This window comes from Chenopodium album, chromosome 25 (genome assembly GCF_948465745.1).
Source record: "Chenopodium album chromosome 25, dcCheAlbu1.1, whole genome shotgun sequence".
Lineage (NCBI taxonomy): Eukaryota > Viridiplantae > Streptophyta > Magnoliopsida > Caryophyllales > Amaranthaceae > Chenopodium > Chenopodium album.
The window spans coordinates 4341612-4483519 of NC_137858.1; the positions used below are offsets into that span (position 1 = coordinate 4341612).

At 35.5% G+C, this 141908-nt stretch overlaps 17 protein-coding genes and 1 pseudogene across 21 annotated transcripts in view; 9 read left to right on the forward strand and 9 right to left on the reverse strand.

Annotated features, from left to right (window-relative positions):
- The first annotated feature begins 22564 nt into the window (after positions 1–22564).
- LOC145613042 (bidirectional sugar transporter SWEET4-like) lies at positions 22565–23289 on the forward strand. Its single transcript, XM_081668108.1, has 3 exons — positions 22565–22834; positions 22913–23035; positions 23155–23289. Exons 1-3 carry the CDS (start codon positions 22565–22567, stop codon positions 23287–23289), a joined length of 528 nt encoding a protein of 175 aa, XP_081524234.1.
- Positions 23290–23349: 60 nt separating this feature from the next.
- Positions 23350–25995, reverse strand: LOC145613043 (protein NRT1/ PTR FAMILY 5.10-like; annotated as a pseudogene).
- LOC145614974 (protein NRT1/ PTR FAMILY 5.10-like) lies at positions 25589–28958 on the reverse strand. The gene is made up of 3 exons (XM_081670053.1): positions 28758–28958; positions 28458–28675; positions 25589–27407 (listed from the first exon to the last, which is right to left on the reverse strand). The coding sequence occupies exons 1-3, from the start codon at positions 28900–28902 to the stop codon at positions 26043–26045; spliced, it is 1728 nt and encodes a 575-aa protein (XP_081526179.1). The 5' UTR covers positions 28903–28958; the 3' UTR covers positions 25589–26042.
- A 489-nt stretch (positions 28959–29447) lies between these two features.
- LOC145613856 (uncharacterized) lies at positions 29448–36038 on the reverse strand. The gene is made up of 6 exons (XM_081668899.1): positions 35682–36038; positions 35396–35613; positions 33967–35296; positions 31833–31913; positions 31548–31765; positions 29448–31113 (listed from the first exon to the last, which is right to left on the reverse strand). Exons 1-6 carry the CDS (start codon positions 35881–35883, stop codon positions 29737–29739), a joined length of 3426 nt encoding a protein of 1141 aa, XP_081525025.1. The 5' UTR covers positions 35884–36038; the 3' UTR covers positions 29448–29736.
- Positions 36039–37457: 1419 nt separating this feature from the next.
- On the reverse strand, positions 37458–43208 carry LOC145614362 (uncharacterized). Its single transcript, XM_081669410.1, has 6 exons — positions 43009–43208; positions 42700–42917; positions 40548–41898; positions 39596–39664; positions 39297–39514; positions 37458–38828 (listed from the first exon to the last, which is right to left on the reverse strand). Exons 1-6 carry the CDS (start codon positions 43139–43141, stop codon positions 37458–37460), a joined length of 3360 nt encoding a protein of 1119 aa, XP_081525536.1. The 5' UTR covers positions 43142–43208.
- Positions 43209–48836: 5628 nt separating this feature from the next.
- On the forward strand, positions 48837–54298 carry LOC145613135 (transmembrane 9 superfamily member 1). Its single transcript, XM_081668199.1, has 12 exons — positions 48837–49213; positions 50486–50678; positions 50821–50925; positions 51129–51146; positions 51235–51332; positions 51428–51580; positions 52085–52219; positions 52301–52467; positions 52702–52796; positions 52892–53265; positions 53400–53673; positions 53968–54298. The coding sequence occupies exons 1-12, from the start codon at positions 49118–49120 to the stop codon at positions 54033–54035; spliced, it is 1776 nt and encodes a 591-aa protein (XP_081524325.1). The 5' UTR covers positions 48837–49117; the 3' UTR covers positions 54036–54298.
- A 1459-nt stretch (positions 54299–55757) lies between these two features.
- On the forward strand, positions 55758–64180 carry LOC145613312 (transmembrane 9 superfamily member 1-like). Of its 2 annotated transcripts, none has more exons than XM_081668396.1 (13): positions 55758–55891; positions 55980–56121; positions 57547–57739; positions 57880–57984; positions 58213–58230; positions 58322–58419; positions 58546–58698; positions 58898–59032; positions 59122–59288; positions 59598–59692; positions 59809–60182; positions 62651–62924; positions 63647–64180. In XM_081668396.1, exons 2-13 carry the CDS (start codon positions 56026–56028, stop codon positions 63712–63714), a joined length of 1776 nt encoding a protein of 591 aa, XP_081524522.1. In that variant the 5' UTR covers positions 55758–55891; positions 55980–56025; the 3' UTR covers positions 63715–64180. The 2 variants fall into 2 exon arrangements, with proteins under 2 accessions (XP_081524522.1, XP_081524523.1); XM_081668397.1 differs by having other exon boundaries at positions 55769–55891; positions 56024–56121.
- Positions 64181–69003: 4823 nt separating this feature from the next.
- On the forward strand, positions 69004–76486 carry LOC145614142 (transcription factor bHLH81-like). Its single transcript, XM_081669142.1, has 5 exons — positions 69004–69607; positions 69882–70022; positions 70134–70199; positions 75557–75625; positions 75898–76486. Exons 1-5 carry the CDS (start codon positions 69059–69061, stop codon positions 75943–75945), a joined length of 873 nt encoding a protein of 290 aa, XP_081525268.1. The 5' UTR covers positions 69004–69058; the 3' UTR covers positions 75946–76486.
- Positions 76487–77392: 906 nt separating this feature from the next.
- On the forward strand, positions 77393–81101 carry LOC145614413 (lysM domain receptor-like kinase 3). Of its 2 annotated transcripts, none has more exons than XM_081669466.1 (2): positions 77393–79667; positions 80615–81101. In XM_081669466.1, the coding sequence occupies exon 1, from the start codon at positions 77679–77681 to the stop codon at positions 78924–78926; it is 1248 nt and encodes a 415-aa protein (XP_081525592.1). In that variant the 5' UTR covers positions 77393–77678; the 3' UTR covers positions 78927–79667; positions 80615–81101. The 2 variants fall into 2 exon arrangements, with proteins under 2 accessions (XP_081525592.1, XP_081525594.1); XM_081669468.1 differs by having other exon boundaries at positions 80520–80624.
- A 168-nt stretch (positions 81102–81269) lies between these two features.
- On the reverse strand, positions 81270–82996 carry LOC145615268 (uncharacterized). The gene is made up of 2 exons (XM_081670331.1): positions 81842–82996; positions 81270–81754 (listed from the first exon to the last, which is right to left on the reverse strand). The coding sequence occupies exons 1-2, from the start codon at positions 82994–82996 to the stop codon at positions 81419–81421; spliced, it is 1491 nt and encodes a 496-aa protein (XP_081526457.1). The 3' UTR covers positions 81270–81418.
- Positions 82997–87596: 4600 nt separating this feature from the next.
- Positions 87597–90670, forward strand: LOC145615185 (uncharacterized). Its single transcript, XM_081670257.1, has 2 exons — positions 87597–87867; positions 88640–90670. The coding sequence occupies exon 2, from the start codon at positions 88722–88724 to the stop codon at positions 90264–90266; it is 1545 nt and encodes a 514-aa protein (XP_081526383.1). The 5' UTR covers positions 87597–87867; positions 88640–88721; the 3' UTR covers positions 90267–90670.
- A 13354-nt stretch (positions 90671–104024) lies between these two features.
- LOC145614480 (multiple C2 domain and transmembrane region protein 6-like) lies at positions 104025–107559 on the forward strand. The gene has a single exon (XM_081669533.1). It carries the CDS (start codon positions 104253–104255, stop codon positions 107361–107363), a length of 3111 nt encoding a protein of 1036 aa, XP_081525659.1. The 5' UTR covers positions 104025–104252; the 3' UTR covers positions 107364–107559.
- Positions 107560–107615: 56 nt separating this feature from the next.
- On the reverse strand, positions 107616–114061 carry LOC145614481 (uncharacterized). 2 transcript variants are annotated; one of them, XM_081669534.1, is made up of 11 exons: positions 113717–114061; positions 113553–113591; positions 111552–111643; positions 111149–111398; positions 110899–111018; positions 110740–110815; positions 110389–110597; positions 110096–110204; positions 109547–109639; positions 108622–108782; positions 107616–108314 (listed from the first exon to the last, which is right to left on the reverse strand). In XM_081669534.1, the coding sequence occupies exons 1-11, from the start codon at positions 113876–113878 to the stop codon at positions 107775–107777; spliced, it is 1851 nt and encodes a 616-aa protein (XP_081525660.1). In that variant the 5' UTR covers positions 113879–114061; the 3' UTR covers positions 107616–107774. The 2 variants fall into 2 exon arrangements, with proteins under 2 accessions (XP_081525660.1, XP_081525661.1); XM_081669535.1 differs by having other exon boundaries at positions 111552–111750; positions 113717–113805.
- A 3799-nt stretch (positions 114062–117860) lies between these two features.
- Positions 117861–129347, reverse strand: LOC145614400 (phosphatidylinositol-3-phosphatase SAC1-like). Of its 2 annotated transcripts, none has more exons than XM_081669450.1 (16): positions 129050–129347; positions 128063–128216; positions 127603–127973; positions 127291–127513; positions 125284–125360; positions 124499–124686; positions 124315–124412; positions 123300–123433; positions 123071–123205; positions 121721–122108; positions 121509–121630; positions 120155–120265; positions 119719–119931; positions 119256–119447; positions 118827–118938; positions 117861–118396 (listed from the first exon to the last, which is right to left on the reverse strand). In XM_081669450.1, exons 2-16 carry the CDS (start codon positions 128204–128206, stop codon positions 118151–118153), a joined length of 2754 nt encoding a protein of 917 aa, XP_081525576.1. In that variant the 5' UTR covers positions 128207–128216; positions 129050–129347; the 3' UTR covers positions 117861–118150. The 2 variants fall into 2 exon arrangements, with proteins under 2 accessions (XP_081525576.1, XP_081525575.1); XM_081669449.1 differs by having other exon boundaries at positions 119719–119937.
- A 1033-nt stretch (positions 129348–130380) lies between these two features.
- On the forward strand, positions 130381–132250 carry LOC145614861 (uncharacterized). The gene is made up of 4 exons (XM_081669925.1): positions 130381–130595; positions 130762–130821; positions 131834–131880; positions 132019–132250. Exons 1-4 carry the CDS (start codon positions 130416–130418, stop codon positions 132104–132106), a joined length of 375 nt encoding a protein of 124 aa, XP_081526051.1. The 5' UTR covers positions 130381–130415; the 3' UTR covers positions 132107–132250.
- An 847-nt stretch (positions 132251–133097) lies between these two features.
- LOC145615337 (chaperone protein dnaJ A6, chloroplastic-like) lies at positions 133098–136092 on the forward strand. Its single transcript, XM_081670403.1, has 3 exons — positions 133098–133518; positions 133627–133704; positions 135760–136092. The coding sequence occupies exons 1-3, from the start codon at positions 133318–133320 to the stop codon at positions 135883–135885; spliced, it is 405 nt and encodes a 134-aa protein (XP_081526529.1). The 5' UTR covers positions 133098–133317; the 3' UTR covers positions 135886–136092.
- A 220-nt stretch (positions 136093–136312) lies between these two features.
- On the reverse strand, positions 136313–137710 carry LOC145613044 (F-box/kelch-repeat protein At1g57790-like). Its single transcript, XM_081668109.1, has 2 exons — positions 137014–137710; positions 136313–136683 (listed from the first exon to the last, which is right to left on the reverse strand). The coding sequence occupies exons 1-2, from the start codon at positions 137708–137710 to the stop codon at positions 136313–136315; spliced, it is 1068 nt and encodes a 355-aa protein (XP_081524235.1).
- Positions 137711–140961: 3251 nt separating this feature from the next.
- LOC145614632 (UDP-glycosyltransferase 92A1-like) overlaps positions 140962–141908 on the reverse strand; it is a 2300-nt gene continuing 1353 nt past the window's right edge. The window contains exon 1 of the mRNA XM_081669693.1: positions 140962–141908. This exon is cut by the window's right edge and continues 1353 nt beyond it. Within this exon, the coding sequence (XP_081525819.1) occupies positions 141512–141908 (397 nt within the window). The 3' untranslated portion in view covers positions 140962–141511.

The window sequence follows — 141908 nt, forward strand, 5'->3', positions numbered from 1 at the left end:
TTTTCGAAAATTTCGAAAACCCTAACCCTATATTTCGAAAATTTCAAGCCCTAAAATATGATTTTTGTGCTTGACTTTGGTTTTATTCGATTTGTTTTATGTTTCATAATTTTAATTGGTTTGATTCATGCATAAAAATGTTTTATGTATGATCATAGATTTAATTTTAAACGTTAAAATTAAATTGGGATTAATTTTATGATGAACCCTATTTTAAAATTGAATATGATTTAATTTTAATCTTATGGACTAATTTAATTTAATTAGGATAAATGTTATTTTAATTAAATTAAAACACAAAAAAAAAAAAAAAAAATTAATTTATTTTGGCCGGCAACCGCGGCTGGGTGGCGCAGCCACGGCGGCTGCCGACCAGGTGGCGTCCAAGAGGGAGGGGAAGGGAGGGCGGTGGTCTAGGGTGGTTGTGGGCAGCAGCGTGCAACCGTTGCACGGCTGCTGCCACGGCTGCAGCTTGGTGCTGCTGCTGCCTTGCGCGGCAGTGGCTGCTGCAAGGCAGCCAGCCACCGTGGCTAGCCTCGGCTGGCCACGCACGGTGGCCTGCAGCCCAGCAGCAAAGCAGCTCCACGCTGCTGCCCTTTTGCGGCAGTGGCTGCTGTCACGGCAGCCAGCCACCGTGGCTAGCTTCGGCTAGCCAACCACGGTGGCCGGCGTGGTGGTTGCGGAAATATAAAAAAAAAAAATTCTGTTTTTTAAAAATTTATTTCAGGATAATTACGAATTATTTTGGGATAAAATCGGTTTTATTTTGGATAAGTTAAAATATTTTCAAAATATGATCTTTTATTTTAAAAGATAAAGTTGGTTTTATTTGGATAAAATCTTTTTGTTTTAGGATAAAATCAAATATTCAAAAGTTGTTATATTTGATATTATCCATATTTAGTTTGTTATTTTGATAATTATCCTAAATTAAAGTGGTTAATTAAGGATAAGATTGATGAGGATATTCTGAGCATATTCCAAAAGGATAATAATTGATTTAAATAATGTGATTATCCCATAATTAGATTAGGATGTAATTGATTTTAAAATTATTTGATTGGCTAGTAATTAGGATAGAATCTCCTAAATTAGTTAGGATAATCATGGAAGATTAAATATGATTTTATCTTTCTAGATTAAAATATGATTTGATTCTATCTCATGACTAAATTAAATATATGATATTTTATAAACCGTCATGAATAATATATGATATTATCTAATTATGATTAAAATATAAGATATTTTAGGAAATGCGTTGACTTTATTATGAACATTCGATGTTGTAGTTTAGACAAGCATGTTGAGTGAATTATTATATGGCACTTTTCTAATATATGATATTATATTGCTATATATAGACTAGTATGGCCCATAGATTCTTAAATACGATCTGCGTATCGTGATGTATTTTTGTAATCTAAATACGGTCTGCGTACCGTTGAGTATTTTCATAACTTTTATTTAATGTAAATAGAATAGTTATTTAAATGGTGTTAGCCCAAAAGAATCCCATGAAGTGAAGGCCCAAAGGAGCAAGGTGGATGAAGATCCATGATGATTCAAGTGGGAGCATTTTATTTCTAGTTTTCCTAGGACTAAGGGGCCATACTATGTCTTATTTTATTGCATTAGAAGATTATGCATGTTTAGGTTTATTTATGTTGTTTGATGATGCGCTAGAGTTCACTAAATAATCACAACATAATAAATCTAGATCCCAGCAATATTGATGCAGCTTTTCCAATTAAAATCCCGATGAAAACCTTGATCGTTTGTGGTGGGTCGGCCTCAGCAGAGCATCATAATATATCTTGGGGAAGTGGGGGTAGATCACGTTCTACACTTTTAATTGGTTATATTCAACAAGGTTACCTAAAGATCAGTTTAGAACCTTGAAGCTAAGGGTAATAATTAAACATGTGATGATTAATTATTCAACCAAGAATTACAAGAGTTGTAATCAGTAAAGAGTTTACTCACCTTGAAAATGTAATGGTTGATGGCAGGGCCTCAGTCCGGTCAATTATTGCACAAATAAAGGATCTTGGAATCACTTAAAATTCAATTGGGATCATTTAATTATTGAATAAAGTGTTTTAAAGTTACCAAATGAATGTTTTATGGTACTTTAATTTTATTAAACATAATTTTAAACTTTGTCTTATTTTGACATAGATGGGTAGCCGTAATAACAATGACAACAACGTTTACAATTTGCGACCATTCCTTGAAAAGGATAGGTTGACAGGGGAAAACTTTTCCAACTGGGAAAGAATGCTAAGGCTTGTTCTGAAATCTGAGGGCAAGGAGGATATCATTGATACCCCATTACCAGGACCTCTGCCAGAAAATCCAACTGCGGCAGATATCAAGAAGCACAAGGAAGCTCATGATAGAGCTATGCCTATCACTTGCTTAATGATTGCTACCATGGAACCTAGTCTTCAAAAGCGTTTTGAGGACCTGGATGCCTATTCAATCATGGAAGAGCTCAAAGTTTTGTTTAAGAAACAAGCTAGAGTTGAAAGGTATGAGCTTCATCGTGAGATTATGGATTGTAGAATGGAGAAGGGTGCCACAGTTCATGATCATGTTTTCAAAATGATCGGCCTAATTCAAAGTATGGAGAAACTGGGGTACCCAATTAGTGATGATTTGGCAACAGACATCATTCTCCATTCACTTCCAGAAAGTTTCAACCAGTTTATCATGAACTTTAACATGACTGCGGATGCAAAGACTATGAGTCAATTGCATGCAATGCTGGTGAGTGCTGAGAAACAAATCCCTAAGGAACCTAAGAAGGAAGTTCTTATGATCCAAAAGGGAAAGGGGTTCAAGAAGAAGGGGCAAAAGGCTAATGCCAAGAGCAAGGGCAAGCAAGTTGCCAAGGCTCCTGAAAAGCCTAAGGCGAATCCAAAACCCAAAGTTGCAAGTGAGAGTGAATGCTTTTACTGTAAGAAGAAGGGGCATTGGAAACGCAATTGCCAGAAATACCTTGATTTCCTCAAGAAGAAGAATGGAGCATCAACCTCAGGTATTATGTTATAAACATTTTAACCTTCACTAAGGTATGTGATACCAAGTTGCAGTGCTTAACATTATGATGTTGCACAGGAACTGCAAGCAAGTGAAGCTAGCATGGAGATGGAGCTTGAAGGTGCACTAGGAGTATTTGAGTGGCCAGAGATAGCTTCATAGTTTTAATTTCTGATTAGTTTATCATGACATTTAGAACTATTTCCAGTTTTTGGTGAGACAATATTTCGGTTTTCTTGTTTTGAATACTGATTTGTTTTACTTGGCTTGGACAAATGTTGATCCATGACCAAGGTAATAAATTGTTTTCATTTTGCTAGATATGAGTTAATTTTATTTATGACATTGATATATGTAGATCACAAAAGTAAATTTAGATGATTCAAAGCAAACATACTTATAACAAAGTAAGGTTAGGTCACATAAACCATTTGCACATCCAAAGTTATGGATGGACTCTTACTCTTATATGATTATGAATCACTTAAGAATTAGAAGTCATGCTTGATAAGTTATAATGACCAAGGTACCTTTTAGTTGAAAGGGTAAAAGATCTAAAATGACCTTTTAGAACACAAACATATGATGTGTGTGTACCATAAGTTCAAGATATAGCAAAAGGATTTAACTATTTCATTGCTCTTATTAACGATTTAAGTAAATATGTCGATAATTACTTAATGAAATAAAAGTTGGAATCATTGAAATGTTCAAAATTCCAAAAATGAAATGTAAAATCAAGTTTGAGAAAAACAATTTATCACCACAATATGATTGTTGTAATAAATATTTAACTCAAAACAAATGATCATCTAAAAGAATTGTTGAATTAGTTCACAATTCAGGAACATTACAATTAAATTGTATGTATAAAATAGGAATCAAACTTTGCTTGCCATGGTTCGATCCAAGATTTAATGATTTACAAATATCGTTTTGAGGATATGCATTAGAACAACAACAATTGCGAATATACTAAACAGAAACTTCACCAAAGCAGTAGAAAGACTGGAAATGTTCCAAAGTAATCTTTTCTAAACAGGATTGAGGGAATATGAAATTTATGTAAAATGTTTACAAAGATGACATAATAGACCCTAAATCAGAGGTATTATTCCTACAATCGCGTAAAACAAAATGTTTGTTGCTCGCGATAGTGTCTTTATAGCAAGAAATGTCTTCCTACAAAGCCAAGTGGGAGTAAAGTTAGATCTCGATGAGATTCGAGACGAGCAACAAAGGGATGTAGATAACACTACATTAGAGACGAATGCGCATGAAATCAGCTAATTTGAACAAACATGTGTCGAAGCAAGCTAATTCAACTAGCGAGACTTCTATCGTCCTACTAGAATGAAATGCTCCAATGAGTTGAAGAGAATAATTCTATTGTCGCTCACACCCATCGTAGGTTACTTAGGATTAAAACAAACAGTTTGTTGGAATTCTAGTAAAAGGTGGATTCTAAAATTTTCCTATTGGAATGGTTGGAATCCATACCTACAAGCAAGCTTTGGACAAGTGCCAACTCAGGAAATGGCTTAAGGCCAAGAAATCCAGAATGGACTCCATGTCTGTAAAGATGTGCTAGTCCATGATAGTCTTACAAATAGGGTTAAACCTATTAGTCATGTAAGCCTATTCGGATTATTTCTAGTCATGGAAATCAAAATCACCTTCATGAAATGTTCTTGATGGATGGGATGTATATGATACAACTTAAGTTTTTGAATTCCAGAAATTCCTAGAAAGTTTTGCAAACTTCAGAAATTCATTTATGGATTGAAGTAAGCATTAAGGAGTTGAAATATTCATTAGGAAATCAAACAGTTTGATTACCTTGGAAGAATGAAAAGAAATCTTGTAGAAACAAGAAGTTTAGTGGGAGCAATTGGTCTTCTTAGTCTAGTATGTAGTTGACATACAGTTCATATGAAACGATATATCAATGCTTGAATAAGTCAAGCAATGGTTAGAAAGATTGTTTCTATATGGGAGACTTAGGAGATGTTGAGTACATATTGGGAATCAAAATCCACAAAGTGAATCTTGAAGGATGACTGGACCTAATCAAGAGACTTATGTTGATAAGGTTCTTGACGAGTTCAAGATGCAAGATTCTAAGAGAGGATCTCTTCCCATGTCTCATGGTTTTACACTCAGTAAAACTCAGTGCCTTAAAAGCTAGTTGAGTTGAGTTGTAAAGGCAGTGGACCTAATGTTTTTGCAAAAGGGACCATTACATGTACCATGAAATGTACAAAGCAAGGTGTTACATATGACTTGTGCATGTGTAGCAAGTTTCAAGCAAATACAGAATAAGCATACAGAAAGTTACCAAGAACAAATCCTTGAGTACTTGAGAAGCACTAAAGGAATTTGTCTAGTTTATGGTGTTAAAGGCAAACAAGTTTGTCAAAAGTTTTACGAATGCGAGTTCTTTCCAAACTGGCAAGATGACTCTAGATTTTGATCTAGACACACAATTTTGTCAGTATGGAGAAATACAGTGAGCTTGAAAAGTTCAAAGCAGAGCACTATTGCATGCTCAATGTCAGAATATGTGTATTAAGCTATAGTCGGATAGTTTTAGAGGAAGTTCGGATTAAAATGTCATATGACTAAAGGGTTACTTTGCCCAAGAACAAAGGAGCCAGGGTCACATTACAAATCCGAACAAATGGATATAAGATATCGCCTCAGTTATGAGATCATTGACCAGCGGAAGGTCACGTTCTGCGAAGTTTTATTATGAGTGAGAAATCACTAAACCCCTTCCATAGACAAAGGTATGAGAGTCATATTAAAGTCTTGGATTGAAGCAAATTATGTAATTTTAAGTTGTGTATGTTTGTGGAAACATATTACATGAGAAAATACATCAATTTGCAGAATTATGTTTAAAACAGAAATTATTATTTCTCTTATTTAATTATGGTTTTGAAATTAAATAAAATGTCCAAAATAATTATGGATTGATGGGCTCATCAGGTTGTCTATCAGATAGAGACCTGGTGTATGAAACTCCACAGGTGAACAAAATCCATATATTATTTAAGTTCCTAGTTCGAAATCATTAAAGTGTACATAAATGATTTCAATAAATGGACTAGCATGTAAGATTGATTGGATAGCTCGGTTTCATGGGCTATAGGGGCATAGTGATGCTCGATCAATCACTTGGATATGCATGAATGATGCATGATTGAACTATTGACCTACTTTGAAGTTCAAGTATAGAGCTTCCGTATATATTAGTGGATTCCTTTGACATGAGTGGAACATTGATTTCATTCAATGGATGTTATAACTGTGGTACATTCAAACGTCTTCCCGTAACTGGAGATTATAAAGGATGTTTCCCGGTTATTTCAGAAGTTGAGTGGGAGGCTTGTTGCCACAAGATTGGATAGAGTCTACCTATTAAATTAGGAAATGTGTCATGGCCGCTTGAAGAGGGAGAATTCAGAAAATACGTGGCCGCGTTCAAATGCATTACTCAGTAATCATTTGGTTTTGTAATTCTAACTCAGATTTCAAGAAACGATTTGTAGATTAATATGATCTCGACATGTGATGCAATCATATTATCAAATCGACATATACATTGACTTAAGGAATTTGAATATTGCACCCTTGTCTCAGACAAGTGGGAGATTGAAGGAGTTATGTCTTCGTCGTGTGCAATTACTAGATATATAATTGGATCAAATTATGGAGATAATTAAGTCCGGACATTTGGGTCGTCGTTTTGCCATAGCTAGAGGTACTTACGATCTTTGGACTAGTAAAATAGGCCAAAGCCCAATTGGACGGATCCTATAAGGTCACACAAAGGGGCTAGATCGAGCATTAGAGGACGAGGCCCATCATGGGCCTCATCTCTCTAGGTGGCCGGCCATATGGGGCTTTGAGAGGCTATTGGGCTTCGTGCCCTAGTCTAATTATAATGAGATTATAAATAGACTAGGTGCCTAGGTTTGCACGTAAGAAGGAATTAACTGATCAATTAGATCAAACCCTAATTAGCAAACACGAAACCAACCCCTCTCATACTCCCTCTCTCACGGCTCTCTCCTCCTCCCGGCGCACGGTGGTGTCTCGTGGTGGTGGTGGTTCGTGCGGTGGTCGGTTGTCCGAAAAGGTGGTGATCGCGGTTTTCCTCAATCACTCGACCAATCTAGTATTGGTGGACGGCTCGTTCGAATCTCGTGGACTAAGTAGAGGAGCAACACTTGGGGCTCTATTCTCTCCCTGATTTGCCTGTCGAATAGCTTCGTGGAATTCACGCTTCAAAGGTATGATTATGTGTCTTGTGTGTTATGCATGTGATTCTTGGGATTAGGTACTTTATTGAATATGATTCATATATGTTATATCCGCTGCGTAGTACCTATAAACTCCTACAATCTCATCCACCCCTCTATCACCCCCCTCACATGAAATGCCCTTTGAGCTTGAAATGTGGATGCAACATAGGCCCACCCATACCTGGTGCGAATTAATTCTACTTTGAAGGAGGGGTGGATGAGATTCGAACCCGTGACCTTTGTGTCACGCTGGCTCTGATACCATGTTAGAGGACCAACTCAACCAAAAGCTTAAGCTGATGGTTGAGGCCCAGGAATATGTTTTATACTCTATCACTCCCCCTCACATGAAAGGCCCTTTGGGCTTGAAATGTGGATACAACACAGGCCCACCCATACCTGCTGCGAATTAATTCCACTTTGAAGGAGGGGTGGATGAGATTCGAACCTGTGACCTTTGTGTCACGCTGGCTCTTGATACCATGTTAAAGGACCATCTCAACCAAAAGCTTAAGCTGATGGTTGAGGCCCAGGAATATGTTTTATACTCTATCACGCCCCCTCACACGAGAGCCCGTTGGACTAGAAGTGTGGATGCAGCATGGGCCCTCCTCATACCCTGCGCTTAATATTCCACTTGAAAGTGGGGGGTGGAGGGGTATTCAAACCCGTGACCTTTGTGTCACGCTGGCTCTGATACTATGTTAACGGACCAACTCAACCAAAAGCTTAAGCTGATGGTTGAGGCCCAGGAATATGTTTTATACTCTATCACGCCCCCTCACACAAGAGCCTGTTGGGCTAGAAGTGTGGATGCAACATGGGCCTTCCTCATACCCTGCGAATTAATTCCACTTTAAAGGAGGGGTGGATGAGATTCGAACCCGTGACCTTTGTGTCACGCTGGCTCTTGATACCATGTTAGAAGACCAACTCAACCAAAAGCTTAAACTTATGGTTGAGGCCCAGGAATATGTTTTATACTCTATCACGCCCCCTCACACGAGAGCCCGTTTGGGCTAGAAGTGTGGATGCAGCATGGGCCTCCCTCATACCCAACGCTTAATATTCCACTTGAAAGTGGGGGTGGATGAGATTCGAACCCGTGACCTTTGTGTCACGTTGGCTCTTGATACCATGTTAGTGGACCAACTCAACCAAAAACTTAAGCTTATGGTTGAGGCCCAGGAATATGTTTTATACTCTATCATTAAGAACTTAGAATCAGACTTTGTGAATGTAACTAATCAGCAAGCTCCCCAGGTTGTAATTTTGTGCCCCCTATGGGAAGGCAATCTTTTGTAAATTCTTTTAACTCCTTAACTATTAATTAAGCACCGTTTATCCCTCAAACACACACAAAAAAAAAAAAAAAAAAAAAAAAAAAGCAAACCCTACTTGTACAAGACTATAAGTTGTAGATGGATGGGGTTAATTAGCCTTTTGGTTCTGCTGATTGTAGTCATGCATGTTCAAATTTCATTGTCAAAATCTTGAATAATCTACTTTTGTTACGGTGTTTGTAGATAGTGAGTTATCAAATTAAAATTCGTGCTTAAAAACCTTCAAATTTACCTTTAACTTTCAATTTTTGATCCTTGGTTTAGTCTTAATTTAATGAGACATATAATCTATAAGTTTAATTTATAAATAATTTGTAACAGAATATTATGATAACTAGTCTAGAAAAAATTATGAATAATTATTCATATGATTTGATAAATTCAACACATGGTTTGAATGGGATAGATACTAAGATAAAGTTTCATAATTTTTATACTAATATAAGTAAATCATTCCACCACTAACAAGAGAAAAAAAAATAAGGAAAAATAAATCCTAACAAAAAAGAAAATAAATCTAGCCTAAGATATATGTTGATTGCGATTAATGAAACATATTTATTTCGTTTTTATTAATTTCAAAAGGCATATTCAGATTGTTATAAGTGATTTAGGTGTTGGTGATATTGATAAATTATGATTTACTAATACATATGAATATTTTTATTGTTATTTTGGATAAAATTTTGAATTTATAAAACGATTATCACATCAGTTTTTACAAAGTTATTTGAAATTATCAGATGATAATCATATCAGTTTACACGTAGCTTATTAATGTGCTGATCATGAAATTTTAAGTATGAACATCATCATTATTAAGTTATACGGAGCAACATAAGCTATTACAATTTTTTTTCGTCATTAGAGATTTGTTTTTAGAATAGAACTAAATTACTGATGACAATTAAATACTGGTGCGTATAGTTTTAATTACCTCTATCCAAAATTGCTAATATGCATGTAGTTACTTTATTTTCTTCTCCGCAAAAATTTCCTCAAATAGTGATGTTTTTTCGATGGTTCCGCATACAGATATGCAACAAAGTATTCAGTATTACCTTTATAAATTCAAGCAGTTCATTATTCTTATTTACAAAAAAAAAAAACTTTCCCTTGTGCTCTAAAAACAAAAAAAAAATTTAGTCTTTTCGCCAAAAACATCATGGCAAACCGGGGAATGGAAAGGCCAGCGATGGACAATGATATCCAACAATTCAGAAGATTGATTCCTCCCACTACTGCTGAGCCTGCACCACCACGTAGGTTATTGTTTAATCTTGATTTATTACAAGAAAGTGATGAATCAAATCAGATTTTACGCAAAATTTTGGAGTCGGTAGACTTCAAAATGACTGACGTTATGACAAAACTGGAAGAAATAGAGAGATGGAGAAGAGAAAAACTCCCAATTATGTTTGCAGAAGCTCAACCTCCACCACAACTAAAGATGGAAGGAGTCGATTATCAAAATCGACAAGTATTTTATCTGAAGGTAGATTTGGTTGACGACAACCTTTCGAAGGTATTCTGCACTGTTCTAGAAAGATTAATGGGACAGCACAAAGATAAATTATCCATCCATTAGCAAATTACGTAAAACTACATATATTATTTACTATCTAACATTTTATATAACTGAGTTCAAATATTGTAAAATAAATTATATTAAAATTATTCATCAATTAACAAATTACGTAAAACTACATATATTATTTACACATCGTTCATACGTAAAATTTAATTTATAGTGATACACATTAGATTTTAGAATACTCATAATTTTTATATTATTTTTTTCATATTAAATAATTGTATTCTATAAATATGATAATAATTTTTTTTTAAAAAAAAAAATAAATTTAAGTCCTTGATATGAACAAGTTCTAGAGCTTACTTTTTCATGTGCTTGCTTTTTCACTCTTGAGTTCTTTTTTACTTACATAGCTATATTGCCGGCTTATGATTACTTTGTTGTTCACACTTGTTTGAGCGTTGTGAGTTCCATTTTTCTATTTTTGACTACTACAAACAAATTGCGACCGTTATGGATGGGTCTAATGGGAATCAAAAGTGCTTTAATTCTTGCTTTACATCATTGGGTAAACATACAATACACTTGTTTGAGCATTGTGAGTTCCATTTTTCTATTTTTGACTACTACAAACAAATTGCGACCGTTATGGATGGGTCTAATGGGAATCGGAAGTGCTTTAATTCTTGCTTTACATCATTGGGTAAACATACAATCTCCGATGGTAGATGAAGGTTTTTAAATCGATTTAGATGTTAGGCTCCCGGATCGACGAAATAATAAAGAGTGGATAACACAAAACCCAATTGGTGATTATCACGCCGTTTGTCCCCATATTCCTTGGTGGAAGCTTACATTGAAGCATAAAGTTTTTCATGGATTATTGGATATAATAGTTTTGGTGGCTTTATCTTATGTCTTTGGAAGGAAGATTGATTCAAAATCGACTTAATTAATTATAATGTGTTTTAATCCTATTAATTAGTTTCCTTTAATTATTAAATGTATTTGTATTGTTTTAGAATTTAATTAGGAGTATTTTAATTTCTAAGACTGATATCCTATTTGTTTTTAATTATGTAGTGTCTTTTATCTATTTTGTAAAAGTTAAGATTTTCATGCACTAAGGAATGAAGATTACTATGCTTTTATGTGTGTGTTGTAATGAAATGTAGTTATATATGGATGTCCATTATGCATAGCTTTGTAACCTCTTTAACATTATTACATCCATTAGTAATCCCTTATAACTCCCTTTGCTTTATTGTATCCAACCCGAACCCGACTCGCATAGGTTACGAAATTAACCTGAATTGACCCGGCCCGACATGATATGTATTCCTTTAATTATTAAAATGTATTTCCTTCAAAAAAAATTATTAAAATGTATTTGTATTGTTTTAGAATTTAATTAGGAGTATTCTAAGGACTGATATCCTATTTGCTTTAATTTTAACTACGTAGTGTTTTACTTTTATCTAATTCCGCCAGTGGGTTTTCCACTACCAGTCCCAAGCCTGGATAAAGGAGGAGGGTTACCGTTAGAGCTGTCAAAAACTGACCCGACCCGAGAACTCGACCTGAACCGGCAATGATCAGCACCCAACTTGTATCCGGACAATGGGGTGAAACTAGTGACCTGTAACCCGACCTGAACCTGACCATATGTTAACCGAAAACCGATTTGATCCAATATTTTTTGACCTGAATCTGAACCTGCTCCCGACCTAAGAGTAACCGTCAACCGATTTAATCCGACCCAACAACAATCTGAACCCGAAATAGTACTCGACCCAATTAGAACCTGTACTCGAGTCATGGAAGGTTTAATAAAATTCATGTGTCTGTTGTTCAACTTATATATAGGTACAAATCTGTAAACCCACAATTCGATCTAGCTTGTATACCTTTTGTTCACTATTACTCATATATATGTTTAATAAAATCTTGATAACGCTGATCAAATTGTGGAGGCATAATTATATAAGTTCAACTTGAGCACATCGATAGTTATTGGAATTGAACTTGAACCAAAACCCAACTCAACACTAACTCGAACCCGAATGTCCCATCTATTAACCCACTCAAACCTGACTCACACACAACCCGAACATAAAAATTGAATCCGATCATAATTTTGGCTCGAATTGAACCCGACATATATCCGAAAAGGTGAACGGCCCAGAATAAACTCAACTGAAATTGATCTGATCCGAACTTGAACCTGCTATGAGGCTATATTGAACCGACATATAACCATATCCTAATTTAACCAGAGACATGATTTGACCCAACCCAAATCCGACTTAAATACCCGAATCGACAACTCTACTATAATACAGGAAATCGGAGCGGTTTAGGAGGTGTCGGGAGCTGTGAGTTTGGTGCTCTCCATTAACCGCTCAAATCTTGTGCTCAAAGAGGTCCTGGTGATTCCCTTCTGGTTAGGTCAAATTAGACTGAAATAAATTCACAAACTTTGAAATTTCACGAAACACTACGGGATGAATCCAGGGATCATATAATATTTTGTGGCCCATATATGACCATTATCCGGCGACGTAAAGGCCCCGAGCCCCAAAACCTCAAAATTTCCTTAAAAAGCGTGGATTAAAGCCTTCAATTTTGTAATTTTTTAACCTTTTTTTGCCCGGAAATAAAAATTGCCGAGATGTTTACCATGGTCCCTAATACCTTCCAAGAGTCCAACTGGGTCGGTAAAACCATCCAATATGCCCTTAAACGGTCATTTTATCTGTTCACAACTTGAAGTGATTTCGTAATTAAACTCAAGCCTACCACGTACGTTTATACATATAATGTGGTTTCAAACGGAATTAAATGACCCTAAGATGTATCCCTTAGGGTCTCAAGGCTTTTCGCCACCGGGTCTCGAAACCTCAAAATTTCCTCAAAAAGCGTGGATTATAACCTTCAATTTTGTAATTTTTTGACCTTTTTTTGCCCGGAACTAAAAATTGCCAAGATGTTTAACATGGTCCCTAATACCCTCCGGGAGTGCAATTGGGTCGGTGGAACCATCCAATATGCCCGTAAATGATCATTTTACCCGTTCACAACTTGTATTGATTTTGTAAACTCAAGCCTACCACGGATGTTTATGACAACATATATTGATCATATATGATTTCAAACGGCATTATATGACCCCGAGATGTATCCCTAAGGGTTTCTAAGATTTTCGTAACCGGACCCCGAAACCTCAAATTCCTCAAAAAGCGTGGATTATAGCCTTCAATTTTGTAATATTTTGAGTTTTTTTTCGCCCGGAAATAAAAATTGCCGAGATGTTTACCATGGTCTCTAATATCCTCCGGAAGTCAAATTGGGTCGGTAGAATCATCCAATATGCCCTTAAACGGTCATTTTACACGTTCACAACTTGCACGATTTCGTAAATTAAAGCCTACCATGGACGTTTATGACAACTTGTAATGATCATATATGGTTTCAAACGGCATTATATTACCCCGAGATGTATCCCTTTGGGTTTCAAGGCTTTTCGCTATCGGGCCCTAAAACCTCAAATTTTCCTAAAAAAACGTGGATTATAGCCTTCAATATTGTAATTTTTTTTATCTTTTTTCGCCAGGAAATAAAAATTGCTGAGATGTTTACCAATGATCCCTAATACCCTCCAAGAGTCCAATTGGGTCGGTGGATCCAACCAATATGCCCTTAAAATGGTCATTTTACCTATTCGCAACTTGCACCGATTTTGTAAACTCAAGCCTACCACGGACGTTTATGACAACATATAATGATCATATATGGTTTCAAACGGCATTATATGAGCCCGAGATGTATCCCTTAGGATATCAAGGTTTTTCGCCACAGGCTCCTAAACCTCAAAATTTCCTAAAAAAGCGTGGATGATAGCCTTCGATTTTGTAATTTTTTGACCTTTTTTTTGCCTAAAAATAAAAATTACAAGATGTTTACGATTGTCCATAATACCTTCCGGGAGTCCAATTGGGTCGGTGGAACTATCAAATATGCTCTAAAACGGTCATTTTAACCGTTCACAACTTGAAGTGATTCATAAACTCAAGCCTACCACAAACGTATATAGCAACATATAATGATCATATGTGGTTTCAAACGGCATTATATGACCTGAGATTTATCCCTTAGAGTTTCAAGGCTTTTTGACACTGGTCCCCGAAACCTCAAAATTCCTCAAAAAACAGGATTATAGCCTTCAATTTTGTATTTTTTTTTGACTTTTTTCGCCCGGAAATAAAAATTGCCGAGATGTTTACCATGGTTCCTAATATCCTCCGGGAGTCAAATTGGGTCGGTGGAACCGTCCAATATGCCCTTAAACTAGGGCTGTTCAAAATTACCCGACCCGCTGTCCCGATGACTCGGCTTGATTTAGTCGGGTATTTTTTTATTTTTTAAGAATTAGCTGGTCGGGTACCCGACCCGGGAATTTGGGAGATTTTCGGGTCGGGGCATAGGCCTTGTTGTGAGAGACGCGGGTATCCGCTGACCCGATTTTTTTTTTTTTGCTTCAGTAGCTCTATTTTACTTGGAGTTGTAGGGTTTAACATTTTTACTTTTATTCTCTCTCCTCCTTCTATAGCCGCATCTCTTGTTTTCCTCCTTGTTCTTCAATCCTCAATTTCTCACATCTCTACAATCTCTCTTCCATTATTATCTCAAAAACTCTTCAATCTCTCTTACATATCACAAATCAATAACGATTTATTGCTTAATCTTCATCAGCGAGCATCCCTCTCTTAAGATTTCAAAATCCCTCTATTTCTCCTTCTCTCCATCCCCATCCCCGTCCCCGTCCCCGTCCCCATCTCTCTTTTCTCCGCCTTTCTCTCTCTTGGTCCCTCTCTCTTCGTTCAACAATTAAATCGAAGCAACAAAAACCGCAACAACAACAATTTCTAGAATCCCAGCAAATCGAAGCAACCTGTAGGTGAGGATGTGAGCTGTGGTGCGGTGTTGTGCTTGCTTCAGTAAAGTGGCGGGTCATGACTTCTCAAGCGAACTCCATTTTCATTATTTATGCTCAGATCTACAAGATTTACAACTTTCCAATATAGTAATAGAGTATATTTGTTAATTAGGGATGAATATGTTTACCCAATTTAATGTGGGTTTTACTCTTTTAAATCTCAATTAGTAGTAAATTAATCTTTTATTGTGTTTGAAATTTTGAATTAGTATATTCATTCATGGATTTGATATTAATAACAATAAAGTACTATTTTAATGGAGTTTTTCTTGAGGTTGTATAACTTGTTCATATTAATTTGTTTATTGTTTTTTTTTTTTTAATTTATGTTACATACTTACTGATGCCAATGTCATATAATTATATGAGAATTTTTTTTTCTTTTTTTTTTTTGCTGTGAATTACAGCCATATAAATACATAAAATTAATACAAGTATAATGTTATTTTAAAAAAAAAAAAAAAAAAAGAAATCTGGGTACCCGATGTCCCGACCCGAATATCTTGGGTACCCGGTACCCGGAACCCGGGTACCCGAGATATTCGGGTCGGGACATGGGACGAATTACCAACTACCCGAAACTCAGGGTACTGGATTTGAACACCCCTACCTTAAACGGTCATTTTACCCATTCACAACTTGTAGTGATTTCATAAACTCAAGCCTACCACGGATGTTTATGACAACATATAATGATCATATATGGTTTCAAACGGCATTATATGACACCGAGATACATCCCCTAAGGTCTTAACACTTTTCGCCACCGGGCACCGAAACCTCAAAATTTCCTTAAAAAACGTGGATTATAACCTTCGATTTTGTAATTTTTTTAGCCTTTTTTGCCCGGAAATTAAAATTTCCGAGATGTTTACCATGGTCCCTCATACCCTCCAGGAGTCCAATTGGGTCAGTGTAACTATACAATAATGGTCATTTTACCCGTTCGCAACTTGCACCGATTTCGTAAATTCAAGCCTACCACGGACGATTATGACAACAAATAATGATCATAGGTGGTTTCAAACGGCATTATATGACCCCCGAGATGTAGCCGTAAAGGTCTCAAGATTTTTCGCTACTGGACCCCAAACCTCAAAATATCCTCAAAAAACTTGGATTATAGCCTTCAATTTTGTAATTTTTTGACCTTTTTTCGCCCGAAAATAAAAATTGCCGAGATGTTTACCATGATCTCTAATACCCTCTGGGTGTCCAACTGGGTCGGTGGAATCATCCAATATGCCCTTAAACGGTCATTTTCCCTGTTCACAACTTGCACGATTTCGTAAATTCAAGCCTAGCTACCAGGGACGTGTATGACAACATGTAATGTTCATATATGGTTTCAAACGGCATTATATTACCCCAAGATGTATCCCTTTGGGTTTCAAGGCTTTTATTCACCGGGCCCTAAAACCTCAAATTTTACTAAAAAAGCGTGGATTATAGCGTTCAATATTTAAAAAATTTAAGTTTGAAAATACCATCTCCAAAACACTAAACTTGTAGGAATCACCACCCCTTTCTTATTTTGACCTGTTTTTCGACTAAAGAGTCCACGTGTCATCACCCTATTAGCCAAAATTAACAAAATTTTTTAAAATTTTTTTTTTAAAAAAAATAAAAGTCGTAACTTCATTCATCTTATCTCTGGATTTGAAATTGCTTATTGATGAATGGATTTCGTTCTTTTTAACCGGACAAGTTTAGGGTTTTGTAATTGAACACGAGGAGGGTCAATAAATATACTATGTACTCCCTCCGTCCCTTATAATGAAATTTCACGGGGATTAAGGAACTTAAATAACTTAAATACTCTGTAAAAAGTAGGTATAAGTACATTGAAAAGGTAAATTTACATGGGGTATGCAAAAAAAGTAGAGAGAGAAAAAAAAAAAGTATGTAGAAATGCAAAATTTACATAAGAAAGCTAAATTTACACAAATATTATTGCAAATTGGAGGGAATTTTATTTAGTAAAAAATTACGTAGTTAGAAAAAGAAAATAAGACTATCATTTTTGAGACTTAAATTAGGCAATAAAGGACTATCAATAAGCTGTGGCGGATCCAGGGTTTAATGGGTGGTGGATCACTTGTCTACCGATAACATACTAATCATCAATCATATACATGCATTGTTTAAAAGAATAAAAAATTAGAAGTACTTTGTAATAAATATTACTCCCTCTTTTATTACATTTGGTATTATTCATGTTGATTATGAAATATTCAAAGTGAAATATTTTATTATTTATGGTAAGTAACTAAATGATTACCTTAATTAAATGAAGACAAGGTAAAGTATAGGACATATCACTAGATCAACCTAAAATTTTATTAATAATGATATGGCATTTGTTTTTTTAAAAGGTTTTTTCCAACAAATTTTCCATAATATTATGGAAAATCCGAAAAGTAAAGGAACAACGACTCTACTTTAGCGCCTTTTTTTTGTATGTTAAGTACAAAAAAGCTCATATAATTAAAGTTTTCAAAGGTTATTAAGAATAATCTTAACCACTATCTAAGATTTTATGCATAAATTTTTTAAAAAAATCGGTCTGGTCGAAGACTGGTTTTGTCGGGGTTTTGGATTGAACTAGGCCGAAGGCCGGAAAAATAAGTTTTTAGACCTATAGACCGAACCAATTGATTCGGTCCGATCTGGTGTGGGTCATTTTCTTTTTGGTCCTGACTGATTTTTGAACACCCTTAGTTATAGACTTAAGTTTATTTTTTTTAATTAATTTTTTTTTCTTTTAAATAGGAAAAGCAAGTAGAGGACAAGTGTCTGTTCAACTTCTGGTTTTAAAATAATAGTATTGATATAGGTTACGAAAACATACAAGCCCAGCTAAAAATAGTCCGGGCTCGATTATCGATTAGGACCCCTAAGGCCCAAATAGAGACTTCGGATCGAAACACCAATAAAACACAAAATTAACATTGATTTATACATTACGAGATACAGAGTATATTTTTTTTTTAATGAGAAGATTAAAGGTTTCATTTATAAAATAGCCAAACGGCACTTACAATCAATTTTTGAGAAATTTAAAATTCCAACAAAAATATATAAAACCCTAAAAATAACATTGCACTTAACAAAAAACTTCATCCGAAGCAATACAATCTGTGAGTTTGCTCTAATTCGGCATAAGATCTGCAGATGCATAATTTTTAGGATGAATAATATACTTCCGTGGTCTTCTAAACTCCGGTAGAAATTGCGAAACCTTTGATCTTCATTCTTCAATAAACAAGTAATAAAAATCCCTATCATGAACACCAGGAGGTATCTTTTTATTGAAAGCAATTAAAGAGAAATTGGGGCTTTCCACCGGTAAAAATCAGTGGAAGCCCCTACAAAATTCACAAATTAAAATCAAGAATGAAGGAGATGAAGAGAAGTAGGGAAGGATTGAAGAAAAAACAAAAAAAAAACCCTAGCAAAAGAGGCTAGAAAAAACTCTCCCAAGAGAAAACCCTAGAGGGAACAATCTCTCTATGAGATACAGAGTATTTTTAATCAATCATAATTCGATTACATACTTATTAATGTATAAAATTCGATTATCTAAACAAACATGGTGATGTATCTGGATCTTCATGCTATTCTTGGTATTATTGGTATGATTTTTTTTTTCCTCCCTTTTATAAATTTGTTTAATCTCACTTTTTTGTGTGTTTTCTTCTTTTATCACGTTTCTTTTTTCACAATGTTTCATATGTGGCTGGCCACACGGTATGGCCAGCCACAATTTTTTTTATTTTTTAAAATTCTTTCTCTCTCCTCTCTATTCTCTTTCTCTCTCCTCTTTTCTTCTTCTTCAAGCTAGAACATTCATCTTATTTTCTCAGAGAACGTAACACAAATTTGGCAATCGTCATCAATAGTCGTCTTCATGGTTCGTTCGTCGGTGACTCGTTCGTCGGAAATAGTGATTTCACTGGGAGGGTGACTCCGTCGTCGGAAAACAAGTTCAAAGTTTTTAAGGCCAAATTCGGCCAAAAAAACTCTAGATCTAGAATTTTCATGGTCAAATTTGGCCTTTTTAACAATATTTGAAGTGATTTTCGAAACCATTGTTAAATCTAAAGGTATTTGTTTGATTTGATTTTTTTTTAATGGTTTGGTTGGATCGGAGTTTGTTTGTGGGCCGGGTTAGGGGCTAGTGGCAAGGCGTTTAGGTTGGTAGTGGTTCGTTGGTGGTGGTTGTTGGTGGTAGTTTTTTGTTGGTGGTGGGTAAGGGGTTACTAGATCCGGGGTTACTAGGTGGTCCGGTTAGGGGTTACTAGGTCGTCGGTCAGGGGTTACTTGGGGTTACTAGGGGTTACTAGGTCGGGGGTTACTAGGACGGTTAGGGGTTACTTGGGGTTACTAGGTCGGGGGTTACTAGGACGGTTAGGGGTTACTTCGGGTTACTAGGTCGGCGGTCAGGGGTTACTTGGGGTTACTAGGTCGGGGGTTACTAGGTCGGTTAGGGGTTACTTGAGGTTACTAGGTCGGTTAGGGGTTACTAGGGGTTACTAGGTCGGGGGTTATCAGGTCGGTTAGGGGTTACTTGGGGTTACTAGGTCGGGGGTTACCAGGTCGGTTAGGGGTTACTAGGTCAGGGGTTACTAGGTCAGTCAGGGTTACTTGGTCAAGGGTTACTAAGTGTAGACACCCATTTGTGTCTCCCCAAAACCAAACCCAGTGATGAATACCTTTCACGTCAAAACATAATCGAATGAGGTAAAAGTGTGAAAAGTCAAGTGTTGCTGTTAGTTTTTATTAAAATCCTTCTTTCTGTTTTCGAAAACCATTTCTATTTTATGAAAACGTCCAATTCAGTTTATTTTGGTCCATGATAAGGGTTCAATAATGGTGTAGTTGGATGGGGCTTTAAAAGACCTTTCCAACGATATATTATAAGCCCAATTCCGATGAATAATGAGGAAGTTATGGCCAAAATACTAAACTGGGCCCAAACCGGATTTTACCTACGACCCAATGATCATGAGGAGGGTCCAAAGGTTTAATCCTATTCCTAAACTAATTATGATTGATTAGAAGCTTTTATAAGTTTCTAAAATATCTTAATTATCCTTTTTTGAAAAGATAAGATCATAGAATTTGATTTGAATATAAACTTTCCTTCTTTAAAACTTTCCTAATTCTATTCGAATTTAAAGATGTTCAAAGATAGTCAGATATTATTTTCGTGCGTCATAATTTTTATCCAAATTTTATATGGTTGGATAGATCTTGAAATTATCTTTCCAATGATATATTATAATATTAAATCCGAGCTATAACGAAAAAGATATTAAAGATATACGAAACTCTATCCAAAGCTGATACCCTTTCACTATTTCGTCCATATCTTTTTATCTACAAAATATTTTAATCTGATTCTAATTGCATTAGAAAGTAGACTTCAAGAGCTTTCCAACGACATATTATATGACTTATTTGGACTTCTAGATCAAAAGATATGATAAAAACAAAATCCGCAAAAACTGTCTCTGTCGCCAAACGACAGGCTTGTCGCCTCGCGACAGACTCTGTCGCCTGGCGACAGGATAAATCTTTGGCGACAAGGTAGGTTTGTTAGAGACAACGTGGAGTTTTATTCCTTATCAAATTCTATGATTTTCCGGATTATTTTCATTATAAATAGGGTCCGAATTCCTGTTTTCAATAATCATTCACAATCATCAATTCTCTCAATCAACTTTCATCAACTTTTATCAACATCTCTCATCAACTCTCATCATCAATTCTCTCTATTCCCTCTCAAGAATTACTTAATTCTTATTCTTTCTCCCTATTTCTAAACTAGCTTTTTATAAAATACAATATTCCGCATTCACAAGATCTTGAATCACTTAGCCAAGTTCGAAGTTGCCTTCGCCCTAGACGTGCAAGGTTTGATATTTTCTGAGGGTTTGGTCCAAAACTAGTCAAAGCTTTATTTAATTTGATTTCAATTTAATTCTTTAATTATTCTTTATTATTTTCATTGAAGTTTACTAACTTGTGTATTTTGTTATTAGAAAGAGGTACGAGGCTTCAAAGTATGTAATCTTATTACTCTCTTTCAATGTAGAAAGCATGTTTAGATTTGATTAATTCCTAGTATCATGTTAGGATGTTTTTAATGCTTTCTAGAATCATGTTTAGGATGCCTTTACTCTTTCTAATATCATGTTAGTACCATGTTAGGTTTAAAGCTTCGATCTTTATTGTTTAGTGACATGCTAGGATTTGTTATTAATCTTGTTAGTATCATGCCTAGGATCTTGCTATTATTATCAAGCTTTATTATGTCTTATCATGTTATTATCATTATTTATTATTATGATGCTTATGTTGCTTGATATGTTTTATTGTTATTGCTTGATCACGCCTTTTATGCAGGTTTAAAGGGAATTTGTACTTGAAATCACGCTTAATAAGATAATTAATAATTTGGTTTAGGCTAATGTGATTTTAACTCAAGTGATCGCCAATAATAGTCTTATTTATGCATTAATATTCAACCAACATAGATAAACAGGGTAGGTTTAATATAATGTTTGTATGTTATTCGAAAAGCGCACATGAATACGAGCAGAACAAAGTAGAGGCCTATTTTATAGGGCGGGTCCTTTCTTTTGTAGATTGGATTCGTACCCTCATCCCCGGACCCTGTTTGGTTCAAGACCTTATGGAGTAGTTGACGGTCCTTTGGATTGTCTTTTGGGTTTACAAGTTCCTAAAACTTGTTGGCGACTCTTTTTGCTCTTTGTCTTTCCCTTTGGAACGCCACCGTACTTTAGTGTATGATCACAGTGGGGTTCAAGTTTGGGGTTATCGTAATGCTTGAAATATTCCCTACACTAAGTCAGTCAGGGGTTACTTTTGTCTTGGGGTTACTTTGTCTGGGGGTTACTTTGTCATTTGCTGATTTGACAACCTGCCGCATGGTGCGGCCAGCCGCACTAGAAACCCACTGTTTTTTTTTACCTTCTTTAATCACACAATTAATTAGTGCTAATAAGTAATTATGTTTTAATCACACACTTAATTAGTGCTAGTGAGGACTGATTTTGATTCGTTCATTAATTTTTGCAGGCAATGTTACATCCTTGTTCCTGTTTTGCTCTCTGCGTATGTACTCCGTATTTATTACTTTGGCTCATCTTTGATATTTAATTAGTACTGTAGTACTTACATTGTGATAGCTATTAAATCTAACAGGCCTACAATCTGGAGGATTTATTTGAAAAAACATAACGAGGAATATAAGTTTCACCCTATTATGGCCGGGTTAATCAATTGTTTAACGTGCTTGTTTTACTCGATGTCATTCGTGCATTCGAACCATCACACTATGCTTCTTACTCCCGTCAACTGCGTTGAAGTTGCTCTCTATGTTTTCTATTTCGTCGTATACTCGCATTACGGTGACAGCTTCAGCAGGGCAATTCAGAAATCAATGTGCAGGTACTTACTAGTCGAGCTTGAGTTTCTGCTTGCCTTAATTTGCATCACACTCTTCGCATTCCACACCCATACTTGGAGGTCTACCTTTGTTGGGATCCTTTTCTATGCTGCACCTTTCACTGTTATGGTATGTTAAATTATGTGACGGTCTTATTATATACTATACGAAAACATGAATAAATAAGTTGTATGTTTGCCACAACAGCCCCAGGTCATAAACACCAAGAGTGTAAAATACATGCCATTGTCTCCTTCGATTGCTGGTTTGTGTAACGGAGTCATTTGGAGTGCATATGCCTGCATCGATGTATTTGATCCCTACATTCTGGTAATCAATTACAGCTCATTACATCTAAATAATCTCAATTCTCTATGCCTTAAGATCTGTTGGGCGCGCTTTAATGCCTGGAATAGTATCCTAATCCTATCTATCTTTCTTATGTCAAGGTTTGCAATTCTGCTGGAGCTATACTTGCCGTAGGACAGCTGATTTTGTATACTTGGTACTATGTTCCTGCACCGAGGGGAGTCTTCCCTAGTCCCCATCACCACACCTTGAGGAGTACCATGTCTTCTTGTTGATCTTCAATTTAGTGAGCGAGCTTAACAGCAAATTAAAGAAAACTAAATGGCATACCTTCATTAGTGAGCCTTGTTTTTGTTATATGTGTATGATTTTGCAAAATATACGAAAAGAACCAATTCTACTGAGCTAAGGCCAGCAAGCAACCAATAGAAATAATCAAGGTGAGATCGATTCAAATTATCCGAAATCCAACTACCTTCCCTACTTCTTCTGGTTGCTTTGCTGATGAATGATACAAGGAAGCTACTTAAAAAGTCTCCTAAGCCGTGTATACTTGCATATAGCGCAAGCCCAACACTACCCAATTCATTTGGGACTTGATCATAGAAAAATTCTTGCAAGCCAGTCATGGTAAATATAGTAGTCATTCCGAACAAGACATACTGGGGAATCAACCACCAAATGCTCATTGGCACAGTTGCATCAGGCGAATCAATCAGCCCATGTCGCGAAGCAGTTTTAAGCCTTTTGCTCTCTATGACAGCGCTAACTACCATAGTAATAATGGTTATGAAAAACCCAATTCCAACTCTTTGAAGTGTTGATATTCCAGCAGGTTTTCCAGTCAATTTCCTGGTTAGTGGCACAATCATATAGTTGTATATAGGGACTAAGATAAGAATGGTGATGTCCATGACACATTGTAAGGATGCTGCTGGCAATGTAAAGCTAGACCCAATTTTTCTATCTAATGTGACACCTTGTTTGGTAAACAATGTCCCATGTTGGGCGTAGACAATCGCAAAGATTAAAGTTACTGCCCATATAGGAAACAGCCTAAGTAGAGCCTTTGCCTCTTCAACCTCGCTCTCACTGCAAGCTTTTCCATTTCCTTCCCCATCAGGTGCAAGTAAAGCTTTGTCGAGGAATCTCAACTGTCGAGGTTGGGCCTGGGGTTCTTGTGCCTCTTCTTCGTCACAAAACACAACAGGAAGTGCAGAATTATTCCTATTTCTGGCTGCTCTCACAAACACTCTTCCAATCCTCTTGAATGGATTTTCTCCTTCAACTTTGAGACTGTAGCGATAAGTCATAGTTCCGAGAAAAAAATATGACCAATGAAATTACCATGATAATGCATGAAACTCCAAATCCAAGGCCCCAACTGAGGTTATCCTGAACATAACTCAACAATCCAAGACCTAGCAAAGCACCTATAGCAATACCGAAACTCCACCAGTTAAAGAAAGAGCTTTTGGCTTTGCTCTCCTGTGGGTGTGCTCCGTCAAACTGATCAGCACCAAAAGCCTGTATACACGGCTTGTGCCCGCTTCTGGCAACATCCACTAGATAAAGGCCAACAAAGAATACTACTTTCTGCAAAATCTGTGGTCGTCCAGAACTCTCCTTGCTAAGGGAAGGTAGCCCTGCTGATATACTTACCATGCCTAACCCCTGATATTATGTGATTAGTTATTAGAATTCATCATTTTCATGTACATCTTGTCAAATCTACAAACTCGGAATCAACTCAAGTCCATATGTACGTATAACTAAAATCGATTTACTAACACAAAGGATACCGTTTCTCAAGAATGGCATGTATACATACAAAATTAAAAATGACTAAATGAGTGTACAAGTGTTTTTAGTACTAACCAAGATATAAATGATGGAAGAAGCAAGAATGGTATAATACTTGCCCATAAATGTATCAGCAATAGCAGCCCCTAAGAAGGGAAGCAAACAACCCACCCCTTTCCAAGCATTGACATTAGCAGCTGCTGTTGCCGTTGACTGACTCATTTTCTCTGTCAAAAAATTGATCAAGTTTCCTGAAATCCCAGAATATGCTATGCTCTCCGTCACCTCCGCCCCTTCATTTTTTCAGACAAGAATACATACATACACCAGTTATTATTCGTACAACGTAATTTTTTTATATATACATATTCGAAAACTACAGAAATTGCATGCCTTTCCAATAAATTAATACATTCAACTTACATATAAGGAAGCAAGAAGATATCCACCGTCCGTACTTGGAACGAACAGCCGGACGATGCTTATAGTCTATGGTGCCTGCTACAGTGTCTTCTTGTTGATCTTCCATGAGAAGTATCAAGTACGTGAGTAAAATTGTATGTAGGAAAACTCTTTCAATTAAAAGTGAACTTAACAACAAATTAAAAAAAAAAAAAAAAAAAAAAACTAAATGTCGTTAAAATTGTAATTGTAAGTATGTGGCCATATCTTATGCACAATTTCCATGCATATGGCCATCCGCAACTCATGGAGGGAATACCAATGCAAGACATAGGGAGATTAGAGATCTATAGAATAGGAAGCTGACTGTAATAATTCACTCAAATGAATTTCACTTAATTAATTTCTACTTACTAAATTTGGTATACATTTCATGAATATATAACCACTAATATGAGCTTTACTAAGAAACCATGAGTAAAGAAAATTGCATTTACAGTTAGGAAATTATTCATACTAACAAGAATTAAGCATCTAAGAAGAGCCAAAATGTGAATAACTTATTGGACATGTAACCTCCTTTCAATCAGTTTCCAGACCATTTTTATAGATCTTGACAAGAAAGCAAAAGGGCCTAGCTCAGCTTGACCTGGCCCCAAGGTACTACACGAGAAGCAGTTGAACGACCCAAAGAGACTCCGAATCTTTTGCATCCTTTGATGCCTGGATTCCTGCATTCCTCCAGCTAGAATCTTAGAAAGACCTTGAATATACATTTAACATTACAGATTCCATACTATATGGGGAAGCATTAGATCACCTTCTATAAACGAGTTTTGTTTTGATTGTATATGTATGATTTTGCAAAATACACAAAAAGGGCCAAGGCTAAGGCACTTAGACCAGCAAGTAGCCAATAGAAGTAATCAAGATGAGCGCGATTCAAGTTATCTGAAAACCAACTCTCTCCCCCACTTCTGCTGCTTGTTTTGTTGATGACAGAGACAAGAAAGCTGCTTAAAAGGCCGCCAACACCAAATATGCTTAAATATAGAGAGAGCCCGACAGAGCGCAATTCATTTGGAACCTGATCATAGAAAAATTCTTGGAGGCCAATCAAGGTAAATACCTCTGCAATTCCGAACACAACATATTGCGGAAGCAACCACCAAATACTCATTGGGATTGTAACATCAGGCCTATCAATCAGCCCATGTTGCAAAGCAGTCTTCAGCCTTTTTTTCTCAGTGACAGCAGCAACCACCATAGTAAATATGGATATGAACAACCCAGTACCAATTCTCTGAAGCATTGATATCCCAGCAGGCTTACCGGTCAATCTTCTGGCAACTGGCACAAGCACACGATCATAAATCGGGATACAGATAAAAATACAAATATAAACAGCACATTGTAATGCTGCAGCTGGTATGAAAAAGTTAGACCCGATTGATCTATCCAATGTCATTCCTTGTTTAGTAAACAAAGTTGCAGGCTGTAAGATGACAATTGCATAGACCAATATTGTTGCCCATATAGGAAACAACCCGAGTACTGATTTTGCTTCTTCAACCTCACTCATGCTGCAAGCTTTTACCCTTGTCTTTGATATCTCAGGCCCAAGAAGAGCTTTGCTGAGGAACTTGAATTGTGGAGATTCATCATGGAGTTTGATTTCTTGAGCCTCTTCATTGTCACCAACCACTGGAAGTGAAGCATTCCAATTCCGTGCAGCTGCAACAAACACCCTTCCAATCCTTTTGAATGGGTTTTCTCCTTCACTCTTCATAGTGTAGCGATAGGTTATAGTTCCAAGCAAAAATATGAGCTGAGCAATTACCATGAGAATGCATGGAATTCCAAATCCAAGGCCCCAACTAAGGTTGTCCTGAATATAGCTCAAAACCCCAGTACCAAGGAAAGCACCCATGCAAACACCAAAATACCACCAATTAAAGAAAGAGCTTTTGGCCTTGCTCTCCCTCAGGTCTTCTCCATCAAACTGATCAGCACCAAAAGCTTGAACACAAGGCTTGTGTCCACCTTGCCCAACAGCTGCCAAATAAAGGGCAGCAAAAAACATTGTTATTTGCAAATGCGATGAACATTCAGCACCCTTGATGCTCCTTTCTTGGTTAAGACATTCAAAAGAAGGCAGCGTTGCTGATAAAGTCAGTAAGCCTAGCCCCTGGCAAGTGATAATTCATCCAGATGAGACGTACAGGAATACATTACGTAGTACTTTAGCATACTAATTAAGTTCAAAATAACACTTTTTGACGAAGCTAAATCACTCACACACTCCATAAAAAAAATACTTCATAATTATATACAAGTAGTTAGTTAGTAACATTACTTTATGAAGGAGACTAAATCTTCAAGGACTGTAAATCAGTTTCCTCACATAAACCACCAATTACTTCACACAGACACATTTGAGAGTGCAAAAATTTGTTCAGCAGAAGACTCTTAAACAATAACACAAGTCATATTAGCCACATTGAAGAGTAACCTACCCCAAATTTATTCTCAACTATCAACGACTTAACCCCAATAACCAAAATTGTATCTATCAACGAATAATACAGTTAAGTGTTTTCAAGAGCATTATAAAATTCAATCAATCAAGTCTAAAAAACTTATTTTTCTTAATTGGATTTTATGCCTTTCAAATATCAAAGGTCATCAGTTTAGCAGTCAACACCTATGCAAAGCATAAGCATTTAAGCACACTGCAGAGAGTACACACCCTCTACTTGAACACTTAAATCAATCTCCATCCAGAGGACCTCTTAGATTATCCGTGAATCGGATCAATAAAGTTTAATATAACATGTTTTTCATTCAAAACCACCATCATATATTGTCAAAAAGATCACATAATACCACTATACTACAACAATATTTGCCTTGAGATGTTTGTTTTCTCAAAGCATTTTATCCTTGCTCCAACTAGGAAACCAAGTCACTAACATAAAGTAGTCTAGGTGATTCAATTTTTCTCAATCACCCTATTCCTCATCAATAACAACAAGTCAACAACAAAATTAATAACAAGAAATCATACTTTTAAAAGCATCCCACAAATTTTTCTTTAGTTTCATAAATACCAATCAATGATTCAACTTATCAACACATACAAATTAAAAGGGTGTTAAAAAAGTAATTAATTTAAAACACACAAATAATCAAAAGGGTAATTAAAGCAAAATAATAGTATTAAAGTAAGAGTACTAACCAATATGTAAATTAGGGAAGAAGCAACAATAGTATAATACTTTCCCAAAAAAGAATCAGCAACAACAGCTCCAAAAATAGTAAGTAAGAAAGAAACTCCAATCCAAGCATTAACATTTGAAGCTGCCATTGCCGTTGACTGTCCTAATTTCTGAGTTAGAAAGTTAATCAAATTCCCAGATATCCCAAAATATGCAATCCTCTCCGCCATTTCCACCCCTTGATTTTGAAAAATAAATTCAATTAATTCTGGGAAAATCATCAATTGAATTGAATTAATGGGAATTGATGATCAACTTACAAATGATGAAAGAAGCGGATAACCACCGTCCATGTTTTGATCTGACGGCGGGGCGGCGTTTGTAGTCAACGACGCCGGGGACGGTGGCTTCGTGCTCCGCCGTCAGAAGGGGTGTGTATGGGAGAAGATCAGCTGAAGTTGCCATTTTTGGCAACAAGAAATCTTTTTTGGGATGAAATTGAGGGATTTTTATTTTTTGATAAAAAGGTGGAATCTACAATTGATTTTTAACAAGCATAAAAAAGTGGAGTATAATAAACAATAATGAAAGTTTATTAATAATTTAGTGAAGAGATTATGGTCATTTTATAGTAAGTTAATTAATCTAAGTATTCCCGTCAAAAAAAAAAAAGAATTAATCTAAGTATTGAATTATTGATTAATCTATTGTTTAATCCTACCTAACTTTGCAAATTGCATTGGGCAAAAAAAAAAAAAAAAAAAAAAAAAAAAAAAAAAAAAATTCAAATTGCAATTTTTTGACAAAAATTTTCTCCATTTCAATATTAACAAAGAAGTTACCCCCGTGATTAACATTGATAAGTGTTGATTGTTGAAACTAAGCAAAGCCCTCACATCATGAAAAGCTAAGTGAGACATCATGAGTAAGGTTGAAAATTGAATGAAATTTTCATAATTAAATTGGAAAAAAAAAATACGGAATACAATGTTGTATGATTTATGTCTTTTTACCTTTAATAGCGAATACGGAGTACAATATTGTTAGAACTAAGCAAAGATAAAGGACTAAAAAAAATAATAAAAAAAAATTGTGAGAATTTGGTATGTACTTTGTAGTAAATTACTTGTAGAGTTGTACAACAATGTGAACTTGGTATGTGAGCTGATTCACTCAAAACTACATTTTCACCCAGCATTGGTCACTGATACCTTACCTTTACATTTTGCACATAGCTTACAATTTTAGTTCAACATTGAGAAGCATATCAATATGATATCATCTTCTTGTTTATATGAGCTAACCTTTGTTTTTATTGTATACATATGACTTTGCAAAATACACGAAAAGAGCTAAACTGAAGGCACTAAGACCAGCAAGCAGCCAGTAGAAGTAGTCAAGATGTGCGCGATTCAAGTTATCTGAAAACCAACTATCTCCCCCCCCCCCCCCCCCCCCCCCTCTACTGGTTGCTTTGTTGATCAGTGAAACAAGAAAGCTACTTAAAATGCCTCCTAAGCCAATTATACTCAGATATAGAGACAATCCAACACTACGCAACTCATTTGGCACCTGATCGTAGAAAAACTCTTGCAGGCCAATCATGGTGAATACTTCTGAAATTCCAAATAAAGCATATTGTGGAAGCAGCCACCAAATTCTCATTGGGATCGTCTCATCAGGCAAATCTATTAGCCCATGTTGAGCAGCAGTCTGCAGCCTTTTTTTCTCTGTGACAGCAGCTATTACCATAGTGAAGATGGATAAAAACAACCCAATTCCAATCCTCTGAAGCATTGATATGCCAGCAGGTTTTCTGGTCAATTTTCTAGCCATTGGCACAAGAACGCGGTCATATATAGGGATAAAGGATATGATGCAGATGCCATTAAAAGACATTAATGTTGCAGCTGGTATTGCAAAATCAGACCCGAGTGATCTGTCCATTGTAATGCCTTGTTTGGTGAAGAAAGTTGTGGGTTGTGAGAAGACAATTGCAAAGACCAGAGTTGTTGCCCATATAGGAAAAAGCCTGAGTACCGCCTTTGCCTCTTCAACATCATTCTTGCTGCAAGATTTTACACCTCTCTTTACAATGTCAGGTGCAAGTAAAGCTTTATTTAGAAATCTGAATGTCTGATGTCTATCATTAGTTTCGGTTTCTTCAAGCTCTCCTCTGTTAGCAACCACAGGAAGTGTAGCATTCCAATTTCTTGCTGCTGCAACAAATACCCTTCCAATCCTTGTGAATGGACTCTCCCCTTCAACTTTTATAGAGTAGCGATAAGTAATAGTTCCAGCCATAAATATGACCAGAGCAATTATTATGATGATGCATGGAATTCCAAATCCAAGGCCCCAACTAAGGTTGTCCTGAACATAGCTCAAGACTCCGATACCAACCAAACCACCCAAGCAAACTCCAAAATACCACCAGTTAAAGAAAGAGCTTTTGGCTTTGCGCTCCCTAGGATCTTCTCCATCAAACTGATCAGCCCCGAAAGCCTGAACACAAGGCTTGTGACCACCTTGCCCAACAGCTACCAGGTAGAGGGCAATAAAGAATAATATTATCTGCAAATTGGGAGAACATCCTGAAGTTCCCTCGTAGCTAGTATCTTGATTGAAACAATTAAGGGATGGTAACATTGCTGATAAAGTCATCAAGCCCAGCCCCTAGTAATTCACCTAGATTAGATAGATATCGGATAAAAAATAACAGCATATTCACACAACATTCTCTGCTAAAGAATGTAATTGAAGTAACTCTATTCTTATGTAGGTGTGGTTGTATCTCGAATCTCATATGGTTGTGATGGTTTAATTTTATGGTAGTCGATAAATGATTGTAAAAGTATATACCTTGGATGATAGTGGTCATATTTTAGACAACTGCTGAGACTTTCCAAGTAAAATAAATCAAGCTACAACATACCCATGAGCATAAAAAATTTATCAGTCAGTCTCACTATATTCATATTTATATGCAGTTACTCTTCAGTCAAAGCTTTTGCAATATTGTACTCTAGCTAATTATTTCATGTACTACGTAATTAACTTTTTCGATTTCAAACACATCATCAACTAATTAATAATTCTTGCAAACTTACCAAGATGTAAATGAAGGAAGAAGCAACAATTGTATAATACTTGCCCACAAAAGAATCAGCAATAACAGCCCCCAATATAGTAAGCAAACAACCCACCCCACTCCAAGCATTGATACTAGAAGCTGCTACTGCCGTTGACTGCTGCAATCTCCCCGTTAAATAGCTAATCAAGTTTCCTGATATTCCATAATATGCCATCCTCTCCGCCATCTCCACCCCTTAACAATAAATTCGATTTAATTTTGATCAAAGTAAACAAAGATGGTAGTAGTTTGATAAACTTACAGATGATGAAAGAAGCAGAAGTCCACTGTCCATGCTTGGATCTGATGGCAGGATGGTGCTTATAGTCAACTGCGCCAGGGACAGTGTCTTGTTGTTGTCGTCGTTGTTGATGTTCCGCCATAAGAAGGGGAGTGTAAGGGAGAAGCTCAGGCTCAGCTGAGTCTACTGCAGCAGCATTGGATTTAGAGTTGGAGGATGACATTGACAATGTAAAACACCACTTTTCAACCAGCAGGCAACTCAAAATCTGCAGGTTGCAGATGCAGAGAGAAAGATTGCCTCTGTCAGTGTGTGTCGGTGTGTATGTGTGTCAGTTTATGTGATACAGATGAAGTTTGACTTACAGAGATATGAGCATCACAAAGGTTTAGTGTACAGATTGGAATTTGATCCGTGGTTTTAAAACTTTACCAACTAAGCTAGGCACGGACTAGTTGACATGTTCGACTCCCTATGATGATTCTAATTCCACGTGTTTATATATATAAATACTTGTAGTTGGCAGCACCCCTTCGTATGATTGGGGAGTCAGTTGAGGTGGGGTAGGAGAAATAAGTAGATAGTGACCCTGGAGATAATACTATTCACACCATTTCAAGCGGAGACGAGGATAAATGAGTTTCACAAACTAACATTCCAAGCCCATGTCCATAAGGACCATAACAGTTATGGGTACCCGGACAACCCGACTAAGCAAAGCCCAGCTTGTTAACCCTTCTATTGTTCATAAAGGAAAGTGTGGTATACTGGTATGCAATAGTAATCAAAGAGGTAGACAATTTATAACAATGAATTGAATAACAATGTGATTCTCAGCTAGCTAAACACCAAGACTATCTATACATCCATCAAAAAAAAAAAAATTTAAAAAAAAAAAAAAAAAAAAAAAAAAAAAAAAAAAAAACCTAAAATAAAATTGACCAACACAAAAGTGCTTAAACCAAATTTATGCACTTAGATTTGGTTTAATGGTTTAAATGTCACATTTTGAGTGCAAGTAGAATTTGATTATATGCTTTATGAAAATTCAAGAAATTCTATCCTAGAGGCTGGTTCTTACAAGCAGAATAGAGCCATGACTTATCATATATACACAATCTACAAAACCTGTAAACTTGCAGACTGTTGCAGTAGTGCTGATGAATTCACTAGCAACTAGCTATGACATTCTGCACCTACAAGAACAGGATCCATTGAAGCCAGCCCTTGTATAAAGCTTGGACGACGCATGGACCAGCCTCTGTGCTGTAAGGAAACTTCTTAAGCTGAAAACACAAGCAAATATCATTTGAAGCAAACTGCAAAAACGCATTGGTGCATATTATTATGACTAGCAGAGGGAAAAAACAGGCATGAAGATTTATAATACCTCCTGCCGGACCTGCCCCTAACCATGTCCGTTGGGTAGGTTGCGAATTAGGCTAGCCAACACATGCTCCAGCACCAGGCTTAATACAAAGGACTGAGCTCAACATTTTCTGAAATTGACTATCAAAGCAAGGTATCTGTTGTGTCTAAGGCACTAAAAAGGACTGATAATCAAGTGATATTTTGGTAAAAGCATACAATGTACACAAAGCCTAAATTTTGCCAGTCATTTTCGTAATAAAATTGTAAAATACATCATCTACTTGATTGAATGTACAATATATTCAAGTAAATGATATAATTTTTCAATGATATTACGTAGTATATAAATGCTATGGAGTACTCCTTAAGTCTCATTTTACTTGCTCCGTTTGACTAATTTTTGTGAGTTTTTTGTTATCAAAGTGGAGCAAGTTAAATGAAACGGAGGAAGTACTAGATTGACAAAATTTGCCAATCAAAGATATTGCTTGTCAATTCTTTCAAGTGGCCAGAACCAATCAAAGATAAGACAACTTAGGTGATGTGTATGTGGTCTGCATGTCTCCTGCCATTATTGAGAGTAAATGGTATCTTTAGATGTGACTATATTTGAGATGAAGGGAACGTTTACACATAATGTGAATTTGGTAAATAAACTACCTGTAGAACAATGTGAACTTGGTAGAGCTGATTAACAGCTCAAAATATCAATTTCACAGCTTACAATTTCCATAAAACAATGAGAAGCATAATCACCTTCTATACAAGAGCTAAGCCTTGTTTTTATTGTATACGTATGACTTTGCAAAAGACACGAAAAGAGCTAAACTGAAGGCACTAAGACCAGCAAGCAGCCAGTAGAAGTAGTCAAGATGTGCGCGATTCAAGTTATCTGAAAACCAACTCTCTCCCCCACCTTTAGTGGTTGCTTTGTTGATCAATAAAACAAGAAAGCTACTTAAAACTCCTCCAAAGCCAAGTATACTTAGATATAGAGACAGTCCCACACTGCGCAACTCATTAGGCACCTGATCGTAAAAAAACTCTTGCAGGCCAATCATGGTGAATGCCTCTGAAATTCCAAAGAAAGCATATTGCGGAAGCAGCCACCAAATTCTCATTGGGATAGTCTCATTAGGCAAATCTATAAGCCCATGCTGAGAAGCAGTCTGCAGCCTTTTCTTCTCTGTGACAGCAGCTATAATCATAGTAAAGGTAGATAAAAACAACCCGGTTCCAATTCTCTGAAGCATTGATATGCCAGCAGGCTTTCCGGTCAATTCTCTAGCCATTGGCACAAGGACACGGTCATAAACTGGGATAAAGGAAATAATGCAGATGCCATTAAAAGACATTAATGTTGCAGCAGGTATTGCAAAACTAGACCCAAGTGATCTATCCAATGTAATGCCTTGTTTGATGAAGAAAGTTTTGGGCTGTGAGAACACAACTGCATAAACCAATGTTGTTGCCCATATAGGAAACAACCTAAGTACTGCCTTTGCTTCTTTAACATCATTCTTGCTGCAAGCTTTTACACCTCTCTTCACAACATCAGGTGCAAGTAAAGCTTTATTTAGGTATCTGAATGGTTGAGATCTATCATGAGGTTCGGTTTCTTCAAACTCTCCTCTGCCACCAACCACAGGAAGTGTACCATTCCAATTTCTTGCTGCTGCAACAAATACTCTTCCAATCCTTGAGAATGGACTTTCCCCTTCGACTTTCATATTATAGCGATAAGTCGTTGTTCCAGCCATAAATATGAGCAGAGCAAGTATCAGGATGATGCATGGGATTCCAAATCCAAGGCCCCAACTAACATTGTCCTGAACATAACTCAAGACTCCGATACCAAGCAAACCACCCAAGCAAACACCGAAATACCACCAGTTGAAGAAAGAGCTTTTAGCTTTGTGCTCCTTAGGATCTTCTCCATCAAACTGATCAGCCCCGAAAGCCTGAACACAAGGCTTGTGACCACCTTGCCCAACAGCCACCATGTAAAGGGCAACAAAGAATAATAATATCTGTGAATGTGGAGAACAACCTGAAGTAACCTCGTCGCTTGTAAGGGATGGCAACGTTGCTGATAAAGTCAACAAGCCCAGCCCCTAGTAAGCTACCCAGATTAGTTGAATATTGGATAGGAAATATTACTGCATATTCACACAATACATTCCATAATCAATCAATCATACTTGAAAACTTACCAAGATGTAAATGAAGGAAGAAACAACGATTGTATAATACTTGCCCACAAAAGAATCAGCAATAACCGCCCCCAATATAGTAAGCAAACAACCGACCCCATTCCAGGCATTGATACTCGAAGCCGCCATTGCTGTTGACTGCTCTAATTTCCCCGTTAAATAGCTTATCAAGTTTCCTGATATCCCATAGTATGCCATCCTCTCCGCCATCTCCACCCCTTTAACAACAAATTTGATTAAATTTTGATCAAAGTCAACAAAAATAGTATTAATTTGATAAACTTACAAATGATGAAAGAAGCCGAAGTCCACTGTCCATTCTTGGATCTGATGGCAGGGCGGTGCTTATAGTCAACTGCGCCAGGAACTGTATCTTCTTCTTGTTCTTGTTGTTCCACCATGAGAAGGGGTGTGTAAGGGAGAAGCTCAGGCTCAGCTGACGCTGATCCTACAACAACCGCATTGGATTTAGAGTTGAAGGTTGACATCACAATACAGAACACCACTTTCCCCCAGCAGGCAAGCCAAAATCTGCAGGTTGCGGATGCAGAGAGTCACAAAGACTATGGACAGACTAGGATTCAAACCAGAATTTTGAGTACTTCATCGTAAAATTTTACCAAGTAAGCTAGCTACGGAGTAGTTGACATTCCAACCCCACAAATTTATTTATATAATTGACAGCAGCCCTCCTGAGTCCTGACTGTGATGAAGGATTTGAAGGAAAATCGTTTGATTGGGCCAATTGGGGAGAAAATCAGTTAAGGTGGGGTACCAAGAATAAATAAATATTGACCCATGAGATAATAACAGTCACACCTTTTAAAGGGAGACGAGGAAGAATGAAATTCGCAAAGTAATATTTCGTCCTTGTCCATAACAATGATGGGTATCCAGACGAGGAAGATAACAATAAGCGAACCCCAGCATGTTATTTACCCTTCTACAGCAAATACAGATAAGTGTGGTATGCAATAGGATTGAAAGAGACACAACCTGATGTGTAATAGGGCTATATACAACCATAAATAGAATAACAATGTAATTGTAAGCTAGCTACAAGTGGTTGAATCCCTCCTGCCTCATCGCCTTTCAGGACTCCCTCGATATACACCAAAAGTAGACTAGAACAACACTAAACTGATAAAACAATATTTTGCAGTTATATTTGGTTTATATGGCTTAAATTTCACAGTTTGAGTGCAAGTGGAATATGAATGTAAGCCCGATGAATACCTTTGTAACAAATTTTTGCATCTATCCTGGAGTCTGGTACTCTAAGAACAAGAAGCGCGATAGAACCATGACTTGCCATAATTACAGTCTTAAAGATCAGAAAACTTGCAGTTGCAGCAGTGTTGAATTCACTAGCAAATAGCATTTACAATCTGCACCTAACACAAAATGGGTACATAGAGTATTTTGAGTCAGACTTACAGCTCCAATCACAGAGGAAACCCAGCCTTTGTATAAAGCTTGGAAGACCTTCTTACGAAGAGTTGTGGATGGTACATGGACCATGCCTCTGGGATGGAAAGTATACTTCACAATCTGAAAACACAGGAAAATGTCATTTGAAGCAAATTACAGAAGTGCCTTAGTGCATATTAATATAATTTACAGCAGAAAAAAACAGTCATGGATGACAAAAGATAACGAGATTCAAGTACAAAAGATAACTATATTTGGATGACAAAAGATAACGGATCCGAGTACAATGAAAGGAATATGAAAAAAAAAAAAAATTTAAAAATAGTGCAATCTAATAAGCCCGTACAATGAAAAAAATTCTCATTACAAATTTGCAGGTACTATATCTGAATCAGTATGCCAGTATTAGTATAAAAAAATGTGAGTAGTAATTCATAAACTCCACAATGTAATAATTTACACTCCAGCGTTGGTCAGTTGTCACGAGTACATTGATTTACAAATGGCGAATCAACAGAATACACAAAACTTTATAATGATAAGAACATTAAATATGTAACAACACCTTGACTTCACATCTCACAATTTACATAAAATTTACATACAGCAGGAAGAAGCATTCTATCACCTTCTATAGACGAGCCTTATTTTTATTGTATATGTATGATTTTGCAAAATACATGAAAAGAGCCAACCCTAAGGCACTTAGACCAGCAAGCAGCCAATAAAAGTAATCAAGATGTGCATGATTCAAGTTATCCGAAAACCAACTCTCTCCCCCACCTCTACTGGTTGCTTTGTTGATCAATGTAATAAGAAGACTACTTAAAAGGCCTCCTATGCCAAATATACTCAAATACAGTGACAATCCCACACTACGCAATTCGTTAGGGACCTGGTCATAGAAAAATTCTTGCAGGCCAACCAAGGTAAATGCCTCTGAAATTCCAAACAAGGCATATTGTGGAAGCATCCACCAAATACTCATTGGAATTGTAACCTTAGGCAAATCTATCAGCCCATGTTGAGAAGCAATCTCGAGCCTTTTTTTCTCTGTGACAGCAGCAACTAACATAGTAAAGATGGATATAAACAGCCCAATCCCAATCCTCTGCAGCAATGATATGCCTGCAGGCTTTCTGGTCAACTTTCTGGCTATTGGCACGAGAGCACGGTCATAAATGGGAATAAAGACAATAATGCAGATGCCGGAAAAAGACTGCAATGCTGCAGCTGGTATAGCAATATTAGATCCAAGTGATCTATCCAATGTAATGCCTTGTTTGGTGAAGAGAGTCGCGGGCTGTGAGAAGACAATTGCAAACACCAATGTTGTTGCCCATATGGGAAAAAGCCTAAGTACTGCCTTTGCCTCTTCAACCTCACTCTTGCTGCAAGATCGGACACCTACCTCTACAATCTCAGGTGTAAGTAAAGCTTTGTTTAGAAATCTGTACTGTCGTGATCCATCATGAGGTTCGATTTCTTCAAGATCAGCCTCTCCTCTGTCACCAACAACAAGAAGTGCATTTCTATTCCTTGCTGCAGCAACAAACACTCTTCCAATCCTCTTGAATGGACTTTCTCCTTCACTTTTCACTCTATACCGATAAGTCCTAGTTCCAACCAAAAAGATCACTAGAGCAATTACCATGATAATACATGGAATTCCAAACCCAAGACCCCAACTAAGGTTGTCCTGAACATAGCTGAAGACTCCAACACCAAGCAAAGCACCAGTGCAAAGACCAAAATACCACCAATTAAAGAAAGAGCTTTTGGATTTGCTTTCCATGGGATCTTCTTCATCAAACTGATCAGCCCCAAAAGCCTGAACACAAGGCTTGTGCCCAGCTTGCCCAACAGCCACCAAATAAAGGGCAACAAAAAATAGTATTATCTGTGAGTGTCGGGTACATCCAGGAGTGCCCTTGCTATCTGTTTCTTGGTCGAGACAATTAAAAGATGGTAGCATTGCTGATAAAGTCATCAAACCCATCCCCTGAAACCATTCAGATGAGATAAATACTACTATATAAAAAAGGGGAAAAAAAAAAAAAAAAGAAAAAAAGAAAAAAAAATGCACACTTTCTATAAAACTCCGTTCACTTAAAAGTTTACTAATCAATTACCAAATCAAGTCACTCATCAGCTGACATAGTGACACTGTGCAGCTAATTCATGTGATTTACTTTTTTACTATCATCCAAACCAAACCTTTATCAATTAAGCATGCAACACCAAAAAAGAAAATCGCACTTAAAGAATGAGTTGTAAATTTATCAATCATTTTCAGTCTTATTCCTCATAAAAGTATATTCAATTCCCTTTTATTCCTATATAGATCCCTACAATTTTGTTCTGTTTCATAAATTCCCATCAAGATTTAAAGGAAATAAACAAAAATCTCATATTGAAGTATTATAAAACCTCCAAATGTATAACAGAGAAATAAAGTGAGAGAACTAACCAAGATGTAAATGAAAGAGGCAACAATAATAGTATAATATTTTCCAACAAAAGAATCAGCAATAATAGCCCCTAAAATTGGAAGTAACGCAGCTATTCCACCCCAAGCATTGATGCTTGAAGCCGCCATTGCTGTTGACTGCCCCAACTTCCCCGTTAAATAGCTAATCAAGTTTCCTGATATCCCATAAATTGCAATCCTCTCGGCCATCTCCACCCCTTCGAGAACATATTCAGTTATGGGACTATAGTGGCAAAGTGGATACTTGTTTAAATTTAAAAGAAAAGAGAGCTACTTACAAATGATGAAAGAAGCAGATATCCACCGTCCATGTTTAGACCTGACTGCAGGACGTTGCTTGTAGTCAACTGCACCAGGAACAATGTATTGTCCTGGTTGTTGCGTATGTTCTGCCATGAGGAGTGCGCAACGGTGTAAGGGAGATGCTCAGCAGCAGGTGAATAAACAACAATAGTAATAATATTAGAGTTGGAAGTTATCATTTATATTATAAATTTTTAAGCAAAGCACTTCCCAAATGGAAAATCCAAAAACCTGCAAGTGGTCATTGCAGTAAATGCCTCTGTATGTGTAATAGAGAGAGATGATGTTGACTTTGATTTATGATTTTTGTAGATTACGCAATGGCATGTGAGTACAAAACTAAATAGATTTAACAATCCATTTCACACATATTTAGGTAATAGTAAAATAAAAGATTACCTCCTTGACTCTCTCAAGTAAATAAAAGATGTGTGAAAGACCTTTCCTTTCCCTATTATCTGTCAACTAGCATCCAACAGAGTAACAGCTAACAGCAACCATCTACAGTACAAGCTATTTTTGCTGCTTAGGCTCCAAGATGCATGAAATCTTCTACTGCTGAGTGCAAGTGTAGGCGAGTATAGTATGTGAGTGGTGTAAAAGTGTGTATGCATGGTGAAAGATAAAGAAAATCAATCCTGGAGTCCTGGTGCAATAAGAACATCAAGGAATAGAATTATAATTCATAACATTTTCAATTTAAGAAACAAGTATGATTTGCTGATGTTCTCAAAGCAACTACTGGTGCATTTCACTTCAACGTTGCTCACATCTAAATTTACACATGGGTGAAATATAATAGTACAATAAGCTCTAATTTTTTTCTAGGGATTATGAAATAAGTCACCATCGGTTTGCCATTACATTTTTCCCCTTGCTTACTAATTGCATACAACATGAAGTAGCATTCTATTACCTACTATAGACGAGTTTTTTTGTTGTTGTATATGTACGACTTTGCAAAGTAAACAAAAAGACACAAACCTATGCCACTAAGACCAGCAAGCAGCCAATAGAAGTAATCAAGATGTGCACGATTCAAGTTATTCGAAAACCAACTCTCTTTCCCACCTCTACTAGTTGCTTTGTTGATCAGTGTAACAAGAAAGCTACTTAAAAGGCCTCCTAAGCCAAAAATACTCAGATAAAGAGACAATCCTACACACCGCAATTCATTTGGGACTTGGTCGTAAAAAAATTCTTGCAGACCAACCATGGTAAATGCCTCTGAAATACCAAACAAAGCATATTGCGGAAGCAGCCACCAAATACTCATTGGGATCGTCATATCAGGCAAGTCTATCAGTCCATGTTGAGAAGCAGTTTCAAGCCTTTTCTTCTCTATGATGGCGGAAAGTACCATAACAATAATGGAAATGAATAGACCGGTTCCAATTCTCTGAAGCATTGATATGCCTGCAGGATTTCCTGTAATTTTTCTGGCAACTGGCACAATAACGCGATCATAAATTGGGAGAAAGATAACAGTAAAGATGCCTATAAGAGACTGCAATGCGGCTGCTGGTATAGCAAAGTTGGATCCAATTGATCTATTCAACGTTATGCCTTGCTTGGTGAAGAAAGTTGGTGGTTGTGAGAAGACAATTGCAAACATCAATGTTGTTGCCCAGATCGGAAACAGCCTAAGTACTGCCTTTGCCTCTTCAACATTACTTTTGCTGCAAGATTTCCTACTTCTCAATGAAATCTCTTGTGCAAGCAAAGCTTTGTCAAGGAACTTGAATTGTCTAGACCCATCATGAAATTGAGCCTCTTCATTGTCGCCATCCTCAGGAGGTGCAGTATACCAATTCCGGGCTGCTGCAATAAATACTCTTCCAATCCTTGTGAATGGACTTTCCCCTTCGACTTTCATATTGTAGCGATAAGTCATAGTTCCAAGTAGAAATATGACCACAGATATTACCATGATAATACATGGAATCCCAAATCCAAGGCCCCAACTAAGGTTGTCCTGAACATAGCTCAAGACTCCAATGCCTAGCAAACCACCCACACAAACACCAAAATACCACCAATTGAAAAAAGAGCTTTTTGCCTTGCGTTCCCCTGGATCTTCTCCATCAAATTGATCAGCCCCAAAAGCCTGAACACAAGGCTTGTGCCCACCTTGCCCAGCAGCCACCAAATATAGAGCGATAAAGAATATTATAGTCTGCAAATGTGGTGAACATTCCTGGTCACCCACGATGCTTCTTCCTTGGTTGGGACAAGTAAGAGAAGGAAGCATCGCTGACAATGTAAGCAAGCCTAGCCCCTGTTGGCCATCCAAGTGAAATGAGTAGTAAACATAATTAATATACATTGAGAAGAAGAAAAAAATTCTAAATCTAAACTTTCAATTTAAATGAGACCTATAAACTATACTTACAATATCCAATATGAAAATGAATACAATCTTGAACTACTCGTATTAGTCATATATGAGACCAAATTATAAAAACTGAAACAATGTTTCATCACTTCACACTAATTTACTAGAGAAAGCTCAAAAGTTAATATAATCAAACTTCATTGGATGACCCAACTACCGAAAGAAAAACAACATAGATTAGCTCCAACCCCCTCCTTTTCTCACTCAGTCACTTGATAACCGCGCTCAACCAGAATAACTCCACTAACTGACCACACACTGAGGGAAAGGGGGGGTGTTTTATTACCTTTTCGGATTTCCCTCTCCAAATCACACCCAACCAAGTCACTACTACTAACATCAGTACCACTACATCAACAATTCAACATAGTTTAATTTCCCATCATCATCATCATCATCTAAACTAAGTCAATCATCTCAATTCTAAATATTATAGTCAATCGTGCTTTTTCCCCTCAATCTGATCAACCAAACAAGCAAGTTGATCAGATGCAATACAGCTTATAATCACTTTCATAAGATACATTCTTCAATAATTATGAACATAATGCACATCATATTCTCGAGTGTTCAAGTGTGTACTCTGAGCATCAAAACCCCAAACAAGCTAACAATTGAGGTTCTAAACAATTACAAAAATACGAAAAAATAAATCAAAAAGTTAGAATTAAGTAGAACACTAACCAAAATGTAAATGAGGGAAGATACAATAATGGTGTAAAACTTTCCAGCAAAAGAATCAGCAATAACAGCCCCAAAAATTGGAAGCAAAGAAGCTACTCCACTCCAAGCATTAATATTAACAGCCGCCATTGCAGTTGACTGCCCCAATTTCCCAGTCAAAAAACTTATCAAATTTGATGAAATCCCATAAAATGCAATCCTCTCTGCCATCTCCACCCCTTCATCAAAAATCAAATTTCATTCAACCCCACAAAAAAAAATAAAAAATAAAAAAGTGGGGTTATAATTTTGTTTGATATTGTAACTTACAGATGATAAATAAAGCAGAAAACCAACGTCCATGATTAGATCGAACTGCAGGTTGACCCTTGAAATCGACGGAATTGGGGACGGTGTCAGCCATTAGAAGGGGTGAGTGAAGGTTTGAAGTTGAAGTAGCCATTTTTATAGCAAAATACTCAAAGTGATGAGCTGAAATTCCGGAAAATTAATTGGGATTGACAGCAATTTTTTTTTATTTTATAGCAATTGAGTTGAATTGAGAGCAATTTGAAGAAAGAGAAGAGATTCACGTTTCAGTATTTTTTCCAGTTGAAGAAGTGAGTTGGAAACATGTTTGTAATTTGTTATGCCATATTTGGTAAGAATGATTGTTTTGGGAGTATTATTGTTTATTGAATATGTGACCACATTAATGACAAACGAGGAAAAGGACTTCATTATTGAGGCAAATTCGATCCCCACAATGGCACAATGTAACTATGAGAAAATAACGTGTTTGGAAGCTTAAAACTGTTACGAAGAAATATTAAAGACTAGAATAATTGAAAATCGTTAAGACACGCATATCATAATATTTAAAATATCATGATATGATATCTTTATTTTTATATGTAGATGGGGTGGGGTTACTTAGGGCCTGTTCTCTTACGTTGAAATTCAGTTCAGTTCAGCTGAGTTGTTCAGTTCAGCTGAGTTCAGTTCTATTCAGTTCAGCTTCTAATTTCCTTCTCTTATAAAGTATTCAGTTCAGTTCAATTCAGCTGAGTTCAGTTTAGTTCAGTTCAGTTCAGTTCAGCTGAGTTCAGTAAATGAGAATAGGCCCTTATTCAGAATTTAATTATTTAGTGGATACTTGGTTGTTCAAGGACTCAAGAGATATTCCCACACAGATTGCATGTTAATCGACCAAGTAATCTCAAAATAAGTAACCCTACCTTGACCAATTTAGTAACCCCTAAATAAGAAACTCTGACCATATGGTGTGGCCAGCCATACACACACACAAACAAACAAAAAACCACTGAAATTTCATGTATTTCTAGTCACATTTTTTGTCAATTTGCTAAATTGGAAGAGCTTTAAACGAGTGTGTAAAGAATGAAAATGAGCTTCAATTCATGATAGACCCAAATGTATAAAATGTGCATGAGTGCATCATGTACAAAATCAATTAAAGTATACTCATATTGTTTATACTACCTCCGCTTCATTTAACTTGCAACAATTTCCATTTTTGGGTGGTTCAAATTACTTGCAACAAATTTTTTTTTTCCTTATTTGGTAACTTTTGGCCTGTAAAATGACATATATGCCCTTACTTTTTTTCTTAAACACCCTTATTAATTTACAAATCTGATTTTATTAGATTAAACCTCAATCTTAATTAATTAAACTCTCATCCCATTTAACATTCTCTCTCCTCCCCCAACCCCATTTTCATGGTAGCTTCTTGGTGTTACGAGCGGTGGGGGTTGCAGATCGACGTTGTGGGTTTGGTTTCGTGGGTTGCAGATCGGCGGATTTGGTTCGTGGTTTCAGATCGGCGGGTTTGGTTCGTGGGTTCAGACCGCCGGGTTTGATTCGTGGGTATGGTTTCGTGGGTAGATTTCGTTGGTTTCGAGGGTTGGTTTCTTTGGATTCGTGGGCAGATCGGCGTTGTGGGCTGGGTTTGTGGGGTGCTGGGTTCGGTCTGGTGGTGGGTTCGTGGTTGCTGGGTTCGGTCTGGTGGTGGGTTCGTGGTTGCTGGGTTCGGTCTGGTGGTGGATTCGTGGTTGCTGGGTTCGTGGTGGTGGTGGGTCGGCGGGTTGCTGAGATTCGTGGGGTTGCTGTGTTCGGTGGGTGCTGGGTTCGGTGGATTGCTGGGTGCGTGGGGGTGGTGGCGGTAGTGGTGCGTTGCCGGTGTTGGGTTTGGTCTAGGTGGTGGTGGATGGTTTCAGTGATGTTGGGTGGTGGTGGTGGGTGGTTTGGTTGATACTTGGTGGTGTCAGTAGTGGTGGTGGACTAGTGGGTTAATGTTTTAATTTAATTAATATTGTTTTTTTTTTTGTTGGATTAATAGTTAAGCATATACCCTTATTTTTCCACAATCAAGCTTTCAATCTTTTGCCTTGGTTTGCGTAAAGTTGTCCTTTGTTGCGACTAAAATGAACCGGAGGTAGTAATTTGTTGTTAAATGCTTTTATATGATAATGAAGTAGTTGCTTTCGTTCGCCCAACAATGGTTATATTTAAATGGCTATGGCGATTATCCTTGGTTGGTTTATAAATCGGCCGTACCATTTTGGTCTTTCATCAAATGGGCTGGAAAGAAATACAAATTTGACTGCTCGAAGGTAGTCAAGAAAAAAAATCTCTATTAACATTGATATTTTCAATGATAGAGGATGATAGGAAGTTACAAAAATACATATATTACGATATTCGAGTAAGTATAGAAGGGTTTAAATCATCATTCATGTCAAACCCTTTTATTTTTTTTGGTATTCCATCCGGTTCACCCTTTAAGCTAATTCGGATTCAAAGATCAGTTTTGGGTGGATAAGTTCTAGTCCCCTCTTAATAATTACTGTGGAGGATCGAATACAGGTCCTCCCTACCATGTGCAGTCCCAATCACCACTACACCAACAACCAATTGGTATGTCAAAACCTTTTTATGATTAAACTAAACTTGTTACCTTTTATAATAGTGTTGTCAAGGCTAAAGAATGTGGAGTTCACATACTTTAGAGTTGTGATTGAAGGAGAAATACTGGTCGTTACTAATAATCTTTACTGTTGTTTCACACTGTTGTCAATTTTCTTCGTGTCATGTGACTTGAGGCTAATCAAATTGTCTAACAAACAATTTAAATTTGTTCATAACATTTGAAGTATGACACTAGTCAGTAGTCATTACTCACTAATTCCCGTTTAATTGATGTTCGTTAATAGAGGATTTTTTTATTTTTTTTTTTTTGACGGGGTTAATGGATGATTTTCATCCTAATTTCTTAGATTGTTAAGAATTCGTATTGTCTTTTCGTTTTAAAATAGGCGTATCCTTATTACTCTATATTCATACATTTTTCAACAAGTGCATCATTTTTTTTTTCCGCCACTATGCAATGGAAAGGTTCCCTACAGGCTACATTCCCCTCAGGCCTCAGGCAAGAGCCAAGTACAATTTTTTTTTAAAATAAACGAAAAATTCTAAGGGGTGAATTGGTGAAATGACTGAAATCCCATTGCAATATTTAATCAAGAATCAAAAGATCTTTCAAAAAAAAAAAAAAAAAAAAAAAGAATCAAGACAACAAGGGAATGACGAATGAGGGATATTTTTTTTTTTTGAAAACTCGAATGAGGGATCATGATTAGTTGTCTAATACGCATTAGTACACTACACTAGACATTGTACCTTTAAAATTAAATTAATCTTAATCATAATAATTACATGCAATATTTTTTGACCAATTACAAACTTACAACATAGCAATAAAATTAAAAGAGTCCAAATTTACTGCACAATTCTCTGTCTTCTTTTCTCATTCCAAATCATGCAAAAATTGAAATTCTACCTTCCCATTACAGTATACCAATGTCAAAAATCAAAATTAAAAAAAAAAAAAAAAAAAAAAAAAAAGTTAAAATTTACAACAAAATAAAGTCCTAATTAAATTCTAATAAAAACTGAAAATTAATTGAGAAAAGGTCTTCTGGAATCATCAGGAATGTGTTGATGATCATCAAAATCAATATCATCATCATCATCGCCACAATCATAAACAGGAATGACAGATCCAACAAGCCCTAATTGATCTTCCAAATACCTTTGCAACAACATCCACCCTAATTCTCTCTCCTCATCATCTTCATCAACCTCCACTCTCTCTCCTTCCTCACACCGCCGTAATCCGGCGGCATCTCTCCGGCGCCGGCGACGACGAAGGCGGCAGAGACAGAAGTACAGTTGACAGAGACAAATGACGGGAAACGACAGGCAGAGAAGTGGAAGTAAAAGTGGTGAACAAATGGTAAGGAAGATGAATCGGCGACGACAGTTGAGAAAAAGCCATGAAAATGGGGATAATATTGAAGATGATGACGATTGTTGTTGTTGTTGTTGTTGTTGCGGTGGTTGGAAGATTATCGGAAGAGTTTTCAGTGTCATTATTTGATAATCGAGAATTTCTTCTTCATTTTTTTAAAAAAAAAATTAGTTTTGTTTTCTGGTGGAAGAAGGAGAAGAAATAGGAAGGAATAATAATAAAGATTTGGGTGCGGCGGAAGGATGCACATGGTGTGCGAATTGTCGTCATTTTATGCGTAAAGGGGAGCATGTGCGTTGGCATGAATACCACTCTCTTTCTCTTTCTATAATTTCATGTTCGAGTTGGATTCTTAATATGGGTTTGGGACTTTGGATAACGATTTCAGATCTTAGTATGGATTTATTGGGTTTATTTGGTTGTTGACCCTACTTTGGCCCACTTTTTAAAGGGTTTAATGTAGGTCCGTAAGTTTAAATAGATGTAGGGGTTTTTTGATTTACGGAACTGAACTGAATATTTTATGAGAGGAGCAAATTAGGAACTGAAGTGAATATAAGCTGAAGAGAACAAGCCTATACATTTTGTATTGATTAGTGGACTAGTGGTTGTTTGTTTGGATGTAAGAAGTTTTCCTTTGTTATAATCACAAAGTCCCAATTTGGTTTGATGTAAAACATTTTCAATAAAAGTTAAACATGTTTTCAAGGAAAACCACACTTGTAACTTGTAAGATAGTTTTCAATAGTTTGGTTCTTACAAGAAAAGTTAAAGAGAAATTAAAATAGGAATTCAAATGTGGGGCTGAACCGATGAATGTGAGGAAAGTAAAAAGGACAAGAGGGGAAATGTGGCTTTTCTTGTTTTGTGGAGGAAAATATTTTTTATCATCTTGGATGCAATTTTCCACCCCTTTACAAACCAAAAAATGGAAAATAATAGGAAAATCATTTTCAATACAAATAGTTTACATCAAACCAAACATGGCCAATTGAATCCACATTTCTCAGGTTTTCTTTCTAACAAAAAGTTACAAAGTTTTCATTTCTCAACTAATTAAATCCGCAAAAAATAGATTTAGATAAAAATACATAATATGTTGAGCTAAACTTTTTTTTTTTTATTTATTTTTTTTGAAGGGATATGTTGAGCTTAATTTATGTAATCACTTCAAATTTTGCATGGATTATATGAAAATAAAAAATAAAGATTACTTTTTAGTTCTTCTAACTAGGGGATATAAGTTTTTTTTTTTTTACATATTTAATAAAGCCTACCTAAATTCAAGTATTCAATATTTAATCGTGTACCGAAAGTTTGAGACTTTTCATATAGAACCATGAAATTTATTTTTATTGTTTTTACTTACAAGTCACTAGACACCCGATTCGATAACGATCCAAGGGCCTGTTCACATTTACTTAATTTCAGTTCAGTTCAGTTCATCTCCAATCAGTTCAGTTCAGTTCAGTTCAGCTCTTAATTTCCCTCTCTCATAAAATATTCAGTTCAGTTCAGTTTAGTTCAGCTCCAATCAGTTCAGCTCAGTTCAGTTCAGCTCAGTTCAGAAAATGTAAACAGGCCCCAAGTCATGCTCATCCCTACTTCTTGGAATGGTTATTAATTAGTCCGTATTATAGTGGACAATAGCCAAGAAAATTCTCATTGTGATTTAGATTGATTCAATTGGAAGGGCTATTAGATTGGGCTGGGCTACATTTCTGTCCATTACACAGAAGCCCAGAAACTCCATTTCCTCAAATTCTTCTTCCCAAAAACAACAAATAAGGATTGCTTAAAAAATCCCAAAGTTGTGACGTACTTAGCACCTCTCCACCATTATTAGCAACAAAGAGCCCTTAAATACGAGTATTTTCCAGATTTAATCAAGATCAACCCAATATTAACCCACAATTATACACCCAAACTATGATACTATTACTGCCTAATACTATCATCAACCAAATTAATTTTCCGAGAAATTAAAAACAATTAATTCATCATTATTTCTTCTCCAAACTTGGTTGTTGTTCTTCCCCACGAATCAACTCGTCTTTAAGCAGATCCGACCGTTAGCTGAGGTCACATTCTCTCTCCTCTGCAATCATGCCCTCCTCCACCGTCGGATCTATCTCTCTCCTCATCCTCACCGTTGTTTTATTCTCTTCTTCACCCGGTTTTGCCTCCGAATCCGATCACAAGGTACTTGGCTTTCTGGGGTTTAATTGTTTCATCTTTAATGTTGCATTGTTTCGCATTATGGGTTTGATTTGATCGTTTGTTTGATTTTTGTGTTGTTGATTTAGATCTTGTTGATATTGGTTTTGTTGGGAAAAATGAGCTGAATTGTATGATCGTGGGGTTTTTTTGGGTTGATTTAATTTGTTACTGTGAAATTAGTGATGCCCATTATTATAATTAAATCGGGAACAAATTAGTTTGCATTTTCCGATGTAATTTTTCGCCAATTTCGGTGGAAAATGGGGAAATTAATTGGATTTTGCTTGTTAATGTTGGGATAATTGAAGCAAAAGAAGCCAATGTCGGATTATTGGAGTAAAAACAACTGGGTTTCTTCAGTAATTTACGATGCTTTCAATTTTTTTTGCCATGATCCTATAATTTTTTGGCTGGTACTTTAACAATGTATCAGTATTTAGGCAGTTCTCAGCATATTGAAGCAGGTTAAGGATTACAATCTTGTGGTTAGCACCGCCCGTGATGTTTCGAATTTGAAGAAAAGCTGGTGTGATTGGGCAGGGTTGGGTTGGAGAAGTACCATAGTTCATGGGTAATTGGATATGGTTGAGGTTGTTAGAGGATATGAGCATGGCAAACTAGTAAGGATATAAGGATATTTCCTAGCCAATATTTGTTTAAGAGCTAGCCAATAAAAGGTATAAATATAATAAGAGCTGCTAACTTATTTCTCAAGGAAAGATGAAGCTGCATTGGTCCTAAACTGATATGTAAGGCAGAGAGTGGGGCAGTTTCATTCGACGAAACCATTTTGCCTGATATATCTTGCTCATACTCTCATGTGTTGTGTTCTTTCCGACTTTCTAGTATTTTGGAATGTTTACATTAGTTGTTTGGCAACTTGGCAAGTGTGTCAGCCTATGTTACCTGGTTGATTGTGAAAATATAGCTAGTATTATATCATCGACATCTTTCTTAACTTGTCCACAATCTGGATCATGGAGTTCAATGTTTCCTTTATCACACCCCCTCTTTCCCCCCTTCCCATCCGCAGCATTATTTTCTTCATAACCTCATCTAACTGATGTGTCCCCCTTCTTTCCTCTCCAGTCAAGATTTCTGGTGTCCTCTCCTTTATGGTAGAGAACTAGAGACTAATGAGGTTGTGTGAATGACATATACAGTTTGTACCTGTAAGCATGAAGCTTTCTGTCACTTGCTTGATGGCTTCCTTAATGTAAACTCATTTTTTTTTTCTTTTTTGAATTCATATAGTATGAATCAGGTGAACATGTAACTCTTTGGGTGAACAAAGTTGGTCCATACAACAATCCTCAAGAAACTTATAACTACTTCAGCCTACCATTTTGTCGTCCATCTGGGAATTCTGGCCACAGATGGGGTGGCTTGGGTGAGGTTCTTGGTGGAAATGAACTTATTGATAGCCAAATTGATTTCAAGTTTGGAAGTAAGTCCTGATTCTCTGTGCAGATATTATGTCTACTAATGGTTGTTCTGTTCGTTTTTCTATGACTGTATGAATACTGTGAAATACACACTTGATTTTATTTACCTAATACTTAATGATGTTTTTTCATTTTATTTGGCAGAAAGTACTGACAAGACAACCATATGTGAACTTGAGCTTGATACTACCAAAGCCAAACAGTTCAAAGATGCTATTGAAAATTCCTACTGGTTTGAATTCTTTATCGGTATGTCATATATTCATGATACCCTTGAAATCCCCTCACTGTCTTTCAATGACTAGTGACACTTATATGTCGAGCATTATTGAACCAGCCTACTTTTTAAATATGTTTCCCTTGTTCTCATTGATGCACCAATTGTGGCTTTTGATTACTTGACTGATTTTTTGTTTTCCATCTAAACATCCTGGCTGCTCGACAAACTTCAGATGATTTACCACTATGGGGTATGCACTTGCTCTTCCCTGGCTACTGAGGATTGATTTGAAATTTAATTCCTGTTTTATTTCTTTAACTTCTATTTCTGCATCACAGGTTTTGTGGGAGAACTGCATTTTGATAAAAACACTGAGAATGCTAAACATGTTCTGTATACAAACAAAAACTTCGTCATTAAATATAATGGCAATCAGGTGACTCTACTTACCCTTTGTATCTCAGCTCTACGACTTTCCTATATAGACTTTATTGCCATTTATAAATAACTTATGAATATGCTATTTGGCAGATCATTCATGTTAATCTCACTCAGGACGGTGCCAAGCCTGTGGAAGAGGGGAAGGTCTATGACATGACATACACTGTCAAATGGATTCCTACAAATGTTACCTTTGCCAAGCGTTTTGATGTATACCTGGATTATCCCTTCTTTGAGCACCAGGTTTGCACATCTAATCTAACTGAAGTTTGATTATGCTAAATTTTTACTGTTGGCTTGCTGAGTTGAAGAGCCCTGCCTTAGTTGATTTGGGATTCTTTTTTAGTTTCATGTGGCATGTGGTTGAGTTTCTAAATTTAATTTTTGATACCTTTTGCTACTAGTTGGATGCTCTCTTCGTTCTAAAAGAAGTGTCTTATAAGCTTATGTGCATATAAAGGATTTGCTAGTTGTTGGAATTATATACAAGAGTGAAATATTACGGTTATAGTATTATACTATTATGAACTGAAATTTAATAATGTGTTAGTTTTCTGAGTAGTAATACTCAGTGTTTGTGATGCCTTGATGTTCATCATCATTGTGGATGATTATTATAAACTGAAGTACTACTTTGCAAGCATCTCATGGCAGGGATGTCCACCCCCCCTCCCCCTCCCCCTCACAAAAGATAGTCTCATATCCTCTTTTGAGTGGTCTTATCTAACTATTTTTTTTTTTTGGCAGATCCATTGGTTCTCCATTTTCAATTCGTTCATGATGGTTATCTTCTTGACTGGTTTGGTATCTATGATTTTGATGCGTACTCTTAGAAATGATTATGCGAAGTATGCTAGGGAGGATGATGATTTGGAAACCTTGGTGAGACTCTTCCCTTGTTCATTCTATTATTTGCCTGCACTATATTTATATGTATTAGCTGAACTGGATTTATATGATCAGGAAAGGGATGTTAGTGAAGAGTCTGGTTGGAAACTTGTTCATGGAGATGTTTTCCGTTCTCCTCGCAACTTAGCTCTGCTTTCAGCTGTTGTTGGTAATGGGGCCCAGCTGGCAACTTTAGTTCTCCTTGTCATTAATTTGGCAATTATTGGAATGCTGTATATAGGGTATGTATGATAAACTTGATAATCAAAGTCATCTTTAGCGGGAATCATATAATTGCTAGTATGTCTATATCATCTGTTCTGCACCGCTAGATTAATAATTTTAATGACTTATTCTTCTATTGCTTTTACATCAAAAGTGTTGAGATTTTTACTCTGTCCTTGTTTACAAGACTTTTATATCACTACATCTAGTCACACTACTTTCTAAAATCAGCACTATTATCTTTGTTTCAGGAGGGGAGCCATTGTCACAACATTCATTGTTTGTTATGCTTTGACATCATTTATATCAGGCTATGTGAGTGGTGGAATGTACTCTCGTAATGGTGGTATGTACTTAATCAACTGTCAACCTACCTATCCTTTTCAGATTTTAATGTTATTGTTTTAAAAAGTTGATGATGGATATTTTCTGTATTTTCAGGCAAAAGTTGGATCAAGACGATGATTTTGACAGCTTCCCTATTCCCATTTTTGTGCTTTGGGATTGGGTTCATCTTGAACACTATTGCTATATTCTATGGTTCTCTGGCTGCTATTCCCTTCGGGACGATGGTTGTAGTTTTTGTTATTTGGGCTTTTATCTCCTTCCCTCTTGCACTCCTTGGCACCGTTGTTGGAAGAAACTGGAGTGGATCTCCAAACAATCCTTGCCGGGTTAAGACTATCCCTCGACCTATCCCTGAGAAGAAATGGTATCTGACTCCTTCAGTGATATCTCTTATGGGTGGATTGCTTCCCTTTGGGAGCATCTTCATTGAGATGTATTTTGTTTTCACGTCCTTTTGGAATTACAAGGTGCTGCATTCTTTTCACCATTTATTGTCTTGATAATCGCTCCTTTACTTTTGTCCAGCTGGTCATGCTTCTTTTTTTTTATTTTTTTATTTTTTTTAAAAAAAAATCTTTTAAATGTTGTTTTACACTTGCAGGTGTACTATGTTTATGGTTTCATGCTCCTTGTATTTCTGATTCTCATCATCGTGACTGTCTGTGTGACGATTGTGGGAACTTATTTCTTGTTGAATGCTGAAAACTACCACTGGCAATGGACTTCATTCTTTTCTGCCGCGTCCACTGCCATCTATGTCTACCTATATGCAGTTTATTACTATCATGTGAAGACCAAGATGACGGGTTTCTTCCAGATCAGCTTTTATTTTGGTTACACTTTGATGTTCTGCCTTGGGCTAGGAATTCTTTGTGGTAAGTATCTTTAAAAAGACTTTTTCTGTTGATTCATCTCCATGCTCAGTTCCTGAAGATTCTCATGTATCATGGGATTCTACTTGTGAGATACATGATTTTTGTTTGATAATCATAGATCATTATTATTTCACGTATCACACTTTATACTTCTAAAATGGTTCCTGCCACAGCAGGGCAGGGTCTCTGATGGTCATTAAATTCCACCGCAATGCTTCTAGCTTAAATTTGAGGTGTGAATGTGTGATGCTATTTTCTTGTGAAATTAACCTTGTTTACTATCTTTAATATCAGGGGCTGTAGGATTCCTGGGCTCCAACCTTTTTGTACGAAGGATCTACAAAAACATCAAATGCGACTAATTTATGCAGCACTTCTCACATGTTTGTATTGTGCCAACTCTATGGCTGTCACAAACTTGGATAGGGGATTTCTGTTCATTCGATAAATCCCATAGGTCCCAAATACGAGAAAATTGCTTCATCTAGAATTGTGAGAGAGGTTTTTAGGGTAGATATGGCGAAGCTAAGCTTTGTGAGAATATGTAATTTTTGTCTCAGAAGATGCAATTTTTTCACTGTAATTTTAGCTATACTGGAATGAAATAGATCGGATTTGCACAACACCCTACATTCTATTATGTCTTGCAGTGGTCTTTCCTTGTCATTCTCTCACTGATGCATACTAATTTTGAAGAGCTTGTAGCATTATTTGGAGATTTACAAAGAGGAACACTTCATTAAACTTTTTTTTATATATAAATATGGGACCCATTAGAATTATTTAACCCTTGAGATTAGAGTCTTTCATTTATGCTATGATGTTCTTATCTAAAGGCTTGTTTCGTTGACATGTAAAATAATTGAAAAGTAACATTTAATAATGTTTGTAATTTTGCATAACAAATAATTTTCTATGATCAACTTTCCTAAAAAATGGGATAAAATTGCTTAATTGAGCTCTCGTATGTAAGTGAAAATTCCCATGAGAAGGGCAAACAAAACTAACTCAATACGGAGTACTATATTATGTTTAGGTTATATAAATCTCACAATGCCTCTTTGTATTGGGAATTATAAAGAAAAGTCAATGAGATCGGATTGCATTTACTCAATTTAAAGGAAAAATTTTCGTCCTTTTTCGATTAATGATTTAGCAATATTGCTTCATAAAGTGCTTATACCTTGTGAATTCATAGGCCAATGTTGCCTTCTTTTACATTGAATATTCAAAGTTATATTGGTTGTAATAAGCACCTTCAAATGTGATATCATGCATAGAAAAGACTAACTTCACATTATATTAACATTATACAGTCTTAAGCTACTTTTTTTTTTTTGGAGTGATGCTTACATAGGTTTTATGCTCCCAATTCTCTTGCATTTATTCAAGTGATGGTTGAGAGTTGAGACAATGAAGAAAATTTGTCGATCTTATAAAAAAGTTTGTAGTAGTTGGATCATTTATTCACCTCATCTTACAATTGAATTAGGAGCATGTTGGAAAATTAAAAGAATTATCAGCACTAATTTTGTAATTGAGAATTTAAGGCTTTGTCCAAAGACAAGATCAATGGACATTGATTTCCTTCAATTGAACATTAAGTACTTCGTCGTTCGTATGTACTCCGTAGTATTAGTACATGGCAACCTACTTTGCTATGACTCAAATCACAATAACCATAATCAAAAGAGCATGTGACATGTAACATAGATTGATTTATTAAATTTATACTAATGGTTAAAAATAAATGAACTTATTTATGTTTTATACTACTTCCGTTACACATTATTTGCAACGATTTGACATAAAGTAGAGAGGAAAAATATCTAATCGTTGCAAATAATGTGTAACGGAGGTAGTACATAATATCATATTACGTAACGCATTTGTATAATTGTATTATGTTACTTAGTCAGTGAATTTCGTGTATATTTGTTCTTTAACACTAAACAGTAAACACCATAGTCCAGACACTGAATTACATGGCTCGAATCAAATTAACCCAAACCAAACTGAACCGAATCGAATAAGTCAATCTTAAACCCATCATTAGAAAGAAGTAATACCGTAAAAAGAAAGGTGAAAGAGGAAAAAAAAGACGAGAAGATATGAAATAGGTCAATCGAACCCAGCACATGGTTTTCTTTCTTTCTTCCTCATCATCTTCTTCCACTCCCAGAGACATCGAGGAAGAAGAACATTGTCTCTGACTAAGGTAAACGAAGACTGGTTTTTTCTTAATGCATTCATAAATCAATCACCTTTAATTCCCCTGTTTTTTCTTCAATTTCATACTCCTGAAGATCAATTATCCACCGTTGATTTTGGCTTGATCTTCTCTCCTCAGCCATGCCCTCCACCGTACGATCCACCTCCATCTTCTTCTTCTTCCTTATCTTGTTCACTTTATCTTCACCATGTCTCGCTTCTGAGTCAGATCACAAGGTTGGTACTTCTTCACTCTCACTCCAATTTTCCTTTTTAAAAATTGAAATTAATTGTTTTCGTGGTTGTGGGGTCATTTTGATTTGATTTTCTGACATGGGTTTTACTTGATCTTCTGTTTTGATGTTTAATTGAGCTTGAATTGTTTATCTTGAACTGGGTTTTAGCTGTAGATCTCAGTTTCTTTTGCTGATTTTGTGTTTGTTCTTGTTGATTAGGTTAGAATTAGGTTCAATCGTAGGGTTTATGTAAATTTCACAAAAAAAAGTTGATTGCATTATTGTTTTGTTGAATTCATAGATGCCCATTTAGCTTAATTGGAAAATTTGTTGCAAAATTGTTAATCTTTGGAATTGGGGTTAGGGTTCTATAGATATTAAGCTGCTGGGTTCTGGCATGGCATTTATCCTATCTTGCAAGATATGTCTTGTGTTTGGTCCACAAAAATGATCTAGAGCTTCCTCTCTGGGAAATTATGTAATTGGTCCAGTACGTTATCGCTTGGTTTGTTTTCAATGTGCTCAAGTGTTTGAAGAAAATTGAAATAGCTTCTTGTGTGATGGGGGATCAAAATGAGTGTTTTTTCTTTGTTTTTGAGATAAAGATTGAAGAAGCAGGCATTGAGTTCTGTTCACATACTCACAAATCACAACAACACATCACAACTTTGTTGTAAAAGTTGTTAAGCTTATCGTGGTGGTGATTTTAGTCCGTCAAGTTCAGAATCCACATTACCCTTGAACGTAATTCCAAGACTGCTATTATGATGGTGACTGGCCTGCCTTTAATTGTTGCTTATGTTTTCTTTGAATCATGATGTCGATATTGAGTGAGATGGAGGGGCTAAGAGTCAAATTACCTTTTAAAAGCTGAAAAATATGTTTTGGGGTGTTGAGAGTGTGTATTTGAATTTCACCTTTCTCTATCTTCAGCGTGCTTGTAATTTTGTAAACACTGAAATGGTTATCATCAGTGGAGGAAGTAGAGAGTTCGTGATAAGAAAGGGAAGAAATTGACTTTCATAAGTCATTTATGATTATAACTTGGATAATGATCTGGGATATTGTTGCCAAGATGAAATGAATCATTAAGACAGCTTATTCATCTTTGTTAAGCACTCTCACCTTTTGTTCACAGTTTAAAATAGCTGAAATCATTGAATGTTTCTGATACTGTGGTCAAATTCAAGACTTATAACCAACGTGGATGAAATTCAACACCATTAAATTTTTTGTTTGCTAGGGTCAGATCTTCTATGCCTTCCTCACTTTTGTGTGTGTGTCCCTTAACATCAATGCTTTATTTCTCTCGTGTCACAGTATTATTGGCATCTTCAAGTTGTGCCATTCATTTCTTTTCTATGTGCTTTGTTTTCTGCATCTCATGAGGAATTGATGTGTCTATTTTCTTGTAAATAAATTGTAGTATGAGCCAGATGAGAAGGTAATCCTGTGGGTGAACAAAGTTGGTCCATACAACAATCCGCAAGAAACCTACAACTACTTCAGCCTTCCATTTTGCCATCCAGAGGGCAAGGTTGCCCACAGGTGGGGTGGCCTGGGTGAGGTTCTTGGTGGAAATGAACTTGTTGACAGCGGAATTGATTTGAAATTTAGAAGTATGTATACCTCAAGATTTATCTGAATTCTGCATGCTAATTCTGATGCTTTTCTCCATGTTTTCATCTCTTGCCCATGTTTAGATGCCCTCTATCTATGAAATGCAAGTTCTGACATTTACAGCATTTCTCTCTGGCAGAAAATGTTGATAGGACTTCCATATGTGAACTTGAACTTGACCAGTATAAAGCAGCACGATTCAGAGATGCAATTGAGAATTCATATTGGTTTGAGTTGTTCATTGGTATGTTAATTACTAGAAGTAAAGTTGGCACTGCAATCGTAGATTCGTAGCATTATATTCTTTCTCATTTATGCATTTAAGTCAAGAGGTTTCACATTAGAGTTTGACACTCTTGTCTTAGCTATATCTACCTTGTTTGCATGTTTCTGTATCACTATTTAGCTTGACTATTTTATGCTGACATCTTGCTTTCTCTTTGCTGGTACCTGGCTGCTCAATGCACCTCAGATGATTTACCTTTGTGGGGTATGTCCGTAACATTTTTTTTTTCAGCTATGACTGTAAAATGGCACATTTATTCTTTATTAACTTGTTTATGTAATTTCTATTTGTGCAGGTTTTGTGGGAGAGCTTCGTTATGATAAAAATGGGGAGAACGCTAAGCATGTACTGTACACACATAGGAACTTCATCATCAAGTATAATGGGAATCATGTAATTTTTTTAATTTTTATTATTATTTTTTTTAAATCTTATTTCGCTTGATTGATGTTTTCTACTCTTCTTTCTTTTCATTTTAAGTATTAACAAGTCAAGCTTTTTGTTAAAACCTGTGTGCAGATCATCCATGTTAATCTTACCCAAGATGGTGCTAAGGCAGTAGAGGACGGAAAGGTGTATGACATGACCTATTCGGTTAAATGGATACCAACAGATGTCACCTTTGCTAGGCGTTTTGATATCTACTTGGATTACCCCTTTTTTGAGCATCAGGTTCTTTTCCACCTTTTCTGAACTATAAATTTGCTATACTTCAATGTAGATGAGTTAGAACAAAAAAAATATCTGATCTTAAAAGTAACGAGATTTTAATGTCTTGTAAAATTCAATATTGTCTCCCCTTCTCGTCCCCACATAAAAAAATTGGAAGAAAACACTTTTTTTCTTAAAACGGATGCTTTGCTTATTGCAGATTCATTGGTTCTCTATTTTCAATTCCTTCATGATGGTCATTTTCTTGACTGGTTTAGTTTCAATGATATTGATGAGAACTCTTAGAAATGACTATGCAAAGTATGCAAGGGAAGATGATGACCTAGAAAGCTTGGTAAGACTTCTGTTATATGGTGATTTTATGTGCTACAACCATTGGGGTCTTGGGGTCATGCTAAAGCCTAATATACTGTGGATCATCAGGAAAGGGATGTCAGTGAAGAGTCTGGTTGGAAACTTGTTCATGGAGATGTATTCCGGCCTCCTCGCTATCTAGCTCTGCTTACAGCTGTCATTGGTACTGGAGCTCAAATGGCAACTCTTATTCTCCTTGTCATCCTTTTGGCAATTTTCGGAACGTTGTACATTGGGTATGCTCTTATGTACACTACTCTACCATTTAAATTATTCTATATTGCATTGCAAGATTCTGCTGAAGTGCTGATCATTAAGAACCTATGCTTAATAGTTGCTACTTGAGTGCATTATATGTGTTAATGTAATCCTTCCATTAACATGCCCCTTGTATTCATAGTGAAAACTTGTATGTTTTAAAAATGTAACTCCTTCCTGAATACGTACCTTGGTTTCATAGTGATTGTCCAAAGATGAGGATTATATGTCTTATATTCAATCCTATCGATTTAGAAGATAATTTCTGAATGTGCTTTGTCTTACAGGAGGGGTGCTATAGTCACAACTTTCATTGTGTGTTATGCCTTGACATCATTTATATCAGGTTATGTCAGTGGTGGAATGTATTCACGTAATGGCGGTATGTTACTGATCATGCTTGCTTTGTCACTATTCTTTTGCTTCTATCAGTTTTTGCTTATTCTTAGCTGTGCTCTATTAAGGTTATTGAATTAATCCCCTCCATTCTTGCTTCAGGTAAAAACTGGATTAAGGCAATGATTCTTACTGCTTCCCTTTTCCCGTTTATGTGCTTCGGAATCGGTTTCATTTTGAACACAATCGCTATATTCTATGGATCTCTAGCTGCTATTCCTTTTGGGACTATTGTAGTAGTATTTGTCATTTGGGCTTTCATCTCCTTCCCACTTGCACTTCTTGGGACAGTCGTCGGAAGAAACTGGAATGGTGCACCTAATAATCCTTGTCGTGTGAAGACTATTCCTCGCCCTATTCCAGAAAAGAAATGGTATCTAACGCCGTCTGTAATATCACTAATGGGGGGATTGCTACCCTTTGGAAGTATTTTCATTGAGATGTATTTTGTCTTCACATCTTTCTGGAATTACAAGGTAAATGCTTCTATTTACTTCATGTAGTTTCTGTAGTAGTAGTAATTTTACTCTTAAATATTTCCTAAATGCTTAGAGTTGTTGATTGATTGATTGCTTAGAGGTGTTGATTCTGTCTTTGAAGTCTAAAGACTTTGTAACCCTGTTCTGCCTCACATTTGTGGTGGTACCCTGAGGTATTACAGTCTTTGTTATACATCCTCCTATGAAAAATGGGTGTATCTTAAAGGGTTGGAATGTTGGTTACTATTGGAGGTTGTTGAGGGATATGTTAATTTTTTTATTTTATTTTTTTGTTATTTCTGTCAGTGATTTGCTTGTGTGACATTTAAATGGCTTGTGTTTGCTCAGTTGTATGCTTCATGGCAATGGAGTCCTGAGGATCATGTTCTGTTTCTTGGGGAGGGGGTGTTATTTTTTGGCATACATGTTTCCCTTTCTAGTCTTTGAAATTTTCAATTTCTTTTCCTCCATATTCCTATTGTTTGGTTCATGACCAACGGAATGAAGAATCAGAAAATAATGGAATGACATTAAAATTTAAAATCCTTGTTCTCATTTACTTTGGTTAATGAGTAAGGTTTCTAAACCCTTTGTTGTTTTTTGTTTGGTAATCATAACAGAGCCTCTGTACCTTTATTCCCTTTACTTCATTTTCCACCCATCCCTGAATGCTCTGTTCCTCTCTCCACTGTGACCCTACCCAGGAACCCGCATTGTTCATTAATTTCTCTTTCCCAAAATCCATTTCATCCAAATCACCCCTGCCGCATCCAATTTTCAGCGCTTTTTCTTTATTATAGTCACCGTCTTCCCTCTGCCTTCTATCTACAACCCTTGTTGCTTCCGTTGCAATCCTGCTTCATAGAGGGTTTTTTGTCAAATTTAAACATCTAATGCCTATATGCCATATTTCTAGTGTGACTCAGGGTTGAGGGTTGGGGATGACCAAAACTGAAAATTGGTCAAATGGATTAACAAAAAAATTAACCTAATTCCATTAAATAAGAACAGAGGTCTTGATACCTTTCCCGTTGTTAATACTAAGTACTAAACAGCCCTTTGCTTTTGCCCCATTTTGAGTTCTATTATTTCATTCTCTTCTTTAAGATTACAAGTAATAAATTACCCTCTATCATGAACAAAGGAGCTCATTCACTCATCTCCACCAGTAGACTGTAGTGGTCACTGGTCAGTCTACTGGTCACTAACTTGCTATGCCAGACTGCTACCCCTATCTTATCCTACCATCCAGTCACTGGTCAATAGTTCACTATGCCAGACTGCTATCCCTATCTTATCCTAGCAACCAGCCAGCCATCATTCTCTACTCTGGCCACCATGCCCGTCTACCCCATCAATTCCACCAATTGCTCCACCCCTCCCATCAACTCCTCTTCACTGTATTTATTACCGTCACCACAACAGTGAAAATTGTGGGGGTGAATTAAAAATGCTGCCAAGGCAATTATAAAGGAAATATCTTCTTACTAAGAGCAATTGCCTTGGATATGGGAAATATTGCCTAGTAATATTATTACCAAATTTATGTAGTGGTGACAAATTGGCTGTTTAGTTCGGGTTTGGGTCTGGGTCCGTTTGGCGAAGAAGTCTTTAAGGTGTATTGCCAATTAGCTTTTTGTTGAAAATATTACTATTTCACTCATGTACATTTTCAGGTTGAGTTGATTTTAGGGTCTTCCAGTATAGTAATTTGGTTTGGGTCATTCAGGGCCAATATTGCCATGTCTACTAAATTTATCATCACAGTAAACCCTAAGAAAAAACCAGCAACCATAATATCAACCGATGCCACTACTGCAACCTTTACTAGATGTTTTAGACAGAGAAAAAAGGTTAGAGCCAGTGAGTAGATGTCCCCCAAGTCCATAACTATGTCCTAAACGGTGCTAAATCCACCTCCTTTTGCACGGGAAGGTAGTTTGCTTGCTTGATCAATAAGGGGGAAAAAAAAGCTAGAGGAAGTACCAACGCTTGAGTACTTGATCTGGGGGTTTGCTTGCCTTCCAAAATGGAATGGTGCTTCTCGAAATTGGGCAGTCAAGTTCCAGACTTAGAACCTCTGGCCATTTTTTTTATCACATAAAACTCAGTGAAAATAATGTTGAGATAGACCCATAGAAGTTGGGGTCTGTCATCGGAGTTGTTGGGGGAATCTGAGAGAGTGGAAGAGTTGTGGTGATATGTAAGACTAATAGAAAAATGCAGTGTGTACTCTACTTCCCTTTCATTAAATCATGCTACAAAAGTTTCTTAATTTTTTTTCCTGTTACTTTGCTTTGTTGATTTATATCCCTTAACCTGTGGTAATGGCCGCTTCTATTCACTATGGTTCTGTTTAAGGTGCTTTTAATATTCTGTGATCTTATGGTAGTGATCTCTATGCTGCGGGATATATTTTATGTATCTTCATCCTCTCTTATGGTTACTTATTACATCCCTTTCAGGTGTACTATGTTTACGGCTTCATGCTGCTTGTCTTTCTGATCTTGATCATTGTCACTGTTTGTGTGACGATCGTGGGGACATATTTCTTGCTGAATGCTGAGAATTACCATTGGCAGTGGACTTCATTCTTCTCCGCTGCATCCACTGCGATTTATGTCTTCCTGTATTCTATATATTACTATCATGTCAAGACCAAGATGTCAGGTTTCTTTCAGACCAGTTTTTATTTTGGCTACACAATGATGTTCTGTCTTGGCTTGGGAATTCTTTGCGGTAAGTCCATGCTTTAATCTGAAACTGTGCATCGTTTGGTACCCTTCTTGTTCCAGTTTAGTATGTTATGCCACTTTCATGGGAAACTATGCCATTCATTTATACCTTCACATCTATTTTATTAGTGGTTCAGTTCAATTGTCAGTTGCCTGTGAAATGGGGTGGGTTTTTGTTGGGGTTGCGATGGCCATGATGTATGCCCTCTGTTTCATACATCTTTGTAGGGTTTAGTTGATTTGTGGGGGGGGGGGGGGGGGGGTGGGTAGTCTAAGCGCAAAATTCGAATTGGTTGGCTGGCTCCTTTTTTACACCGGAATGGAGCTGGGTTTGACAGTTTGAACATAATCCTGCCACACAGTAAAATAAACCAATGAACCAGTTTGCTAAATTATATGCTGTATTGTTTCATTGGTCGGTTTTATAATTACTTTTTTTTTTCTTTTTTCTATTCTATTGCCACTGGAGAAGTAATTAGATATGAGTATATGTTTCTAATATCCAAAAGCTTTTGGGGGAGGAAAATTGGAGTGACTTTAAGGGAATCCCTTAAAAGAAAAAAGAAAAGAACTTGAAATTCAAAAGGAATTTGGTTATCATAAAATTGTACAAGACATCTAATTTTTAAGCCGCAATGATGCAATTATAGGAATGTTTGTGCTTTGTCATCTTTTTACTGTTTCTCTTTTGGCCTTGTGTTATATTAACTTGTTTCTCAATATCAGGAGCGGTTGGCTACCTGGGTTCCAATCTTTTCGTACGAAGGATTTACAAGAACATCAAGTGTGATTAGGTTAATCTTTTAATTATTAAACCGTTCACCAGTGATAAGCCCCTGTTTTTGATGATCGATGAAGGATGGGATTTGTACTCAAGTAGAAAATATGGTGAGACAGATTTGGGCAGTTGAGAATAGTTTATAGACATTAGAACATTTGTGGGAATGTGCAATTTTGTTGGGTAATCCAAATTTTCACTGTAATTTTAGTCCCAATACTGGTCTGAGATGGTGGATCTTCACGTTGTGCTAGCTCTGAGATTGATACTTCTCCTTTTCACTTCACTTTAGTATTATCTTCTAGGGCATAATATCGCGGTTGTTATTATAACTGAATTATTTTTTAGTTTTGCTCTTCTGAAATTTCATTGCTACATACAAGTACTGGTGCCTTCTACTTCTAATTGGCGATAAGTATGATGGCTGTAATTAACTTGTTCAATGAGGTGGAATCGTGAAGGGTTCATTATGCTTTGATTCATTTATTTATGTACTTCGTATTTTAAGCTCTGTTTCAAAATATATAGTAATGCAACATCTTGACTGAAATCATATCTATTCATTACTAGTAAACACAGGATAATTTTCAGAACATCAATTTTTTGCAAAAGTCAAACTCTACAAGCCCTTATTTTAAGATCTTTTACTAAAATGACTAATTTCGCAAAACTATTTACCCAAATGACATCGCAGCAAATTTTTTTTTTACCCAAATGACAATTTAAATTCTGATTCCTACCATAAACATACATAAAATATAACTAACTCTACAATTAAAGTGTTGCCCAAATCCATTTTTCTATAACTAGCTCTACAATTAAAGTGTTATATAGAGGATTTGATGAAAAAGTGGAAATTAAAGAGAGCGACGGAAAAATGGGAATGGCCAATTATAAGGCGACTCATTGTTGGTTGTAAATGTGTTATTGAGTTGTGCCTACGCTTTTTCAAAATTTTAAGGTGTGCTATTCAACTTGAGTTGTTTATTCATCTCTACTCTCTAACGTTGACATAACGTTAATAATTGTGCTTATCATTAATTACCCCACTTAGGATAGAAATTTCACACCGAAATTGGGTTAGAGATGTATAAAGGGATTAACATTAAACAATTTTCAACATTTTCTGATCTACTTTTTCTTCTTTCTTCTAAAAGCAATCATTGATATGTCAAGCTCTATTACTTCCCATTTTTATACAATTACTAACACCGAGGTAACATCAAAGGGTACGGTTTATTACAAATTTTAAATTGGAGGGTAAAGCTATGGGAATTTTGTCAACAACTACCATTTAAATAACCATTTTAAAAAACAACTCCCTATTAATTTATTTTTTTTGAAAAAACTACTACAAAAACCCAAAAAGTTTGAGTAGCACTAACACTTTTGGTTTTCCGGCAAGAATCTCCATTTGGTGGGGTTTACTTTATACAATTCCAATCAATTGCGAAAGAGGTAACAACGGAATTCAATGCTGGAACACAAATTCTCCCTCCGTCTCAAATTACTCGCAATGTTTTGACTTTTTGCACTATTCACACATCTCACTTTGACCATCTTTAACTACTATATGAAATTCAATGTAATCATGTAAGATGTTGTTGGGTCTAGTTTAATGTATAGTTTCTTAATAAATTTTTTTTATGCCTTTCATAAATATATAGTAAAATATATCGACAGTCAAACATGTGTATCGACAAGCGTGTTCAGTCAAAATGTTGCAAATAAATTGAGACAGAGGGAGTATAACTTAATTATATTTAATTTCGTGTTGTAGATGATTTAATTTCTCCATTAAAAATTAAATTTAGAGTTTATGTCAAAGAAGTGAATTTAGGGTTTTACGATATTGAGAGATTTGGTGCAACTGAATTATACTACCCAATTAAGGGTTAATGTAGAGACAATTATGTTAGTTTGCATGAGTTTTTTGGACGAAAATTTTATTTTTGTCGGAAAGCCAAAAGTGGTAGTGCTATTCAAACTTTTAGTGTTTTTATGGTAGTTTTTTCAAAAATAAAATTTAATAGGTAGTTGTTCTCAAAAGTGGTCATTTAAATGGTACTTGTTGACAAACTTTCCTAAAACTTACAATTTTTAAAAAAGTATGGGCACATCTTAGAAACTCAACAACCTCGAGGGCATAGCTTAGAAAACCCTATTTTTTATAATAGTAATTCATATTGAAGCAAAATCGAGATTCGACTTTAAATCGAAAGAGATTTTGATGCGTATGTGTTAACGACTATTTCTGAAATTTTCCTACACGTTTTTATTTCTCAAGGTCTTTTTTTGTTTTTGGTTTAGACTTTAGAATATTTTAATTATGCAATTTATTTTGACAATTATTTTTACGATGTAGGATAATTCGAGTTAGGTGATTTAAAGTGATTGTGGACTTGTGAGTTGTGGCTAATCACCATAACTTTATTTGGTAAGTATACATGAATGAATTTTTAATGCTCGCTTGGTGTCACACTAGTGATTTTATATAATTTGAAAAATAAAATGGTATCTTGATGAGAAGATTATGATTATTAGATTATTTGATAAAGTTTATTCACAGATTGTTTACAAACATGATACTAAGTGATTTGTTACGTTTATTTGAAGTGGACTGAATTCTGAAATTATTTTCCTTATAAGTAACAGAAAAATTAATGCAAGCTTAATTCAAATTTATAAAAAAAAAAAAGAGATATCATTATTATTTGAAACATGATTAATTATTATTCAATCTTACTCATAAATTGAGACATGTAGTAAATTTTGTACTCTGTTATATTAAATGAGTTGATTTATACACATTTTGAAACGAATAATTTAAAAATAATATATTAGATGCTCACAAAATATAAATAGTTTAAATGGGAGTTATTGATTGGAGTATGAATTATTAAGTTTTTGTGTGCATGTCATCACATAGTAATAAATTGTTTAATCACGAAATTAAGGGTGAATACAATAATTTATTACATATAACTACTTATGAATTAACAAATTACATAAATATTTTAAATTTATTAAAACAAATATTTATTTAACAAATTATCATTTGCACGTTGTTGGGTAATTCTAGCTTCCGATTTTTTCGTAGGAATTTGTATTTTTCTACAATTGGTCTATGAAAATCGGATATATCGTAGGGTGGCTCGGTTAGTTTTTTTACATTTGATAATATACATTTTGGGTTAGGAGGTCTCGGACTGCTCGGAGGATTCCACATCCCTTTTATTTGGCTCTAGGCTGCTCGGTTACAGCTCTGGTATCTAGCCTGCACGGTCGACGATAGCTTGTCCAACGTGTCGATGACCCGAGCTTCACTGTGGGTTACTGTGTTTTTTACGGTGGACTTCTTTTGCCTTCAGATGGTCGTTCTTCCGGTGTTCGAGTACATGTTTGTTCACACGTCACTCGCACTGTTGCACACAGTCGTGCTGAGCGTCACTCGACTAGAGGAGTGGCAACCTCTTTGGCTTTCGGCCACCACATTTGGTTGCTATTGTTTTTTGGGCCTGCATCATTGGTTGACGACACCTGTTTCTGCTCGAGATGACCAGAAGGTTGACGTTGACCTTAAACCTGGACACTTACATCCTGTAGTACCACCCGACCCTCTACAGCCGCAGTTGTGTCTACAATTCGTGTTAGAGCATATTTTGTCTTTATTTTTGAGATTAGTGTATGTGATTATACTTGCATTAGCCGTTCATTTGTTTGTTTTGTCTAGGTGGTAGCATTAGTATTATGATATGGATTAATTTAGTGTCTTGTAATTTCTTTTACAATCTTTTTTGCGTAGAAAAATTTTCAGGTAAGTTTACATATATGTATATAAGTAATTTGTTACCCTTGTAATGCCTGGGTTGTTTATTGAGTTTAACACACTTAAATCTTGAAATCAAATTTTATGAATGGCAAATTTAGCATACCATTGATAATAGTAGTATATGTTATAGAATTATACTTCGTATGAGATAAAATAACGATGTAATATCTATAGTTTCATTTGTAAAATACATGTATGTTATTCTGTTTGATACCCATGAATTAAAGATCATTCAAAAATTATAAATTTCTAAATTTTATTCAACTTTTTAAAACAAATTTTATGGTATAATTAAAAATAGGTAATTTCAATTTTAACACCTCACAAAAATCCGAAAATGGTTTTTAACATCCCATAAACAAAATTGATTTTGACACCAGACAAACTTACAAAAAAATGGGTATTACCACCACTTAACAAATTTCGTTTAAGAATTCCGTTAAGTGTGGTAACACATGTCACCATTTTATTTGTTTAAAGAAAGAAAAGAATTTTTTAATTTTTTTAAAAAAACCTAAAACTATCCTAACCACCACCACAACGCCACCACCGCCCTCCCCCCAACCCACCACTGCCCTCCCCGAACCCACCACCGCCCTCGCCGAAACCCTACTTTTTAATGGCTCAAATTAAAACCCTAATTTATTAATTGACAAAATAAGCAAATCCCACAAACCCTAGAAATTAAGATCCCAAACTGAATTGAAGTCCTAAACTCTAATTTGAATTCCTAACTATGTTAATTAATGAATTGAAGTAAATTAAAAACCCAAAACCAATTAATTAGACAAAGAAGTAAAACAATAGCTTAAATCATTACCTGGTTCAGTGAGAAATTGTGTTGAATTGCTCAAATTATTTATTTTTTCTCTTGAATTTTTGGATGAGTTTAAAGAGAAAATAATTGAAGGACGAGAGAATTGAGTGAAAATCCATAAGAGTGGGCCCACAAACAGGCTCAATTGACGGAAACCGTTTATGGGTAGTGCTAGACAAACTTTTATCAACTTACGGGTAGTTCTTAACAATTCTTATACTACCTCTGTCTCTTACGTGCAACAATCTATTTTTAGGATAGTTCTACACAAATTTTCCATAAAACTATGAAGTATTAATAATCTAGCTTAGAATATGAGGTACTTTATGCGAATCACTACATAAGGTGACACTCGCCCCTCACTTATAAACCAAACAATTGGTACGTGTATCCCACGCTCATGGGTTGCGAGTAAGAAACACCAAACACTTAGATCCTAATTCATTAATCACAAGATCATTTCATTGTCATTTTCCACTCAAAACGACATCGTTTTAACCCAACACCCATTCTCACTCCTCACGCGCCAAACCTCACCTCCTTTCTTCTTCCTCCTCCTCTTATCCTCCATTTATTTATTTAATTAAATAATTTATTATTTTGTGAAAATAAAAAAGCAAGTGGACTTCTCACTGTACCCAAAAGCTACTAACTTTGAGATAGAGAGAGAAAACCCAAAAAAAAAAAAAAAAAAAAACAGAGCACCAAGATATGCAAGACACAGCTGGCGGCGTTGGCGGCGGAGGTGGTGGTGGTGGTGGAGGAAACGAGTTGACTCGGGCTAGTGGGCTAGCTCGATTTCGTTCAGCACCAGCAACATGGTTAGATGCACTTCTAGAAGATGATGATTCGTTGAAACTTTCAGGCTCACATAATACCCACCAAGGTGGGCTAACCCAACTCCTCACCGCCGGAACCAACACTTCTTCTTCTTCAGCTGCTGGGCCCGGCCCAATTCCGGTGTCTCGGCCCAATACTTCCTACAACATCTCACCGGCTGATCCGGGGTTCTTTGAGGGTGGTGGTGGTGGTGGGGCCCAACCGCCGGTGGCGTTTCAGAGGATGAATAGTTCTCCGGCGGAGTTCTTGAGTGCGAATATTGATGGGTATTTCTCGAGTTTTGGGATTCCTTCGAATTATGATTTTGGTGGGGGTGGAAGTGGGGGAGGAGGAGGAGGAGGATCTTCTGTTGATGTTTCTGGTAAAAGATTGAGGGAGAATGATTCAGAGCAACACTCGCCTAATTTCTCATCTCATAGGGTAATTTTTTAATTTTGATTTTGATTTTGGTTTTCTCTCTCTTCTTTTTGGCTTTTGTTAATGGATTCAAGTGGGATTTGTTTATGCAATGGCTTTTAATTGGGGTTGGATCAAGTGGGTATTTATTTTTTTCTAGTTTTGTGGAATTTTATGATTTCTTTTTTAGTTTTTTGGTGAAATTTGACTTTGGATATGGTTGTTTGTGGAATTTTAGAAAGTGAATCGGTTTGATTGGATATTGATTTTGTTGATAACTTGACTTTGGGAATTGTAGAGAGGGGAGCAAAGTGGGCAATTGAGTACAGCAAGTAGCTTGGTGGAGATGGAAATGGAGAAGCTGTTGGAGGATTCAGTACCTTGTAGGGTTCGGGCGAAACGGGGTTGTGCTACCCATCCTCGTAGTATTGCTGAGAGGGTAAGATATTGATTTCCATCCTTTCAATTGGATGGTCTGTGAATATATGAAGCTCCATAGCAGTTGTGTGATTGTTTGATCTTTATTTTTTTGCTTATTTGATTGGTTTAGGTTCGAAGGACGAGGATTAGTGATCGTATAAGGAAGCTTCAAGAGCTTGTGCCCAACATGGATAAGGTAGGGTCTTGCTATTCATAGCAACAGTACTGATGATCTGTAAGTTTTGCTAAGATTCAGAAAATGCAAACGTTGTTGTATGTTTGATCACCTTGTTTGTAGTCATTTGTCTGTGTTTTAGTATCTAATCTCATCGTGCATCATAAGATTGTTGCTTTCCCGAGGTTATGTTGGGTAAAGAGGGATGTTGTAACCTATTGATTAAGTGTCAGGGGCAGTAAATTGTCAAAATACTTCACTAATGAAGTTATTTGATTCATATTACATGTATACATCATGCTTTGACTATTGGTATTAGGTCATTGTCTTGCTAGCTTGTGATGCTCTCAAATCCTTGTTTTTCATAGTTTCATGAGATTGCTACTTCCAACTATTTTTTCTTTCCGCATGTGTACAAAATTAATTAATGGATGATATGAAATGAAAATTGCCAGCTGCTGATACATTGGAATTTTATTATAATTTCTTACTTATTCATGTTATCCTATATTCTGTGTGACACTTTCTTTAAAAATCATCAATCTTATCTTTCATACTATTCATATGAAAGTTAATGCCAAATTGTATGCATATTATGCACGAGAACTTCAATTCAGTACATTCTCAACAATACTTCCGAAATGACAGGTTATATAGATCTGTGAGTCGAAGGACCTCTCTGATTAGACTGCTCAATGGAATTGGTGGATCAGATTTGGACATTCTGAATCCCATCTTTTTGAAAACTATAGCAGCAGTAGAATTTGTATACTTAATTACTTGTATTAGAGGAGATAGAGGCTAAACATGCTTTGCACTGGTTGACCATGGGTTTGCTTGGGTCTTTGGCTCTTTGCCCTTTCCTTCTTGTCTTCAGCTCCTGAAAGAGAGTGGTCATGTACCTTTGGTATACGTTTCGTGGGCTCTGGTTCAGACATCTTGCTTTGAGGTCAAAACTTGAGACTTGGAAGTGACTATAACATGAAAAACTACCATCTCATTATTATTATTACTACATAGGAGTAGCTGATTTTGAGGGTACTGGAGATAGACCTGAACAGATTTTCAATATAGGAATACGACAGTATATATTTCAAACTTTTCAATTATTAGACCATGGTAACATTGTATTACCTTTATAATTATTTATTACCCCATAATCCATTCTCCCCTTGCTGAATATGCCTTAAATGTAACACAAACTAGATTTGAGGCAACTATGGATTTCTTAATTTAAAAGCTTGTATTTGTATTAGTCAACTATGGGTATGGCTATATTAATCCATGAAGTATAAGCTATTGAAATTTGGCTGAATCATCTTAGAAACTGCTTAGAGAAATAGAGCTATGATGCTTATTCTTTGGGCTTAAAGTTGCTATTAGTCAGCACAACACGAGTAGAGTATGGACATGGGTATGATTTTTAGTTGCGAAGAAAAATATGGACTTGAAAATTGGTCGGAAATGATACTTACCTTCTTCAAACTCTACAAACCTATTTTCCACAAAAAAAAAAAAAAAAAAAAAAACCTAGCGAACCTTGTTTACCATGCATCAATCTCTCTATTTAGCCAGAATACTCAATTTATACTGGTAACAAAACTTTATATCTTAAATGCCATCAACCAACAAGGATGGAGTGACAATTGAGGTAATTTGTTTCCTCTGACACAGTTTTACTTGTAGTGGATAGGCATTTGCAGATTTGTGGGTACTAGATAGATTGGGCTTTCACAGAAAAAGGAAAACGGTAGAGAAGAGAAGTTGATGAGGATAAGATGAAAATATAGAGAGGGAAGGGAACCAATCAAGATCGAAAGGAGAAATGTTATTTATTGGAGAGAGCTCACATTGTTGATTAACGGGATTGTTCTTCTTTATCTGGCAAAGGAAAATATTTATAGATTTGAAGATGTGTAAGCACTCATGTTAAGCTTCACTATCATATTTCAGAAGGGGTAAGGTCTTGCATTTGTAGGGAAGGTTTTTGCTGAATGTTTTTTTTTAAAATTTTTTTTTTTATATTTTTTTTTTATTAAAGTATATTCTTATTAGATTGCGCAGAAATTTTGCTTCTCTATTTTGGGTAGAGATAGGCTGATAGATTATGAAGTCCTTGTTAATAGACTTCTTGAATGATGAAAATTGTGGTGATTTGAGTTTTCATTAAGTCGGTTGGCATGCAATTGAGCTTAGCATTTGAATGTCAATGTTTTGATACTTAGCTGAAAGATGTAGGTGGGATTTGGCATTTAACTGCTGCTTTAAGTATGTATTGCAGTTTGCAAATTTAATCTCGTGGAACATGGTCGTTGGTTAAATACACATTAATAATGATCAGGATTTTAGAATTTTGCATCAGTGTGCTGGAATATGTGCCCTGCATGTTTTCTATATTAAAGCAGTTTCTTCCTTGCACATAAGTAGAAAAAAACTGCTGTATTCACAGAAGCCTTGTCCAAGCTCCAAAAATCTTGTGTTGTACTTCTAGTTCTATATAGTGGTTTGGTATCAGTGTGGTTCCTTGATAGTTGATGCCTTGTGTGCTAGTATTTGCTTGTGAAAGTGAATGTTGGTTCTGTCTACCATCGGTAATCAAGGTTTTCCACTAATATGGTTTTGTCTAAATAGGTATATTTTTCTTAGATGTCATTTGATTTTCTTCTTCATTTGTGACACATCTCTTTGCATGGATTTGTAGTGGTGTGATTGACTATCATGTGGAATCCAAATAGACCTATCTAATCTAACCTTTTCATTAGCCTTACCTACTCTCAAACAAACAATCAACCAAAAGAATTTCCAGATTGATGTCGGTATCTGCTGGTTCTCTCAACACCCTGTCTTGGAAAAAAGTTAATGTATGGTTGGTGCACCCGGGTGTACCATGTGCATGGTGCACCCGGTTAAAAAAAAAAGGCGGAAAGAACATTAGGTGTATGAAAAAGAACATTTAGTTTCTTGAAAAAGAACATCTTTGTTTTTAACAAAGAACATGCATTACTAAAGAACATACGGACATTATACAAAGAACATGATAAAAACTTTATTAAATTTCATGAAAAATAACACATTAACGTAAAAATTCTTTACCAAAGATTTCAGTTTTCCAAAAATAGTTTTTTCTCTCCAAAAATTTAACTTTCCATAATAATTTTATTTTTCTCTCTCTAAATTATTTTCAACTAAAAATAATTCAAGATTTCATTTTAAAATTAAATTTCAAATTTCAAAATTTAAAATAACATAAAAGAACATAAGTTAAAGAACATGCATTAAAGAACATAAGTTAAAGAATATACGTTAAAGAACATACGTTAAAGAATTCATTACTTAAAGAGCATATGAGCCATTTTTCAAAAAAAAAAAATAGAATAAAATAAAATAACATAAAAAATATGAGCCAAATTCAAAGAACATACGAACCAAAAAGAACATATTTTGTATTATTGAAAAACATGTTATCAAACATATATATGTTTGTCAAACACAAACATGTTCTTTTGCCAAACACAAGATGTTCTTTTCCAAACACTAGTATGCATGTTCTTTTTTAAACACTAGCATGTTCTTTTTCCAACGCTAGTATGTTCTTTTTTTTCCCATGTTCTTTAAAATATACCTAATGTTCTTTCCGCGCATGGTGCACCCGGGTGCACTATACTATTTTCAGAAAAAAGTTGGTTATTGGCGGATTTTAATCTGATAAATGGTGCGAGCATAGCTTTTTCTTGGACAGGTGCTACTTTAGGAAGCTAAAATTGTCACGTCAATAGTTTTTTTCTGTGATAGTTGATGCTTGCATGACTTTTTGCCATCCATCTTCTAAACCCATGTAAATTTATCTGGTAGTTTCTTTTTTAAAGGTCAACTTGTGAGGAACAATATCCCTTTTTATTGAAACGACCTTTAACCAAATTTTTGGTACATAAACCTACCTTTTGCCTGTATTCGGTGAAAAAGTCAATCGTTCCCATTATTTGGCAATGATCATGAGTATAAGGCACATGCTTCATATATCTTTTTCTCTCATTTTGCTTTCTTAGAACTCCACACTAAGAGCACTTGTCGAGTTGTCGGATTCAATCACCTGACCTTTAAACTGGGTGGGATGTTCTCAAATCCCCATAGCTCAACTTCCAAAAGTAAAATGAAAAGTAGTTCCAATAGAATGGGTTGTTCCTCACAGATTAATCTTTTTCAAGGATATTATCCTTCTAACACTCATTTGTTATGCAATTGACATCCTCTTGTTCTCTTTATTTCTTACTCCCTCCGCTCCTATTTTATCTATCACTCGGGTTTACACAAGTTTAGCAGAGCTTTTGTGTGGGGTATGGGAAGTAAGGTAGTATTGTCATAATCTAAAGTGGGGTATGGAAGTAGTATTATTACATAAAATTGTGCCAATAGGGTATGAACATTAGTATATGTAACAGTAGGGTAAGTGGGTCCATGAATGGGAAGAAAAACAATAAAGGTATGTCTTTTCCATATTAGGAATTGGTGCAAATATCAAGAAATAACTTGGAGGAATGGAGGAGATAGTTAGAGGGTGAGAGAATATAGCAAACTGGTTTCTGACTGGCTGAAGGAGACCATAGATGATTCAAGTTTCGCTCAAACTGTTTAATAATGGTACAAGTGTATAACAATTTCCAATAGATGTAATAAGGCTACATGTTTTGTTGTTCCCAGCTCTAGCTACTAGATGAAAAGGACCGAGTTGAGATTTGCCACATATGATCACTGTGATTTCATGGATTGATCAACTACCACTAAGGCCATGCTTGGATTGGTGGTGATATATTAAGGGGGTAATTAAAGTCAAAGTTGAAAAAACATTAGTAAGTAGAGGTGTTCCCCTTTCTTCACCTCATACCTCACCATCACTATGTAATTTTCCTTACAATCACACCATCACTATCTCTTCCTTCCCTATATTCACTTTCATTTTGCTTAGTTTGATTTTTTTTTTTTATATTTTTATTTTTAATTTTTTTTTTTTTTACCCTAGTAATACATCTCCCTCAATCTAAGCATGCCCTAAATATATCTTCAAGTAAACTGATATAAGGTCCACAGCATTTCTACAACAACGAGCCATATGACATATCCAGTAATATATTTCAAGATAGGTCTAGTTTAACCAATATTTGTGCATTGGTTATGTTCTTCAATGCCCATTCACTGTCTTCCTTCAAAGAAGATGAAGGATGAATAATTTAATTGATCACTGGTGTGTTCATGAATGCATGATCAATATTGTCCTCAATATCAAAAACTTCTAGCATTATATAACTTGATCATTTTGACCTTTTTGAAGTTCCTTTTAGGGTTTCCATTTCCCCTCATTTGATATGTTATCTTCTTGGCAGCAAACAAATACTGCAGACATGCTAGAAGAGGCTGTGGAATATGTGAAGAATCTGCAAAGGCAAATACAGGTAATTATTGTCATAACATCTGCACTTTGGCAGACTGGAAAAAAGGCATGATTGAGAATTTACAAACTATCCAATATCTATCGTCTTGGCTTCTAATTCCTGTTTTTTTGAAAGAAAAAAAATTCCCCCGTAGCTCTTACATCTGCCAAATTATTCTTTCCCAAATCATAGCAATACATTTGCTCATAACTTAATGTACACTTAACAGAAACAAAGCTGCTCACTTATCTTTATAGTTTGTTTTAATTGACTAACAACTTCCACGTCTGCAGGATCTTACAGAGCAGCAGAAGAAATGCAAATGCGTTGCCAAAAGCTGACTTTGAAAGAAGATTATTGAGCAGCTTCGTTTTTGTTAGTGTACACTAAGTTATGATGTCCCACCAAGGTTGCTGATGCTATTATTCATTGGTGCTACATATTTGCAAGAAATTATTAAGCTCGGTGCACAGGATTTTCCATGTTGCATTGTGAAACATGTAGGATTTGCTCAAGGAAACCGAGCCTCATAACGAGTGTCAAATTTCATTGGCGAAGCCCCCCACAGTTTTTATGGTGGCGACCCTTCTCATGTTGTATAATTTGCTTGGTGAGGTTGTACTTGTTAGTATGTTGTACACAAAGATTCTAGCTTAGTATTGTAGGAGCTTCATAGATTATTTAAGTTTGGGGTTTTTGTCCCTGTAATGTTTGCACTGCACATATGTAGAAGGCGCCCAAATGGTGATTAGATAGAAACATTGTAAAACATTGTCATGACTCATTCGGTTATTATGTACCTGAAGATAATCTAATAATCTTTTGGCTTATCAAGGCCAATGTAATTTACTAAATGATTGGTAAAGTTTTTTGAATCAAGAATTAGTAAGCAAAGAATAATCAGCAGATTCGTTCCTACTTGGCTACAGCCACTAACCTGGTGTACTATAAGTATCAGTCAATGTCTCAATGATAAGTCGTATTGCAAATTCTTAGTTATTCACAGATGCACCTAAATTAGGATTATTCGCGACTGATCCATGACTGTTGTTTTGCTCACAACATTGTAAATTGAGAATAAACTGGCCCTATAGTGGCAAACTTTTTGGAATTGTTCCTAATAATGTAAGCCTGGTCATATTACCCATTACTGGCATAAATTTCGCAATTGGCACAAATACTACTATATTATGCATTTAAGTATATAATATGAACAATTTTGGGCAACACACGAATTTAACTACAATTAACGTTTTTAAAGTACACCGCTCTTTATATTACGGAATAGCTCTTTTTTAAGTGTATAGCTTTCTATTTTGATAGTCAATTACTCATTCTCAACTATTTTTCTTATAATAGTATGAGTATTATTAATCTTTTAATCTCCAACAAATTTCACTTAAGCAATTCACAAAGTCTTATATGTGGCTGGCCACACCGTGTGGCCAACTACTATATGATTTACTTCGCTAGTGTAATGGAGGTTACTTGGTTAGAGTTAAAGGGATTACTTCTTCATTGTTATAGAGTTACTCGATTAGCGTTACAGGGGTTACTCGGTTGGTATTACAGGGGTTACTTAATCAATGTTATAGAGGTTACTTTAAGTGGCCACACAGTGTGACTGGCCGCACACAAGACGAGCTGTAAACAATTTTAAACACATTCAATTTAATCCTTTAAAATTCTACGTAAGTCAAATTGAACTCAAAGAATATTTCGTGGGATATAAGTATCACTTGTATCAAAATCATAATCCTCTGTCATCCACTATTTAGTAATAAACCCTCAGAAATTAGGCCTCCAAACATTAATCAAACAAAACATGAATCATCTCAAAACTCCATGCTATAATTAGAAAGTTTCTTCCAAGTTTCCTTCTTTCTTTTGTCACAGAAATGTTTGACCAACTTCTCCTACTCTGTTCCTCTGTTTTTATTCAAGCTTCAAACTTACCTGTATATTTTAATGTCAAAATTCAATTCCATTCACCAAATCCCAAAATTCTATAATTCCCACTTTCAATTTTCATAATTCTCAAACTTCATAACATAAAATCTCCAGAATTTTATCTATGTGTTTCTCTATGTTCCGATCAAAATCTAAGAACTCTGAAATCATTCAACCCAGAAAATCTACCCAGAATTTCACCCCTTCTGATATTAATTCTCCTTCAAGCAGAAGCAGAAGCCAAAGTAAAAGCAGAAGCAATGAATTCAACTCAAAATCATCCTCAATTTCAAGCAGAAATTCGTTATCTAGTCTCAAAGATTCACTCCCAGAAAATCCTCATATTTATGATCTTTCTGAAATTCGATCTGCTACTAAGAGTTTTCTGCTAAAACCCTTTTCATCTTCATCTTCTTCAACCTCTTGGAAGTGTTTAATTAATAAGAAACAATCAGTTGTTACGCAGCGTAAACTTCGGCGACCCATTGATAATTCGGAGCTCCGACGAAAACTCTCTCTCCTCTGTAAGTCTCATCATGCTAGCTTGGTTAAGCTTAATGGAGCTTCTGTTAGTGGGAATTGTATTTATCTTGTTTATGAGTTTATTTCTGGTGCTAGTTTGAATGATTGTTTGAGAAACCCTAGAAACCCTAATTTTACTGTTTTGTCGAATTGGATTTCTCGGGTTCAAATTATTGCTGGGATTGCTGATGGGTTGGATTATATGCATAATTCTGCTGGATTTAAAAGTGGGTTTGTTCATAATCATATTAAAAGTAGCTCAATTGTTGTATCTGAGGAACCTGCTTTAGTTGCTAAGATTTGCCATTTTGGGACTGCCCAATTGTGTGGGGAGGTTCCTGAGGCAATCATGGAGGAAGATGATGAGACTTTGGATTTTCCGGTTCTTAAACGGGTGGGTAGCGCGGTGGGGAAGTTTGTGGGGACTAGAGGGTATATGTCACCTGAGTTTCAGACATCGGGGATTCCTACGATGAAGTCGGATGTTTTTGCTTTCGGGGTGGTGCTGTTAGAGATATTATCCGGGGAAGAGCCTATGAAGGTTCATGTTGATTCAGACAAGGGCATTTTTCGAAAGGTTTCATTGATCGAAACAGCAAGAGAAGCGGTGGGGGATGGAGCTGGGAAATTAAGGCAGTGGATTGATAGGAGGTTGAGAGATTCATATCCAGTTGAGGTGGCAGAGGGGTTAGTTCGGGTGGCATTAGGGTGTGTGCAAGAGGATCCTGACAGAAGGCCAGATATGGGTCAAGTTGCCGGTTGGATATCTAAGTATTACTTGGAGTCTAAGACCTGGGCTCAGGGTATTGGTCTTCCTGATGGAATCACTGTTTCATTTGCTCCTCGATGATACTTAAGGATTAATGTGACACTGAATTGAAATGTGCTGTTTTATAAGGAGGAGAGTCTTTCATGTCATATATAAGAAATATTGGTGTGGTCTGAAGACAATTATAGGGTATATATGTATATGTCATTTGTATTGGATGAACTCTTGTAGATTAGTGTGGAGAATAGTGTAGTGCATAATGATAATAGCATTATAAGATAGCATGGTGAAACAATTTCTGTCAAGCTGGAAATCCTCCTGACATTGTGAAGTCCCTCAAAGATGTATACCCGCAATTCATACTCTTTTACGGTGTGGAGCCATCACCGAGGCAGGATTGTGTACCTCTCCTCTCTAGACTATGACAATTGCTCTAGACTGTCCTTCCTGATCAAGCTCATTCCCACATGGACAAGGCGACATCCAAGATATAATTACTTCTGAAGCTTTTTGGATAGTTTGGGTTTGTTGATGTTGCAATGAATTTTTTTAGCACAACTTCCAAGCAAGATATTGTTTCTTGGACCTCTGTGATCACAATCGCTGATGTGGAGAGGATCAACCTTGTGTGTCCCATGTGAAGAGCAAAGCAGATAAGTGTTATACAAGTATACGATGATCTCAAGTTCTGCACAGCATGGATGCAATATTAGGTCTTGAATCAGTTCAAACTGACTAAAGAACGTACTTCCCCTGTCCGCATCATCTTTGTTGGGGATCTTACTGCTGCTCATCATGGGACGTTGTGAAAGAGGCTTTGAGGTGCGAATTGAACACTTTTATCTCTTTGTTTATTTTCTTTTCTGTTTTGCTTTGAATATATGTTGTAGCATCAATTTTTTATGCAAGACCTTATGGACCTTATCCATCCACGCTCCTCAAAATGCTAAATCAAAGAGTTGAATGGAGTAACAAAGTCAATATGAATATTGTCTTATGAAATAAATTGAAGTTATTATGCCGTTGCATTTCTGGTTTGTTTAGAAGTACAGCATTAATTTGCAGTTGGCATTATAAACTGAGGGTCAAACTAGAATGGCTTGTGTTATCGATAAGGTGAGACTGCATTCATTCAAAGCCCCTACCCTGCTTAAGGTTCGTGAGGCATATGGATTTTGTTGATATTGTAGTGCGTACGTGTACCTTGCCCTGCCCTTCTTATTATAATTTATAGTTGAAAAAAATAAATGACTCCCAAACTCCCAGGCCAAAAAAAGGAGCTCTTATCACTTTAAGCTTCCTCAATTCCTAATTTTCTACTATTGTTGATTTGTAATAAACCTATATTTCTATGACTCAAAAGGTAATTGTTGTTTTTGTTCTTCAAGATCATTAAGTACTGTGGTTGGCAGCTGAGGACTAGAATAGGTCTTTTAATGTCCCCATCGTCCGGTAGGTTAGTCCACAAAGAACTTAGTTGGTATTGACTTAGTGCAAGAGCTTATTGCGTCCTGGACTCTCTTTGGATTCTGCTGCCTCTTATCCAGCCCCCCTTTTAAAGTATTTTCTGATCTCTATGTTGCTTACAAAGCATATCATAGGCAAATGCGTAATATTTTGTATATAAGTTTGACCATTTCCTGACTATATCATTATATTTGTTTTTTTATGAAGGATTTTCCTATGGCCATTAGGAAGCTGTTGTGGATGATAACCTGATACCTTATCTGGAGTTTGGTATTTTACTGATTTCTTTAACCCCATTACAGGGAAAATGTAAGCATTTGAAGTTCCAACTGAGTAGGGCATCACATCAAATGAGAAGCACTTAACCTATGTAGCTGACCTCCTCCGTTACTCAGAGTTCGTTATGACTTCAAGCTTCTGAAATAATGCTATAGTTACCCGATTTAAGTTCAAACCAGACCGGTGAGATTTTATCAGATAACTAGATTGCTCATTTAAAAAGTGTGGTTTAAGTTGGGGCGAGACTTTGGTACGGGGTAACTGGATCACTTACGATGTCAAGATGTTTGGAGTCTGGTTTTTGTTGGTTTAAGATCCTCTGGCAATTGGATCAAATTTTTTTCGCGGACGTAAAGGGAGTGTTGGAAGTACGAGTACAATTTTTCATACATTATACGAGTACTGTACAATTTGTTATTTCTAGCAATTTTTAGGATTCTTATCTGAAGCTAAATGTACAGACTGACATGTTATATTTCATACTATAATAAGATGCTTTTTTTATATAAACTGCTTCATTCATTTTTGTCATTTTTAGAAATGTCAGTTGATAACAGAGGATGTAAGATTCAAATACATTCAATCCTGAAAAGTTGTACTGCATTACAATCCTAAGAACAAGTGTGATTCTACGCAAACTACTACAGTACTACATTAAGCTTGTTAGATTTTACAAATCAAACAACATACATTCCCGATCCTTGGATTTAGCCATCTACAAAGTAATGACACAAATATATGGACATCCTCCAAGTAACAGCTACCAGAAAGTTACTAGACTAACTTGACTTACAACTATGCATACTTCATTCATCAGCAAAGGAAATTCAACAAGTGTTAGCGCGAAGGCGTTGGCTTAGATAAACGAGATGCCAAGTGAGACCCATCAAAGTCATGATATTCAAGAAAGATGACAATGAGTTGAGTTTCTTCAGCCTGTCATTTATTTTTGCTAGCTTGTTCTTGGCTTTATCCTGTTCAGCTCTTGAGCTTTTTGATGGTGCAGTTGTTGTCGTGCCAATCGTGGTTGTAGTCGTGGCGGTGGTGGTTGGATTGGCACCAGCGGAATCGCTTACCACAGTGTCTATCACTCTTGTTGGCGTACTAACGCGGTCTCTTCCCCTCCCTTCCTCTTTATCTAGCTTCATCCTTTCAAACATCGCCTGCACAATCAAATCATATACATCAAATTCACATTACAAAGACATGTAATCGAAACGAAGAGACCAAGTAAGACTAAGAAGTGTTACCTTGGTAGCACGAGGCTCCAAGAACAGCAAATTACCCAAAACAAACAGCAAAGAAGACATTAGATTATAAGCCTGAAGCATATGAGCCTTATTCCTAAACATGTTACCCTTATGCCCTAGCAAATGTCCAAGCAATGCCAACCCAATACTCCCAACCATTGCCTTAAAATAAACAGGGTAAATCTTACTCTGAACCATCCCAAATTGTTGTCTTGGCAAAACTCCTGCTAACACATGACTATTTATAAATGTTACCCAAATTGCCATTCCATATGCAGTTGCTATCCCTAGTAACTCACTCACACCCATCAATGTACCCAATGTTTCCTTCACTAGAACATACCCAACTCCATTAACATACCTTACTACATCAAACACCACTTCCTTCCCTCGCTTCGCGATATCGATAAACTCTTCCTTCCCCTTCTTACCCTGCTCCTTAATCATATCCCCTGTTTCTTCCACCATTTCCCCTGTTTTCCCCTTCACTTTCTCTGCTTTTTCTCTCACATTTTCCCCTGTTTCTCTCATTTTCTCCCCTGTTTCCCTCAATTTCTCCCCTGTTTTATCCCTCACTCTCTCAGCAGTCTCCCCAGCACTTCTCGCCTTCGCTTTCACATCATCTCGAACACCCTCCGCGGTCTCCTCCGCTTTATGCCCCGCCTTCGAGGCGAAACCTTTGGCTTTTTCCACCACATCTTCCACAACTTCCTCCACCGCCTCCTCGGCCTCGGCAGCCTTCTCCTTCGTTTTACCCCAAACCCCAGCAATCTTATGCTTACACTTCCCAAAAGCATCACATATAAGCTCCCTGGGCCGGGCCCCATGCGGCCCGGTCTGGCCCGTTAGCACATCATGGGCCTTCCCCTTCACATCTTGGGCAACCCCCGCCACCGATGCCGCCGCCCTGGATATCTGCTCATCAACCGGGCCTTTTCCCGGGCCCGGGTCTTTGGCATGTTCGTGGGGTGGTTTGATCAAAACCTTAGTGTTACCGTCACCGACGTCGTCGCCATATTCAACAACAACCGATCTGTGGCCACCCTTGACGATGACTTGGTCACCTTTTCCGCCATTGTTTTGTGGGTTTGGAGAGAACAATCCAGAAACTACAATTGAAGTTGCAATCAAACTTATGGCAATCAAATTCATCATTTTTGCAGAATTATTTTTTCACTCTGTTTTTTTTTTCTCTGTTTCAGTGTTACTGTTAATGTGTACAAAGCGGTTGGCTAAATCCGGGTTTTTAATTGGGTTTCAGAGTTACGGTTTGTCGGGTAAGATTTACAGAATGACGCGTGGCATTAAGGGGTCTAGGGATGTGCCACGTACTGAAGTACGTGTCTGTTTTCTTCTTTTACTTTTTTTTTTTTTTTTCTCTTTTTTGTATTTCGTATCAATCCTTTACACAAAGAAAAAAAAAAAGTTGGATAAGCCATTTTGAGGATGGGGCTTTCTTTGGGTATTTTATTTGGGTCGTTGTTTCAAAATGTTACCCAAATATATTTTTACAAAATAGCCCACTTTTGTCCCCATTTTTGCTTAGTAAAAAATAAAGATCCGGATAATATTTGGATTATCATCAAATTTTTTAAATAAGTTATGATGTTATAATGACTTAATATTTTGAAAATATACACTAAGTCAAATCAAACATTTTATATATTATTATTTGTTTTTGTTTATTTATAAGATGGAAAAAATAGAGGTAATGAGAAAGATGGACTAATATGGAGAAGAGGGAGTACTTTGGTTAATCTGATATATAGATGTTGAAATTGGTAATCTAATTGTTGCTAGACTTACAACTAGAGTGGAAGCACGCTGTGATAAATAAAGCTATGTACTATATGTGAGATTAAGACAATAAGATGCAATAAAATGTTCTAAATGGGAGATTAAGACAATGTGATGCAATAAAATGTTCTAAATGCGAGATTAAGACAATGCGATGCAATGCAAGTTATATGTAGTATGCAATCAGCCAATCCTTTAAACTTTCGATTGCAATTGACAAAAAATCAGATACATATCACACTAGAGCTTTCAGGACTATATAAGCTTCAAGAGTAGCTTGAGATTTTCTTGTGGGTTCATAATTTAAACCATAAGAAATGGGCATAGAAAACAAAGATTCTGTACATAAAGGTGGTTTAGGTAAGAATATATAATAATTGAGATTTTGTTTACATGTCTTACTCAATCCTTTTTTTTTTTAGTTTTAAGAGTTCTTAACCTATAAGTAACATATATAGGGAGTTGTGTTACTTTAAGATCTTTGATTGTTAGCTTAAGCAAGCTCATAGGTTGAATGATCTTAATGGCCTTGATTTATTACTATAAACAACATCAAAATCAAATTCGATCAACACGACCTTTATGATTACTCGCAATAAAATCTTGTTAAGGAACTTACTAAAAACATGAAAAAAAAAAAAAAAATTGGTTCATTAAGAATGCATGCCATGCCCATAGGTAGAATGATCTTAAACTAAAAGCTTTAACCATAGATACACATAAGTCAGTTGTGCAGCAAGATATGAACATAATATAATATAGCGAAAATTGTTGAAAAGAAAGTATAGCTTCTTCGATTCATAAGTATGTAGCGTTTAACATTAACCATGTTTAAATTGACCACAATAATTGTGTGCAAATTGTACACTTCTAAATCCGATCCAAAATATACCGATCCCTTGTTTATACCTCTTTTGATCTGAAGCCTTAGCTATTAGCTTAGACTAATTTGACAGTTCCATGAGAGACAAATTTAAGAAAACAATAATTAATGGAGGAACTAGAATAGAACAGTTTAACTAAGTATTCCCAATACCTAATAAAATGACTAGTACAATAAGTAGGGTATTGATGACTCATAACCTAAACTAGGTATCATGGACAAAAAAAATACCTAAAAGACCTAAAGCAAACCATCCTAAAGAATATCTAAAAATATCTTAAGGGCAACCCTTCCTTACATTAAATAATCACATATTCTCCCATCATATATATTACGAGTAATTGATTCAACAAATCAATCAGCAAATGTTAGGACACTTAAGATTGTCAGTCGAACAACCAATAAAATTAAAAGATAAATTCTTGAATAAATACTACATACTTCCTTTGTCCTTAAATGTTCCCAAATAATGTAGTCAGATTTTATTATATTAAATTTTAGTGGAGTGAAATTGATGAAATTGAAAAGTGATCCGGTGATATTTAAGAGCTTAAAAGTAAAGTTATGGTTTTCATAACATTTATGGTTTAAATAAAACAATATTTTACAAACGGATTAATAAGAAAAATGGATCCCAACAAACTTTACAAGAATTTTAAAAATGATACCCATGAAAAAAAAGCATCTCAATGGCATACCTAACACTTCATTCTTTTCCAATTTATCACTCTATTATTCTCATGTGATAAGATCCATATTATATGTGCTAAATTAGTAATTTATATGCACCTAAATATCAAGGTTAGTCCAAACCATGCTAGCTAGAATTGCCCATATCGAGTGATGTTAACTTACACTCAACTCGTTACATATTTTATTTTCATAGCTTTTATATGAGAAGTGGTCAGAATAATGTGGGTCCCTTTTGTTGCTACTTCCTGTTGTAAGATCTCATTCATGCATAATTCTCTATATAGTGGTCCATAAAACTCATGAGAATCGGCCAGTTCTAGTTAATGAGGTGGGAACTTCATTGTCAATTTTGTCATTGACACTTTTGAAAGTTGGGTCCAAGGGTTTATTATTATGGTTAACAATTAGGTAGTGATCCCCTATTTCGAAAAACCGTATGTAAAGAGGAAAAAAAAATGAGTTGTTGAACGTACTGTTAAGCATTCAAGTTGGTTTATATAAAAGAAAAGATAATAAGGAAAAGACGTACTTGAAATTGAAAATAATGTTAGTAACTTAATTGCAAGAAGTTTTTAAAGGTCGATTTTTAGAGTGTGTACATCACCCCCTTGATGCCTTGATGGGTTGGCCCCTTTCACAGTTGCACACATCTTTTAGAATATGGTTTAGGTGGACCTTATCAAATTGACATTTTAACATGGGGTGGACCATGTATACTCAATACTCTATTACTCCCCCATATTTGTACACAACTTCTGCGCTTGGAAGCACTAGACATTAGACATATACCAATACCATACTTGATGCTACAAGTAAGAGACTATGTGGATTAGCTAAGAGAGGAGGGACCGCTCTAATTGAATAATTGTGATCCTTATGTAGGCATCAAACGTCGTTTTTGGGAAAACATGTAAACTAGTGTTACACAACATTAAAAATAGAGAACTACAGCTATAACAAGATGTAAGTTAGTTAATTACTTGTATATACGTAGTATTTAAAAAGTGATATTATGAGATTAAATTCCGTCTATATATCTATAAAGATAAACAAAAAAAAATGCACTCAAGTTTAGTCAATGTGAAGCGACAAGTCTAACTTTTTATTTTTTGGGTGGATGCGTCATTTTATTTCTTGTACATAGAGCATATTGAAATTGTAATGATGCACATCATTAAATCACAAACACCCCAATTGATTTCTGAAAGTAAATGGAAGGTCTTATGGTTTTACGGAAACTCAAAACCAAAAAGAACACAAGTGGGACATGAATGAAAAGCAATAGAAAAGCCAATGTCACATTCTCCTACCATTTTTCATGTCGTTCCAAAAACCTAAAAGCCCACTCAAAGCTTCACTGTCCTAGATGAGAAATGATAACTTATTACTTTACATGCACCTTAATTACATTTATAAACTTTCTCCATTCTTTTTACTAGACCTATTCATATCACATGTTAGATGAGAAATAAAGCACTTCTATTTGTATAATGAGGGCACATTCTATTCTTGTTATGTCCTAAACATAATCAATCATATGAAAGCATGCAATGGAAAAGGGTAAGGAATTTTCACCCTCATATATCGTAGATAAAAGGATTCAAAACTTAAACTACAAAGTGACTCACGAACTACTGTAATCACTATAATGATTAGCGAATTTTAATCAATCACATTGTGTGCTTAGTCTGCCTTGCATAAAACAATCCTCCAATAACGAAAATACGAGTGTTGCTTTGACAAACAATATTTGGACAGCTCATCTTTACTCTCTCCTAATTGACTACCGTAACTACTCATGACTTAACCGCTAAAAGCTCCCCGTTTTAATTAAGGCCTGTTGATTTTAGCTTAATTTCAGTTCAGTCCAGCTCAGCTCCAATTAGATCAATTTAGTTCAGTTTCTAAAATCCTTCTCTAATAAAATATTTATTTCAACTCGATTCAGTTCAATTCAGTTTAGTTAAATTCAGCTCCAATCAGTTTAGCGAAACTAAACATACAAGTGTCATATGTATTGATAATGAATGCATCGTTGCAATCTTAGTAAAACGGAGGAAATACAAATAACCAGACTACTCCACCATGGTTCGAGGGGAAAAGGTAGAAAAGATGTCACTGTCGGTAAATGTACGGACAGGAAGGCTAGGGGAATGACCTCTCCCCAAGAGAGTGGGACCCACATCCATACCTGATGGGACCCACTTAATTCATACTGCTCCGTCAGAGATGGAGGGCGCTACATGGGCCCCACCTCACCTCTCCTAGTCTCAGTCCCTAGCCTACTGCAACTACAGTATCTCTATTTGTTTTTTTCTTCCCACTTTTCATTTTCAGTGACCTATTTTTCCAAATTTTATTTAATTAAAATTAAATCTCCTAAAAAATCTGGGTCACCATTGTCTCCAAAAGAGGAAAAAGGGGAGGATGAAGCAAGGTTGTTTTGTTTGTTTGTTTGCATTTTTTTCAGAGTGATTATTTTTTTGGAATTTTAACCAACAAAAATAAATTAAAAAGAAGAGAAAAAAGTGGCTGATTTTTTGTTAACCTCTTATAATCTTTCTTGTTATTAGCCTTTTTTTTCTCTGTTTTTATTTTTTACTTGCTTTTCTTTCTGAGAACTGAACCTTCATTTTGTTCTTCTTCACTTCAGGTATTGATTCTCTCTCCTTTATTATTTCTGGGTTTATGTTTTTTAATTTTGTTGTGGTTTTGTTTTTAAGTAAATCTAGGGTTCTGTTTCTTTTGTAATCTTGAATTTTGTGATGTTTATTTTGTTGGGTTTCTAGTGATTGAACTTTTGTTTGGAGTTTTGTTGTTTGACATACGTAAAAAAGGCCTAATCTTTCTTTCTGGGTTTTTTTTCTTTTTGAAGAATTACTGTTTTTGGCATTCTTTGGTGTTCATTGTTCATTTATTAAGGCTATATTTTTGTTGGGTTTTAAAAGTTTGCAAATCTTGCTGTGTGCTGGAAGCCTGGAATATGGGTTGATGATTTATGTTTCATTTTTTAAGGGTTTTAAAGAATTATGATTGCTTTGATTTTGATATTTAATGCGGATTTTTCATGCTGGGTTATGTGCATTTTTGTTAAAAAATCTGGTTAGAGATTACATTTTGCAAAGTTGGAGGATCTTGTTTGATCTTATGTTTCTAAAGACTTAGGTACTTACGTTTGCCACGGGGCGTGTCTAAGTGTTTGTCTAAGTGTTAGACTCGGCTATTTAATGAAAAATAAAGTTTATGTTTTTGTTATAAAATGAAGAGGTCGAGTAACATTGGTGGAATCTCACCCCATTGAAATGTCATTTTTTGCAAAAGTAATAATTTGTGGGGTTAAATTGTTGTGTTATTTTGCTGCTTATCCTATGAATGCTTATTTTCAGTGTCAGATTAGTGAATTATTTCTTCTGCCATTATTGTAGGGGTGAAAGTTCTGAGAAACACTTACTGCGGGTGGTTAAGTGAATTGGAAGCTGTTGTTGAAGCTGAATACTGATAATTAGTATGGAGAAGTGTAAAGTTGATGGTAATGTATCTTTTAGTGGTCACATTAGTCATGGACTCGCTTCTTCGACTGGTGAGAACAAAACAAATGTACAGAATCCTAGAGATGCCGAGGTTTCTAGTGTTTCGTCTGAAAGGTTTCACTCTGCCCAGCACACTTCTGTCAGGAGTGATCTGAGCTCAGAAACTGGACAAACCTCTAATGGAAAGAGGAAAGATCCAGATTATTCATCTGTGACAGCAGAAGTCTGTCATGAAAGTCATACCAACAAGGTGCCTGACCACAATAAGCTACTGAAAACTGATTCAGCATCATCTAAAGAAAGTGGTGAAGTGGTTCAGCTAAGTTCAGTTGATTCTACTGATCCTAAACCTTGTCAGTCCTCCAATGAAGATTTGATCGAGAGGAAACCATGTCTAACTCAGTCACATGAATCAAAAGTTGGTTTTCGAGAGCATGAGTCATCTGCTGTAACTACAAAATCAGATTCTACAGCTGTTAGTTTGCAAAGCTCACGTCATTGTAACTTTGATCTGAATGAAGGTATGGAGGAAAATGGAGCAGAATTCCACAAAATTCCACCAATATCAGTGGTAGCAAAGGTTGGGGTTCCTATGGGCTTGCCTCAGAAACCGCTGCAGTTTGGTGGAGAGCTAGGATGGAAAAGATCAGGAAATATCAGCGCTTTCAGGTCCACTTCTTTCATGAATCCTGAAAGAGGAAGTATGACTAACAGCAATAGAGGGTTTGACCTCAATGTTGCTGCAACAATGGATTCAGAATCTCCTGGTGATGAGACTTCAGTGGACTTCACTTCAAAGCAGCCTGAAAGATTTCTCCTTGACCTAAATTGCCAAAGTGAAAGTGATGTAAATCATCATAAACCTAGTGCATCAAGTTTTGATCTAAATAACAATCCTGTGATTGAGGATACACGGAATTACATTCATCATAATCAACACAGTGAAAACCAGCAGCTGCTCAGAAAAAGTGTTGCAGCTGACACAGCGACTTGTTTCAGAGGAAATGCCAGTCAATCCAATTTTGAACTGAGAAGGCCTTCATACTGGGTTGATCTAAGCTCTATGCAAGGCTTTAGTCACGTTCAACCCCACCCATTTCTTGTGGCTGCCCCGACAGCTGAGCAAGTTCAGATGATGATACCTTCTGGACTATATATCGGAAAAGTTAACAATCTATCCCCTACATTATATCCCCCTAGTCTCCCACCACACCTCAACAATCAGCATAGTGCCGTTGCACTTCCCCAAATATCAGGTTCTGTTCTTGCAGCCTATCCTGGGGCTGTCCAATTCCTGGAAAGCCCTCAAGGAATGAATCCTCATGCTTTAACAAACATGAGACCGACTTTCTTTCCCAATGGTAGTATACCTCTTATGGAGAATGGAAGCAGGGGATTTGGCAACCCAGAGCTTGTGATTCCCTTGAAGAATGGATTTTTCGACCCTAGAGAGAGGCCAGTTGAACAGGTAGCTTTGCCGGCTTCTCAAATTAATTATAGACAGATGGCCTCCTGGAACTAAATTTAGTGAAAATCTTATTTATCTGATCTAACAGTTCTAGTAATGCAATGTACATAAGTGGAGTAGCAGCTAGATTCTAGACTGTTGTAGATTGCTTATGGGAAGTCAGACAACAGTTATAACTGGGATTTACTACACTATTCGATCCTCGTCAGTTCATCTCTTACACTTGCTTCAGATTGGCAGATAGGCGTTCATGTATGTTATTTATTTGATTCCCAGAGATGGTGAAGTCACATTTATTGAAGTTGACTTAACCATAGAATTGCAAGTGTTTGAATCTTGTTCTGACATTGATGTTAGTTCTGTACAGACTACTAGTTTGCTGAAAGTTTGCATTCTTCAATTTGATCTAGCAATGTTTTGGGATTTATTTGATATTTGTAAGCCTTTGCTACCCATGTTTCCTATAATTTTCTTGTGCCTTTTATGATACATTCTTTGCTTATTGCTCTCAAATGTCCGCTTTGCAATTATTCAGACATCAATCATGTCATTCTGAAATCTGAATCACCCCTTTTATTCACATGAAACCTACTTCAGATATGTTCATTGTTTGTGTTCCGTGATTTTGTTGTGAATAGTTGATGTTAAAGCTCACCATTTATAGATGTAAGATGCCCATTTTGTTTGAATGAAAATCCTCACAGAGCCAAGTGATTATGCATTAGCTGCCATTTAGGGAAAAATTAAGCTAAATCCAGAAACTAAGACTATTACTCTTCATAGAGGAAAGTGATGACCTACGTGTGCTTCAAGTTACAACCCGTTTTATTGCTAACTCTGCATAACAAAAGAGCTTATGGGAATGAGGATGTATACTCACTTCTTGACTCCCTCACCACACCCATCTGCTGCAGCAGAGAAATGCTAAAATTTGTGCTAGAAACACTTTGAGACCATCGGATTTACGTTGAGTTTTTGCCTTAGTGAAAAATTCAAAATGGTGACTTTTAGATTGAGAAAGAATATCTTGCTCTATAGACTACAGTAATGTCCAAGGAAGTAGTAATAGCAACCTTAATGAACCCCATAGAATCGGCTTCATTTACTACATTCGTCGATCATGACGATCAATGATCCTGTTAGTAGTCAGCCACTTGATTGGACATAAAAATATGCACCTTGCCCTCAATACAAGTACCAAAAGATGAAGACTGGATTGATATCTAAAGTAGAAAATACACAGCTTTTGATTGAATGCATTACAGTATAACAACTATAATTACCAAAGATTGACAAGGGGTGGACTATCAAATTTCGCAAACTACTTCAAAACTATAGGACAGTAGGATACCATCTGAAACATGGACTATGGCCCTCAACTTGCTGTTTGTCCATAGCTTTCATTGGGCCCCAGCAAAATTGTCAACATTTTTTTTACTCAGTATTAGCTAATGAGAAGCGTTCTATTGTACTCCAATCCGGTATGGAGGGAGCCCGATCTTAGAGATTAACATTTCAGTTTATATCCTCTCACAATTTTATGCATTGATGTATGTGTCACTTTACTATTTCACTTTTATAATTTAAAAAATAAACGAATGTGATTAAGTTGTGAGAGGAGATATATTCACGGATTTTTGAATTTATTGAACTTGAATCTCATATACTTGTATATTAATCCGGCTCGATATAACAAACAAGACCTTTTGTGATGGAGATTATAAGGGAATTCCCACCCCCGAACGATTCTAAGTAGGAAAGTAATGTAGTAGTAATGGTGTGCGGGTTGTTGGTTGACGGTGACGAGGGAGATTATGTACAAGCTTATGTTTTAAAATTTAGTATTTATATGATAAAATGTAGAGAAATTTGGGGGAGGGGGAATTTTAGTAATTTCATCAAGTACTAAAATTAATCAATTACAAATAGTGACCTAGGTATTTTCTAATTTGGTATTGTTAATTTGTTACAAATAGTGACCTAGGTATTTGTAACATTATCATTAATTTTATTTTTGATAAGGTTGACCCATCTAAACCATCTAAAGTGATATTAAAATAAAAGTAGTTTACACTATTTAGATCCAATCAAACAATAAAGAAACATAACAAGAAAGTATAGCATATGTATTTCACCATAAATCCGGTATCTTTTTATAATTTTATGCCCATAAAACAATAGATGAAATAGTAGAAATTGACATTGTTATAGGAATTAGGAAATCTCCCATACAATCATCCAAGTACCGTTTTTAGTATAGATTAGTAGTAGCTTACTAACTTGTAAGTGGCTTACACTATATGTTGGTACTATATACTAATATCTATATATCGTTCATTAGTTAATGATTTATGAATTTAATAATAACATACATTTCTGAGATTGGAAAGTTTTTGTTTACTAGATCTCAAGAGTAAATTATTCCAATTTCCTCCTACAATAAGCAAAAGACAGTGGATGTCTCACTTCATCTCGTACTTTTTTAATTTGGTCATATTTCACACTTTATATAGTTTTCATAAAGCTGTTACAAAGCAGTTACATGCACTCCAATTCATCCACTTCCTTCTCTTTTTATTTCATTTTTTTAAATTTATTAATTTTATTTATAGCAATTGTAAGTATGCTTTGGAATGAAGAAATGAAAGTGATGGGTGTAATTCACTAGTTTTTGCATGTTATATTACGGGGGTGTAACATGTACTTTGGACCATCTTGCTAGCCTGGTTTTCACTACATTTTGAATTTTTGACTTACCTTTATCTCAAATTTACAAATAATAATGAACTTTTTTTCATAAGGAATTTTATTTATTTTTTTATTTATTTTTTATTTATTTATTTTTTTTTTTTTTTTTTTTTTTTTTTTTTTTTTTTTTTTGTGACAATCATAAGGAATTTTTTACATACCCATATGTCTAACAAAACTAAGTTATAACAATGGTCTTATGTTCTATATGATAAAAGTAATTATGTAGATAGATGATTAAACGATGATGACAATATCCCATTCCGATCCCTTTAATTTGTTTACAAGACCGAATGCTTATAATGTACGTAACTCTTTACTAAGTCATTTCGCTTCCATTGACAAACTTGGGATATGAGGCCATTGGGAAGCCTAGCTAGTATTGTGTATCGTCTTTTAATCTAACTATTATCAAGTTCATCTTATTAATTTACCTCTTTAGAAAATTATATCAACATGAGTAATAATAAGGAAAAACTAAAGTATAACTTACTAAAAAAAAAAAAAAATTACATCATATAATTTATTAAACAACTTAGGGACAAAGGTAATAATTAAACAATTTAGGGACAAATGGAGAAATTCATAGAGTACCCCTTTTGTAAATCTATATTTAGTAGGCAATTAGGCAGGATGTAGCTAGAAGTAGTTAATTACTACTCTTAGTTGAAAATAAATGCAAAAAGGTGAGCAATATTTTACTCTTATGGTGTGAATGTGATACTTGACAAACATCCATCTTTGACGACAGAGGTCAGACCGTCATATCTACACGATTACACACCAAACTTCAAACAATTTTTTTTAAAAAAATTATTTATTAATTTTAGTTACTTGTATTTAGGGTGATTTCCCAAAATAATGTAATAATATAAACTAATTCCTTATATACATTGGTTTAAAATCTATTTCCCACGATACCGTCCACCTAGGCTCGGTTTTAAGGTTCGGTATTTGCAAGCATAAAACCGCTAACATTATTGGCGGTTTTAACTATTATAGAACCTCTATTGGTATTAGCGGTTCTTTATGTAAAACCTCTAATACCATTAGCGGTTCTATATAAAGAGTTGCTAGTGAGCTAAAGTAGAGGTTCTATGCATAGAACCTCTAATGGTATTAGCGGTTCTATGATAGAACCTTTAATAGTATTAGCGGTTTTATATATGATAGAACCTCTATTGGTATTAGCGGTTTTATACTGTTAAATTTCAAACCTAGGAACCGATCCTATGTGGACGGTATTGTGGGAAATAGTTTTAAAACCAACTTATTTAGGGAATTAATTTGTATTTTAGCATTATTCAGGGGAATCACTCCTTGTATTTAATTCGGAGGGTTGAATAAATAAAGATGAATTTTGAATAATAAAAGGAGGTAGGGAATATCAGCGCACACCATGGCATTAGCATCGGTAACGCAAGGATCTTCGCTTAGCTTTTCGGTGAATCTTTGTTTTTTTTTTTTTAGTTTATTTTATTTTATATTATCAACTAATTTTGGTTAAAGCCTTCGCCCTCTTCAAATCTTATATTGATCGAATCTTGTATACAATATTGTCTTTACGGCTATTACTAAGCAAAATCAAATTGAATTGAATTAGACTAGACTAGCTAGAGTATATACCATGCACAATAACTACACCCTCAAACAAAAAAAGAAATGGTATTCTCATAAAGTAGGCCATTATAAATTAGCAATTTGCATGTGAAAAATAGCGAGTATGATGCTCTCTCTAGCTTAGTCGTCTCTATTCAATAACCTAACCAATAAGACAAGGAACCAACGATATTAATAAGGATTGCAAACACATGCGGTTCTTCTCTTGATGAGTTGATTCCCTTACTTTCCATTTTAGTCTCCTACCTTCATCATTTCTACTTTAGACTAGCTTTCTTAATCAATGGATTAGGATCAACGTTTAATCCATGACTTAGAGAAGAGCAAAACTCAACCCAAATTGTTCCTGACCCGATTTCAAATCACCTTAAATGCAATTTAGACTACCTTATTATTGTTGATCAAAGCATTTTGTATAGGGAGACCAAGTCGGTCCAGGCCACCAAAAGAAAGGAGCATCATCCTCAAATTTAAGAGTTAGATATAGTATATATTTGTTGTATGGTCAAAGGAGATAGTTATCTTCCTAAATTATAGACTATAGTTCCCTAGTATATTGTCATATACTACGTATATTATAGTCAAAGGAAATAGTTAGCTTGATAAAAATGATAATTATCTATATATAGTTAGTTGAACCCAAATATGACCTCACTTGGAAATGACCCGACCTGATTGTAACCTGCAAATTATTGACTTGAACATAACCCGACTTAAATCTCAGAATGACCCGACTTGAAAATGACCCAACCTGATTATAACCCGCAAATTATTAACTTGAACCAAACTCAACTTGAACCCGAGAATGACCAGACTTGAAAATGACCTGACCTGATAATAACCCGCAAGTTATTGACTTGGACCGAACCCGAATTAAACCCGAGAATGACCCGACTTAAAAAAGACCTGACCTGATTATAACCCGCAAATTATTGACTTGAACCGAGCCCAACTCAAACCCGAAAAATGACCCGACTTGATTATAACCCGCAAATTATTAACTTGAACCGAACCCGAGAATTACCCTAACCCGTTTTTACCCGAATCAAACCCGACCTATTGTTTACCTGACCCGAATGTAACCCGACCTGTTATTAACTCGATTCAAACCTGATAAGAAGTATGACCCGACTAAAGCATGACCAAACCCAAACCCAACCCGCATAGGTTATGGAATTAATCCAAATTGATCCGACCCGAGTTGACCCAACACACTCTTACCGACCCAAACCCGACCCGTTTACCCGAATTGACATCTCTACCCGAAACCTCCAAACTTTTTCAAAAAGCATGGAAATTAGTCTTCAATTTTGGATTTTTTTGACTTTTATTTTTCACCCGAAAATAAAAATTGCCGAAATTTTTACCATGGTCCCTACTACCCTCCGGGAGTCCAATTCGCTGGGTGGAACCATCCAATTTGCCTTTAAACAACCAATTTATTGAATTACAACTTGTACCGATTTTATTAATTTAAGTCTACCACGACCATTTATGACAACATATAATGATCATATATATGGTTCCACATGGCATTATATGACCCCGAGATGTATCCCCTAAAATCTCAAGCCTTTTCAACACCGGGCTTCGAAACTTCAAAAATTTGTCAAAAAGCGTGGATATTAGCCTTCAATTTTGGAATTTTTTAACTATTATTCGCTCGGAACTAAAAATTGCCGAAATGTTTACCATGATCTCTAATATCCTTCGGGAGTCCGATTGGATGGGTGGAATCATCCAATTTGCCTTTAAACAGCTAATTTACCGGTTTACAACTTGCACTAATTTCATTAACTCAAGCCTACCACGAACATTTATGACAACATATAATGATCATTTATGGTTCCAAACGACATTATACGACATCGACATGTATCTCTAAAATCTTATTTCTTTTCGACACCAGGACCTGAAACCTTCGAAACTTTTCTAAAAAAGCATGGATATTAGCTTCAATTATAGAAATTTTTTTGACTTTTTTCGCACATTAATAAAAATTGCAGAAATGTTTATCATGGTCCCTAATATCCCTCGAGAGCCCAATTAGGTGGGTGGAACCATCCAATTTTCCTTTAAACAACCAATTTACCGATTTACAACTAGCACCGATTTCATTAACTCAAGCCTACCACGAACATTTATGACAACAAATAATGATTATATATGGGTGAATGGGTCCAAACGACATTATATGACCCTGATATGTATTCCCTACAATTTCAAGACTTAGACACCGGGCCCCGAAAAATCCAAATTTTCTCAAAAAGCGTGGATGTTAGCCTTCAATTTTTTACTTTTTTCACCCGGAAACAAAAATTGCCGAAAAGTTTACCATGGTCCCTTATACCCTCCGAGAGTCTTACTGGGTAGGTGGAACCAACCAATTTGCCTTTAAACGATCAAATTACCGGTTTACAATTTGCACGGATTTCATTAACTCAAGCATACTACAAACATTTATGACAATATATAATGATTATTTATCGTTTCAAACGACATTATATGACCCCGAGATGTATTCCCTAAAATATCAAGACTTTTCTACATTGGGCCCCGAAACCTCCAAAAATTTTCAAAAAACATGGATATTAGCCTTCAATTTTGGAATTTTTTGACTTTTTTCTGCCCGGAAATAAAAATTGACAAAATGTTTTACCATGATCCCTTATACCCTCCTGGAGTCCAATTGGGTGGGTGGAACCATCCAATTTGCCTTAAAACGACCAATTTACCGGTTTACAACTTGCACCGATTTCATTAACTCAAGCCTAACACGAACATTTATAACAACAAATTATGATCATATATGGTTCTTAACAACATTATACGACCCCAAGATATATCCTCTAGAATTTCAAGATTTTTCGACACCGGGCCGCGAAACCTCCAAAATTTCTCAAAAAGTGTGGATATTAGCCTTCAATTTTGGAATTTTTTGACTTTTTTCTCTTAGAAATAAAAATTGCCGAATTGTTTACCATGGTCCTTAATATCCTCCGGGAGTCCAATTGGGTGGATGGAACCATCCAATTTGTCTTTAAACGACCAATTTACCGGTATACAACTTGCACCGATTTCATTAAATCAAGCCTACCACGAACATTTTTGACAACATATAATGATCATATATGGTTCCAAATGTCATTATATGACCCCGAGACGTATTCCCTACAATTTCAAGACTTTTTGACACCAGGCCCCGAACCCTCCAAAATTTCTCAAAAATAGTGGATATTAGCCTTCAATTTTGTAATTTTTGACTTTTTTTCGCCCGAATATAAAAATTGCCGAACTGTTTACCTTGATCCCTTATACTGCCAGGATTCCCATTGAGTGGGTAAAACCATCCAATTTGTCTTTAAACGACCAATTTACCAGTTTACAACTTGTACCGATTTCCTTAACTCAAGATTACCACGAACATTTATGACAACAAATAGTGATCATATAAGGTTCCAAACGGCATTATATGACCCCGAAATGCATCCCCTAGAATTTCAAGACTTTTCAACACCGGGCCCCGAAACCTCCAAAATTTCTCAAAATGCGTGGATATTAGCCTTCAATTTTGGAATTTTTTGACTTTTTTTTCCCCAAAAATAAAAATTGCCGAAATATTTACCATAGTCCCTAATATCCTCCAGAAGTCCAATTGGGTTGGTGGAACCATCCAATTTGCCTTTAAACGGCCAATTAACCGGTTTACAACTTGCACGGATTTCATTAACTCAAGCATACTACAAACATTTATGACAACATATAATGGTCATATATGGTTCCAAACGGAATTATATGACCCCGAGATGTATCCCCTAAAATATCAATACTTTTCTACACTGGGCCCCGAAACCTCCAAAAATTTTCAAAAAACGTGGATAAATACTTTCAAATTTGGAATTTTTTTACTTTTTTTCGCCCGAAAATAAAAATTGCCGAAATTTATACCAAAGTCCCTAATAAATTCTGGGAGTCCAATTGGGTGTGTGGAACCATCCAATTTGTTGTTAAACGACCAATTTACCGGCTTACAACTTGCACCGATTTCATTAATTCAAGCCTACCACAAACATTTATGATAAAAAATAATGATCATATATGGTTCCAAACGGCATTATATGACCCCGAGTTGTATCCCATGGAATTTCAAGACTTTTCGACACCAGGCCCCGAAACCTCCAAAATTTCTCAAAAAGCGTGGATATTAGCCTTCAATTTTGGAATTTTTTGATTTTTTTTCGCCCGGAAATAAAATTTCCCGAAATGTTTACCATGGTCCGTAATACCCTACGGGAGTCCAATTGGGTGTGTGGAACCATCCAATTTGCTGTTAAACGACCAATTTATCGGTTTACAAGTTGCACCGATTTATCGGTTTACAACGGCAATTTAATTAACCGATTTACAAGGCAATTTAATTAACTTCCACCGAACCCGACTTTAACCGAAATTGACCCTAACCCGTTTTAACCCGTCAAAACCCGAATTTAACCCGACTTGTTACTAATCTGACATGAATTCAGCCTGAGTCGTTCCTAACCCGACCCGAATTTAACCCAACCTGTTACAAATCCGGCCCGAAATCAACCCGACTTGTTATTGACCTGACCCAAATTCAACCCGACTTGTTATTGACCTGACCCAAATTTTACCAGACCTATTACTTACCCGACCCTAAAATTCAATCCAATCTGTTACTAACCCGACTCGAAATTAACAATTTAACATGACTTGTGAATTGTGATTGACCCGACCTAAATTCAACCCAAATTGTTCCTGATCCGATTTCAAATCACCTTAAATGGAATTTAGACCACCTTATTATTGTTGATCAAAACATTTTGTCTTGGGAGACAAACTCGGTCCAGGTCAGCAAAAGAAAGGAGCATCATCCTCAAATTTAAGAGTTAAATACAGTACGAAGTATAAATTTGTTGTATGGTCAAAGGAGATAATTATCTACCTAAATTATAGACTACAGTTCCCTAGTATACTGTCATATATATTATAGTCAAAGGAAATTATTAGCTTGATAAAAATGATAATTATCTATTTATAGTTAGTTGAACCCAAATATGACCTGACTTGGAAATGACTTGACCTGATTGTAACCTGCAAATTATTGACTTGAACATAACTCGACTTGAATCCGAGAATGACGGACTTGGAAATGACCCAACCTGATTATAACCCGCAAATTATTGACTTGAACCGAACCCGACTTGAACCCGAGAATGACCTGACTTGAAAATGACCCGACCTGATTATAATCCGCAAATGATTTTGTTGAACAGAACCCGACTCGAACCTGAGAATTACCCTAACCCGTTTTAACTCGTGAAAACCCGAATTAAACCTGACGTATTGTTCACCCGACTCGAATGTAACCCGACCTGTTATTAACCTGACCTAAACCCGATAAGAAGTATGACCCAACGTGACCCGACTCAAGCACGACCCAACCCAAACCCGACCCGCATAGGTTATGGAATTAATCCGAATCGACCAGACCCACTCTTACCTGACCCAAACCCGACCCGTTTATCCGAATTGACAACTCTAATCCCATCCACCTTTTAGAATCATTGTTTCTTAAAAGTGTCTCAAAACTATCAGTGCGAATAATAAGAAAACAATGCATCACATCATATTGCATATTCTGCAAGTCCCTAGATAATAAGGTTCAATGTAATCCTATATTCCAGCTTCTTACATATAAACCAGTTCCATTTGACAGACTGTACAATTTCTTGCATGCTTTTGTCCCTTTTGTTATTCGAGACAACATTTTAGATTTAATTATACAACTTAAATTGTTTTGCATGATCAATGCTACTCCAAATCAAACTATTTGTTTGTATTGTTTGCATGATCAATTATATACATTCCAAATTACAGTGCTTAAACAACTCCACAAACGTCTTTGATTATATGCTTTTGGGTAAATTGAAACTTTAGTTAAACTAACCTTAATGTGCCAAAACATTTATAATCTTTTTTTTTTTAAAAAAAATACGGAGTAATTTTTTGCCTTTTGTATAAAAGAAAGGAAGAAATATATATAATCAAATTTTCATTCTAACCTCGGATAGATATAAATGGACATATGGTACATGAATACACTTATGCACGATATACTTAAGACGTCTTTATAGTTCATTTAGTACATATAATCACAATTATATTCTATAGAGTATATAATAAATTAAGACTTTTTTTTACGCATTTGCTAATTAAAGCACTAAATGAACAAAATAAAGCCCCAAATAAGCAAAAATATGTACGGTTTTTTTATTATTATTATTTTTATTTATTTTTATATTGAGTGAAGTGTGTATTTTTATGTTTATATGCTAGTTGCGACTTGCGAGTTTAGACAACACTTTGTTGTCAGAAACAGACCAAACCATTTCCCCTGGTCTCTTTAGCCAGCCTATGTTACCACTTTGCTTGTTTGCTACCTCGTCACCTTTTTTAATCAACTTCTCATTATTGCATTGGCATGTTGCGCCATTGCATTTTGCTAGTGATAAATAACTGATTTCCTTCAACAATTTCTTACATTACATTTTCAATACCATATACTAGTACATTAACTTAAAGGTAGATCGCTTAACTATAGCTTTTATTGTTACCTTTCATAACATGTTCCTCTGCCCTAAGGGCATTCCAAATGCGCAAGGGATTTCCGGTTTTAAGATCCATTACATAATACATGTGTTTTCATCAATTCTATATGAGCAATTATATCGAGAAATAATAAATTTAACGTAAACAAAAATACTACTCCGTACGTATATAATTAGAATTTCCAACACGAATTGTTTTAGTAAAACGGTTACAAGCATATATATTCGAATCAAGATCCAAATTTGTATTATACATTAAAAGGGTCTTGTGATATTGACTTAACTTGGACAAATTAAACCACATGCATATCCTCGAAGATTTCTAGGACCACCCTCTTTATATTAATATTATTCGGTGTACAATGAAAAATTAAACTCCTCTTTGTCTTTTAGCATATTCCTTATCTACTTGCTTTGCGTCGCCCTTGATTCTTGTGGATATCCATATTCTTTACCCGTTTACACAAATTTGACCCGAATTGAAAGGGATTTATAAATGGATCTATCTACACTTGGAACTAGTTGGAAGCTTTAATTAAGTTTAACCGACAAGAGTAGAACATACCTAGCTAACACTTTAGTTATTGAAATCTTATTAATTTGAAGCAAGATATTACAGTAATACACGTTAAATAAACATAGTCAACAATCAAGAGGAGAATAGTCCAAAAGGAAGGTAAAAAATACGTCCTAGGATTAAACCCATTACTAAATGTTTAGTAGGTAAAAATTCAAAGTTTGTAAACTTTATTAGCTACATATAAAACTTAAGAATAAAGATTAATATAATGGCCGTTAAGACCTCCTGAGAAGTCTTCGTGTTGCACCCCTTTTAAGCCTGTTCAAAAAAAATATAATGATCGTTAATTTAAACCTTATTTTACTCGTATATTTAGTTTAATGTCAACTTTTGATTGAAAGTAAATAAGATTATTTTTATATCCACATAGGTCATTACTATATTTTTTTTTTGAAACCATGGTCATTACTATATTCATTTGACGTATCCATTTATAAAACCTTCGTAATTAAGAGGAGCCTAAGCCTAACTCATTTGACGTAAGACATTGGAAAATCTATCTCAAACAGATATTAATAAACAATAATGATAGATTTGGATGAGAGCACAAATGTCAATTTATGAGACTGCGTTATCATGGGATTACTCGAGAATTGCTCAAGTACGTATTAGCTTAGGTTTTGGTCCAAACGGTCATCAAATATTTATATTGTTATTAATATAAAATTAATATTGTTATTATGATTCATACGAGTGAATGCTAATGCTTGACACATCAGCACTTTAGGAGTGATAATATTCATAGATATTCTTGTTGTATTATTAAAACAGGAAAAAGATAAAGATAAAAGAATAGGGAAGGAGAAGTTTCCCGGAGTTTCCTTCACCATAAGCAACCAAAGTATAAGAAACATTGATGTTATGCAGAAAAAGTGGCTATTAATAGAAACATACTTACAGAGTAATTACTTAGCAACTACGTCTCTATAATTTTATACCCCATTTTTTTTTTTTTGACGCAATTTTATTTTTTATACCCCATTTGGATGTGCGTGCTCGTCCGATTTATCTATTTTCACTTATCTAAATATAACTAATTTATACTGTTTATTTTACTTTCAAGTCTAATTTAAACATTTCATTAAAAAAAACTTTTATTTTAATAATATTACATTTATCAATTATTTTTTTAATCATTGTAATATATAAAAATAAGGTGAATATAATAGTTGAACTACGGAGTAAAAAGTATTTGCATTATTGTTAAAATTATTGATATACAAAAATATCTGAAATCGAACGTGTACGTTTCTTTTACATTCAACTTTGATTTCTTCACTTTTTTCTTAGAAGATTCAATTTAATGCTACCATAGAATAATAGTATCATTTTCTACTTTCTATTTGAAGCAACAGTGAAAATCAAAATAAATGCATATTAAAATCATAAAAAAGCAAAAAGGTTGTTGGAAAAAAAGTACGAAGGGGAGCCTTCATCCAACCTGTTTTACGATAAAGCAAAATTAAAGTTTAGTTCATTTATTTAATTTTAAAAATTTATACCTTTACATGCTCTTGTTTGTCAATAAAATTAAGCAATTTGAAATTAAACAATCAAGATGCTGACCTTTTTGGCTAAAAGTCTTGACAAATCCACACAAATAGCATAAGTATAGCATATGCATTTAGTGAATCTTCCTTCAACCAACTTTGGTCCTTTGAAAAGTGACAATGTATGTGTCCTTCAATCTTTATGCTAAACCATGGATTTGTATATTCGAACTAGTATCTCACTATTCGAGTTCCGGATTCAAACTAGCACAGATAATAAATCTTTGATGAAAATGATTCTCAAAACCGAATCTCAAACTCATTCGTATAGAGACTTGTGAATTTACTTGTTATAAATGGAAAAAACACTTCTCACTTTGTTATAATTAACATGAAATTTGAAACTATATACAGTATAAAGTGCGGGGGACATTCAACTAACCTAACCAGAGAACCTAGTGGACAAGCAGGTCGAGTTGTGATTTTTAAATACGCAAGACTTTTATCCAAAAACGAAGGCGAGGAATGTATATTTTTTTTTTCCACGAGGACTAGTAGTGAGTAAATATTTTTACAGTGTACTAGTACTAGAGAACAATTGAACATTACACTGTGCAATTTCTTTCCTGATTCGTGAACAAGAACAAGTATTTGTAACACACAAAATTCCAGCAAGATAAAAGCTACTCGTACTCTGTGTGTTTTTCCTCCACCAAACAATTACTTGTACCATTAAAATCACAACCCACTCATTTCATAATGACAAACACCACATTCTCTCTCTCTGTCAATCAAACACACCCCCACTTTCACCAAACGACACCTTAACCTCTTCTCTTCTCTTCTTTCTCTCTCCTCTTCTTCAACTCTCATGTCTTCATCTTCCTCAACTTTCTCTCTCCTCTCTTTCTTTCACTAACCCATTCTTCTGATTCACCATTACAAACAGCTTGAACCATTCTACCAGGCCACCATGGCTCGGCTAGTGGTGGAGGTGCTAGATGCATCCGACCTCATGCCCAAAGACGGCCAAGGCTCGGCTAGCCCATATGTAGAGGTTGAGTTTGAAGAGCAAAGACAAAAGACACAAACCAAGTACAAAGACTTGAACCCCGTTTGGAACGAGAAGCTCGTTTTCGAGGTTTCCGACTCACAAAACCTCGCCGACAGAACCATTGAGGTTACCGTCTATAATGATAAGAAATCCGGACACGGCCATCATAAGAACTTCTTAGGCCGTGTCCGGATTTCCGGGGTTTCCGTTGCTACAACGGAAACCCAGGCCTCTGTTCAGAGGTATCCCCTTGATAAGAGAGGGATGTTCTCTCATATCAAAGGGGATATTGCTCTTAAGATGTTTTTGGTCAGTGGCGAATCTTTTCAGTTCTTTCCACCTCCTAATAAGCAAGATAGGAGGGAGAATGAATCCGAGGTTCCGGCATTGGAAGAAATCAACCCGAATAATTTTGGAAATAGTTATGAACAAGTGGGGGAGAGAGAATTCGGAAATGAAATCAACCACCACCATTATAATAATGATCACCATTATCAAAAGCAGAATAAAAAGCAAGAAAAAGAGAAACCTCAAGTTAGAACTTTTTACTCAGTTCCAGCTAAATCTCACAACAACTCTTCTCAACAACAACAGCAGCAACAAGCTCCGCCTCCACAGTCTAACAACAATACTCAGCAATCGTTTCCGAAGACGGAATATCGGGCGGATTTCATGAAAGCCGCCCCACAGCCTGCTATGATGATGCAGGTTCCGGGGAAGAAGCCGGACTATGAGCTGGTGGAGACTCGGCCCCCCGTCGCGGCACATATGGGATACAGAAAGGGGGATAACATCGGAAGCACCTACGATCTGGTTGAGCAAATGCATTACTTGTATGCAAGTGTTGTTAAGGCGAGAGATCTTCCTGTAATGGACATTACAGGGAGTTTAGACCCTTATGTTGAAGTGAAGCTTGGGAACTATAAAGGGGTAACTAAGCATCTTGAGAAGAATCAAAATCCTGTTTGGAATCAGATTTTTGCATTTTCTAAGGAGAGATTGCAATCCAATCTGTTAGAAGTTATTGTTAAGGATAAGGATTTTGGGAAGGATGATTTTGTTGGGAGGGTTATGTTTGATCTGACTGAAGTCCCTCTTCGAGTTCCGCCTGATTCGCCGTTGGCGCCTCAGTGGTATAAGCTTGAGGATAAGAAGGGGCAGAGAGGGCACAAAGGAGAGATTATGTTGGCTGTGTGGATGGGAACGCAGGCTGATGAGGCGTTCCCTGAAGCATGGCATTCTGATGCACATTCTATCAGTCATCATAATCTTGCACATACAAGATCAAAGGTGTATTTTTCGCCCAAGTTGTATTACTTGCGAGTTCTTGTGATTGAAGCTCAGGATTTGGTGCCATCAGACAGAGGGCGTGCGCCTGTGACTCAGGTGAAAGTCCAGCTTGGGAATCAGATGAGGGCAACTAGGCCTTCGCCGATGCAGACATTGAATCCGATTTGGAATGATGAGCTGATGTTTGTGGCTTCAGAGCCGTTTGATGAGTTTATGATCTTGACAGTGGAGGATAAGGTTGGGCCAGGAAGGGATGAGATCCTAGGGAAGATGATCATTCCTGTTAGGGAGCTTCCGCATAGGATGGAAACAGCTAAGCCTCCTGATCCGCGGTGGTACAACCTCATGAGGCATTCACACGGCGATGAGGATGGGGAGAAGAAGGAGAAGATGAAGTTTGCTAGCAAAATTCACCTGCGGCTCTGCTTGGAGGCAGGGTACCATGTGTTGGATGAGTCCACACACTTTAGCAGTGATCTCCAGCCCTCGTCGAAGCATCTGAGGAAGGCTCCTATTGGAATACTAGAGCTTGGGATACTGAGTGCTAAGAACCTCTTACCCATGAAAGGGAAAGAGGGGAGACTGACTGATCCTTACTGTGTTGCCAAGTATGGTAACAAATGGATTCGAACACGTACCCTTCTTGACACTCTTGCTCCCAAGTGGAACGAGCAGTACACATGGGAGGTCTTTGATCCCTGCACTGTGATCACTGTCGGAGTGTTTGACAATAATCATGTCAGTGGGAATGATGCAAAGGAGCAGAGGATAGGAAAGGTTAGAATCAGGCTGTCAACACTAGAAACTGATCGGATATACTCACATTTTTACCCTTTACTAGTTCTTACCCCTGGAGGATTGAAGAAGCATGGTGAGCTTCAGTTAGCAGTGAGATTTACCTGCACAGCTTGGGTGAACATGGTTGCACAATATGGAAGACCACTGCTGCCCAAAATGCATTATGCACAGCCGATTCCTGTCAAACACATAGATTGGTTGAGGCACCAAGCTATGCAAATGGTGGCTGCCCGGTTAGCTCGAGCAGAACCACCACTACGGCGAGAGGTTGTGGAATACATGCTTGATGTGGACATCCATATGTTCAGCCTGAGAAGAAGCAAGGCAAATTTCTTCAGAATCATGTCAGTACTATCAGGAATCTCAGCTGTTTGCAGATGGTTTAACGACGTTTGCACATGGAGAAACCCTATTACAACATGTCTTGTTCACATCCTGTTCTTGATATTGGTCTGTTACCCGGAACTCATACTGCCCACTATCTTCCTTTACTTGTTTGTGATAGGAGTATGGAATTACCGGTTTAGGCCCAGGACTCCACCCCATATGGATGCTCGGATTTCACATGCAGAGCATGTCCACCCTGATGAGCTTGATGAGGAGTTTGATACATTCCCAACATCCCGACCCAACGAAGTAGTCAGGATGCGGTATGACCGTCTTCGAAGTGTGGCCGGTCGTGTTCAGGCTGTGGTGGGTGATCTGGCAACCCAAGGAGAGAGAGCTCAGGCATTGCTGAGTTGGAGGGATCCAAGGGCAACTGCAATATTCATCTTCTTGTCTCTGGTATGGGCAGTTTTCCTGTATGTGACTCCATTCCAGGTGATTGCAGTGCTGGTGGGGCTATTCATGTTACGGCATCCACGGTTCAGGTCCAAGATGCCTTCAGTGCCAGTCAACTTCTTCAAGAGATTGCCTGCAAAATCTGACATGCTTCTATAACACAGCTCAGATTGGGTCAATAAGTTTTCCAAGGTTCAGTTCATGGAGAAAGAACTCACTTCTCCAAGAATCGCTTCGCTTATTTCCTTTTATATTCTTGTAATGTAAAGAACCTAGCGATTCTTTTCTTTCTGTTATTATTCCATATTTTGTACAATTTAGTCATAAAATGATGAATAACGTCAAATTTTGGCAATCAATGAGTAAATGTGGAAAGACAATCTATATATGCAACTTAGATGTGCCAATAAGTAGTCAAGTAAGCGAAAATGCCAATATATTAGTCCACTTTGAGTGTGGAAAATTTTTAAACTTCAAGTACTAGAAAAATGAGTTACCAATACAATGTAGCAAAATTCGGTCACTATGTCCTGTGACAACCACTCTAGTTTGCAAAACAAATAAAATGTGTTAACTAGACATCAACTTCCTAGACCAAAGTTGAGAAAGACAAGCTACAGCGATTAAAAAACTTAGAAAAATACCAGCAACAAGAGATTTATCAACAATATTCCACTGCACCGTGTTTGCTCTTGCCTTGCTGGGCTCCTCATTCGGAGTAGGTTCCTGTAAAACTGTATTCTCGGAGCTCTTAAGTACAAGACTGTTCCGCTTTTTCAGTCCATCAAAATTTTGATCATCTTCTCCCTGCTTGCCATTGATGGGAATCGCAGCCACTTCTGAAGTATCAGCACACTTCACAGCACTACAGCATGAATCTGGATCTTTAGAGCACGCACAAGGTTCATCACTAACATCACATGGAGAAACTCTATTGCAACTCAAATCATCCTTATTTAAAGTTCTGTCTTGAGCATAACTGAGAACCTTGATCACTTCACCAAATACTGACCATCTTCCGACAGAAGTGATTCTTACAGTAGCTGAAGCACCCAGAAGGCTTTCTGGAGCATTGACCAATACTTGTATGTATCCTTTGGTGTGTCCCACCTGATAAAGGCAAGTCCCAAGTCATGAAATGAATCAATTCATTAAGCAATTACCAGATATAAAATGGGAAATAAGCTAAATGCCTGATTTTCCTAGCGAGAAACATATATGAGTTAAGCTCTATATCAACAAAACTCAAACTCAATTTGGTAAAAATAAATAAATTAAATGGACAACTAGCAGCTATGATGCAAAAAAATCATGGGTCAAACTTAAATGCAGTTTCAAGGTACCCCAGACTCCCTGTCAGCAAAGCAATAGAGGTATAGAACAAAAGAAGAAAGCAACAATCTTGCTGCCATATTACCAAGTGAGTTCCATCCGCAGCTACATCAGTTATCCATATCCTCTCAATCAGCCCTTCCATTCCGTTATATGGAGTGAAAGATTCAAATACAGCAGTTAATTCACGACTCCGCTTCTTCACTATAGCACTTGGAACTTTCTTCATCCTCGCAGCAGGAGTACCTAAATTAAAAATAACACATCAAAACCCCAAAATTTATGTGACGAGTCCAGAACTTTGTTCAAATTTCACATTATAAGGAGAATCCTGAGTTGGAGGTTCTACAATTTCATATTATCACATATCTCAGTTCAATTCTCCAAATAAATAGCATGACTCTTTAAATGTTATTCTATATTCTCATATTTATTGCTGTGTTAGTGTGTAAAATTGATTACCACAACATTTTTCTAAACAATGCCCAAGAATTGTGAGACTTGAACACCTACCCAGCATTAGATGCAATCTCTCATTTTGAGGTCGTAAGTGCATTCAAGCACTTTCCTTAATGTTCCCTTATGTTTCACTGTCTCTACCTAGACCCCAAAACACAAGTTCAAAGTAATCTCTCAGCATCATCCACCATTAATTCACCCAGATTTGACCCAAGTGTGCATCAAAGTAATTTTCATTGTTGCTAATCCAAACTACCCCCAAAGTATCCAGATTAACAGTATGGCCCAGCCTTCTTTCAACAGCCTACCATACAGCATTAGCTTTAGCTTAAGATTTCGAACTCCTAAGGACTAAGCCCTACTTTCTCATACTTAGCCAAATCATGAAGATCCATGTATGAAGGAGCTTGAATCTCTTGGCTAACTCACATGCATTAATGGTCTTATTTAGCACATGCACAATAGCATGGAGAGACTTGAGAGACAATATATGTTGACGGCAAATTTTAAGGCTTTAAGCTATAACTACATAGAAACCAAGATCAGCATACCAGGTCGAGGATAGAATTGTGAAATATGAACTTGAGCAAGCTTATAGTCCTTGATAAGCTGAACAGTCTGAGCAAAATCATCATCAGTTTCACCTGTAGAAAAAAAGGACCAATATTTAGGTAAAGAAACTACCAAAAGATTTTATGGCAATTGGCAAAAAGGCTCATCCAATCATATGATCAAGAATTTCATCACACCAAGGGCGTGAAATGGATCTGTGCCTAAGTTCCAGATATACTGCACGCCCTAAGAGGCTGAAATACCATACACTATAATTCGTATTACACACAAGTATCTAAAACAGTCTAGACTTTTCCTTCCCCTGACCTCCATCCCACATAAAGATACATCTTCAGTCCCCACACATAAACACTAAAATATTAAATGCAATTTAATTTTTTAGAATATGATAATGTTATCAAAGGAGACAGAGACGTTAGTACAACTCCAATATTTTTTTTTTTTTTTTTTGTTTCTATTCTATAGGTGATCATATCCAACAAATAAGGCTAATAAAAAGGTTAGCTGAGAAGAAATCCCATAGTTACCAGGAAAACCACATATGATATCAGTTGCAATCTGCATCCCAGGGACCAGTTTGGTCAATGTATCCACCACAGTTCTGAACTCTTCTACAGTATATTCTCGATTCATAGCCTGAAACAATGTCATGACTACATTTTTGTAAAAAGAAAAAAAAAAGAAAATTCCTAGCATCCAGCATAATAGAGCACACAAAACTCAGAGCATAAGACCTTTGCTATTACAAGAAATAAAAGAAAATTTTAACATAACATAGAGAATAAAAGGCTAATAGCCAACAAGAAATACGTTCACATACAGTTAAGACCGCATTGCTCCCAGATTGAACAGGAACGTGAAGAAAGGAGTACACAGAAGGATGACTCAATACTTCAGCTATTTCTTTCAGGTGTTCAAGAATATAAGGGGGGTTAGTCATCCCAACACGAAGCATCGTACTTCCAGTGGAGGGGAGCTCCGCAATCATTGCTTTCAAGAGAATAGGAAGATTAACTCCAATGTCACGGCCTGAAAAGTTCCAATGTTATTATTTTAGCACAAAATCAAGTTGTAGAATCTTAGAGACTTAGGAATTGAAAGTTGTACAAATACTTGAGCAATCTAATTCAACACATCAAGAGTATTTAAGGAAAACGATATCAATATGTACCATATGCTCCAGTATCTTCACTGCTTAACCATATCTCCCTAACTCCCTCAGCTATGACAGTTTTTACACGCTGAACCTGAAGCATTGCAGAATGTCAGACCTCAGGACATTACAAATGTCAAACCAAGCAGCTATCTCAAAAAGTCCCAATGTACTTACAAGGCCGTCCACCGTATAGCTTCCTAAATGACCACGTGCATGCTTCGTCTTGCAATAAGTACAAGCACCTAAACAACCGACATTAATAGGAAGAATCTCAACAAATTTGTTCTTCCTCACCTGTAGAAGACATTGTAGCAAACCATCTTCAGTTGCCAAAAGGGTAATATTCCTCACCAGTTCAACTTATGTTGCTTGGTGTAAGCAAAGACAAAACTGTGAGAGCAGCAGAAAACAATGACAAAATTACCTTTGGGAGATCAAGAGCAGGCAATGTTCTCCTATTTAAAAGCCGCACCTCATGGCCTTTCAAGGTCTCTTCAACAACCTCCACAACACGATCAATTTGCTGCACACCAACTATACTAACTCCTTCAAGCTCCTTTATATTCCTACTTCCTTGTGGCACACACCCTGCCACAACCAAAGGTTTTTTTGCACCTTTACCTTTTGAAATTATAGTATCCATGGCAGATTGACTAGGTGATTTAACAGTGCACCTGAAATTAATCCAAAATTACAATATATAATCGAAATGATAAGTATATACCATCAGCAATTAAATAAATATTCAAGAATCTCTGTTTTTTAATCAGCAAAAGGAGTCCCGAGTAATCAAAACTGTATCAAAAAGAGTAAGAAGGTATACTCACGTATTTATCAACCACAAGTCGGCTTCCTCAGGATTGTCGGTTAAGGTATACCCATAGGCTGACAGCTGACCGGCCATGTACTCGCTGTCACTCTGATACATCAAGATATGTCCATAAGCAATTGTAAGTTGCAGAAACTACATTAGCAAGTTCCAGTAGCTCAAGGCTATCAGTCTTTAAGCATGAAGAAACCTGTACCCTGTTAAAAGTAAAAACAGTAACTCCATACTAAGAACACATACTCCTACTCATTTGATCAGGCACAAAACTTCAAGTGCAACTGTGCAAGATATCCTCACACATGAAGGAAAAATGAAGGGAGTTTAGGGGGGAAAAAAAAAAGTTCTGCTCTCCCTATACACAACTTTGTCATCTTTAAGTGCAAAAAGGATGACACTTCATGTTGTCTAAAGAGATCTGAAGCAGTCATACATCCACTTTTACTCCTAATGTCCTTAATGGCTACTCCAAACAATAAAATATGCTGGAGGATGGCTGGACTCGCTGGAGTGTTGCGCAGATCTAAGATGGGAGACGGTTTGGGCCATTGACATGTAGTCACTTGATCCCTGAATGTCATTAAATAAAGAATGACTATGGTAATTTCCGTAAGAGCTCAACTTTTGGTGCCATAGTGATCACTCATAAGATTAAGGCCTTAAAACTTATTGTCTGGACGCCTGTAATGGACTATTCACAATAGTCCCAAAACATCCAATGCTTAAGTAGTGGCCCTTTTTCAAACTCAGTAGGGTGCACTTAATTTCATTTGGGAAGGACTATAAGAAAATGAAAAATCTCTTGGTTCATAGGCTTCCTCATAAAATCCAGTTTTTCAGGATTTAAAGGCACCCTTATACAATGGATTAGAACTTCAGTCACAGAAATCCTTGTGAAAAGTAAAAGAATTCACCGTGAAATGATTCAAGCACTCCTCCATTGTTAATGATAGAGTATCTCTTCATTCTTTCACCTTAAAAATCTTTAACCAATTAACCTGAACTTGCCCAAAAAACACTTTCATTCGTAATGAATTTGGTATCCTTTGTTTGATATTAATTTTCATAATACTTGTTTTGGGTAAGGCAAAATGAACAAACCAGCAGACATAATCACCTCCAATTCATAATCCATTGACTATTCAGAATTCTCCTACATTTCCCTCAAGGTCAAAGCCCTTACCTAGGTTAAGGATTAGAATAGATAATGATAGTTTCTTTTTTAAGGTAAGAAGGAATGGTAAATCTCCTATTCCCCTAGCAAGGGCAAGTTCATACTTTCCCCAATCCTTTTATAACATTATATTGTCCTTTACTGTCAAATACTCTGTGTCTACACTTGTATATTTCTAAGCCTGCATAACAAGGGCTTTTTGGGGAATCAATAACTCCTATATACAAATATATGGTCATTTCATTACATCCATAATTATAAATTTTTGCACTAGTTTAATTCTTCTTTTAAATGAAAAACCACTCTAGAAACCTGAAAGCACTGAAAACTTCTGAAATAGCAATGTCACTCATAAATATCTCAATCTCCTGCATTTCCAATTAGGAACACTTCCACATTCCTACCAGCATAGGATTTCAACTCACAAACCAATCAACTAAACCATATATGCCCCCCAAGCTAAGGACTAATCAAACTATGCAACACTTCCTGCTGATGGCCAATAAATCATCACTGTTAAACCCAAATCCAAAGACATGAAAAGCAATACTCATGAAATTTGATACAACTCCATTCATCTAACCCTCAACATTATCATAACAAAGCACATTGGAGCTCGAAAGTAATACCCACATACTCTAGCACCTATATACAGCATGAACAAGGTTTACTAACAACAAAGCTGAAATTAAGAGCAGAATAAACCATAATAGCAAGCAACAATACTTCCAACACATGAAGCTTCCTAATAATCAAAGTAACAACCAAATTACCTTTACCTTGAAACAAAACAAAGCAGAAATTGAGAAATCCAATAGTATTACTGACCTGATTATGAGAACACCCAAAAGTTTTGATATAAATTATCTGCAAAATAGACATGGAATTTACATTACAATGAATTGTAAACAAAAACAAACTCAAAAAATAATGAAGATAATAACAAAAATTCCAAAAAAAAAAAAAAACATAGTGGGAGAGAAAAAAAAGACCTGGGTTCCAGGAATTTTGATGGATTGAAGTGGGTCTTGAAGAAAAGATGATTTAGATTTGATGGGTTTTTTCTTAGGGTTTAACCCAACTGAAGAAAGGGGCAATCGAAACCCAGGAGCAACGCCTCCTTCTCCGACCAATAAATCTTCGATGTCTTCCATTATTCAATGTCACCGGAGACGAGTTGAAGAGGGAAGAAGAGAGCAGAGCTTTGGGTGCTTCAATGGAGGTTTTGTTGTTGAGCTCTGTTTGGTTTTACTGGACCAAAACTTAACTTGTTGCAGGATTCCACTTCCACTTTGTTTATTCTTTCACCATTTTTTTTTTTTTATAAATTTTCTAATATTATTATTACTCCTTCCATCCCCGAAATCAAAAGAAGTATTGAAAATATAAATTTATATAGGGTTTGTAAAAAAATAGAGAAAGAAAGTAAAAAAGTTACATGGAAAATCAAATTTTTATATGGGAAAGCTAATTTTGCACAAATATTATTGTAAATTGGTGGGTGTTTTAATGCAAATGAATCATTCTTTTTGGGACTAAAATTAGGCTAAATAGGTCATTCTTTCAGGGACGGAGGAAGTATTATAGAGCAAAAGTGTACTTCTAATCCCAAATTTTTGTATGTGGCTCCCAAAGTCTTTTCGACTAAGCGCTTTGAGATAGCTATATGGTGTGGCCGATTTACTCGATCATGGGTTATTCGATTAGGGGTTACTTAAGCAGTGGTTGTATGGTCGAGATTATTCAGTCAAAGGTTATAGTGAAATTGTAAAATTAACCGTACTTGTGAATTGGAACATTTTTTAGCAATATTGAGGGAAAGTGCTCACCCTTATACAAGGTGTACTATTGGCATTTGGTCATTTTCCTAAAATTTGTAGTATCGTATTGATTAATGAGTACCAAGTCGGCCCATTGGCAAAATTGCTCCCACGAGAGTGACGAGACCTTTTGGTAAGCTAATCTAGTCTTCTCATTTGTTGATAGACTTTTACTCGATGGCTCAATGCAATTTCATTTGTGTTCGACAAATTTTGAATATTTGATGATCACTTACTCTTGATGATAGATTTAGTTCAAACAAAATTTGCAATTAAATAGTAAAAATATAACTTTCAAGTACTCCATATTATCGAAATTACATACTACATTTTTATAAGAAAGTTGAAATAAACGACAATCCTCATTCAAATACTATCAACTTAATACGTAGTAGCTACTTTAGGGCAGAGGGAGTGTTACATTTATAGTGTGCCATATATTACGGGGCAAGGAAAATGGATGACTACATTTTATTCATCATATATCATATGGATTGAAATACTTCATATAAGTACTAGTTATATATTTATATGCAGTTGATTGAGTTTTGTGTCCTTAGATACAGTGGCGGATTTAGGCCATTTGAGTGGGGTCCCATGACCCCACTTGAGTTAAAAAAAAAGAAATTTTCTTAATAAATTAATTTTTTTTTTCAATAAAATTAGTTATTTTTTATATCAAATGACCCCATTAAAATTAACTAAATGTATTTTGATCCCGTTAAATATTTTTTCTGGATCCGCCACTGCTTAGATAGCCAGATTTGCTCAAGGAGTAGTAATACCTGCAATAAAAATAAGAGCAACTTTGTTAATTGGCGTCTCCTGTAGTTTAATTTATGCTAAAAGAGAATCAAAGAGTTGTTTATAACTAGGAAAACTAGTTGTCAACTAGTCTATAACAACCTACTCCAAAACCTACAATATTAGAATTGACAGCATCTAATTCAGTTCAAACGAAGAGAGTTTCACGAATCAAGAAAATAAAAGGCGAGGAGAAAAAAAATTTACTTCCACATTTGAAATGACGAGGGACAGGACGACCACAGCGTTGTACAACCCTAATAGCATAATTGACATCAATAAGAGGTGCAATTTTGGGGGTAATCTCTCTACACACACACTCAACATGAGTAACCCTTAACCTTTGGCAACAAAAAGCACTTGGTGGAACCCTAAACACCACTGGCTTACATGCCTTTATCAAAATATTCTTTTCTAAAGAGCATTGAGCAGGGGTTACGGCCCCTACTTGCTTAACATTATAATCAACAATTAACACAACTACTAATCCTATTATTAACAAAATTAAGTTTCTATTTGTGGAATCTATTCTCTTGATCATATCTATCTTACAAGAAATTATGGATTTTTTTTTTTTGGTTTGATATAATGAAAGAAACTCTCGTTGCTCTTGTTTGTGCTTTGAAGATGTATTATTTATAGAGGTTCCCTTATAAAATAAATGGTTTATATAAAGGATTAGAGGTTGATGAAATAGTTTTTGGTCATGTCATTTTCATTGTAATTTCTTCTAGCATAATTGTAGTGCGTTTTGAGTGGTAATCAACTACTATTTAAGTCCCTTAAAGTTTCCCCAATTTCTTTAGTTTTTTATCATCCATAACAGTTTGTTTGGATAAAGAAAGGGGAAGGAAAAGAAGGGGAGGGAGGAGAAGAGGAGGGGAGGGAAAGGTAGGGGATGGAAGAATGGTGAGTTTTCCTTCCAAGTCTCTCCATTGTTGGAGGGATTAATTTTCTACAATTTAATCCTTCCATTTCTCTCCCCTCCAATTCCCTCTCTTCCTCATTTGCTATCCAAATAAAGAATCTCCATTTCTCTTCCCTTCCTTTCCCTCCATTTCCTTTAATGCAAACACACCGTAAAAGATTGTCCTACACTTGTCCATGATCAGTATCACTCTTTCAAAATGTAGCAAAAAAACTATGCACTATAGCACACCTTGTTAAATTGTTGAGAACTCATAATAATATACGTACTTGATAGAGGCTAGGCAAAATTGTGCAGATAGATTAGAACCGATGTGCAATTGTGGAGATAGAAAGAGAGAAAACGGTAATAAGTAAAAGAGGTATGAGGCAAACTAAAAACGCGTTAAATGGGACAAGATCATACTATTCACAAGGAGATGGTACATTTTATAAGTTCAAGTAGGATTCATCTTAAAACCGAAAACCGTGTAATTATAAGAGGGGGAAGCGTTCCTAAAACAGAATATGTTTCACGTGTCACCTTTTATAAGTTCGACATGTCAGCAATATGTGCCAAATGTCACTATAAACATGACATGTCAACTTCACAACATGTATTAAGTTTGCATCTAAAAAATGTTTATCACAAGACTTGAACTCAAGACCAACAAGTCTTACGTTACAAATCTTACCATCTATGCCATTTATTGATTGTGTTTTTTTATCCAACAAAATTATAGTTAACTTAGATAAGTTAATTGGTGTTTTGTTATACAATTTGTTTCCATTATGTAATGATTGAGTTTGACAACTAAAAAATTTTTATAGCAAGAATTAAACTCAAAACTAGCAACCTGGGGCATTGACCGGACCACACACTAGTTATTCTTTTAAATACACAACTTTCTACTTCCTTTAATGTATGATACACATCGCGATATTCTCCTTTACTTTTACATTTGTGGAATAACATTTTCATTCACATGTTTGTTCACGGGCCTACAAAATGACATCTCTAAACAATCTTAGAGGGACCAAGTTGGCACGACTGGTCGACTAGTGTAGTGATTAATACTCTAAAAGTCTAAGGACTAAGATAATAATGCTAGGCTTGATTTCCAATATTTTGACCACATGCACATTGATGCAGGCCCCGTGACACAGGGCCAATTTTATCATGATGATCCAAATTTGTCGTCCAAAACATCATGCTATGTAACCCTTTTATATGTTCACATTGCCCACTCGAACAAATTGGGCTTAGTGAAGTTTTGGCTTTTCAGTCAACCAAGTAAACGATTACTTTATTCCACCGAAATTTTATTGATACTAATAATCAAAATTGTTAAAATTCTATAGCAATTAGATGAAGCCGGGTAGATCTATTTTTTTTAAAAAAAAAAATATTTTTCATATTTATATGATTACATTTGTTATTTTATTAGTTGTACGTAACATATCATTTTTTAAAAAAATAAAAATCCTACATGACGCTCTAAAATCTCGAGAAAAAACTCCCCTTTATATATATATATATATATATATATATATATATATATATATATATATATATTAGATTAGATTGATGAAATCTTGTATACAAAGGTGTATATTGAAGGATGAAGTGAGATCAAAATATGCTTTCTGATTACAATTACAAATTATCAACTCAATTACTACAATGACAGAACTATACAAGCATAATTACTTCCCAACAAAATATAAAAAATAATTACCTACACTTTCCAATTTTCCTTCAGTGACCAATTGAAATGACTAAAGACCCTTGAGATGAAAAAAATAAAATAAAATACAATATTCATATTTACAAGGAGACGAAAAAAGGAACAAAATCCTGTCAAAAAAAAAAAAAATATGCCGCCTCTTCAATCTTCAGATTTTGTACAATTTTTCTTCTCCAATTATCCATCTTGTTAATTGGCTAGGGTCTCCAGCCAGAGATCTACACATAGCGGAAATGCCAAGATCAGCAGCAACTTGGTCATACTCCCTTAAGGCGGCCTCCATTTCAGCTTCGATGGCAGCAACATCAACATTCTCAATCATGCTTCCATGTAAGACATCAGCATAATGCTGCTCCATCTCCAGATCATTTTCAAAGGGTTCCATGCCAGGACCCTGCAGACACCAGAGAGTTGTAATTGACAGATGTCCAAATAGTTTGAATTCTAGTAAGGAAACTACATAGGTAAATAAAGATCATTGGTCATACGCTCTCCTCGCATGCGAAGTTATAGTGCTCTAAATCTAAAGACTTGTAATTCAACCTCCTGGACTGAAACTTTTGACTAAAAGTAACTAGTTTTATGTTTTAAAGTCTCCAGATTAATAAATCAGCTAATGCTAAGCTGCAAGAAAGGAAGCCAAGTCATTCTTATACATCCTTGTACTATCATGCAATCTTGTCAAACATAATAAGGAACAAATAATATCTTCTGATGACAGCTTATTCAGATAGATATTACTGAGTCTGACATAACAAAGGAGAAGTTAAAGACTGATGGTGTTTCAGCATGAGCAAAATCTGTAAATCATATTTATATGGTACCTCACAGAGCTGGGCATAGTGGTTGTATATATCGCTGTTTTCATCAAGATCACCAAGCAAAGTTCCACCATACCAGCCATTGTTTTCATCCATAGATGACATCTCAAGATATCTAAGCAAAGAGAAAGAGAAAAAGTCTTTTGTTAGCAAGACTGCAAGATAGTAACAATCAGCTGCAAAGGCCATACTTTTTTCATCTGTATCAAAGCATTACTTGCTTCTATCTAAGGCCATATTATGTTATCCAGATCAACAAGTGTGTGTACTGTGTAGCCAATGATGCTCATAGTTCATGAATAATTTAGCCAGCGTGTGCATGTCAATTGTCAAAAACATATGTGTAGATTTGACAGTCAACTAATAATATTTATTTGTCAATCCTATTTCAAAAATTGAATCGGTCTAGAAGCACACAAAAACATTACAAACCTTTGGAAGATACTCTCTTCATTGCAATCATCTACTTGAGAAAGCATATTGAGATCACAGATACCATTAGACATGCTGTCATTTTCTGAGACACCATTTGCGTTTGTTCTTGAAGCCACCTTTGGAGTAGAACCATTTTGTTCGTCTTTCCTTAAGCCAAAAATCCAGTTTGGGCTCTTGAGTTGTATCTCTCTGCACAAAAGGTATAAATTCAGTTCGGGAATCAGACATGCATTGGATCAAAAAAGCAGCTAATGCATTAATTTCATAAGATCAACTTTTGTTCTCCCAAAAAGAGTATTTCACAAATTGAACGTGCACCATCATCTGAGGACACAGAAAGAGCAGGGAAGTTTGAATTCAAGAAGATTTATCTTCTCCGCCAGAAGCCCAGAAGGAAAAATATAACATCTTCAGCAAATTGCTTTCTCACAATGAAAAACAGAAAATGTAGAAAGCTTACATTGCATCAGGTGCCACTCCAGAAGTTCCTGCAATTCCAGCAGGCTTTTGACCTGGTTCACAGCAGAGCCTCACATCTTTTATCAAACTGCATGTCCTCTCAATGAGTTTATCAAAAGAGGTCAGTTTGATCCTTGAGAAGTCTTCTCTACAAGCAGGCACAGGTTCCAAAGAAGCCTTTTCTCCCAAGGGAATGGCATCAGTTGGAGAATTGCTGAAGCTGCAAAAAAGCACATCAAGATCATACTGGGTAAAGGCATTTCTCAATCAGAGAAATACAATACAGCAGGTAATCCAAGATAATAAAAAATATTTATAGCCCAAACGAAAGCAAGCATACACAAGTTAATAAGCATAACTACTTCAATATTCTGCAGCCAATTCAAGAGATTAATTTCACGGAAAGGAGGAAATTGGGTGAAAAGGTGACACATTACCGCTTATCTGAGATGATATCATCTCCGACACCTACAACATGAAGATAATAATCAGAATCCAGCTCCCAAAGAGCAGGCTTTCCTTCTTTTGGTCTGAAGTAACCCAAGAATCTGATGGTCAAAATGTAAAAGAAATAAGAAGTTAGAATTCAACCATTTAGCTAACTGTCTTGGAAAGGCAGAGTGATAAAAAGAAATAAAAAGGAGAGGAAAAAAAAAAAAAAGAGGAATCGATTCCTCGATCAAAAGAATCATAAGCAGATAATCTAGTGTACCAAAACTAAGGCCTAGTTCTTATTAACCTATGAAAATATGTTTCAAGCCTTATAAGTAAGAAATGGGCTAAGTTCTAATAAGAACTAATAAACTCAATTCGCAGCTAAAGATAACTTCAAATAAAATCAAATTTGTTGTAGATGATAAAGTCAGGTTTTTCAGGCGAAAATTACAGGCCCTAAGGCATCAAATTTTTAGCCTGCAAGAGAGGATAATGAGGGTGAAAGAGAAATAGAGTACAGATATACCAACAAAATCAAGGCAATTTATGAATTTTTCGTTCTGCCAGTCATGTTCATCCTCTTCCTCGCACATTGAAGTTCATGAGAGTGTTTGAAAATGCGTGCCTAGGCGCAAAGCGTTAGGGGTCATGCACTTTTTGTGGTCTAGCATTAGGGGTCATGCACTTTTTGTGGTCTAGCTGAGGAAATTTGATGAGGCACGCCAAGGTGCAGCTTAAGGTGCATTGAGGCACACAACAGTTTTTTCAGATATTTTTATATTATTTATTATATGTATGTGCCTCATTGTGGCACATCTTAGGCACAGGGAACTCTGAAACACCTTGATGCACCTTGAGCCTTTTATACATTGATTCATAACTACTTAACAAGAATGTGATGTAAATATAGAGAGAATATGAAATAAAAAACAAGCTATGAACTCTCAATCTATCAGGGCGGGCGGCTTAGGGCTAGTCAAAGGAAGTAATCGAAACCAATTCATGGAGTAATCAAGGGCAATGTCACTCAAATCTTCAGTTCACCTAAAGTACCCAAAATTATGTACACTTTGATACACAACAGTCCAACATGAGTATGAACATGCTAATTGGACCAAATTATGCAAAATTTTCACAAAATAGCTGAGTCAGACACTTGGACACATACCGGTGTCCAACATGAGTACCCGACTTATACAAAGGATGAAATCAGCAAACCTTCAGCAACCAGTCCCAATTCCCAAGCCACCAACTCTGATAGACTATCACGCATGGCAGTAAAAGTATCCCCAAGATTGTGTAAAAAAAAAAGAAAAGAAAAGAAAATTAAGAGAAATGTTGAGAAAGAGAGTTTACAGATTAATTGCATCCTGCTTTTCTCCATCAGTGTAAGCATTGCTGTAATATCTCTTGATAGACTTCAGAAACTCCCGCGACTGAGTTGTAGCTTTCCATTTCCCCTGCTTATCTGGAAACACCTAAAATCATAAAATTTCGTCTTAACCACGAGAGGGAAAAGGATCTATGAGTATAAGAAGACCAATGAACCAAGTACAAAAGATGCATACTGTATTGTGAGCAGCAGAACCACCATATTGCTGTGCAAGAGCATCACCCATACTCCAGTACATGTCCATGAGAGCTGTAGCAATGCTACTATCTGGATCCACTTTTGACTCAACTGACATTTGCATCACCTGGAGCTGACGACCCAATGCTTCTAAACCATAAGCATATTGGGCTACATTTGTGCGGTCTAAACAATCAATGCAGTTAGTCCGAAGGACTCCGCTCTGATAACGTGGTTCAATACCATTAAAATAATCTTTCTTGACAAGCTTGCCAGCATCAGAATCTCGCTCTCTATTTGAAGAAGTAATCAATTCATTGGTGCTTGCACTTCTTGCAAGGGATCCTGAATTGGCTCTAAGATCATTTAAAGGAGCATCCCTAGAGCTGATAACAAATAATGCCACATGAGGATAATTCCAAATTACTAGAAAGGATATGTGTGGATTTTATAACAGAGGCTTAGTGATATAACTGATATTAGTAATTGCATGCTGTGTTAGAAAAATAAACTGCATTCCAATGACTACATTTTATCTTTCGCGGGGTGGGGTACAGTCCCTCTTCTCAAAACAAAGACAAGAAGATACATTTAACAAGAATCCTGAACAGGAAACAAAAATCCAAACATCAGGTTCATTTACACTCAAAAGCTTTAAAACAATTATCCACATTTTATAACATGGAAACCTGTCCAACCTATCAACCTAGCATGGACCTTGATTCACCACTCCACCTTAAATCATGATGTTCCATATTTAATTGGCAGTTTGGAAAATCATTACAGCCCCCATTTTTCTAATTATGTGAAAGTTTTAATTTAAAACAAAATTCCTGTCTTAGAATATGTTCAGTTCAATTAATTTAAGTAAATATTTGCTTACGTCATAGTTGATCAGAGGAGACCATACCAAATTAGACTATATCTCTTTGTTTGCATGCACTTGTCACTAGATATCTTTAATTCCATGATTTAAAAAAAAATATGAAAAAAATGCTCTGTAAGTAGACATTAATACGAATCTAATGACATCTCAATAGAGAATATAATTTGTTTATTAACGATCAATGTAGCGAAAAGGTTAATGTTTAGTCAAATCGGAAAATTAGGATCACATCATAGCCTAATTACAACACTAAAGACTCTTATAACCAAACCCTTTAGCTACTTTGTAATTAAATAATACTGAATCCATGCTACACAATCATTAACATATTTTCGTAGATATTTTAGACCAAATTCTACATAAGCAACAATAAACGGTAATTGCACAAAGGTAAGAGCAAAACAATCAAGTCCTCACACAGGCAGAATGCCTTCATAGATGCTGAATAGATAGAGTATGTACCTAAGAGTACCAGTTCTGCTCAATGGAGTAGCTCTTTTTTTCACAACAGGTGCTTTTCCACTGAAGTAAAATCCAGTCCTATCAAGTGTTTGACTAGCTACACTAGCTAAAACTCCCAAAACATTAGCAGTCTTCCTGTTTGGCACCATAAAAAAGATAGAACAGTGAGCCATAAGCAGGACTGATTTTCTTTGACTTTTCTTTCTTTTTACACAAACATCATTCTTACGTCTTTGCAAATTTATGGAAGTCCCAGTGAATAAAAGTAAGATACTTTTCTTCAGAAAAAATCTCATTTAGATATGTAACTGCATTTGCAAACTCACGTCGAAGCATCATTTCCCTGGGTCTTTTCTCAACAGTCTGCAACGTAAAACTTGTGTGAGCTTCAAGAAAGAAAGAATTTCTCAGCTGAGCAGCAATATGGCAAAATCTACAGGAAAGGCAGGAGGGAAAATCCTAGAAGATGGAAGTCTTGTTTGTCATAAATGTACAAGCAGGAAAAATGAAAGTTTACAATCAAACCAGCTAACTGTAAGCCCTAAAATACAGTACACATCACAAAAGGATGTGCTCTATAAAATCATCAGTAAAGCAATGTAAGGGAATAGTTAGGGTTGCCAATCAGAAAAGAGGACAAGGGGAGGGAAATTAGTGCGATGAGGAACTGCGGAAGGTGTAGCATAGTGGTGAAGTAAAAAAAAGAATGATACAAGGGTAAATGCCACTTTTGTGATCAGGAACTTTATGCCTTTCCAAGCACTCCCTCTTTGCTCTAGCTAATTACCCAAGTTGGTTTTTACTCCTCAATTTCACTATTCAGAGGTGGCATCTGTGAGGTACATAGCTGAAAACATGACAGTTGAACTATCATCCATAAATTCTACATGATGATTGATGATGGCATGGCAAAGGCCACACCGCCACTGATAGCTCCCCTCCCCCCCCCCCCCCCCCCCCCCCCCCCTCTGGCACTTGCCTATGAAAAATTGATAATCTTGTTGTTGGAAATGCTCTAGAAAGGATGGGAAGGGGAGATTACATTAAACAGCAATTCTTTAGTAATTACAGTAAATTGCCTCCAGCTTGTGCAGCCACTACACCCTTATAATCTCACTTTAACTTTCTCTTAACCCTCACTATATAATTGCATAGAGGTCCAAAAAGAAAAAGTCCATCAGACCATCACTTAGGATACTTGTTGAAGAATGAAGAGAGGAGTTTATATTGACACTATAAGAAACCTTAATTAGGTTAAGCACGATTATAGGATTTCCATATCTCTCAACAAGGTCTTCAAAATGCAATCTGGTCGCCTCATAAGTAGGATCATATCTCTGCACTGAGATCAAAGAGAGATGAGCTAGGCATTGTTATGCAAATAAAAAACACCAATAAGTTTTATAACAAGCACAACAAAGACTTTACAAATTATATCTGGCTTTGGACTGAATCTTGAAGCCTCTTGGGACCAGAAAAGAGGAATAGAACCCCGCATCTGCACAACAGAACTCATTTTCCCCTTACATGAACCAGCATCTTCATCAAGCACAATTTGTTCTGTTTCAACATCATTTGCTACCCTTCCCCTATCATTCACTCCCCTTTTTAAGTACCTAAAAAAATATATATAAATGTATCAGGATAGCTCACATGAATCTCATAGTTCTCTAGATCTTAATGAGAAACAGAATTTCGGATAAAAGTGGAAACACATAGGTAGTTAAGAACTCCCACTTTATATACTCATATAAAAATTCTTTTATTTTCTTCCATGAAATTTTCTATTATACTGAAGGAGAAAATGCAATAGATAATCACAAATGCATGACACCTGTGATTAAGTAGCTGCAACCTGTAATAGACATGCTCACATTCGCACATGCATTACCCTCCCCACGCAGCCCTGCCCAAGCAAAAACACATGCAAGCAAACACTGTCTCAGCCACCTTCTTGCACACAATTCCCACAGGTAAAACAAAGTATAAAGCTTCTGTAGATCAAATTTCAGCTTCAATTACTGAAACAGGACAAAGTTCACATGGATGTGCACACAACAGCAAATGCAAACAAAACAAAATGGAACCAGACAGTATAACACTACCCAAAAGATGGATTTTTGGTTTAGCTCAATAAAAAGATCAATTCGAACTGATTATAATCAGGTAGTGTATAACATCATAAAGTTAAGCAAAATGAAATTAGAGTATACCTAGTCCCTGCAAAATGACGAGACCGTCTAGATACCAAAGCAATACTGAAATCACGTCCAAAAATTGACATCCTCATCTGCCAAGAAAGATCTTATAAAGATCAGATGTATATAACATGAGGAGATATTATCTTGCAGGTAGGCAATAATGCAATATAGTTCTGCAAGATAGAGCATATTCATAACAGCATTTACACTAAAGAGGGAGAAAATTAAAAGCAACCAATAACAATTTCCTTATTCAAATGAAAAGTTGAAAACCACAACTTAAAATACGCAATAGATCTTAAGTCTCTTTGTTAATAATAAGTAAAGTCTCTTTGTTAATAATAAGTAAAGTCTCTTTGTCAAAAATAAGTTGACATGAAACCAAACCTTGCATAAGAACAGAATATACCATAATTTCTGATTATAATGTCATCTCCTAGACCACTGAACAACTAGGGGCACGTTTGGTATGACTGTATGAGCTTTTGAAGGGTGGTAAACGGATTCAATAAAAGCAATCCGCCATATATCATTTGCTTTGTGGGATGAACAGTTAACGTTCCTTGGGGGTAGCCTTTTTTACGGTTGTACCCATTCCAACTCTGCTGTAGCCATTAATACATTGTTACCCTCCTCCATTCCTAATTCCAAATATCATGGCTCTTCAATTGCAATCTACCTCCTCCTTCCCCTTTCCTCTCCTCTTCAATCTCTCACTCAAATAAATCGACAAAGTCAATCAATTTGTTCTTTGATCCCAGATGCAAAAAACTCTTCCAACTAATGAAAAATTTCCGGGTCCAATTTTAAAAATGAGAGATAATAAAAATTTCCGGGTCCAATTTGTTCTTTGTTCTTTCCGGGTCCAATTTTAACAAGCTCCCATGAGAGATAATAAAAATGAAAAAGTTCTTTATAGAACACAACCTCAATTGTTAAAGACTAATTTGTATTAAAGATTTATTGTTCTTGAATTTGAAGTTTGATCCCAAAAAATGCAAGTACTAGAACAATATTTCCAATATGAAGGTTTGTCGATCCCTCTGACCTTACATTCATATTTTTGGGATTAAACTTACACTTCCTTCTCATTTAATTATTTTTTTTTCTGGTTATACAGATGTTTGCTGTGCTCTCAAGATTGATGAATTCTAGGTAAAAGTTTGTATTGATAAATTTTCAGCACATTTTGGTGTAAATTTAGATGAACCATCAAATTTGTATAAAAATGTATATTTAATACAGATTCATGATAGTTAGATCTTCCTGTAAATATGTGATTACAATCCAAATATATTTGAAAAAATTGAGACAACAAATTTTGCATAATAACCCATCTCAAAGAAGAAAGAGTTTATGGAAAAGAAAACCATTAAAACCAAATATCAATAAATAACAGAGTAATTAAAATTGAAACAAGTATTCCGTATTCTACTTTGAGATGACTATACGTAGTAATCACTTTTGGTTCATGTAGCCGACCCCACTTATAGGATTAAGGCTTTGATTGATTGATTGATTCCATACACTATAAAGTAATTCTACCCCATCAGCAGAACCAAACAGTCCATAGAAGCAACAGTTATTGACAGCTTTTCCCCTCTTATCTAATTCAATTTCATTCTATTTCTAAATTATTTAACCAACACAGCCTAAATGCAAGTACTTGAGATATTCCAAGGTATTTGCTACTATATCAGGCACACATTTTATAATACTGTAGTACATGTGTATTATTTCCAAAAAGCCCTTACGAAAGAATTAACGGTCCAAGACCATTCCCAAAAGTATACTCCATGCTATAATCACAATTACTAATGTCAACAAGTCGAATATACCAAGAAGAAATTTCATCAAGGACAAATTAAGAAGAGACTCTTCTCAAATCTTAGCTTGAAGTTTTAATCACTAATCATCACTAGCCTTGGTGTATAATAAGATACCAACATCCCATGACACACAAATGACTTTTTTTTTTTTAATAATGTAGAGACCTATAAGAAAGTAAGAATTACATACTTGCTTAAAGTGACCATGAACCAATGCAACCGTCCAAATATTATTTTTGCATCTTGTACGAACAGCTTCAGTCAAGTATGAATTCCACACAAATCTGCTGTCATAATGAATTCCAACCGAATCCTTGAACTGCACATTTCTTTGCAAGCTTTGCATAATTGGGTATGTATAGCTGTAAAAGAAATCCTTTGTCAAGTCAACACTTGACAGAAGCTTCTTGTACCTGCAATTAAACAGTCACGGAATTTAAAACCCAACCAAGTTTCGAAGATGTAGCATGAGAATTCTAACTCTCTGAGACATTGAATTTACCTCAACTCTGTCTTAGAATATGCAACATCAGTCTGAACAGACGCATGAGGAATTGTAATCATCTGGCTTTCATCAATAGCATATATAGCATGCCCACATATACATCCAATTTGCCGGCGCTTGGTGACCAAAATCAGATAATAAGACTCCATAAATTTTATGCAACCAGCAATGCCATAGACCTTTGCAACAAAAGTCAAGCCTCCAGTAGCCCGATTACCCTCTGCAATCCTCTGCAACAAGTTCTTCACCTCCTGTGGTGAATACACCACTGGATCTTCACTGATGTTCAATTCTGATGGTTCGCATCGATCAATCTTCAATACTCGGAAGAATCTCTTGTTACGATCACTCCCGATAAGATAAAACCTCTGAACGAAACAAATTCAAAAACCTTAATTAACTAAAAAGATCAGTGCTTAAGTAAATTAAAATATATCAGATGCGACAATTTCAGTACCGCTCGAGTTTCATAGAGTTTAAATTTCTCGAGCAAGTAAGAGTTTGGATCAACTTCAGAATCAACAGATGCATGAACTTGACCAGAAGATTGAGAGGAAAGTGTAGAATTAGGAACCGAATTGTTTTCCGGCTTAGTAGCCATTTGTGAACCCCTGAAATATAATCCAAAATCAGCCAAACAGAAAAGGAGAGAATGAAAGGAATGTTTGAATACATCAAAAATAAGGGTTTGTTCATGATTTTATATTGTTACTATACATCAAAAATAATACTGCAGTAATAAATAAATTCTTTTATCTACACATGATAATGTTTGTAAGGAAACAAATTCTCTAGACAACTAACAATTACAAAAATAAAGTGCAAGATAATCTCCTCCTCCCTTCTAACTCTCATCACTAACATAGTGGCATTAGGAGTGTAACCTCAAACCAGGCTCGATATCAGGCTCCGCTCCACCGATATCAAAATCTCAAGATATTGTGAAATCTCTGAGCTTGACAATAGCCATACCAAAAATTGACTTATGCATTGAGATAAAACAGAAACAATTCCACAAAAAAGATATTCACATTCCAATTGAACAATCCCCGAACCTAGCAGAATAAAAGGAAGCAAGTGCATTAACATAACAAAACCCAGAATAACAACAATTATCTAAGCTTTTCTTCAAATTGCTGACAAATCTACAGCAGAGAGCTGAATTTTAATTCCCCAATTGCATAATCGTCATATCGAGGGAACCCTAATTTTCGAATTACTCCATAAACAATGCAGCATTAAAAACCCTAATCCTACAAAATTAACTCATCTTAGCCCAATTGACCAACAATTCTCAACAATTAACCAAATAATATCCAGAAATCAACAACAATTGAATCATAAAATTAAAGTATCAGGCAAATTAAACAAAATGATCAACAAATTAAAACATAAAATTACAATTAAACCAAAAATATTGAATTCGAATTACAAAGAAACTGACCTTCTGAAAAGACGGAGAGATCGTCTCGCGGAAGAGAAATTCGATGATCAAATCAAAATTATCAAATTGAAGCACATGAGGAGAGAGAAAATCAGCAATCAAATCAAAATGAAGAATGAATTAGTATGAACTGGGTTCACTGTTGTTGGTAGAATCATCAAGCTTGCAATTAATTCATCAAGAATTTTTTCATTTTTTCTTCTTTTTTTATCAGATGTCTCCGAAGAGACAAGGTTTCAATACGGTAATTTCTTTTCTTTAATTTTTTTTCCTATCTTTTTTGTTTGTTTTATGGTAGGTTTTTTTAGTTGGGTGTTAAAGGGGTTGGAAACTTGAATATGGAGGGAAATAATATCTAACCAAATTACCAAATACCATCCAAAATATAAGTTACATGTATATCCATTCATCCAAAATTATGGTTAGTCGAAATGATTAAATATGTGAACTAATAAAATTAAATTTCTCGTATATTGTAAAAAATAAATGGATTAGTTTTATTATATAATTCGTATGATATGCTGTTGAATTATATATAATGTATATTATATATAATATTGACGTGTTTTGCATGTTGATATCATACAAAGTAGATCAAATTATACAGCTCTAGTAGAAAATGTGTCATTGCAATGTCTTTGAACATGACAAGAAAAGGAAAAAATAAACTATGAGTGAGCGAATGAGTCATTGTTCTAAATTTTAATTACAATACAACAAAGACTTAATCTATATGTTTCATATTCTGTAATGATATGCATAATTGGCTAATAAATAAAACTACAAAACGCGATTGATCTGTGATTTTAAATACAGTATTTTGTAAGATCGAATAGTCAATAATAGTCTTAATCACATTGACACGACAAATTTAATAGGTGTTAAAATATTCTCCAATTTATATTATAAAACTCGATATGGAACATTGATAATCTTAATTAATGGTATTATTGTTGTAATTAGGTAGTTGTGGCTTAATCTTTTATTTTATTTGAGAAAATTGATATTGCTATAAATACATTTTAAAACAATACACGAAATATATTTTGTATGAGTTTTATGAGATCGGATGCTCTTAGCCACCAGCCTACATACAAGGCTACAACATAAGTTATGTATCAATACTTTATACAAATACGTAATTTAGCTACAATTAACTCAAATTTGCACAAGTAAATATCAATTAATCAACATCTTATACTTGTTTGATTAGCAATTACATTTTAGAATTTTGTTTACAAAAGTCTATCATCCATTTTTTTTTCTCTTAAATATTTGGGGTCCACGTGTACATACCAAGATTGGGATATCCATTTAATAACATCATCAAACAAGTGGTGGTGGTACTGCACAAGAAACATATGAGATGATGATATTGTTGCCACACTTTTCTTGCTCTCTCACAAGCTACCCTTCTCAACACCACAATCATAATAAACTATTCCATCATATCAAACCAGAAATCAAAGAATCATATGGAGTTGGTCCGATTTTACAACCCAGCAGATTCACACCTTCTGCTGCTAAATCCGGTGCTTTCACTTCGGTAAGTATGTACATACTATATACTTAGCGTGTTAGCCATTGATATTATACGTGTATACTCACTCCGAGAAACAACATTTAAAGACGGAGGGAATATTATAGGATTTTATAAATATTAACCCGATCAATAAGATAAGGGATATTATTGATCGATTAGCTATATGCAGATATTTAAGAAGTGTGAGGCATGTCGAGGCCAAGGTGCCATAGAGTGTCCTGGATGCAAGGTAAATTATTTAACTTTCCTAAGCACCTTTTTATTTTAAAGACACTTTACTAAGCACCTTATTTATACTTTGTCAGTTGTATTTGTACAATCAATACCATTTTTTTTGCTAGTTAAGTCCTCATCTTAGTAAGGCGAAATCACTTTACTCCATCTAAATATGGTATTTCACCACAAATTTATAGTCAAAACATTATAATTAAGTTAAATACATTAACAAAGTCATGTTGAGATGACTTTTGATAAATTCTAAGTATATACCGAGTTAATTATATACTTTATATGATGTTCTAGAAACCAATATTAAACTTTTAATTAATACAATTACATTGTATTCCACGTATCAATTAACCTCCTAACTAATTCCAAGTATGCCAAATAATCAATCAAGTGACTTTAATTTGAACATACATACATAAGGCAATCACATACTTCCTTCATTTTTGTATAGTTGCAAATTGCAATATACATTTTATCACGGTAGTTAAGAAAAGTGGACTTCACATGATATAATAATACACTTAATATGGGGTTAAAATGTTATAGGAGTATAATCAAATAGGTCATGTGCTTTAAATAAAGGTAATAGTACAATTTTCACTTTAAAAATCTTCCTTTTATAGTGTGTTGCAACTATTGTGACATATACATTTTAGGCAAATGTTACAACTATAAGAAACGAAGGAAGTATCAAATATATGAAGTATATTTTTGTGACATTGGCAAAATATATAGATTTATCGAATACAATAATTAAACAGAGAACTAATTTATAATAAGGGCATTAGAATCCCTTACACAACCACTTAGTTAGGGGCATTGGAAGCCTTCACACTTAAGCTAGCTATTACAATTTACAAGTGAGAACATAATAATTCAAAACTGTACTGGAATTTGAAAGACATTATTAAATTAGTTTAATACGTAGTTAATTTATAATTTAAAGATTCCTCTTATTATGATTAATTAGTCATACGAGTAATTATTATGTGTTGATCTTGTTTATTATACAGGGGACCGGAAGGAACAAAAAGAACGGCAACATTTTTGAGCGATGGAAGTGAGTTACAATAATTAATTTCACTTTTAATGTCGGTGATTATATTAGTATTAGTCTTATTGTCGGCTGATTAGCCCCACTAATTACTATTAGCTGGAGCGTATGAATTAATTAGTGTTTCTTTTTTGCATTTGGTAGGTGTTTTGATTGTCAAGGATTTGGATTAAAGAGCTGCCCTCAGTGTGGTAAAGGAGGTCTTACGCCAGAACAAAGAGGGGAGCGATAGTAGCTTATTCCATCTACTCCGTATTCCTGCTTAGAGAAGCATGTACATACGCTCGTGTGTTCATGCACTCGAGTGAACACACGAGCACTCTTGTACTAAACTAAATACTCGTACATGAATATATGATTGCATGTTATCTGATTACTCGACCAATTTATTTGTATTCATATTAACAAGAGTGTCGAGTGAGAATATACTTCGTATATATTGATGCGTGCGATCTTACTCATATCATCAGTGACTTTTTTAAAAGCACATATATCATCATTGAGAAACATAAGGATAAAAATAGAGTAAAAAAGAAAATAATGATTGAAAACAAAGGTGAACAAATGTATGTTTATGTAGGGCCTAAAAGTGATATTACATAAATTCCTTATCCATAAATCAGTGCAAATAACATATTGTATGTTAAGCATGATTCAAGACCCTTAATAAACTCAGATAATTGAAGGTTAGTAGTTTGCAAGGCAATCCACATAAACACAATTTAGAATTATTAAGTCAATTTTCTAATATTAGATTCCTTAAAGTCGTGTATTTGATTTGTTATAATGTCTCTTTCACATTGTCTTCTTCTTGACCTTAAACAAAATGGCCTATTCAAAGAACCTAACCTCTCCCCCCACCAACTAGCACCATATAAAATTATAAGCACATAAAAATATCCATTTTTAATTAATATCCTATTTGTATTAACTATAATAGCATTCACTTTCTTATCAAACAATACTTGGTTTGATAGAGTCTCTGACAAATGATGTAGACGGAATTTGATATCAGATCGTATATAACACCGTATACATAAAATATCCAAATGAGTAGACCTTAATAATATCTCACATTGATAATTGATGGCAAAGTTTTTGTAGATTGTACAAAAGGATTCTTTCTCTTTTGTCAAATTGTAAAAGAATAGATATTGATCATTCTTTAGGGTATCTCATATTTCTACCCTTTTTGAATGCAAAAATAAAAAACAAGAGGTCATTCTTTTGCCAAGAAGAAGCGGCCCACTTTGAAATTCTTATCCTCTACCCACTACATTACAATAAGATAGCCCATTCTATTTATCCAATTCACCCATTTTCGGAAAGCATATGTTATAAATAATCTATACTTTCCAAATCAAAACCAAGACATAACACAAAAAAAAATACAACACCAAGAAAGAAAGAAAAAAAAAAACTATACTTTCCTAGACCTTAAGGATGATGAGACATGGTAATGGAGGATTGAAGGGAATACAAAGAGTTGGGTTCTTATCGTCGTCGTCGCCGCCATCTTCTCGCCGTATGATTAGTTTTCCGGTGAAGTGTTTATCGGACTTCAATGAATATGCTGTTTTGGGTTTATCTCCTTTTGCTTCCAAGACTGATGTTAAGTTTGCTTACAAAAGATTAGCTTTAAAGGTTTGATTTTTAAGAATCCCCTGTTTTTTTTTTTTTTTTTTCATTCCTCTGTTTTTTTATGTTTCATTTTCTTGGTTCTTTCTTTGAAAATGGTGGTTGTTTTTGCAGTATCATCCAGATGTAATCAAAGGAGATCATATTGCTGAAAAGAATAAATTGTTTCGAGACATAAAATCTGCATATGAGGTATTAGTTTATTTATTAATATCATGAAAATTTTTTCATCTTCTGTTTTTTTTTTTTCCTCAATAATTTTCTTAGTTGATTGATGATATTTGTAATTATTCATTTGGGCAAAGATGAATAAAAATGATTGTGGATAATAAGATTGTGTTTGCTAAAATTTTAAAAAATTAATAAAAAAATAAAATTGATCAATTTAATGGTGTTGTTTTTGTATATCAATTAATTAGTTTTTGGTACAAATTTATGATAGCCATTAATTAAAAAATAAATAATATAAAAAAGCAAAGGTTGCCATTGCTTTTGATGGAAAAAGGTCACCATTATAATTTATTACAAGAAGGTCACCTTTAATTTCAGAATGGGCAATCATTGTTTAGTAGTTTAGTACACGATAACGTATAGTTACATTTTTTTTTTTTTTTTTTTTGGATGAGTTTCAACTAAGCAAAGTGTATTAATATGGTTAAATGTTTAATGTACCCATGGTACACCCATTACATTGAACACCACGAGGTCCACGATGCATAGAAGTACATAATAAAATTTGTTATTATTTTTTGATAGAAAATATGACGTAGTAAATTAAAATGAAACAAAAATTGATGTAAAATTGAGAGTAGAGTGATATTGACGTACACCTAACACCGCTTCACTTAAATCAATTACTTCATTCTGATATGGTAGATAAGCAATGAAGCTAATTTATACTAGCTTAACTAAGTAAATTTATAGAATGTTCAAAGCATATTCTATATCATATCAATAACATTCATAAGGTAGGTGTTAATATTTCTAAGGAGAGGAAAAAAAAAACAAATACTTAAAAGCACTTGTATTGGGGAAGAAAGGGACTAGATGTGGGGGTCAAGTGTGGTTTTAATATTGACGTATATTTTATGGATACCTAAAAAGCTAAAAAGAACAATTAAGTGCCCCACCTCTTTCAATTTAAGTAATTGATGCTTATTAATTATCACATATTTGTGAATGCCATTTTGGCATTTTCGAATACATTCGCATACTTATTTTTTTCTTCCATTTATATTAGAAAACGCAACAATAATGCCGTACTCAGTACTCATATTAATATTTATGCTCCCTCCAGAAATCAAAATAAAACAAAACTATTTTGACAAGTATTGTTGTTTCATTGTTTGCATTCAACTTGTTTTGTTACAGTTAGGCCTTTTATAAAAGTTGAAAATTCTAAACTGTATTAATGAGATGTTTAATTATACTCATGTCATCCATAATCACTCATCACATTGATTCAACTATTAAGAATTTAAAATACAGTACATTGATTTGTAGTATAAACTATATATTTTGTATGATGATAGAATCATTTCTATTATATCTCCATTACTCCGTACTTCATTGTTGAATGTATCAAACACAAAAGAAAGTATTTAATTTAATTTGAACATTAACATATTAATAATCTAATCCATAGTTTATTATTAATGAAATTGACAAATTAATGAAAACTATACTTAACAAAATTTGCAAAAATATTTGTTCTCTTTGTATACGAAAAGTGACATCTAAAAAGACTGAAACTATCATATAAAAAAGGTGGTATGTATGAGTTTATGACCTTATCTTAAAAGATTTTGATAAGCGAGTAAACGCCAACTTGAATAACTATACCTTCTACAACTCTATCAACTCAAATGGGCCCCATAATAATTCATCTTCTTAGAAAGCTTTCATTGGTCAAGAAACCGGATATTATAGTGATTTCTTCTTTTGTTTTTCTTTTTGGATGTTTTTCTTGTTTTGTTGCTTTGTATTTTTGGGCTGTCTATTTATAGACCTTATCTAGTTATCTCTTGATTTTATATATTTTCTCCATATTATATTTATTACGGTAATTCTAATAAGTATCTACAACGACTATAAGAGCTTGTATGTTAACCTTCAAACACAATCTATTTGAATGTAGTGCTAATTGTCTTAATTAGTTTGATAGTTATATCACACTAGATCGGATCGGATGAGATGAGCATTTAAATTAAGCCATTTTCGCTTATAAATTTGTTCTAAATGATACAGACATTGATGAGAAAGTTTGAAGAGGAAGAACAAATGCAGACAATGCAAGACTGTGGTGATTATGATGAATGGGATGAGTGGATGGGATTCGAAGGAGGGATGCCTGCTACTTATCATTCTTGCTAATTAAACTTGTTGCATCATTTGAGTAAAGCTAAATATTTCTCTTTATTTCAATTGCTACTACTAATTAATTACTGTATCAATGTATATAGTTGTACATTACTTTCATTTCCTAATCAATAACAAACAATAAAGCTCATCAAAACAAAGAAAAAAAAGGTACGTTAAAAGTTGTACTAGTATATAAGAAGTATCTTTTATTTGATGTCACTTCTTGTGAATGGTTTGTGATTCAGAATCAACATACACAAACTTTTTTAATTCATGTTAATAAGCTGATAAAGACTTTTAAAATATCAAACTTTTATAATTTTACTAACATATAATCAAGGACATTATTAAGAGTAGCAAAACAATGTACAAAATGAAATTAGAGAAAGTAGACTTTAATATGGCACTTCGTGTATGTTTTTATTTTTGGATAGTAAGACTAATTGAAGTAATACATAGGGGGCTCAACCCACGTAAACGGGGTGAGCTTGTCAAAATCGGTTAAAAAACCTTTGTGAAATTCAGTCTCAAATGCCCTCTTTGCTACATTGTAAACACAATGATCTCTGCCACCAGGTCGAACTCCCCTTCTCCCAAGCACTCCTCCCCAATTATTGATATAGTATATGCAATTAGGCTTAAATCCATGACTTCGAGCTAGAGAAGGCGATACCTCGACAGAAAATGAAGAATTTGAACCAATGAAAATTGATCTGTTTCCCAAACTCATCACTTCCTCCAACGTTGCATTCTCATAATCCAACGCAAATACTCGAAATCTTTTAATTAGAGGGAATGTGCGATAAAATCCTACACATTGAACCTCTTGACAGATAACCAACAATTGGCCAAGCGATTCTACCAAGTAATAATAATTATTGCCCCTCTCTCCCGTGTGAGTTGGTAGCTCATATCTCACTTGAAAATGAGTATCACCTAGTAAAAATAATCAATCTATAATTTTAATAAAAACTCGGGAAATGATTTTGGCACACCCTTATGTGAGAACACAGTTTCCTATGCTATTCTCATATAGGGGTGTGTCAAAATCAATAAAGGGTGTGCCAAAATCAATTTCAAAAAACTCGTACGACTTCTACCGAAGATATTCAAATTTGAAAATGAGTATTTGGTACATACCTTGGGATGTCTGGAATTTCGCAATCAAACCAGCTTCATTAGCGCCATAAAACTCTCCTTTATAATAAGTTACATCAGTGAAACGAAGAGACATCTGAAACAGCCATGGAGAATAATTAGGAGTCCTGACACGAGTCCACCTATTATCACCCTTCCTCCAATAAATCAAAATTGAAAGAGGAAATCCAGGAAGATAGAACGAAACAAAGGCGGCGAAATCACAACTAGTTGAAGGGTTGGCTGATAAGCACAATTTAAAATCTGATGGATCAATGTGATAGTAATTAATTCTTGGGAGCTTGATAACTGCATTGGTGAAAGGGTTGAAGAGAAAGTGGTGTTTGGCTCGTTGCGATAACACGAGCAGCCAACCATACGCAGATAACAACCTTTTCTTGTCATACTCAAAGTTTAGAGGACTACTGGTAGGAAGTTGAATGTGGCAAACCTTGTGCTTAGATAGGCTATACAAACGACGGATTGTTGTGGACTCGGCTAGTTCTGGTAGCATTAGCAATGGAAGTGTATGCTCGTCTAAACATGATGATGTTTTGACACAAGCTCGAAAGTTTGCATCCTTTGCAGCTGATCTCCAATGAGTACAAGTATTTTGTAGTCTCACAAAGTCTTCGTAGAATTCTACATGCTCTGTAACTTTAGTCACAATCTCTTTTGGCATGTTATTCCAATCTCTCATGTTTGAATTCTACGTATATATTTGTAACAGTCAGTGTTTATGAGATGCCATCACATAATCAAGTAAAACAAAAATAAATTATATACCACGCATCTTATTTGAGCCTATTAGTCTTAAACACATCTAATCAAAAGCAAAATACTTGTATTGTAAGTATATATTTCCTTTGTTCATTTATTTGCCTTATTTTTCTACTCCATTCTTTTCGAAATACGTTTGATAAGGGTAAAACAGCCAAACAAGAGTAGTTGTAGGCTTGTAGCAAGGAATTTCAATAAGTTGTACCAAACATGAATTACTATTGAGCCTTAGTTTAAGTAATTTCAGAATTTGCTAAATGTTGGTTTCAAAAAAGAATTTGGTAAATGTTATGTTACAATATGACTTCAATTATGCTTTAGTATGCTGTAAATAATGACATTCAACTCCGAATTCAATGTTGCTTGCAATTATGTATGCATTAGTCTTTAGTTGCTAATACCAATTCTTCCTTATTAACATTGAAGGGTTACATAATTAAAATCCTGCAACACGTTAGCAACCAGATTTGACTCAATTATAAAAATAATAAAATAATAAAAAAATAACGCTAAATTTTTTTCGCTTATATTTGTGTCAAAATTCAAGCAAAGAAATTCTTTTTTTAACGAAATTCTTCGTTATAATCTTTCATTCGTTGAGTAATTATAATCAGTATTCTGTATCAGAACCGTATATTGACTATACTTAAAAAAGAAATTGAAAAATAACACAAGATTATGATTTTGACATTCGATGATTTATTAAATACAAAATTTTACCTCAGAAACAGCTTCAATGGAGGAGAAAAAGCTCAGAAGCCACTTTAATGGAAAATTCAGAGTACACTACGATTCAATGGAATAGAATAGGGGTGCATTGATGCAGCGGAAACGGACTCGTTATGTACTTATGTTAAATTACTGTTCCCCAATAATTTCTTAGGGATAGTTTTGAGATATTTTAGTAAGTAGTTTTTTTTTTAAAAAAAAATAAAATAAAATAAAATTAGTTATTTGTTATCACGCTAAACATACCTAAACTATATAGCTTGTAACTTTCCCAAAAAAAAATAAAAAAAATTAAAGGCTTAACTCATATTTGTTTTTCCTAGGACATATTATTATGCTCAATATCTTGAATCGAATCTCATTTATATTATTTTTCTTTTGTGACTCACTCTTTTAATACGGAGTTAAAAAAAAATGGTTTTTGTAAATTAACCATAAGCTATATCATGTACTAAACCAATCGTATTAGACTTTTGTTTCATTTAAGATTGATCCATAATATTGATCTATCAATTTCAAAATCAAGAACAATTAAAATTATATTTTTAAAATAATTTCTTCATTAATGGTACAAGACTACAAGCATTACAATGTAAGGACACAAGCTAAGTCCAAAACATGAACATAACTTCGATCATTTTAACTATGATCATTATTAAAATTATTACGAGATAATAATAAAAGCAATTAAGACTTGATAATCCACATGATTATTTCATTCAAGGACAAATTAGCAAACAATGGGTGCATCTCCATTGTTGAAGTAAAGGATGCAACCACCATTAGTAGGTGCCAAGCAACAGTTGCATGCAGGGGTAAGCTTTTGATCTCCTGTTGAACGGCAAGTCATATAATCCAAGTTATCATAGCAAAACTGAGGACATATTTTGTCATCATCATCACTTTGACCATCCACCATTTTCAAGTTTCCGACTCCCATCATCAATATTAGCCCTGCAAATAAGAAAACGATGGAATATTAGGATACCCTAATCACGAGTCATGAGAAATACTTTTAGTAAAATTACATATACGTCGTACATACTAGAATAGACACCAGAAATATTAATGAAAACCACACGCTATGAGGCGGGCGTATATATGTTAATATTAAGCAATAATATAACAATGAACTTACCAAAAACCAATAGAAGAGCAGCAAATCTCTTGTTAGTCTCCATTGTTGTATTTCTTTGTTTGAATAATTAATGTTTATATAAGTTGTGATGTAAAAGGAGAGGGATGGTTGTATGTATTTATAGGCAGCAACTTAGTAAATTTAATAGGTAGCAATTACGTGCAAGTTCTAATATTATTACGTAGCAATAATGTGCAAGTCATAGCGGCCTTTCTAGGCTTTGCCAATTTTCAACAATTGAATTTTGACACTTCATATGAGTATTATATACAATATACAAATATAATAATAAACTTCCCTTAAAAAAATTAAAAATAAAAATAAAAATACAAAGTATTTAACAATAAACTTATTGAACTTCAAATTATACAACGATAATTTGTAAATATGATGAATATCAAGACATAAGCAAAGTGAACTTATGATAATTTAACACATAATTTACACCAAAGAGTAAATATTCATCATCATCAATATATAAGTCTCCAATTGATTTGGTATAGTTTCTCCTTGTTATCTGCAGAACATATAGAATTTTTTACCATTAAACCAAATTTTGCTTGAAATTTTTATCAGGTTATTTATTGATAATTGTATACGTATTATATTAGTATGATGCAACAAAAGTATTATTTCTACTTCTCTTGTCATCCATACATATTGATTTTAATTAATTTTTCTAGTACATGGAATAATATATTAACCACTACTTTGACATTTGAGTCATTATCTCTCATTTTTGTAAATAAAGGCCGATTTCGTTTATACAATCAGTTCACCTAATGAGAGTATAAATTAAAGTATAATACACAAAATGTACGTAGTGTGAATATGTTTGTGTGTATTTTTGAAGTCAATGATGGTTATCTTCATATGGTGGCTTTGACTTAAAAGAAGATAACGTTTTAACGTGGATAATTGGATATTATCCTATTTCAAAGAGAAGATGATTAGGATCTTACATTGCCTAAATGAGATTGTCTAATTTCTACATTTATTTATTTATAGTTTTCCAAAGTGAAGAGGCCTAGCATTGTGTGTTTGGTTGCCCAAAGGGTATCTTACTTGGGCCCAACTACAAAAAGGCTAAATGGAGGCCCAACAAACTACCTCTATTAGCCTATTAGCACAACACATCAAAAGGAAATTAACCCATATTGCCCAATTATGACAATGTTTCCATTTGTGTAAAGCGTGTGCACAACACATGTTAGTCGATACTCCATAGTAATGTTACGTGCATAAAGTGGGGAAGATGCATTGCCAAATGAATACTTTTGTCATTAAAAGCCTTGCCAAACATAATATTCAAATTTGATTACAGACAAATAGACAAGTTAGTAGACATTGATGTAATATACAGCATGCTTTGCATGCAGCATGCTCTACATGAACTACAAATCTTTTGCAGCATGCTGTACATGAACTACAAATCTCTCCCTGCCCTGTTTAGTTAAGAAAGTTAACTTAAACAAAGTATATGATAATCAAAAGAAGATAAAACACACAAATTCAAATCATATTTTTAACACCCCTCGGTGAAGCTAAGTCAATGCTAAAAGGGGAAAACATTGAATCGATGATTAAGAATTTGAGATCATCGATTTACATATAATCTCTGCAAAACAGAATTCTTAAAAAAGAATATTGCTGTTTGCTCCTACTTAATACGAAGTAGTTAATACTACTTACAACTAATCCATAATTATTCTTCCACTAAAAATATCATACTCCGCACCAAATAAAACCGTGTTTGCATTACAACATCAACACATGCACCATACTCGTCGATAAGCACATGATGTCCACGTATCGATGTCACAAACCCGGGGTACGGTGCACCATTTTACGAGTTTAAACATCTTCCTTAGAATGCTTACCCCTACAAGAAACTATAAACTCTACAAAATTTTGCATTGCCTTAACAGAAGACCCTTTGTAATCTCCCTCAATTTTCCAAGCATCCTTCAACTTCTCTCCAATTTCAACAGCTTTCTTCTTCATCTCCCACCCACAACTCCCCTCCTTTCTATCCAACACCATTTCCACCACACTCTTCACCCACTCTTTCTTCACCTCCCCTTCCAACCCCCTGGTCAACTCGACCGCAACCCCCATTTCCTCCACCATCATCTTCGAGTTATACGCTTGCTCGGCCGCCAACGGCCACCCGAGTATTGGCACTCCTTCTCTTAAACCTTCTAATACCGAATTCCAACCGCAATGACTCAAAAACCCACCAGTAGCCTCA

Excerpts from the sequence above, each read along its gene's own strand:
- LOC145613856 (XM_081668899.1), bottom strand. The coding sequence starts at position 35,883 with ATGTCAACCTTCAACTCTAAATCCAATGCGGTTGTTGTAGGATCAGCG. Across the intron at positions 31,914-33,966 it reads AAAGTCATACGTATACAATA|TCCCTGGCGCAGTTGACTAT; the intron begins AAAACAAGGCTT and ends AACAAGACACTG. Across the intron at positions 31,766-31,832 it reads TTCTGCTTCTTTCATCATCT|GGGTGGAGATGGCGGAGAGG; the intron begins GTAAGTTTATCA and ends TTTATTGTTAAG.
- LOC145613044 (XM_081668109.1), bottom strand. The coding sequence starts at position 137,710 with ATGAGAGATTGGAATAACATGCCAAAAGAGATTGTGACTAAAGTTACA. Across the intron at positions 136,684-137,013 it reads GAAATTCCAGACATCCCAAG|GATTTTATCGCACATTCCCT; the intron begins GTATGTACCAAA and ends TTCAATGTGTAG.
- LOC145613312 (XM_081668396.1), top strand. The coding sequence starts at position 56,026 with ATGCCCTCCACCGTACGATCCACCTCCATCTTCTTCTTCTTCCTTATC. Across the intron at positions 57,740-57,879 it reads AATTGATTTGAAATTTAGAA|AAAATGTTGATAGGACTTCC; the intron begins GTATGTATACCT and ends TCTCTCTGGCAG. Across the intron at positions 62,925-63,646 it reads TGGCTTGGGAATTCTTTGCG|GAGCGGTTGGCTACCTGGGT; the intron begins GTAAGTCCATGC and ends TCTCAATATCAG.
- LOC145614413 (XM_081669466.1), top strand. The coding sequence starts at position 77,679 with ATGTGTTTCTCTATGTTCCGATCAAAATCTAAGAACTCTGAAATCATT.
- LOC145613042 (XM_081668108.1), top strand. The coding sequence starts at position 22,565 with ATGTCATTCGTGCATTCGAACCATCACACTATGCTTCTTACTCCCGTC. Across the intron at positions 22,835-22,912 it reads CTGCACCTTTCACTGTTATG|CCCCAGGTCATAAACACCAA; the intron begins GTATGTTAAATT and ends TTGCCACAACAG. Across the intron at positions 23,036-23,154 it reads TATTTGATCCCTACATTCTG|GTTTGCAATTCTGCTGGAGC; the intron begins GTAATCAATTAC and ends TCTTATGTCAAG.
- LOC145615268 (XM_081670331.1), bottom strand. The coding sequence starts at position 82,996 with ATGATGAATTTGATTGCCATAAGTTTGATTGCAACTTCAATTGTAGTT. Across the intron at positions 81,755-81,841 it reads TGGAGCCTCGTGCTACCAAG|GCGATGTTTGAAAGGATGAA; the intron begins GTAACACTTCTT and ends TTGATTGTGCAG.
- LOC145614480 (XM_081669533.1), top strand. The coding sequence starts at position 104,253 with ATGGCTCGGCTAGTGGTGGAGGTGCTAGATGCATCCGACCTCATGCCC.
- LOC145615337 (XM_081670403.1), top strand. The coding sequence starts at position 133,318 with ATGATGAGACATGGTAATGGAGGATTGAAGGGAATACAAAGAGTTGGG. Across the intron at positions 133,519-133,626 it reads ACAAAAGATTAGCTTTAAAG|TATCATCCAGATGTAATCAA; the intron begins GTTTGATTTTTA and ends TTGTTTTTGCAG. Across the intron at positions 133,705-135,759 it reads ACATAAAATCTGCATATGAG|ACATTGATGAGAAAGTTTGA; the intron begins GTATTAGTTTAT and ends TAAATGATACAG.
- LOC145614400 (XM_081669449.1), bottom strand. The coding sequence starts at position 128,206 with ATGGCTACTAAGCCGGAAAACAATTCGGTTCCTAATTCTACACTTTCC. Across the intron at positions 122,109-123,070 it reads AGCAGAACTGGTACTCTTAG|CTCTAGGGATGCTCCTTTAA; the intron begins GTACATACTCTA and ends ATTTGTTATCAG. Across the intron at positions 120,266-121,508 it reads AAGCAGGATGCAATTAATCT|ATTCTTGGGTTACTTCAGAC; the intron begins GTAAACTCTCTT and ends TTTGACCATCAG.
- LOC145614481 (XM_081669534.1), bottom strand. The coding sequence starts at position 113,878 with ATGGAAGACATCGAAGATTTATTGGTCGGAGAAGGAGGCGTTGCTCCT. Across the intron at positions 111,399-111,551 it reads GACTTGTGGTTGATAAATAC|GTGCACTGTTAAATCACCTA; the intron begins GTGAGTATACCT and ends GATTAATTTCAG. Across the intron at positions 110,205-110,388 it reads GGAGCAATGCGGTCTTAACT|GCTATGAATCGAGAATATAC; the intron begins GTATGTGAACGT and ends ACATTGTTTCAG.
- LOC145614142 (XM_081669142.1), top strand. The coding sequence starts at position 69,059 with ATGCAAGACACAGCTGGCGGCGTTGGCGGCGGAGGTGGTGGTGGTGGT. Across the intron at positions 69,608-69,881 it reads CTAATTTCTCATCTCATAGG|AGAGGGGAGCAAAGTGGGCA; the intron begins GTAATTTTTTAA and ends TGGGAATTGTAG. Across the intron at positions 70,023-70,133 it reads CTCGTAGTATTGCTGAGAGG|GTTCGAAGGACGAGGATTAG; the intron begins GTAAGATATTGA and ends TGATTGGTTTAG.
- LOC145613135 (XM_081668199.1), top strand. The coding sequence starts at position 49,118 with ATGCCCTCCTCCACCGTCGGATCTATCTCTCTCCTCATCCTCACCGTT. Across the intron at positions 51,581-52,084 it reads ATCCCTTCTTTGAGCACCAG|ATCCATTGGTTCTCCATTTT; the intron begins GTTTGCACATCT and ends TTTTTTTGGCAG. Across the intron at positions 52,797-52,891 it reads AATGTACTCTCGTAATGGTG|GCAAAAGTTGGATCAAGACG; the intron begins GTATGTACTTAA and ends CTGTATTTTCAG.
- LOC145614974 (XM_081670053.1), bottom strand. The coding sequence starts at position 28,902 with ATGGCAACTTCAGCTGATCTTCTCCCATACACACCCCTTCTGACGGCG. Across the intron at positions 28,676-28,757 it reads ATCCGCTTCTTTCATCATTT|GGGTGGAAATGGCGGAGAGG; the intron begins GTAAGTTGATCA and ends TTCAAAATCAAG. Across the intron at positions 27,408-28,457 it reads CTTCCCTAATTTACATATTG|GGGCTAGGCTTACTGACTTT; the intron begins GTTAGTACTCTT and ends ATCACTTGCCAG.
- LOC145615185 (XM_081670257.1), top strand. The coding sequence starts at position 88,722 with ATGGAGAAGTGTAAAGTTGATGGTAATGTATCTTTTAGTGGTCACATT.
- LOC145614362 (XM_081669410.1), bottom strand. The coding sequence starts at position 43,141 with ATGGCTACTTCAACTTCAAACCTTCACTCACCCCTTCTAATGGCTGAC. Across the intron at positions 42,918-43,008 it reads TTCTGCTTTATTTATCATCT|GGGTGGAGATGGCAGAGAGG; the intron begins GTAAGTTACAAT and ends TTTTTGATGAAG. Across the intron at positions 39,515-39,595 it reads ATCTGCTTCTTTCATCATTT|GGGTGGAGATGGCCGAGAGG; the intron begins GTAAGTAGCTCT and ends ATGTTCTCGAAG.
- LOC145614861 (XM_081669925.1), top strand. The coding sequence starts at position 130,416 with ATGATGATATTGTTGCCACACTTTTCTTGCTCTCTCACAAGCTACCCT. Across the intron at positions 130,596-130,761 it reads AATCCGGTGCTTTCACTTCG|ATATTTAAGAAGTGTGAGGC; the intron begins GTAAGTATGTAC and ends AGCTATATGCAG. Across the intron at positions 130,822-131,833 it reads TAGAGTGTCCTGGATGCAAG|GGGACCGGAAGGAACAAAAA; the intron begins GTAAATTATTTA and ends TTTATTATACAG.